Below are 121896 nucleotides of genomic sequence, written 5' to 3'. Positions count from 1 at the left end.
TTTTGTAACATCTTCATGTAAATTAAAATTCTAGCCAGGTGTCTGTTCTTATCAATTCTCATCCCACCTACACGAAAGATCTAAGTTCCACTATAGACTGCTTCATGAAAAAATAAACACCAGATGAAATACAAGCTGTGTAAGGTCAGCAGCTTAGCTCTGGGAGGGACAACCAGGGCCAGCACGCTGACCCTTGGAACTTGAGCTACTATGCTGGCTGTGGCATTTCCATCTGATACCATAACTCTAAAAGTATTCAATATATTTAAAATTCTAGGGAGTCATCAGCTAAAAAGAATCAAAAATAATAATATTAATCATACAGAAACAGTAGAAAGCACACATTCATCTCCACAAACTTAATACTTTTTAACAGGTAAAGTTTAAAAATAGTAATTTTTTTTGCTATAAACATAATTTTATAATTTCAGCTTGTTAAATGTGTATATAAAATTTGAGAGTGTGTTTTAGGCTAGCCTGGGCTACAAATCAAATTCAAAGTCTTGTCTAAAAATAAGCAAATAAAAATCTTTTTGTACAGCTGTTCCCCAGCATGCAGAGCTAAAGTAATCTACTAAACCTATGATTTTAATAATTATGAGCCTGTTATGGTGACTGATAAATATTTCTAGCACCAACACTCATGAAGTAGAGGCAGGAAAATCAGAGGCTCAATGCAAACATTAGATACATAGTCAGTTAGAGGCTAGCCTGAGCTACACGAGACTCTGTGAGGGTTTGTATATGCTCTGTCCAGGTAGTGGCACTATAAGAAGGTGTGGCTCTGTTGGAGTTGGTGTGTCTTTGTGGGTGTGGGCTTAACACCCTCATCCTAGCTGCCTGGAAGCCAGTCTTCTGCTAGCAACCTTCAGATAAAGATGTAGATCTCTCAGCTCTGCCTGTACCATGCCTGCCTGACTGCTGCCATGCTTCTACCTTGATAATAATGGGCTGGACCTCTGAACCTGTACGCCAGCCCCAATTAAATGTTGTCCTTTGTAAGACTTGCCTTGGGTTGGAGAGATGGCTCAGCCTTTAAGAGCACTCACTGCGGAGGTCCTGAGTTCAAATCTCGGCAGCCACACGGTGGCTCACAGCCATCTGTAATGGGATCTGATGCCCTCTTCTAGTGTAGTGCAACAATATACTCATAAATATAAGTCTCAAGAAAGAAATCTCCTGCTTTATTCAATTAAAAAAATAAATGTCTCTGGGACATTCCTCTAAAACAAAACAAAACAAAAAAAAAGACTTGCCTTGGTCATGGTGTCTGTTCACAGCAGTAAAACCCTAACTAAGACAGAAGCTGGTACCAGGAACTGGGGTATTGCTATGATAGGCCTGACCATGCTTTTATTTGGAGGAATGTGGGTTTGGGGAATTTGGATTTGGAACAAAGTGGAATGCTTTAAATGGGTCTTAATGGTCCATCCTAGTAGAGGTATGGAAGACTTTGTTCCTGAGTGTGATTTTAATTGTGCAGACCTGGCCCAAGAGCTTTCAGAGGAGAATAATTTCAGAATGTGTCCTAGAGACTGTCTTGTGGTATTTTGGCTGCTTTTTACCCTTGACTGAAGAGTCTACCTAAATCTAAGGTAAAGAGATCTGGGGCTGGAGAGATGGTTTAGCGGTTAAGATCACTGACTGCTCTTCCAAAGGTCCTGAGTCCAATTCCCAGCAACCACATGATGGCTCACAACCATCTGAAACAGAACCAGATGCCCTTTTCTGATCTGTCTAAAAACAGCTACAGTGTACTTACATAAAATAAATAATTAAATCTTTAAAAAAATGATTTGCATTAATTGCATTGGCACAGGAAGTCTCAAAAAAACCCAGCAGAGACTGTGCTCTCTGGTTAGGTCTCATGAAGAGTATTTTGAACAAGCACAGCAAGCTTAAAAGGGAAAAGTATAACATATATGGTTCAAGTATTATGGGGCACCAGGAAGTTAATAGGAACTGAAACCTATTCTAGGAGATTAAGGGATTTTGGAGCAAGATTCAGCTACATTTACATCCAGGCATGATGGTACACACCTTTAATTCCAGGAGACAAGGTCAACAGATTTGAGTTCAAGGCCAGCCTGGGACAAAGCAGGTTCTAGGTGAAGAAAAGCTTAAAGTCAGATATGGTGGTACATGCCTCTAATCCTAGCGTTAGGATTAAAGACACAGAGCCATGCAGATCTCTGAGTTCAAGGTCAATCTACAGAGTAAGTTCCTGGAAAGCCAAGCTTCGGAAGAGAGGGAATCAGAAAACAGAAAGCTGGTAATAGAATAAAGGGGCCATGTCCCAGCTCCTTCAAGCAGCAGAACTCAGCCATGTGGCTCTGACTTCACAGTGAAAAGCAGAAGGGACCACTGGGACAATTGGTGCTGGTCAGCTGAAGCTAAGAAATTAGTGGTAATTAAGAGACCAGCATCACGGAGGTGAAATTTGCTACTAGCACAAAGAAGTTGTGTTCAAGAGATAGTCAAGGTTGTACCTCGTGCTGCAGCTGTCCTTGGTAATGTGTGAGAGTCACCCAGGTGGTACTGGTTTTGAAGGCATGAAGGGTCATGGAGAGCAGCTGAGGCTTGGCACTGTGAGAGGCCATGGAAGGTCACTGGTGAAGATGCTCAGTTGCAGTTGATGGCCCAGGACTGAAGGGGTCATGCAAAAGCCTGGAGGCTTGGCACCATGAAGGGAGCCTATGAGGGGCTATTGGTGAAGACCCCACAAGGCAGAACAGAAGAAATCTTAGGACAATCTGATCTAGGTAGCAAGTCTAAGACCACCAGGGCCATACAATGAGACCTGGTTTCAAATGCTCACCCACAAGCGAAACTCTAATTTCAGAACTTGGGAGCAGATGGAGACAGGAGAATTAGGAACGTTTAAGGTCATTCTTGGCCACATAGTGAACCCAAGGCCCCCCTGGCCTACATGAAACCAGTCTCGAAAGACAAACAAACGAGCCAAGTGCACAGATGGGTTCATGTCACATCCCCATTCTGAGGAGTAGTGGTTAGGGTTAGTCCCTTCTTTTCTCACCTTCCTAAAGATAAGACAACAAAGAAAGTACCCACACCAGAAGAAAAGGCTTTTAATTAGGAGCAATGAAACAATGTAATTTGGAATTACTGATAATGATCTTAATCATACAATAGCATATATAATGACTGCTTAATCTTCCAGGAAGAGGCATGCAAATTTTGAATGAAAGATTAAAGCGAGTTATGTCTAGTGAAGGAGGAAATAGCTCACTATTTTAATAACTTCCATAAAACAAGTTCAACTGGGGGTGAAAAAAAAAAGGTAGAAATAATGAGTCTGGGCATTTCCCTTTACGGCCGTGACTGTATCAAGCCCCACCGCGTTCACGATAGTGCTCACTGGGGAAACATTTTCTTCTTTATGTATGTTGGCCGAAATTACCTCTCAATTACAGATAATTAGTATAGCTATAAAGCTTAGTGTGTTCCCGTTGTACCAAAACAAAATAAAAGCAGTGTGGTAGGATTCCAGTCATCTGAGGCTGGGGGTGGTGCTCGATTGGTAGACTGCTTCCCTAGCACCCCGAAGCCCTGGCTTTCACCCCAGCACAGCATAGACTAGGCACAGTAGCACCCATTTGGGATCCCTGCACTTGGAAGGGGGTCGTTTTATTAGCTCCTTAGCAAATCTAGAGAAGCCTGGCCTTCATGGGGCCCTGATCAGATCCCATCAATGTGTTTCATGGTTTTATTCCTAGTGCCTAGTACCTGGCGGGTAACTGCCTGATAACTAGATGGTTATGCTGACTCGCTTTGTCATAATATGAGAACTGTCTGGCTGCTTTATTTTCTTTTTGGTATTGCTAGTGTTTTAAACAGTATCTCATGACCTTAAACTCCTGATCCCCCTGTCTCCAAAGTGCTGAGATTTCAGGAGCCTGCCACCCCATCCACCCACCTGAGTTTTAGATGTCTCCAATTGTTCACAGGGTGGCAGGGTGTGGGAGGGTGGAGGGTGGTCTTCATGGTTCACCGCCTCTCTGGTGCTCTGCACCTCACACTCTGGGCTCCTCGCTCCTGCTTACTGGGCTTTTAGCACATCTGTTACAGCAAATTTACTTCCTGATCCTGTGGCCACCAGAGGTGAGAGTTGAGTTCCTACACTCAGGCCACGTCCCTGCCACCAGATTTAAGGTGAGCGTGGTCAGTTCCTTGGGGAAGCCCAAGTCAGTTAGAGTCAGGACTCACAACACTGGCCTAGCATCACAGTCACTCAGAACACCGAAGCAGGAAGACTGAGACTCCACTGTAGGTTCAAGTCCTGTCTGAGCAACTTAGTGAGATTCTGTTGCAGTGGCAGAGGCTGAGCTAGTCTTGCATATAGAGAGAGCTAGCTATGCAATGCTTGCTGCTGTTGTATAAATGAACAGTTATTTGTCCTTTTTTTAAAAATTTATTTATATGAGTACACTGTAGCTGTCCCTTGAGTCACACTCATAGTCCCTCCAAATATCAAGTGTTCTTCATGAGTCTTCTCTCACCACAGACTCACCTCAGCACCTGAGTCTGCCTCAGCTGACATCACTCTGCCAACCAGCCTGAGTCCAGGGAGGTGGCAAGAAACTTCAGCACATCACCAGAAGGTGTTTTTGTTTTGTTTTGTTTTGTTTTTTGGTGCATTTCTTTCTATGGAGTCCAGAAAAATGGAGCTCAACCACTTGACGTAAGGCACACCAGTACATTCATGTAGTTAGCGAAGAATCCTTCAGCACGTGCCGTTTCCCATGCTTGCTTTGGCAGAACATCCTCTCTCCTGTATTTGCTTCAGTAGAGTCTGCCTTAGCCTGTCACCTGTGTCCGCTTCAGGAAAACACTCCTTCGAGTGTTTGTCCCAGCAAGTCACCATCCAATACAACTGACTCTCCAAAGAACCTTCAAGTTTCCACTTCAATTCTTCCTTCTTGATTTCTGCAGATGACTAGTCTGAATTGCTAGGTTGATGGGTCCTAGAACCATGGTAAACTGTGGCTCCTGGGCATCCCCTGTTTCATCAATGTGCTAGTGAGCCAGAACCTACTGCTTTGTTCTGTTTCTGGCTCGTATCTGGCTCTGTCCAGCCCTGTGGCTGATCACTAGAGCAGAGCAATGCTGTCCCTAACAGAGGACCCTGGGACTCATGCAGACATGGGTATTGTATCGATTGTAAAGAGGACAGATGTTTCAGGTACTCTCAAATGTCACTGGATTCATTAGCAAGCTTCCTTTTTTCAGCGTAGACCACTGGATTCAGTTTTATCAAGGAGCAAATGCCTTTGTTTGTACATTCTGGTGTCGTGTGGTGTCTGAGCCTTGCTGAGGAATTAGTTCTGGACACTTGGCTCAGAGATTCTTGGTTTCAAAATGTCCTCCAAAGTCACCTTTCCTGAGTCAGGCTGGGCCTCTTACTCTGTATCAGGGATAAGAGAGAGCAAGAGAAAAGCCACAGAATAAAGATGTGATTATTACTTATCTCACAATATAAATCTCTGTCCCTATCTGCTACTTAACACTTACTCAAAACCATAGTATGGCTGTGTCAGATTACTTTATTTAAATGTATGAATACTGTACTGTTGTGTTTTCTGTAAGTTTTACCCAGGCACTTACCAAGCTCTACTACATATTAACAGTACATACACAGGTAGTGTTAACCTATTTTGTATGCCATTTGGATATATGAATTTCTTTCATTAAGGTGGTATTATACAATACCGTCTTCCAAAACAAACAGCCGATACGATATCAGCTGCACTATTTTGAGGTTCCCATGGCTATACTTGCTGATTGTTGATCTATTAATGTTTTATGTCTTACGTTGTTATGTTATTTTGGGCTGGATGAATTTTGAGAATGGAAAAAAAAAAAAGCTGGAAAGTTTAAGCAAACTACACAGGTCTGAGCAAGGAATGCGAAAAGTCAGTGTTCAAGACACTGATGCCAAAAAAGCTCTGCTTAGATCAAACAAGTCACTGGTCTATTTTTCAAAATAATTATAATGACTGGCTCAAAGAACAAACATACAGGGCTCACACCCATCTGAATGAGATCTGATGCCCTCTTCTGATGTCTTTAGACAGTGACAGTGTACTCACATAAACAAACAAATAAATCTTAAAAAAAAAAAAAAAAGAACAACATGAATGTCTAATCAAAGTACATTTAGGTTTTCGCTCAAGTTCTATCTAAATACTATATAGTAGTTAAAAGTATCAAATGGTGTAACTAACCTTCTGGGAGTTTAATACCCATATTTGGAGGTTTAGCTCTGTGATAAAAAGGATTAAAGGGGAGAATGTTTCCCTCCCTGTGTAGTAGTAAATAATCTCAGCAGGGAGCTTCTACCCCACTTTGATCACTCAGTTCCTAGATGAAAGACACATAACCTTCCTATTTATGATTAGCCTTAAACAGCACTACAGCTGGGCAGAATCTACCCTCTGTTATTATTCTAATTCCATATCATAACCCCAAGTTATATGCTGCTATGGGCCGCTCTTCACTCCAGTTGGCTAGACCTCATACCATGTTTTTTTAATCCACCTACCCCATGGTGTTTTCTCTATGCCGTAGGGGTCTCCTCCTCAGCCCCCAAGCCTGGCAACTGAGACTCTGCCCACTACTCTTCTGCCCACCTATAAGCTGTAGGCATCTTTATTCACCAATCAGGGATAAATTGGTGGGCAAGCTTACAAAGCATCATGTGGGTGTGAGTATCTCCCAGTCCCTGGGAGCAACCGGGGCCAGTATTTAGCAATACGTAGCAACAGACCAAACCTCAACATTCTCGTTCTCCAAGGTCATTTCCAGAGGACTGTGGGGCAACTCTCAAAATACTCTACGACCTGGAGGAATCACCTGCTCTTTTGTTGGGAGGGCAGAGGTCTCACCAGTGAGCTCTAACAGTGTCCGGTTTCTGAAGAGTGTCAGTACAGAGAAAAAAAAAAAATCCAAGGTCAAACGAGGTCTTTGAATTATGCTCACACAATGAAACAATTGAAAGTAAAATAAAATGAGGTTAGAGGAGCCGGAGTTGCTCTTGTGCCCTGATTTCCCATGAGGACTAGAATCTCAAAGGATCTTGACAGTTAAAAAAGAAAAAGCTACCTGTGTGGTCTTAAGCACACAGCGGGAAGATGTGCAAAGAATAAAATAGTTGGTGTGATTCTTTAATGCTTTCAGTGGTTTAAGGCTTTTAATGGATTATCATGCGGCCTGGACATTAGCCTTAACCATATGGGATGTTATTCAGACAACTATTTCTCATTAGTGATTTTCTTCTGGATAAGACAAAAACATGACACAGATTTAAGACCTCAGATCTTTGCTCAATTCAACAGAGCAATTCAACAAAGCCACGCCTACCGGATGCTGAGAGACAAAGGCCTGCTATTGTTTTCAAATGATGGTTAAATTTCTTCTATCTCTCTCTGAGTATCTATCTTTCTCTGCCCCCAAATCTGGGAGGGACCTCATACTGTGAGGTTAGCCTGGGGTCTGGTGTGAGACTACCTTCCTTCTACAGGAAGAACCAAGCAGTGGACATCCTGGCTGGAACAGCCTTGGGGTGGAGGTAGAGGTAGGGAAAGAACCGAGGAGGAGGCAGGTGTAGCAGCTGGGGGCCAGGAGGGACGCCGAGGCACGTCTACCATATCTCGGTCATGCATAAAATGGCAGCGTTGAACACTACCAGGGAGCCGAAGAAAGGAAGCCATGCAGCTCTGAGGCCAAGGTATTCCTTCGAAGGCATCTCTTTTCCTCTAACCAGCTTCCCCATCCTAGTAGCCATGAATTTATTAAGGGATGATCCAACCCTGGGGTTAGTGTTCAGTCACCTCCCAGGAACACCAACAGCAGAGTACCAAGCCTGTTGATACATGGGGCTTTTCGGGAGATATACTCCGTATCCAAACCAAATCCCAACACAGGTGTTAGGCATTTAAGAAAAAGAAGAACATTAATAAAACCCACATTGATATATTTATTATGTAGTAATTTATTCCAGTTTATACGCAAGGATAAGCCTTTTGAACCAAGTTAGTAAGTAGGTACCAAGCATTCATTAATTAGTGTCAGACGTAGGAAAACTAAGTCAATGGATTGGGTTCATAGCTTGTTAGGTGAGTGTTTTCTTAGCAAGTGTGAGGCCCTGGGTTATCCCTAGCACAGCATACACCAATGTGGTTCTATGCCAGTAATTCCAGCACTGTGGGAGATGGGGCAGGAGGATCAGATAGATGCCCCAGATCATATTCAGCTAAGAAGTAAGTGGAGACCAGTCTGGAACACATAGGACCTTCTCTCAAATGGGGGTGTGGAGGAGAGAAAATTAAGTCAATAGGATCTGTTTGATGTAAAATTCTTAGAATATGGCTTTGATCAGCCTAAGCACTGTATCAGTGTATACATCAGTGTATGGTACTGGTGTTACAAATATAAGCTGTAAGTAGTTACACTCAAATGTTGTGGGTTTAAACTTAGACAGTTGATAAAGTAACAGGAAAAAGAGTATTCATGACTCTTAACTTGCCAATTTAAAAAAAAAAAGTGGAACTATATTCTCAGAGCTAGAGAGATGGAGCAGAGATAAGGAACATTGTCCTTCTAGAGAACCTAGAATCAATCCCTAACTTCCACACAGTGTCTCACCATGGTTTGTAACTTCAGTCCATGTGGACCTGATGCCTTCTGGCCTCTGCAGGCATCAGACATTGTCCATGGTACACAGACACATATACAGGCAAAATGTCTACCCACATAAAAATTTTTTTAAAAATTATACTTGGACATCGAGCCTCTGCCATTGGAAATAGATGTGGTTATATATCAATGAAATATTTGCTTATGTGCTTATTTCCCTCCTCTTTTCTCTCTCTCTCTCTCTCTCTCTCTCTCTCTCTCTCTCTCTCTCTCACACACACACACATACACACATGTACTTTGGTGTGTATATATGGTATATGCATACATGTATTAGTATATGCACATATATGGACATTTGTGCTCTGTTTTGTTTTGAGACAGGGCAATCCTATGTAGCCTTTTCTGGCTTGGAACTCACTATGTAGACTAGGTTGGCCTCAAACTTCTGTCTCCTCAGTGCTGGATTAAAGGTGTGTACCACTGTGCTTGGATAACACACTTTTTGACACAGCTTCTCATACAGAACAGACTTTGAACTCCTTATATAGCTAAGGATGACCTTAAACTCTGGATGGTCCTGTCTCCATTTCTTAAGTGACTTACGCATGCCTTCCTATGCCCAGGTCCATTGTTGGATTCACTTAGGCTAACTCTAAGGGTACAGTATGATCTTGTTCTTTAAAACTATACCACATAGCCCAGCAGTGGTGGCACATGCCTTTAATTCCAGGAGTTGGAGGCAGAGTCAGGCAGATATCTGAGGCCAGCCTGGTCTACAGAATGAGTTCACAGAGAAACCTTGTCTCAAAAAAGCAAACAAACAAACCCCCCCCCAAAAAAAAACCCTCCAAAAGCAAGCAAGCAAACAAACAAAAAAAACCAAAATAACCAAAAAATAACACTTCATTTTTTTATTATTATTTTTCATTTTTGTTTGTGGCTCCATGCCTGACGTAGGTGGTGCTAGGGATGGAAACGAAAGCTTCCTGTATGTGTGCTGGGCAGACACTCTACCAGCTGAGCCACATCTCCACCCTGAGTGGGTCTTCATTGATTAACATCACATATTTTTTAATGAGGAAAAAGGAACTAAGGGAAAGTGAAAACGGTATGAAAATATAAGGGCCCGTGAAAGAGTGACATCATGGATGGGTGAGGGTCCAGTGACATCATGGATAGGTGAGGGTCCAGTGATATCATGGATGGATGAGGGTCCAGTGACATCATGGATGGGTGAGGGTCTAGTGACATCATGGATGGATGAGGGTCCAGTGACATCATGGATGGGTGAGGGTCCAGTGACGTCATGGATGGGTGAGGGTCCAGTGACGTCATGGATGGGTGAGGGTCCAGTGACGTCATGGATGGGTGAGGGTCCAGTGACGTCATGGATGGGTGAGGGTCCAGTGACGTCATGGATGGGTGAGGGTCCAGTGACGTCATGGATGGGTGAGGGTCCAGTGACGTCATGGATGGGTGAGGGTCCAGTGACATCATGGATGGGTGAGGGTCCAGTGTGGCCAAACACAGCTTATTCGGTGGAGGATCTCCATTTTGTATTCAGGACTTTGAACTTTTATTCTGTGGCCAGTACAGGAAAACGTCTTAAGTTTTGTTTCTAACCAGGAACATGAACGTCTTGGAAAGGTTGACTAGAAGGCCATGCTGTGGCTGGGATGAGAGATGGTGAGTCTGAACTCCGGCAGGGAGACACTCAAACCTTGTTTTTTGCCTTTTGTTTATTCTTCTGGTTGGGAGAATGCTGTTGTGTGGTGGTACTGTGGGGGAATAGGTACACAGAGAGAGGGAATAAATCAAAGATGACTCTGAGAGATAATTTGGGAGGGAAAATTAGAGGAGGGCACAGGAGTACCTGCCTGGAACCTAACACCAGGGAAGCAAGGCTGGGTTGCTATGGTTTCAGGCCTGCCTTGGCTACAGCTAAAACTCTAAACAAAGAAACTCCACAGGATTGATAGCAAGTGCTGAATGAACTGGGTGATCTGAGGCTTTGGCAGAGGGAGGCAGGGCTGGTTGAATTTAGGAAAGTGTCATTTGTTTAAGGATACTGTTTTAGTCATGCAGGAGGGTGACAGTTTTACTTACGTTTTTAACCCCTCCGTTCTATAGTTCTATATATCTAATTGGTTACGAATTCTCTAATTTTTCCTTCCTCCCCCCACTTTTAAAAAGAATTATTTATTTATTTTATGTTTATGAGTACACTGTAGCTGTCTTCAGACACACCAGAAGAGGGCATCGGATCCCATTACAGATGGTTGTGAGCCACCATGTGGTTGCTGGGATTTGAACTCAGGACCTCTGGAAGAGTGGTCAGTGCTCTTAACCACTGGGTCATCTCTCCAGCCCCTCCCCCTCTTTTTCTTTTGTTTCTCTGTGGCATAACCTTGGCTGACCTGGAACTCACAGAGACCAGGCTAGCCTGGAACCCAGAGATCCACCTGCCTCTGCCTTTGCCTCCTGAGTCCTGTGACTAAAGGCCATTACCACTACCTGGCAATTTTTCCTATTTTTTTCATAAAACAAGGTCTCATACAGCCTGAGCTTGCCTCGAACTCCATGGGTATCTGAATATGACCTTGACGTTTTTAAATGCTAAGTCACAGAATTTTTTTTTAGAACTTTAAAATTAACTCTGATAGTTTCATGTATACAACGTATGTGAATCCTATTTGACCTCCAACTCCACTTCCTCTCCTCTCGGACCCTCTCCCCAGTCCAACCAGTGCTGTCTGCAAACACAGGGACCTGGGGCCACCCACCTGGCATAAGGGCAACCTAATCCCAATCACACCCTCAAAGAAACAGAACTTCCTCTCTCCCCTCAGCACCTTCAGTTGACAACAGCTCTTCAGCAAGGGCCCCTTCTTCCACCCATCCTGGCTTGTTGACGGACTTGATCTTCCCCAGGTCGTGTGCAGGTAATCATAGCTGCCGTGTGGTCATGAGTATGACCATGTCCTCCAGAATGTAGTGTCCCACCCTTCACTGCACTCTCCTCCTCATTCTGGTCTCTGCCGATCTTTCTGCTTCCTCTTCAGCGTTCTCTGAGCATCAGAGTGTGCGAGAGTGGGTGCGATGAAGGTCCCCTTTAGTTCTGAGCACTTATCCTCAGTTCTTTGTTCCACGAGGAGTCTCTACGTTGACTTCTGCCCACTGCAAAAAAGAAGCTTCTCTGAGCAAGATTAAGAGCAGCACTAAGGGTTAGGGAGGTGGCTCAGTGGTTATGAGCACTAATTACTCTTCCAGAGGTCCTGAGTTCAATTCCCAGCAACCACACGGTGGCTCTCGACCATCTGTAAGCCACCTACAATGGCATCCAGTGCTCTCTTCTGGCATGTAACATGTCTGTGCAACAAAACATAGTAGATGCTTCCTAGGGCCTATGACCTCTGCAACCACGGGCTTTAAAACATGTTTACAGCACCAAACATGTATTCTCTTCCTCTGGAGCAGGCCTCACATTTAACCACAAGGCAGTCGGTTGCCCGGATATCAGTTAAGCAGCCATCTTAGCAGCCGACACATGACTTGAACATCTGATCCTCCTGCCTCGGACTCCCAAAGCTGAGCTGTAATGAGCATCACCATGCCGTGTCTAGCCTCTTGGTTTTGTTTCATTTTTGTTTTGGAGACTCGTCGTGCGGTTTTAGTGATAAATTATATCTCCGCTGGTGAAACGAGCCGATTGGAGCCAGGTTAGAGTATATAAAGGCAGGTTTATTGGGAAGCTGCTCTCAGGTGGGCAAGTTTACTGACCCCCAAGGATTGAGGCCAGGGGAGTCGCCATGGGGGTGGAGGAGCAAAAGGGAGCACCAGGAGAGAAAGAAGAGAAGCAGAGAGAAAGGCAGAGAGACCACAATGTCTGGATTAAATATGGAGGAACATCTGGGGTGAGAGCTGACCAACCCCTGGGCTGGAAAGTTCAGGGGTGGGGGCAGGGTAAGGACTGAGGGGATGCTGGGAGAACCTGGAGGCCAGGTCTGCTTTGATAGGTATCTCAGTCCCTGGTGCTCCAGGGTCCAATATTAAGCCTCTCTTGCTTCCACTGCCCATGTTCTGGGATCATAGGTGCCTGGATTATTCCGAGCTTTGAAAAAAGAAGTTAGCCACAGTCTCTAAACAAATCCGTACCTGAGATTCATTGTTTTCGAAGTTGGAGGTTAATATGCCATCGAGTTAATTTAAGCTTATCTATAAGTATGTTAATAAAAAGATTGTTACCATGTAGACTCAGAAGCAGGAAGACACCTGAAAGAGCTTCTGAATCAGACCAAGTTGTTTTTATTACTGTTCTGCCTGTATCCAGACTTTGTGAAAACCTTCCTGTGGGATAAAAGCTAGTTCTGTGATGAGGTCAAAGGTCCTTGTCTATTCCATCTCATTCCTAGCGTGTTTTACTGGATGCTGAGTGCTTACTGCGCAGTAACTATGAGTAAATTACCGGAATCAGCTTTAACCGAGGCACCGCCTCTGTATGCCCTCTGCCTAGCAAAGAGCAAATATACCATGCTCTTTTATTTCAAAAAAAAAAAAAAAAAAAAATCACATTAAAGACATATTTAGATTTTTAAAGTTTTATTTTTTGTGTTTGAGTGTTTTGCTGTATGTATGTATACATACCACATGTATGCCTGATGCTCATATTTGGTCAGAAGAAAAGCATAAGATCCCCTGGACCTGGAGTTAGAGGTAGCTTTGAACCACCACGTGGATACTCGAAACCAAAGGTAGGTCCTCTAAAAGAGCCACAAGAGCTTGTAACTGCTGAGTGACCCCCTTAACCCTCCCCAACTCCCCCCTCAAACTACTAGCAAGAGGGCCTACAAAGCCTTTGCAATGTAACCTGATGACCCGAGTCGGGATTCCTCAAACCTACAGTAGAAAGAACTGACTCTTGACCTCTAAGCAACACACACACACACACACACACACACACACACACACGAGTATGAATTCAAAGACTGAGGATTGTGCTTTTTTTCCCCACCAGGATCTGCTCTCTGTTGGGCACAGTTGGGCAAACATCTTCCACACAATCATCTAAAATGCCCTGTCAGCATTTCCTCCAGAAAACAGCACTTCCTATACAGCATTCCCATATCAGGCTTTCTTTACACCCATCTATTATTACATCTGAGTTCCTTTCTATTTTTATGTCTAAAAATATGCCAGGGTCTCCCTGAGCCAGGTCTGACCTGGAAGTTGGTACTTACCCAAGAATGACCTTGAACTACCTCTCCTCCACCCCCTCTTCAGAGTTGGGATTACAAACGAGGACCACTGCAGCCCCTCCATTCTGACAGGCTGGGTCTGTACCTTATTCATGCTTTCCCCCCAAGCAAGGACAGTGTCTTTCTGACAGTTAATACAGATTTGCTGAGTAGATAAAAACAACCTTCAAGTGAAGATTGCATCTCTTGTTCATTTCTCTTCAAAGTGCTGCCCCAGCTCTGAAAGGCTAACCTAACCTTCCTGCACTGAGATCTCACATACTCAGGCATCAGATTGGGAAGCTGTCCTCAGGCCATGCACACAGGAAGCTGTGCTGCCTTCTGCTTAAAGTACTTGAGCAAGGAGAATGCTTGGAATGCCAGACACACCCTGGCTTAAATTGCAAGCACACTCCCCAGAGCAAATTTCTAGGCTAATTTTCCTTTCTTCAGGCTAGAACAGAATTCTAGTGACTGGCAGGCTAGAGCAGAAAAAAAAAAAAAAAAAAAAAAAAAAAAAAAAAAAAAAAAAAAAAAAAAGCCCAAAAGCAACCAACCAGACAGACAAAGACTACAGACTGCTTTACTCATTTTGAGTTCACCATACACCTGTCAAGTTGCTAAGGTGGTCCAGAAGTGTTTTTGTTTGAAATTTAGATTTTGGCTGGTGAGTTGGCGCAGTGGTTAAAAGCATTTATTACTCTCACAGAGGACCTGAGTTTGATTCCCAGCATCCACATGGTGGGTCATAATCCTCTGTAATTTCAGTCCCTGGGTTCTGGCTTCCTCCTTACCTCCAAGTACTCCAGGCATTCACAAGATGCACATACATTCACAGGGAAATGAATACATGTAGGCAAAAAGCCAGACACATACAATTAATAAATCTAAAAAGTGGTTTAAAACCCTCTTATTGGGATTTGGGGCCTAGCAACAGATCTAAACACTTGGTGGGGTTTTGTTTTGAAAGTAGAAAAATAATTGTTTTGAGACAGGGTCTCCTGTGTAGCCCAAGTTGGTCTAGATCTCCACCTCAGGCCCCATCCTTATGATGTGGAGTCACAGACTTTGAAACTACACCCATCTAGAAGTGTATGTTTAGGAGATTGAATTCTAGCACATTACATCTAGAAACAATTTTCAGAATAGCAACACTGACCTCAGGATAAAAACCTGATCACTTCTTTTCTAGATTTCAAAGGGCAGGCACTAACTTTCTTATCCTGGGGATTGGGCGTGGGGGGAAGAGGGAGCAACCCGCCCAGAAGCAAATTGGAGATTCTATAAAAATCTTACTTTTTTTTAAATTACTCAGATGCAAGCTTGTCTTCAAAAATAAAATCTGGGAAGTAGAGAGAGCGGAAAGTTTAGCGGTGCTCGGTACTTTTTCTTGAAGTTGGAGGTGATGGAAGAGAGACTGTTCTCAGGAAATGGGCTGTTTACTCAGTAAACAAGTGGTAACCACAGAAACACCTGCTATAGCTGGAGGTGCTGCGGAGCCACGCCCCCTTCTATTCCACATCCGGGCACTCCGCTGACGTTCACACGCTCCAGCCGTTTAGCTTATTTGAAACACACGCACAGCCAATCAGCCGGCGTCTCCTGAGGGGGACGTTGAGATTGACCAATCAGCAGTCCGCCAGGGTTCCAGCCTATCAAAGGGAGGATGGCCGAGCGCGCCAATCAGCATGACTCTTAGAGAGAGCGGCTGGGTTTTTTGAATCGGAGGCGGTAGCCTCCCTCGAGCCATGGCGGCGCCAGCGAAGAGGCTCAGTGTTTGAGAAGGATAAACGAGGACCGCGCCGCAGTGGTTATTATTATTATTATTATTAAATATCAGAGCGTGGTAAGGACTGCGGGATGAGTGGGGGACGGGAAGGGATTCGAGTGCCCGGAATTGTGTACGGGCCTTGGCGACCAAGGCCGTCTCCCCCGCTGCCGGTGAGCCCCCACGGCTGCGGACCTGTCTGTCCCGCACCCTTCCTAATTTCCCCACATCCGCCTCTTTTCCTGTCGTCTGTTCTCGTCCCGGTTTTTCCCTGCGGGAATCTGGGTTCCCTTCCTATCTAGCCTGCTTCTGTCCGGCGCCCCTGGGCGAAGGGCGCAGTTGGAATCGGGATTTTGGCTGTGCGCTCGCCCGCCCGCCCGCTGCAGCCCCGAGCTGCCCTGATTGTCTTGTGGTTTCCCTCTGGAATTCCTGCAGAATTCCGATTTTCGATTTTTAAGTATAAAACACTGGCCGCCCCGCCCCTTCCTGGCCACAGATGTGTGTGGTTAGTGGTTAACTTAGCGCTCTCAGAGTTAGACCGGGCTTGGAGTCGCTGTGTGAGCAACTTTCTTAGCCACAGACTGGAAACAGCAGTGCTATTTGTCTTTTAGGATGGCTGCAAAGGTTAAATAATTTCAAGGGAAAGATTTAAGATAGTGACTGTAAAATACTGAGCTCTAAGTAAATGAGAATCGCTAATTACATTATTATCAATACAGTGTTCACTATTGTAGCTTGGTTCTTGACTCTGGATGACATTTTTATGAAAAAAAAGTTTATTTAAAAAAAAAAGCTTAAATGACTATTTGTTTAAAAGAACCCATGTGTTGTGCGACAGGGTCTCAGCTACCTTAGCGTAGGCTTGGATTGTGGAGCCAAGGGTGACATGAAAGTAACTGTACCTGCCTGCCTCTACTTTCTCTTCTGAGAGCTGGGATTACAGGTATACTTTCTGCCCCCATGCCTGCTTTCTGAGGTGCCCGAGGATGACTTCATGCACGATGTAGTTGAGTCACATCTCGACATGAGTCCATCGTGTTTATTTTGAAAAGTCTGTGGAATATGTGTAAAGGAAGAAAGTGATAGGTGCATTTCAGTGTGCAGTGATGTTGGATGCCAGATACATTATTAGCTTACCGAGTAGCTCTTTGGCTGTATCATTTTGAAACTTTTGGGAATGATATATGTGTTCAGTGTTTTGGGGTATGAGAAAGGGTTTTGTTGTGTATTTCTGCCTGTTTTGCGGGTGCCGGAATTTTAGGCCTATGCCACTAGGCCAGACCTTATATTATCAGTCAGCTGTGTGGTGACTTTAAAGAGGGCCATGTAAACCAAAAGTATTGTTAAAGTGCATTGTATATGTACAATAGATGCACATAAAGTACATAGATGCACATAATCATAAGCTGTATTTTGACCTTTTGGGGAGGGGCAGGGGGGGATCTGAGTGAACTCAGAACCTCTTCAGGCTTTAGCACTAATTAGACCGTGAGCCCTAGTGTGCTACAGTATATTATATACCAGGTAATGCTTAGCTCAAGGTCATGCATGTAGCACTGGACGCATTTATCCTTTTGCTGGAAACGTTCAGAATCCTTTCTACTAGACTTTTAGTCAGGAATTGCAGTCTAGATCAAGCACAGTGTTCTACTAACCATTTCATTAATTATTAGTTTGGGCTTTTTTTTTTTATTAAGGATTTATTTATTTTATGTCTATGAGTGTACACCGTAGCTATCTTCAGACACACCAGAGAGGGCATCAGATCTCATTACAGATGGTTGTGAGCCACCATGTGGTTGCTGGGATTTGAACTCAGGACCTCTAGAAGAGCAGTCAGTGCTCTCAACCACTGAGCCACCTCTCCAGCCCTACTTTTGGCTTTTTTGAGATGAGGTTTCATGTGACTCCTCCAGCTCAAATGGCCCATTTGATTTATTAAAATCTCTCTGATCCTACCTTGGCTTTGTGAACGTTTAATCCCGACTCTCAGGAGTGCTGACCATGGGTTTCATAGCAGCCTGGACTACAGAACGAGTTCAGGCCAGCCAGGGTTGCCTTGGGAGAGATCCCATCAAATCAAGTTTCCCTCCAGTCCTTAAAGCTGAGCAGCACACACTTCTCTCCCTTGCCCCTTCTCAGCAGCCCCATGCTTAAAATTGTTCACTTAACGTTTAAAGTTAATTAACTTTACATCTCAACCACAATTTCCCCTCCTTCCTCTACTCCCGCCCCATCCCCCACACCGTCCCCTGCCCCATCCATTTGTTCCTTTCTCTTCCAAGCGAGGCCGCCCATGGATATCAGCTGGCCAAGTCAAGTTGTAGTAAGACTAGACAGACGCATCTTGAGGGGAGAAGAGGAAGCCCAGCTAGGGGAAAGGGTCTCAAAGGTGGCAACAGTAGCCCCTCCATCCCCTAGTCCCCTTTTTGAAACAGGGTCTTATTCTGAGTTTTGGGGGAAAGGCGTGCACTATGCCTGACCCACTGTCTTATTCTGTAACACAGACTGGCCTCAAATTCACAGTAATCCTCTTGCATTAAGGTCTTCTTAGATGTTTAATACCATGTTTGGCTTTTCCTTTTGAAAAGAAAACATATTTATTTGTTACCATTGAAAGCATTTATGCATATTTATTTGTTTGGGCAGGGATGCACTATAGCTCTGCTTGTCCTGGGGTCTCACTGTATAGACTGGACTGGCCTAGAACTCAGCTCCACCTGTTTCTGACTCCTAGGCGCTGAGATTCAAAGCATGTGCCGGGCCGGAGAGATGGCTCAGTGGTTAAGAGCACTGACTGCTCTTCCAGAGGTCCTGAGTTGAATTCCCAGCAACCACATGGTGGCTCACAACTATCTGTAATGAGATCTGCTGCCCTCTTCTGGTGTGTCTGAAGACAGCTACAGTGTACTTATATATAATAAATAAATAAATCTTTAAAAAAATAGAAGCATGTGCCACTACACCTGGCTGTTAATTTTTTTGAAGGGGCACTGTTTTAAAATTGAAAATAGCCCCCTTTCCTCATCCCCCCCCTCCCCAGTCTCCCTGATTCAAGCTTCTCTGATGGAGGCTGAACAAGACACACTGATTTATTGGTATCTAGCAGAAGTCATTATGTTGTGATATTTCTTTACGTGTCTTAGACTTTGTATTTTATACTAGAGATGGGTTTTAGAAGTAGGAAAAGGCTGTATAAAACTGGTCATTGCTTCAGAATAAGGACAACTACTGGAGCTCTTCCTTAGAGACCTTTAGACTGACTGCCAAGGATAAGACCACAAGAGTTGTGAATGTTGTGTAAATGAGCAGTTATTTGTCCTTTCATGCTGCCTATTGAGTTTCTTTCACCACCCCGATTGGGTCTTGGGTCGCAGTATGCCCTCTGCTTCCTCCATATGGAAACAGACTTAACTTACTGCAGAGCTGAGCCAGGAAGCAGGTATCTGACTTACTGTCTGAGTTTTACAGCTGTGTTAGTCTATATGCTGTACTTGTGTACTTGAAACCACCACCCAGACGTGGAGTTGTACTTTACTGGTTTTCCAGAGCAGACAAGCTTAAACTGTTTCTCTACTAAGGATCTGAGCACTCACTGAATCTGAACTAGGGAAAAGTGGATCAGACACTTTTGAATAAAGTGAGATTAAGCTCTGAGGTAATGATGAGACTGTTAGTTATGTTTCTTGATATTTAAGATACCCCCAGTCCAGTTAGGTATAAAACCCAGGGCCTTCAGCATGACAGGCAAGCACTTACCACTGACCGACAAACTCAAGCTCCATTCTTTAAACTTTCTTCCTTGCTTGCCTAACTTTTCAGTTCTTAGGTCCTAGAAGTCTAAAAGAACTTTCTTTCATAGTCCAGATTTATAACTACTGTTATAAATCTTTATTAATCTTGCCAAATCTTGGCAATGTTTAGGAATTACTATAAAAATGCCAATGATATGTAAGCCATCCAGTGACCTATGACAGATTCTGAGAATCCATAAAGGTGGAGTCGAGTGAGGATTGAAGCTGGCGTGCTCTGCAGAGCTGATCACCATGAAATGCACGCACTTATAAAGCAAACTGCCATTTAGCCTTGAACACTGCCTGGAACCTTGATGTGAGACCGACAGGAGGTTTGGGCAGGGTGGATGAGGTGAAGAGTAAAGCTGGGGTTATTGGTGGGGAGATGTGTAGACGTTTAGTAGGAGAATGGGTTGAAGAGAGGTGTAGAAGAAAGAGAAAAATATTTGTACCTTTTGTGTGCAGGGAGTTTTCTGTGTTTTTTTTTTTTTTTTTTTTTTTTGTATTTTTATAAATCATGCCTGAGCAGTTTAATAGACAAGAAAACATAGGCTCGTGGAGGTTTTGAGACAGGCTCTCTTGTACCCCACATTTGCTTTGAATTCATGTTTCCAGGGATGACCTCCAACTCCTGACCTTTGTACCTCCACCTCCTGTGTGCTGAGATTACAGGCATGACCATCTAGCTACCCTACCTCCCGGGCCCAGTTTACAAATTCTAGATTCACAAGTACAGCATCTAAGTCAGTGGTTGTCAGTCTGTGGGTGTCGACCCCTTTGGTCATCACTTATCCTACATCTCAGATATTTACAGTATAATTCATAACGACAGCATAATTATCCTATCGAGTAGCAGTGGAGTGCATTTCCAGTCGGGGAGGAACTGAATCACAGGTTTGCGGCGTTAGGAAGGCTGAGCCACTGTTGGAAAGCTTGTTGCTCAGTGACCATGCTTGTCTCATGCATTCACATGGCACGTTTCCCTGTTGCAGGCTTCGTAAAGCAGTTCAAACCATGGCCGACGACAGCGCGTTACCATCTCCTACTGAGATAACTAGCTTGGCAGACTCTTCAGTTTTTGATTCTAAAGTTACTGAAACATCCAAGGAAAACTTGTGCATGGCGCCTACTTCAAGTGTCGATGGTAAGCCTAGTGTCTGCTTTAAAAACACAGTTGTTGATTAAGTCATACAGTGCTCACTACTGGATTTTTTGTATTGAGTAGTTAGGGCTCTAGGTCTACATTCTCTGTCCATCGTTTGGGTAGATGTTCCCCCCACTTTGAAAAAGGGAGTGTCTTAGTGTTGACATTGCTTTGTACTGAGGCTGTCTTGCTGTAACATTGTTGGTTGGCGCTTATTCATGCTTAAGTGAGAAGCTGCTTGTGGTTTGCTTTTTAATGTTTTCTTAAGTTTTATGTACTTTAAGGAGGAGGGTCATGCTTCCTAAATGGCTTCTTTAGTGGGAATTGTTTCTTTGGTGTGTGCCTTTTGCTACAATGTACGTATCCTTTTTAAAAGTGATACTGTGGTCAAGTATTTTTGTTGAAAATTCAGAATTAGGTTATTTTAACTTGTGGGAATATTTTGCTCTTCTCAGATGTAGCCTTTCTAGCTAGAAGGAGGGCCTAGAACTACTAATTGTGCTGTTGGTACCTTATAACCACATTGAAACATTTTACATCTTAATAGAAGAAATGCCTCAGGTTGAAGCAAGAGTGATAATGGTCCAGGAAGCTGGGAAACAAGAAGAGCTTCTAAATGCTGTAAAGGTAAGGAGGAGTTTGGGTTTGTAGTTCATTTCTGAAGAGATTCTTCACCCATCTTTGTAAATACTTTCCTATCTTTCATAATCTTACACTTAAGTCTCTTTTCTACAGACTGTTAAGATAATGGAAGTCCCTGTTATAAAGATAAAAGAAAGTTGTCCTGGAAAATCGGATGAAAAATTAATAAAAAGTATTATTAATATGGTAGGTCAAGCATTTCATTGCATGTGGCATGCTTCACTTCCCTCGATTGAATTACTTCACTCTGGTGATTGGAATCAGGCACGAGGTGTATTGCGCACTCTGAATTAGAAATGTTGGAAGTTGTTTCTGAACCCCCAAATTATAGCATCTATTAGAAAATCAAATTTTAGGAACTTCAGTATTTAAGAAAATGTAATGGGTACAAAGATCTGATAATTTTCTTACATGTTTAAGTACTTTTCCTCATTAATTTTATGTTTCGTTTAAATCCTTGCTATTTTCCAGCATATAACAACTAGCAGTGATTATCAGTTACTTTGCCTCAGCATTTGTAGTATATACATTCTTTAGTTTGTCTTTATAATAATTACTATTTATTATAAAGTGATTGTCAGATTGAACCCAGGGCGTCGTGTATACTGGGCAAGCATTTTACTGGGCTAAAGCTCTGGCCTTCAGTTACATTAGTTTGCTAAGGCTGTTCAGACAAAGTATTACAGACTGCATAAATAATACTGATAGAGTAAAGGACAGAGCTTAAAGTCTGAAACCAGTGCCTGGTCTGGTCTGCATATGGCTCTCTTGCTGCGTCCTGCACAGCCTTGTTTCTGTGCACTACGTCTCTGCTGGTTATCCTGTGTGTTCAGACTTCCTATGAGCGCCTGAGTCAGACTGGATGAAGGCCACCTGCACATCTCAGTTCACTCCAGTTGCCGCTGGGATGACCTTAGCTGCATACTGTTAAGTTTGAGTTAGCTTTCAACATAAGAACTTCAGGGATAGATGATTTGGCCCATCACGCCAGTCTTTCAAATTAAAGCTTAAATAGTATATTAATATATTCAGAGTTCTTTTTTCTGTTCTGTTTACACAAGAATTATGTAAGCGCTTCAGTATTTTATTTTTTTAATTAAAAATTTTTTTTTTAAAAATTCTTTTTGAGGCAGGGTGTCTATGTAGCCCTAGCTGTCCTGGACTTGCTTTATAGACCAGGCAGGCTTCGAATTCAGTTAAAGCATGCGCTACCACATCTCACCCAATTTTTTTCTTTCCAAATGAAGATACTTTTTTTTTTTTTTTTTTTTTTTTTTTTTAAATTATATATAAGTACACTGTAGCTGTCTTCAGACACACCAGAAGAGGGCATCAGATCTCATTACAGATGGTTGTGAGCCAACATGTGGTTGCTGGGATTTGAACTCAGGACCTCTGGAAGAGCAGTCAGTGCTCTTAACCACTGAGCCATCTCTCTAGCCCATGAAGATACTTTTAATAAAATACTTGCCTTTGTGTATCATACATGTGTCCTAATGCAGCCAGCTTGGCTCATGACCTCTCTTTACAGCATATGTATTGAAATGGGAATGTTAACCTTTTAGTAAGTGTTTATTTATTTTTAAGATACCTGTGTAGGTAGATTATAATTTTTCTTGTTCAGAATAATAATAATATATAATATATATATAATAATGTATCAAAATACATGTACATAATTTTTTTTTTTAAATGCGGCTCATGCCTGAAATTTTATTACTCAGTGGGCTGAGGCCAGAAAGATTGGTGAGGGTTTAAGGCTGGCCCGGGCAATGTCAAAACCTTGCCTCAAAATAAAACAATATAAAGGCTGTGACATAGCTCATGGGTAGAGTGCTTGCCTGGCATGCTTTGAGTTCTAGGTTCAATCCCCATCAGTACCAAAAGCTAAAACTACAACACCAGAAAGGAAATTACCTGCTGTTCTAGTACCTGGAACTTACTCCGTGTGCTATGTGGCTTATAGACCACAGAGTCATAGAGCCTGTGTTTATTCTTTACAGTTCCGTCTTAGTGTTTAGGGGGATATGTGACATATAAAGTAGAGGCGTATGGTTCTACACTGTTATGTGTTATGTTGGTAATTGTAGACCTTAACAGTTAAAGTAAAAGTACAGGAGTCAGTTTTAGGGAGTCATGTACTATTTTATATTATCTATGAATTACTTTAATTGTAATAACTATGAAAAAAATCCAGGAAATGAAAGTGCCCTGTGTAAAGATGGACTCAATGGAAGAACTTGGAAGTTTGGATTCCCCAGAGTTTGAGAATATATTTGTAGTTACTGACTTCCGGACTTCTGTCTTCAATGACTTATACAAGGCTGACTGTAGGATTGTTGGACCACCAGTTATACTCAACTGTGCACAAAGGGGAGAGGTAAGAAATGCACCTTTGTTATCTCAAGAAGACATTTTTATTAATGCAGTCTTTGAACATTTATAACTAGAAAGTGCTATTAACTGTTGGGTGTGCGCAGCACTTAGGGTAAGAATAATTCATTGTTACTGAGTGACAGGGCTCATGCCATGAGATTGGCTTCCAAGAGGATGTACACATAAGCCTTTCTTCCACTTAAAACTGGTACCATATCCGTTATCACAAGATTTTAATTAGGAAAAATTTTTTAAAAACATTTTGCGTGCGTGCGTGCGTGCGTGCGTGTGTGTGTGTGTGTGTGTGTGTGTGTGTGTGACTTGAGTATTGAAAAGTTAATTGGGAAACCTTTAAGGTTCAGGAAATGTTTTCTAATCCTAACTGAAAAGGAGGCTCATGAGTTTGAAATTGTTCCTCTAGCCCTTGCCATATTCCTGCCGGCCGCTGTATTGTACGAGCATGCTGAGCCTGGTACTCTGCTTCACTGGGTTTAGGAAGAAGGAGGAGCTCGTAAGTATAAGGCGACTGTGAAGACACTGTCCCGCTAATACAGAATTAAACTGCACTTATTTACTTACTTCTCTTTGGTGCCATGATTTCATTTAAAAGGTCTTGAAGTAAAAGTGCTATGAGTATCAGATTCTAAATTTTAAAGAAATTTCTAAGTTGAAAAAAGACTGTTTTGTAAGTAGTAGTTGGCCTGTGAGTTAATAGAAAGTTCCATTACTATGTGAACTGTTTTATTCTCTTGTTAGAGAGGTGAATCAGTGGTTGAGAGCACTTGCTGCTCCTTAGTGGGCAAAAGTTTGTTTCCCAGCAAACGTCTCATAGCTGCCTGTAATGCCAGCTTTGGGGGACACCTGCTTCTGGCCTCAGTGGGTCCCTACTTACATGTGTGCATACTCACAGACACATAAAGAAAGAGAAACTGTAAAAAATCTTGATATATTTGTGGGTGTATGACCTTGGCTTCAGTTCCCAATATTGTAAAAAAAAGGTGAATAAGTGAACATAATAAGTTCGTGTGTTTAGGCAGTATTAGAGTTGGTTGTCTACTAACTCAATACTGTGTATTGTTTATAGATTTACCTGTAGCAATAATAGCTACTCTTTTAAAAGTTTTTTTTTAAGTTTTGTAAAGTAGTTATGTTAAATGAGTTATCGGTACAGGTGTTCAAATTAATTAAAATCAATTTTGTTTAATTTCTCTTTTGAGGTCAAATTGGTGACATTGGTTCATCATATGGGTGGAGTTATTCGGAAGGAATGTAATTCCAAGGTGACACATCTGGTGGCCAATTGTACACAAGGAGAAAAATTTAGGGTACGTAAGCTTACTAATTTTGTGATGTTTATTTGGAGATGGTTTTACACCCTAGTCCAGGATAATGTAGAAATGATTGTGTCGGCCAGGCTGGCCTTGAGCTCATTAGTGTTCTGTTTCTGCTGAGCTCCTTCATAGGCATGATCTGCCGTGCCTGGCTTGGGTTTAATGACGTCACTCTTCTGTTGGTTCTACCACTTGTGAGGATCAGATGGCGGCTGGAATGTCAGTAAAGGGATCGTGACATAGCTTAGCTGCAGAGTGCTTGCTTGGCACACATAGAGGACTTGTTCAGTCCCCAGGACTGTGCACCTGTCATCGTGCACGGTGCTCGAGTGTGAGCCCAGCAAGTAGAAAGCAGGACAGGAGAATCAGTGACTATTGTCCTTGTCTACATATGTCCGAGGTTAGCCCTTGTTATGCCCATCTCAAAACAACCTTGAGTGAGACTGAAGGTAGGTGTTGAGGTTGGTGTGATTGTGAGGGTGCTTGTGAGATGGGATTGCTGTGGTAAAGTACAGGTAAACGCTGTGTTCAGTCCTTCTGAGTTCCCAGTTCATTGCCGTGATCTTCATCCACTGTGCTGTGCAATCATTGTTAAAATCCTTCTAGTAAACCTTCTGTTTCAGGTCTTGAGGGCTACTCCTCATGCCTCAAATAAATGTAAGGATAAGTAACTTGTTAAGAGAAATCTTATTTGTCTTTAGTTGTATATTAAGTGTCAAACAGTCCAGTGTTAAGACAGTTTACCTCCACCCCAAATGTATGGATACAAACAGTATCAAAACCTTCTAGGTTTAAATGCTTGTGCTGGTAAAGGTCATTCATTTGCAGGCCAGTTGGTGTATGTGGAAAACTTTTCATTGTCCATTCTATAAGCACTCTATAAGTAATGACTGTGCCACTGATAAAACCTAAGTAATATATATTACCCTTGTTTTAAGATTGGAATATCATAACAAAAAGCTTCATTCTACATTGACACAGCAAGATTATTCTGATAACTACAAGATCACACATAGTGTCTTCATATTTGCCTGAATGTTACTAAGGTCAGAGGCTCTGGTGCTGGCTACATTGCCAGGGCTGTGCTTCTGCCCCTCCTCCTCTCCAGGATGAGAACTACTCTTAGAGAATGATTGGTCTCTTCACTCTAGACCGTCCCTAAAAACATTCATATTCCATGAGTTTAGTGATGTTGTTGTGGTACTGTGTTTTGCTCTGGAATCACCAATAGACCACTCTGGGTGGGAAAACACAGCCTACGCTGTGGGAGGCCAAAGCTGCTGTTCCCTGACTCCTGAATGTCCAATTGCTGCTGGGAACCGTGCAGAGGAGTCGGGAACTGGGGGTCAGGGGTTCACAGTCCTGCAGTGAGTCTGGGGCCAGGGTTTCTTAGACTCCTGGACATCCAGATGCTTCTGGAAGTGGAGGAGGAGCTTCAGAGGCCGGGGCTGTGGGGATGGGGAACTCAGGTTTAGCTTAGTGGTGGTGAGCCTTGGAGCACAGAGGGGCCTTCTGTGGATACTTAAGTGGTGAGGGTCGGTAGACAAAGGCTTTCCCCATGTTCCCTACAGTGATTCTTGGTGAGAGAGACAGTCCTTGGTTCCAAACTGTTTGTTGATTGTTCATCTTGGAAAGTGGAATACCACTTCCTCCGGATGGACTGGAGATTAAATACCTTTTGCAGGAAGGGATGTCCAGGAAGGGAAGCTTATTGGCTAAATTCTCAGGGTCTATCTAGATACCTTGTTCGCATAAAAAACTGTCATGTTTCTATGTAGTGAGTGTGGTCATGTGACAGGGCCTGATCAGAAGCAGGTGAAGCTCCTACCTTTCTCTCGTGTTCCCTCTCAGGGACTCTGGGGCTTCCAATCCACTCAACCATACCAAGCTCCCTGGCACAGTCCACCACCCCACAGTCATTCCATGTTTTCTTTTGTAGTCCTGTTTTATCCAGTGCTTCTAAGGTGTGAACAGAACAAAAGGAGAAAGAGCTATAATGATAGAAAATAGAATAAAAGAATTCATATACCATGGAACTTATTTAAAGTCACCATAACTTTAACAAAATATGATGTAAAGTTCGCTAATGATTTTATACATTAATTCTTTAAAGCACTTCCTTGAAAACCCATTGTAATTTGTGCTAATATTTTTAGGTTGCTGTGAGCCTGGGTACTCCAATTATGAGGCCAGAATGGATTTATAAAGCATGGGAAAGACGCAATGAACAGTAAGTGCTCAGGAGTCCATAGTTTATTGTGTGAATTCACCATGTTATTTTCCTTTTTAAAAAGACACTTGTGTGTGTGTGTGTGTGTGTGTGTGTGTTTTGTACTTTATGCTTAGATACATTTAAGTTGTATTAATTAATTAAGTTGTATTAATTAAAGTTTCTTCTTATTATTATTTGTTTTTGCTAACCTCCCAGTTGCACATTGTCTGCTATGGTACATCAACGTTATATAAAATTTCAGGAGACTGGATTCAAAAGCCTAGCCAGGATTTGAATAATGTGAAGCTTGTCTGATTATTTTGTCAGATACAAGACCTATACATGCTAATTTCATTTTCTACTAAGCAGCATCCAGACAGTCTCCTCTTTTATTTTATTTTTTAAATATTTATTCATTTATTATATGTAAGTACACTGTAGCTGTCTTCAGACACACTAGAAGAGGGCATCAGATCTCATTACAGATGGTTGTGAGCCACCATGTGGTTGCTGGGAATTGAACTCAGGACCTCTGGAAGAGCAGTTAGTGCTCTTAACCACTGAGCCATCTTTCCAGGCCAACCTCCTCTTTTATTAAACAAAACAAAGCAGACAAAACCAAAACCAACTCTTTAGGACTTTATGTAAAATATTTTCTTCTTTTTGTTTAAAAATCAGATTTATGTTAAATTCTCAATTTATAATACTTCTACACAATAACCATTTGAGAAAGATGTAAACCTTCTACCGGATAAAACAAATTGACCCATAGAAACCCTTAGAAATAATCAAATCTACCTATTGCCAATTAAAAGTACCTGGTTCTAGAACCTCCTCTTCTCTTCTCTCCAGCCTTACCAAAACGTTGTCCCCACCCCACTTTCTACCATCTAATCAAGTATGATCTTGACCTTACTAGTGCCAGCTCTCACCTGCTTATAGACATCAATCTACACTTCACCCTTTTTGTTTAATTAAAAAAAAAAAAGCTTTTCCCTCAAATGTAAGCAGTGTACACTATTACCATTTGAAAATAATCTAAATGCTTTCTCAAAGTTAATTAGCTTGGGTAGACTATGAGACTAAAATAATCTTCAGCTCTGTCAGAAATCTGAGAATGACTATTACCTGAAATTATGAGAAGCATGAAAACACAGCTTCCAAAACTTAGCCAATTTATAGAGACCACTGATCACCTGGACAGTGATCATTCCTCGAAATGGTGGAGCATCAGTCTTTGGCCTTCTGGCCCAGGATCATCTGACAGACCTTTGTAATGCAGACTTTTGATGGGCTGATAATTTTGGCTCAGCACAGGTTATCAGTTGACTATTCTGCATAATGTGTCTCTTTCTGGACAGTATTGTGTGTAGATGAATTGAGGCAGTTCTTGCCTAGTTGATGTCTTGCCACAATCAGAGCAACCCCATTGATGCTCATTTTCTTAGAACCTAAGAAGGAGTGCTGTCAGGAGCAGACAGGTCTCTAGTCAAATGATCTTTAAAAAGGAATTGTCCATAAACGTCATTCTGTGGACTTCTGACGCCTTTGGAGATTATGTATCTACACAAAGCATTATTATAACTTCAACTTAGTATCAATTACAAAAATTTCTACCAATGTAAGATATGACTTTAGCTTAGTTACCAAATGAGATTATGGCCGTACAAATTAATCTAGCTAATTCCTTCCTGTTAAATTATGACCATTTCGAAGTTCCTTACTTTAAAAAAAAAAAACCTTAGAACAAACACCTTCAGCCTACCCTAAGTCTAGGGAATTGGGGTGACGAATCTTTATTGGGTTCTTCAAGCTGTAATATGGGTGTTGAGATATCCTTGTGGGGGGTGGGGCGGGGGGGAGTTGGATGGCCTTAAAAAGGCCACACTACAATTGTTGTGACCTCTGATGTCTGTCTGGACTGGATTTGACTGAAAGTCCCTGAAATCAGGAATCTAAGCAGGCCAGTTCAGCATTCTGATGACAAGCTTCTCCAAAGCTGCACATTATGTCACCAATTAAAACCACCTAGATCCAGCTGGAGAGATGGCTCAGTGGTTAAGAGCACTAACTGGTCTTCCAGAGGTCCTGAATTCAAATCCCAGCAACCACATGGTAGCTCACAACTATCTGTAATGAATCTGATGATGCCTTCTTCTGTTGTGTCTGAAGACAGCTACAGTGTACTCAAATAATTCTTTAAAAAAAAAAAAAAGACCACCTGGATTAGAACCTCCTTCTTTGGCTATATCATGAATCTGCAAAATATTTTTAATAAATACATTTATTGTTTTTAGACCTTGAATTACTGAGATTTCACAAACTAATTTGCCTAGCTGATGGAATTTAAGCTGGTTTTAGAAGTGAACGTTTTGTTTTTAGGTGTTTCTGTGCAGCAGCTGATGAGTTTAGAAATGAATTTAAAGTTCCTCCATTCCAAGATTGCATTTTAAGTTTCCTGGGATTTTCAGATGAAGAGAAGCACAGCATGGAAGAAATGACTGAAATGCAAGGTCAGGTAACATGATGTATGTGGTGGTTGGTATTGTCCAGAGAGGGAGTGTCTAGACAGGGGTAATGGAGGGAGAAGACCCACCCTAATGTGAGTGGTACCACTCTGCACACAAAGGCAAAAGTGAGCTGAATGCCTGCATGTATTTCTCTGCTTCTCCTGTCATGGCTTACCTGTCATCAGTGGACTGTACCCTGAACCAAGCAAAACAAACTCTTTAAGTCTTTGTTAGAAATAACCGATTTCATATAAATAACCACTTCATAATAAAAGCTACTTTAGAGATGGAGATTTGGAGAACTGTTATTTGGCTGATCTGTGTTTCTGTTCTCTTTAGGAGGTAGCTATTTGCCAGTTGGGGATGAAAGGTGCACTCACCTTATTGTTGAAGAGAATACAGTCAAGGAACTTCCATTCGAACCTTCAAAGAAACTTTTTGTGGTCAAGCAAGAGGCAAGTAACTCCAGAATGAAACTAGTTAGCTTTAACAATTCTATAGCTTCTCTTCTAAGGTCAATTTAAAATCTTAATTAAAATATTTTCCTCTCTTTTAGTGGTTTTGGGGAAGCATTCAGATGGATGCTCGTGCTGGAGAAACTATGTATTTGTATGAAAAGGTGTGTTTTTGCTCTTAGTTCTGTGAATTAGTGCAGAATTGATACTATTATATCCAGAACATTTAAAAAGCATGGTATAATTAGTATAATCTAGGTGTTAAATATTTAAAGTATACATACATACATACATAGATATATGTATACACATGTTTGTATTCTTGATGTCAAGTTCTTTTTTTTAATAAAGATTTATTTATTTATTTTATGTGAGTACACTGTTGCTGTCTTCAGACACACCAGAAGAGGGCATCAGATTCCATTACAGATGGTTGTGAGTCACCATGCGGTTGCTGAGAATTGAACTCAGGACCTCTGGAAGAGCAGTCAGTGCTCTTAACCACTGAGCCATCTCTCCAGCCTGATGCCAAGTTCTTTAGCACTAAAATGTGCTTTAGATGCAGTGACAGAGTACTTCAAACTCTTGTTTGAATTTGGGATATTTTTCAGGAAATATTGAACTCTTCAGTTCCCTCACTACTATATTCTTGAGACACATGGAAAAGAAGTGTGGCTCATCCTTTCTTTGTCCATGTTTGAGAAAGAGTAGCTTATAAAACACAAGTTGAACGATGGTTATTCAGTGGAGAAGGTACTATGAACAAAATGGGGTTAGGTGGTTACAGAGTAGCGTCTGAACCACATTTCTTTTTTTAAATGAAGCTTCTGAATTACCTAGAAGACTATACGAATTGGTGTAAAAATTTTGGGGTTTTGTCATTTGAGATGTATTTTTCATGTTTGTGTTTGTTAGAACAATCATAGTAACATTAAACACTTTTGTGCTTTTGACTTCAGGCTAATACTCCTGAGCTTAAGAAATCAGTGTCTCTGCTTTCTCTAAGCACTCCAAACAGCAACCGCAAAAGACGGAGATTAAAAGAAACCCTGGCTCAGCTCTCCAGGGAGACTGATCTCTCTCCTTTCCCTCCTCGAAAACGGCCCTCAGCAGAGCATTCCCTTTCTATTGGATCACTTCTGGATATCTCCAACACTCCCGAGTCCAGCATTCACTATGGAGGTAGCCCATTCATGTCTCATGGAATTAATCTTTAAGACAGAGTGTACTGGAATGACTAATAGAATAAATCCCTGCCACGGTGAATGAACTCGAAAGATCTTTTCTCTTAATATCCTTGCTCCAGTTGAGGAAACAAGATACTTCAAGACAACAGCTGAGTGTAGCTGGGAAAGGTGATACACCCCTGTGATTCCAGGACTCAGTAGGTGGAACCCAGAAGATGAGTTTGAGATAGTCTGGCCAGTGTGAGACTTAGCCTCAAAACAGAAACAAAACCAAAACAACAGAAACCCAGAAAAGAAAAATCCTGTTTAAAAAAAAAAAATCAAAAAATCAGCTGTGTACAGTAATACTTTTGTTGAGTGATTGTTTACTGTATACTTTTGTATGTTTATAAAATGTGGTATCTGTCTTACAGGCCACTGAACTTGAGAACAGGGTAGTTATTTTAGATTTCTCTAGTGGTCTTAATTATGTCCTGATTTCTAACCCTCCTCTCCCCTGAACAACAAGAAGAAACTCTTGTATTTTAGTTTAGGATCCAATGTAGGGCGCCTATTTTCACCATTTAGTTTCTTCTCTTTGAGGGGATTTCCTTCAGTGTAAGACCTTGGTAAATCTAAAGAGCATAGGCCATTTACTAGTAAAAAAATGTCTGTCAGCTTTTTTTTTTTTTAAAGATTTATTTATTATATACAAGTACATTGTAGCTGTCTTCAGACACACCAGAAGAGGGCATCAGATCTCATTACAGATGGTTGTGAGCCAACATGTGGTTGCTGAGAATTGAACTCAGGACCCCTAGAAGAGCAACCAGTGCTCTTAACCACTGAGCCATCTCTCCAGACATTCTGTTAGCTTTTTAGTTGGTATTTGGGTTGAATCTTGAACCTCAGTGCCAGGTGAGCAGTCTCCATTGACTCACGTCTCACCTCTGAATTAATGGCCTTTTTGGTCATTGCATCTTTCTGGCCTCATCCCATGAGGAAGCTTTACTTTAACAGAAATGTCTGTGGCAGTGCTTTATAATGTCTGTATAATGTTTAGATCTGCTTCCCAATGGATCCTTTCTTCTTCTCCAGAAACGCCGAAGTCTTGTGCTAAGTCCTCTAGAAGTTCGACTCCAGTCCCTCCAAAGCAGTCAGCTAGGTGGCAGGTGGCGAAAGAGCTCTACCAGACTGAGAGCAACTATGTCACTATACTGGCCACAATCATTCAAGTGAGTATGAGTGTGGTTGTAGACTGATTTCCGTTGTTTAAAACTCTCTCTTGTCTTCCTTCCTCTCACTTTCTGTTTTGTTCTTTCAAAGGACATTGGGTTTTCTTTTGGGTGGTGGTGGTGGATATGGGGTTGAGGTAAATCTTGATGTGTATTTCTGGCTGGGCTGGTACTCCACACATAGTGTTGACTGGCCTCAGCTCTTCCTCTGCCTCCTGAGTACTTCAGTAATAGGTGTGTGTCCCACCCCCACAGCAGGACGACTGAGAAGACCAAACCTAGTAGGATTGTGTTAAGGTTTTTTTGAGTTAATTAAACTGTCTTAACTGTTTTTTAGTAAGAGTAGCGCAGTCAGAATCTGCCATGCACTTGGTCTAGAATGGCTTCTCCTGTAACACTTTGTGTAACCTGTGGCTCTGACGATGTCTTGTTAATTACTACCAGGCACTTGTGCCTAAAGGTCCTTGTAAGAGGTGTGTGTCACACACTCCTCCCCCTAAAACTGGGTTGGCAACACTGACGTCTGGATGTTTACAGCTTCCACATTGTTTAGATACTTCTTTGTTTAGAAGTGATAGGATTTTCTGAAGTTTGTGTTCTAGAGGAATTGTGACTAAAGGTCGTCTATACTGAGAAGCTGTACAATATGGTATCAGTGATGTGTTCATGCTTTTCATGATCCTCCTTCTGCCTCTTAAGTGCCAGGTCTGTAGGTGTGCACCACTCTGCCAGGATTGTGTGGTGCTGGGGATGAACACAGGGCTTCCTGCAGGCTCTGCCTGTTAGGCAAACACTATCAACTGAATTACACCCTTAGTCCTAGTTTTTAATGACATTTATGAAAACTACTTTTGAGACACAGTTTTGTACATACAAATAGAAAAATAAAATGTAAAGGACAAGAAAGGCTGGGACTAATGCTCAGAGGGTAAAGTGTTTGTTGTGCAGCACGGGGCCTGAAACTTGATCCCAGAGCCCCGTAATGCAGGGTGATCTTCGAAGTTACTGTGGATCCCCAGAGCAATGTCACTAGTAAGATTAGCCACATTGGCTAGCCCTGAGTTAAACCAAGAGGACCTGCTTCGTTTCAATGCCTAGGGTGGAAGAGTCATGGAGAGTGATTCTCAACATCAACCTTAGGCTCCGACACTCACGCACACTTGTGCACACATATTCACATGCCATACACATGTGACCATTACAGGGACAGGCAAGGGCATGTGCAAAATACATGAGGAACAGATTTTAGTGTTCATACTATTAATACAACTTAATAGGTTGCTGAACAGTTTATTCTTTCTAAAACACAGACTCACACCTTGCCCCCAATATTTATAATCAGGGCAAACTCTATCTACTAAAAACAAATAAAAATACTTAAAGAAAACCGCAGCTGGGCATAGTAGTACGTATTTGAAACCCCAATACTTGGTAGGCTAGGGTAGGAGGAACACAAATTCTAGGCCAGGCTGATCTACCGTAATAAGAGCCTTCTAAAGAGAGAAGCAAGTTTTGGGTATTTGTTTGATCTATGTGGATAAATTAAAATTAAGTGATTTTGAAACTGATTCCAAAAAAAGAAACAGAAAGCTACCCTAAAGAGAGTGTTCTTGGGCTGAGATTAGCTCACTATAGTCCAGCACACGCAGCACTGCATCCAACCCATGATTAACATCATGGCTCGGAGGAAGGGAAAGAAAGAACTGTCATCAATACAGGACACAGTCCTTTAGAACCTTCGCTGAGTTTATGTAAGCAAAATGGCATGAAATGTGCCTCCAACGGGACACTTTCACGTTTGTAATGAAAGTTTCAGTTATCTGGGCATGGTGACTTGGGAGCAGGCCAGCCCTCTGGAGGCTGTGGCAGTGGGATTGCCCTGTCTGCAGGTGGACAAACACAGGTCAGAAGAGAGCTTTCCTGAAGGGTTCTGTGGATTTTGTAGATGGGAGTTGTCAGGTTTGGTGGTGAGCCTCTATCTGCTCAGCCATCCAAAAGCTCTGGTAACTTAGACTCACTTGCTTCTGTCTTCTGTGGTGTTGTCACGGTGCGTGACTGAACAATTGATTTTCTTATTGTCACTTGACTTGTAACTTTAAATATTTACTTGTTTCTGGGGGGATTTGTGTGATTGCTCTCTGGAATCAGAACTGTTACATCTCCCTGGTTGTCCTTCTTGGGGCATCTCATAAGTGGAATCCTGGTGTGCACCCCTGAGGCCTGAGTTCCTTCAGAGTCATCTAACTAGCTTGTGTCTATAACTTTGCTCCCTTCCCTCCTTTCTCTTCCCTGTTTTCCTCTTTCTGACAGCTTGGCTATCTAGGCTGTCTGAGCTCCAAAATTTGATTCTTCAGCTTCTCCCTGACCTTGCTGAAACATTCACAGAGAAGTGTCACAAAGAATTCTTGTAGAAATTCATACACTTAGACTTTACTTTCCCCACGTATGGATTGTTTTGAGTTAATTTATAGGTGTGCACCGTCACCAAAGCCCAAGTCTTGTGTTAAGCGTATTTCTGGGTCATGTGAGTAAGATGTGCTTGCCTTTTGTGTTTATGTGCGTGCTGCCTTTTATCTCGTGACCTTGCTCGACCTACTTATTTACTATGAGATTTTTTTTCTTTCCCTCTTTTCTGATTGGTAGAGCAGGACCAGTGAGCTCACTCTGTGTGGGGAAAAAGCACTTACCTCAGACACCCATAATGACTAAGGTTGATCCCAGCCCCCCATGATAGAAGGAAAAACATAGACTTCTGAAAGTTGTTCTCTGACCTCCATCTGTGCATTTTTGCATGCTTGACTCATGTTTTCCCTCCTCCTTCCTCTCTCTCCCATCTCTTTCATATACAGTCTTGTACAATAATAATAATTAACAATAAAAAGGATGGTGATGATGACTGTAGCAATAAGTGGACAGAGGAAAGGTCTCCTCATATGAGATCCAGAAGTCTAGTTTCTTGGCTACTGAGTTTCTATGCCACCATTTCTAAAACAATTAGAATTTTATTATGTATCTGGAAAGCTTATTGTTTTCTTCCGTGCAAATCAATAAAAACAGAAAACAAACAGGCCCCCCCCCCCCGTTCTACCAATTCTAATACTTTATTTGGTTTCTTTTTTAAAAAATGATTCATTTTTATTTTATGTGTATTGAATGTTTTTGCCACAGTGCCTGTGGAAAGAAGAGTTCATGGGATTCCCTGGGACTGGAGTTCCAGAAGGATGTAAACTGCCACATGGGAGCTGGGACCCGAATTTGATTCCCTTGGAAGAGCAGCCAGTGCTCTTACCCACCTTGTGTACCCCAACCCCCAACCTTGTATGTGCGTATGCACAAAGTATATCAATATAATGAATGAAAAAGAAAATGTTATGGGAAAAGACTGTCAGACTTAGGAAGCTACTTTCCTTGACATCACTGTCTATCGTAGCTATTCTTTTTCCGCACAGTTTGCTTAGTCTAGATTCCCCCATTTAGCTATTTCAGGTACCCTTAGAAGAAGAAGGACAACGTGGTGGACCTATTCTTGCACCCGAGGAGATCAAGACTATTTTTGGGAGCATTCCAGATATCTTTGATGTACATATGAAGATAAAGGTAAATTTGTATTAAAGGTCAATAACATTCTCTTTGGGGGTTGTGTATGTTCATTGTAGCATTTCAGATATTTTAACCTAGCTGAGCCAATCAGTATTGTATGTAGAACTTGCATCTCACAATGTGTCTGGCTTTTTGCTCATGGCAGTCCTCCTTGCTTAGGTGGGTTTAAGACACTGCTCTACTCTAGGCTTAAATATGGTAAATGTCTTCACTAAAAAAAATTTTGACATTGTATGTGTATGAACATTGCCTACATGCTCCTACCAAGTTCATGTCCCTTGTCATTTTTAAAAGAAGAAAAACATAACAAGCCAATGAAAAAAGACCAGAAAAAAAAATTAAGACAATAGATATACCAAAACAAGACAAAAGAGCCCAGGGGGGTGGGGGGGGACCCATAGATCTCAGTTTGAGTTGACCAACTTCTGGTGTGGAGCCTGCCCTGGAGGGTGGTTGCTAAACCCAGTGACACTCCATTGCAGAAAACCAATTGTTTCCCAGGAGGTATCAGTTCCTAATAATCTCTTTGTTAGGGTAGGACTTACTTAAGTCTCTTTCCCCTTAGTGCTCAGGGTTCTGTCTGGCTTAGACGTATGTAGGTACTGTGTATGATGCCACAGTCTCTGAGCTTATATGTGCTCAGTTCTATTGTGTCTGGAAGATGCTGCTTTTTTTTTTTTCTTTTGGCTTCTTTTAAGATGGCTCGTAACAATATTTCTCCCTTCTCTGCATAGATCTCTGAGCCCTGAGGGGAGAGGTTTGGTAAAGGCATCCCATTTAGGACTCAGGGGTCCAGTCTCTCCACTCTCCATTTGATACTTTGTATTGTTGCTTCTGTTCTGCAGACTTGAATGCTAATGACAGAACACATATGGCCTTGGAATATTTACCATCTGTCCCTTTTAGTAAAATTTGCTTGACCCTGCTGCAGGTTATAATTTTTAATGACTTGTGTTAAATTAGTTGCTACAGCAGCAGGATTAAAAATAGCTTTTTCATAATTAATAAGGTCAATCAACTTTTATAGCTAGTAAGACAAAACATTGATCTATCAGTCATTGGGGAATTCGGATTGGTCTGTCTGGTCTGTCTGACAGTGCTATTTATATTTTCTTTCTTTTTTTTTTTTTAAAGATTTATTTATTCATTATATATAAGTACACTGTTGCTGTTTTCAGACACACCAGAAGTGGGCATCGGATCTCATTACAGATGGTTGTGAGCCACCATGTGGTTGCTGGGATTTGAACTCAGGACCTCTGGAAGAGCAGTCAGTGCTCTTAACCACTGAGCCATCTCTCCAGCCCGATATTTTCTTAATTCAAAGGTTGTTGTCTTTGTAGACAAGAATTTAATTCTTTGTTGTGATAAAAAGTTTGCACATTATATTATGGTACTTCATAATGTGATTTTTTTCCCCCCAGCAGATCTCATGAATGTTGTTAGCTGTGTAAGGAACTGTTGGGTTCAAATGTTTGATTTTTCTTTTTTCTTCCCCTTTTCAGGATGATCTTGAAGACCTTATTGCTAACTGGGACGAGAGCAGAAGCATTGGTGACATCTTTCTTAAATATGTAAGTGTTTGTTTAGAGTTCACATTTAAGTGGTGTCTCATTAAGGACGGGCAGGGAAAGCAATGGGAAAATGCCATTTCCCATGGTTATAAAATGTGCTAGGATTGTTCACGACTTTGGAAACATGATTTTAAAATGCCTAGCTGAACACAAGATCATCTTTAGAACACAGTTGGAGAATGGCCTTTGTGGAAAGTTTTTTGCTATCCCAAATGGATATGGGGATATACATATAATCTCATGTATAAATATTGTAATTTAAAAACTTGTATAGATACACATATATACACACATAAATATATTTTTTATCTTGTCTTCCTCTGTCGAACTTGTGAATTTGCTTTCTTAGTTAGGATAAGGGCCACATATCAGACTCAGGCAAGAGTACTTGTTGAGTGTTTATTACACATTTGAAAAAAGAAACCTTTTTATTTCATGTTTTCATTTAAGGCTAGAGGTCAGGATAGTTCAGTGTTAGTGTTTGCCCACAGTGCATGGAGCCTGGATTCAGTCTCTAGAACTATAAAATCCTTTAACAAACATTAAACAAAAACAAAAGGTAGGATATAGATACACCCCTCCTTCTAACACTTAGGAAATTGAGGCAAGAAAATGTAAGTCAGAAGCCTTTAAATCCTGTCCCAACAAAAGGCCTACAAAATCCATGTAGCTTACATTTAGTAAGTAAATCATTTTGTGCTAGGTTGTGTGGCTTACATCTCTAATACTAGCACTTGGAGGCCGAGGCAGGAGAATTACTAAGAGTCTGAGGTTAGCCTGAATTTAAAAGTGAGACCCTGTATCAAAACAAAAACAAAACACACACACACACACACACACACACACACACACACACACACATACAGAGAGAGAGAGAGAGAGAGAGAGAGAGAGAGAGAGAGAGAGAGAGAATACTTTGATTTTTCTGAGGTCCTGGGACTACAAACTGCTTTTGTTTGAATCCCTTAGGCTGAGGTTCTGCATTTGCATTCATGATGTTCTTTCTGCAACAGTGCTTTCGTTTTCTGAGGCCTCGCCCTGATTTTTTACATGATTGTTCAGGTTGTTTGAGGACTGTAAACATAGAAATTTGATTTATTTGATGACTAGTAACATGTTTAATTAGCCAAGACATTTTTAAAATTTATCTATGTAGTTTATGCATATGAGTTATTTTTGCATGTGTGCCTGCATGACAGAAGAGGACATCAGATCCCATTACAGATGGTTGTGACCCGCCATGTGGTTGCTGGGAATTGAACTCAGGACCTCAGGACCTTAACCACTGAGCCATCTCTACAGCCCTAGCCAAGGACTTAATGCTTTGTTTGTAAAGATTGTATGTTTTGATTTTAATGGTATTTCTGTGAAAGTCTGGGCATGTGCACATCAGTGCAGGCGGGTTCTTGCAGAGGCCAGAAGGTGCACTAGATTCCCTGGGATCGGAGTTACAGGGTGTAATGAACACTCCCTGCCTCCTGTGGGCACTGGGTACTAGATTTACACCTGCTGCAAAAGTAGCAAATTCTCTGTACAGCTATCTCTTCAGATTAAAAAAAAATTTTTTTAAATTGCAAGTTTTGGGTAATAGGATTGGTATTTACTAGTGATTTGGATTCTTCAACAAACAATAAATCTATTAATTTTAGACTCTGTAGTCTAAATTTGATTTCTATTCTGAAAACTGGTTTTGAATGCCAAGTCCTTATATATGTGTCATGCCTAGATTATATGGTGCTGGGAGGAAACCCCAGGTTTTGTGTATACTAGGCAAACACTGTATCAACTGAGACTCAAAAAAATTTGTCCTGTTTTAATGTGTGTTGTGTGTGCAGGTGTACGTGTGCATGAGTGCACATGCTGTTTTATGTCATACACGTGTGCATGAGTGCACATGCTGTCTTATGTCATACACGTGTGCATGAGTGCACATGCTGTCTTATGTCATACACGTGTGCATGAGTGCACATGCTGTTTTATGTCATACACGTGTGCATGAGTGCACATGCTGTCTTATGTCATACACGTGTGCATGAGTGCACATGCTGTCTTATGTCATACACATGTGCATGAGTGCACATGCTGTCTTATGTCATACACGTGTGCATGAGTGCACATGCTGTCTTATGTCATAGGCTGTGGGCACCCGTTGATGCCATTTGAATAGCAATGAGAAAGATTTTGAGATGAACTCCTGCCCTAGTGCTGAGGGCGTCCTGGAGTTTGGTAGGCCAGTGTACTCTATTCCTGGCAGTCTTGGCAGTCTGTTCAGCGCCGAGGCCTGTGTCATTGTGTTTAGCAGCAGTTTCTTTGTAAACGAAAGTTTTGTAGTTACAAATTGTGAGGAAGCCTCAAACTTTTTTTTTAATATAAATTTAATTGTGATTGTTGATTGTGTCACAAAGATCATTGTCTGAGGTGACATTCATAACCAACTGTTTTTCCTTTTCTGTTTCTAGTCCAAAGATTTGGTAAAAACTTACCCTCCATTTGTAAACTTCTTTGAAATGAGCAAGGAAACGATTATTAAATGTGAGAAACAGAAGCCCAGATTTCATGCTTTTCTCAAGGTAATATAAATTTCTATCATATAAAAATCTGAGTCACTTCTGAAAGAATTCATTAAAATAATTTTCTAAAGAATTTTAATTATTAATTATTTACTAACATAAGTAATGTTAGTAAAATTCTACTCATATAAGAACATCTTAATACTAGTCTTAAAATCAGTTGTTTCTGGGATGTTTATGTTTAGACCTAGAAATTTAGAAGTTTACACAGCAGAGGCCAACAGGTAGTTGAGTGAATAGGGATGTTATTGGGTTTGTTTTCACTTCTTTTATCGATAGGAATTGAACCCGGGACCTTGCCCATATGTGGTTATTTTCAAAGGAAATGATGTCCATGTTTAGTTCTTGAGGAGCCTAGTGGTGCTTCATGACACCGTCTTGTCCTCAATGATTGTTTCTCCCACCAGGGCTTTCTTTACTTCAGCGTGGTATCAGTGTAGTTGATAGGATACAGTCTTTCCAGGAACTTAAAGGCCTATGTTTACAACTCTGTAGAGGATCACGCCTTTTCTCAACAAGAGAAAGTTTTAGGCCTTAGAAAATTATTGAGTCATGGTGATGTACCTAAGAGCAGCTCCCATCCTGTATGAGCTCTTAATTCATTTGTTGATTTATTCTGTGTGTGTGTGTGTGTGTGTGTGTGTGTGTGTGTGTGACCTTCAGAGTCACTGTCAACTGATGGCTCTTTTATTAATTCTTGATGGGGACATTTGTGATAGAATACTTTGAAGTTTTACACAAAACTTAAACTATTTTCGCGTGTAATGAATTGATTACTTCTTTCAGATAAATCAAGCTAAACCAGAGTGTGGACGACAGAGCCTTGTGGAACTTCTCATTCGGCCCGTACAGCGGCTACCCAGTGTTGCTTTACTTTTAAATGGTACTTGTTTTACCTGTTTTGCTTGTTTGTTTGCTTTGTGTTTTGTTTTGGGGTTTTTGTTGTCTTCTTAATTTTGTTATCTTAAATATTTTTATCCAGTAGTTTCTCCCCCAACCCCTTTGAGAACACGAGTCTTCTTGTAGCCCTGCTGATCATGATCTTGTAGATCTGAAGAGGACCTTGAATGTCTGCCTCAGGAGTGATTAATACCGGGTTTAATTAGCTTTGGGGTTCCAGCCCACAGCTAATGCCGTCTACCAGCAGGCCTGTTCTCAGTCGGCTACACATTTTTTTTTTTTTTTTTTTACAAGTGTTGACATATTTATTTTCAAGGCTTATTAGGTCTTAACTTAGAATTAAGGCTTTTTATAGATACCCATTTTATGATAATCTTGATAAACAGTCTCTAAAGTTACAAATACTCAGTTTTGCCTGATATTCTTTGTTCGAATAACTGTCTTTCCACTTAGAAGTTCATTATATTTCTTGGTGTTAACTATGTCTAAATCTACTTATTAGACATAATAACAGAATATCTACAGAGACCTCACAGGAAGAGAACTCATACCAAGTTTATAGTCCTCTAAATTTCAGCTAAGTTTTTTATATTTAAACTTCCTTGGAATTTTAAGATTGGTAGAGTGTCCAGTTCCTAAGTTGGACTTGATTGTCCCCAGGTAACAGGCCCGGTGCGGTCCTTTGCTGCTGCAGCACTAGGAAGTGGAGCCAAGGGTCCCAAGTTCAGGGCCCTACATAGGAAGTTTGAGGCCTGCCTAGAGTATATCCGACCTGTCTCAGTTATTCTCAGACTGTCTAGCATGCCTGTGCAACACTCCATGTGTTTTAACACTTAAGACTGCAAGTATCAGTAGGATTTTTCTATCACAGCTTTATGATTAAATCTTACTCTGGCTAAAAAGTGTATGTTTGTCATTTATCCTCAGTTAACTATAAAACTCAAGAAATCGAATTTATTGATTAATCTTTCTGTAAACAATGTTTTAGATAGTATTAATTATAGGGCTAAAAAGGAGGTATTTTTTTTCTCTTATGGATTACATTTATAGTTGAGATTGCTTTAGGTTCCCCTGGTCTTTAAACCTATCCTATTTTGTAGATTGTGCTGATGGTGCTTAAATAATTCAGTCTTTAGGTTTTCAAAACTGAGTTTTTAAAAATCCAGTTTGCATATCCAAATTCTTCATTCATTTTTGGGGTAGAGTCTCACTTTAGACTAGGCATTCCTCCAGTCTGAGCCTGCTGAGGTGGAAGCAAATTCCTAGTAGCTCTCAGTAGGACTTTTTATTAAGTAGAAGTTAGTCAGATGCTATCATGACTAAAATGAAATTCTTAGCATTTAAGTGTTCTTCCACACAAACATTAGGTTGATATGGTGTTAGAATGCATATAGCGGTGTCAAGTGAGGCATGGGGAATGCAGAAAGGAACCTGAAAAGTGCCAGGCATAGTGGTGTCCTTAATCTCAGCATTTGAGAGGCAGGCAGGTGGAATTCTATGAGTTGGAGTAATTAGAGTGACCCTGTAACAAACTGTAAGAACGCCCACTCAAAAAAAAAAAAAAAAAAAAAAAAAAAACAACTCCAAATTAAACAAAAACTCCAAAAACCAGAGAAGCAGAGTTAGCATGTTAAATATGAACATCTACAGTAAACATCACAAAGCTTGCTTTTAAAGTATGTAAGTACTCGCTGTCCTTATACCATACTTAAAAACATACTTAAAGCAGTCAGCGCTGTAGGGAAAGCTTGGGGAATGTGCAAGTCCCCCAGAATGACTGAAAGGTATGTGACAAAGCAATGTTTAAAAAGGAAGAAAGTGCTACATATTCTGAACTTTTAATTAGTAGTTTGGAAACTAATGGAGATAGACAGTGTTATTAGAGAACTTGGGTTAAATCTGTTTTGATTGTTGTCTTAGAAATACTGCATGTTTGTGGGTAGTGAGTTTGAGTGCCCACAGAGGCCAGCAGAAGGCATCAGATCCCATGGTGGAGGAGTTGTAGGAGTGAGTGGCTTAACTTGGGTACTGGGCTCTGAAGTGGGCCCTCTGCACATAAGCGCTCTTAATCACTGAGCCCTCACTGTTCTATTTAAGACACTCCAGTCCAGGAAATCCTGAAACTCAGTGGATTTTTGCTCATAAGTTAGGTTGTAATTCTATCTTGAAAATCGTTTATGCTGAGTAATAATTTTTGGTTTAATGTAATTAAAGCAGTTGGTGAATTGATACACATTAATACTAATGTGGCATATCCAATTAGGTATATTAATGGGTGGCCTACAGTAATGTTTTTATCTGGCTCTCAAGTGCTAGGATTCAAAGCATGCGCCATTGTGCTAAGGAATAAGCAGACCTAGGACCCTGCACATATTGAACAAGCGTTCAACCTCTAAACTACATAACCAGCCATTGTGTTGAGAATAGGCTCTTACTGTGCAGTCAAGTGTTGCTCCAAACTTGCAGTCCTTCTTCACCTAGTTTCTAGGCTAGGGATTACAGATCTGCACTGTTCCTAGCTATTGGTGTATTTATTTATAAGGCATAAGTAGGAAACCACTGAACTCTTTTAATCATGGAAAAAACCCACATTTTATTATTACAGATCTTAAAAAGCACACAGCAGATGAAAATCCAGACAAAAGCACATTAGAAAAAGCTATTGGATCACTAAAAGAAGTAATGACGTAAGCAGTTTATATTTTACTTTGTGTGAGTGTGTGTGCGCGCGTGCGCACATGCACGTGTGTCTGTGTGTGAGAGAGGGAGGGAGGTTAACACATGGGATTTATCATAGGGAAGTGGAGGTCAGAAGACAACTGTAGCTGTTGCTTCCTTCCACTTTTACATGGGATTATGGGATATGGGGTTGTAAGTGCTTTTACCTGTAGATCCATCTTGCTGGCTTGCTTCCATGTTTTTACTGGATTAGGCTGGAAGTGTTAATCTTTGTCATAAACAATATAAAAGTATCAATAGCATACTTTCGTAAATTACCTAAGTTCTTTCTCTAGTACGGTTACAGTTAAAATAATAAGTATTGTAAGGACATATTGATCGAAACATTTAATTATATGTATAGAGTAATGGGAATTTGAAAATAGCCATGAGAGCACAAATAGATCTTCTTATGTTCCAGGGAAAGGCTTTTTCATGTCATTCACACAGTCTTTCTTATAAGGATTTTTCTGGTTTCAATTAAGTTCTGATTACAAAGATGTATTTCTGTAAATCTTGCATTCGTAGGTCCTCTCACCAGCTGGATTTTGTTTTTCCTACTACTTTTTGTATTTTTCATGTTAATTAAACTTCATGTAGTGTAGTCTTTACACATTCCTTAATTTCCTGATGTTTCCTCTCATAGAATATTCTCCCATTGAACAGGATGCTAACCCCCATTCAAGTTTTATATTCCTAAGGCTCCCTGCTGATGTTGAGCAAGGCGTGTCTCCCTGCTCCCACTTCTCAGTGGTGTTTCATATTTATAGTGACATTCTGAACTTCAATAAGGTTTGCACCATAAGCAGAGGTGTTCCAAGATTCATAAACTGTTCACCGTGTAAATTCTCAGGTGTCTAGTAAGACATGATTGTTAACTAAGAGCCTTGTCCAATAAAGACATTTGGGGCTTTTTACCATTACGTATTTTCTAATTTTAAGAAAAGTCTTTGTTTGGACTGATTTTCGGTTTTGGACACGGGGTGAAAGGAAGCGGAGCCTCAGCTGTCCCGTGTAGGAGCAGTCGTACCTGTAGCTGTTCCCTGTGCAGTGACCCGAGAAGCTAGAAAAGCTCTGACACACAGTGTGTTTCAAACTTGAGAATCTTGTTAGCACCCAGCATTATACAGGCTAACTGTATCTTAGAAAGTGAAATCACGAGGGAACATTACGTTTCTGAAAGGTTGCTTGGAATATTTTTTAATATCAGGATGTTTTGAAAGAATATTTATCTGATTCATGTATCATAATTAATGCACCCACATGAAAGTTGGGCTTTGAGACATGAGATTTATTTGTGTACTGGTTTCAGTGTCTGTATTAAAAGAAGTTTTATGAAACAACCATTAATTTTTCAGACATATCAATGAGGATAAGAGAAAAACAGAAGCCCAGAAGCAAATTTTTGATGTTGTTTATGAAGTAGACGGATGCCCAGTGAGTACCTTTGTTGATTACCATTGAATTTTCGGGTATGAACAGTCTGAGCCTGCAGAGAGGCCTCTGCTTATGAGCACTTACTGTTCTTAGAAAGGACCATGTCCAGTGACTCACAGCTACAGAGGACGGGATGCTGTCCCCTGGGTTCGGAGTGTGCAGTCGCACGTATAGCACATACGCAAGGAGATAACACGTACATAAATAAGAACTAGAAACAGATATTTTAAAAAATATTAACAGTCTTTGCGCCACTTTTGAATGACAGCTTGTAAAAGTTACCTGATAACTTTTGACTACTTCTGTTAATTCACAGGCTAATCTCTTATCTTCTCATCGAAGCCTAGTACAAAGAGTGGAAACAGTTTCTCTTGGCGAGCACCCCTGTGACCGAGGAGAACAAGTCACTCTCTTCCTCTTCAATGACTGCCTCGAGGTAAATTTGTACTCACTGAAGTTTTAACACTAATGTTTTATGTGATCTCCCTAAATATTTAAAATAAGGCTTTAATTGAAGTACAGTATAGAAATTTGGGGGTATATTCAGTTATTTTCAAAAAATGAGAACAATTGCTGATTTCATATTGTGGAATACTTTTGGGAGAAAGTCTAATAAGTTTACTGCAAACTAAGTCAGAATTTTTTAAAAGTAAATGCTTAGAGATGAGTTCTGGGGAACCTTGTTTTTATGTATATTTATTCAAGATCTACAAATTGGGGTTTTTGCTGTTTTTTTAAATTAAAATGTAAGAAGCCTTTTGCAGCCAAGTTGAAGAGCTAATTTGATAACTTAGTACTGTGACTCCTCGGTTTCTTCCTTTTCTACGTTGATGGTGTCTCACTGTAGCCTTGATTTCTGGGTAGTCCTTCCACTTCAGCCTTCCCAAGTGCTGGGATAGCAGGCGTGAGCCACAATGCCAAATTGCAATCTTCAAAATAGAAGGCTTTATTGATGAGTTGTAATCATTCTAATTCTAAAACTCTCACCTGTGTATGTTAAATATTGTCTTCCCAATAAATACCCCGTAGGCAAATAATTAAGTTTTATATACTTTTAAGGCTTCTTTCCATTTCTTTAACATGTAATTTTAAATAATTAACCAATTTGATGTGGGGAAGTATCTTAGGGTTTCTATTGGCTGCACTGAAACACCATTTCCAAAGCAACCCGGGGAGGAAAGGGTTTATTTGGATCACACTTCCGAAGCACGTTCATCACCAGAGGAGGTCAGGATGGGGACCTGAAGTCAGAAGCTGATTAGAGGCTACTCTCATGGCTTGTTCAGCTTTCCTTTTTTTTTTTTTTTTTTTTTTTATAAAGGCATGGCAGGATGGCACCACCCACAGTGGGCTGGACCTTCTCACATCAGTCACCAAGGAAAATGTCCTATAGGCTTGCCTACAACCTGATGGAGGCATTTTCTTAATTAGGTTCCTTCCTCTTAGATGACTTTAGCTGTGTAAAGTTGACATTAAACTATCTAGCACAGGTAGAAAGAAATGCAGTGTTCTTTATTTCAAAAAAGAAAAGATGTTCGTTTGGTAAATCAGACATTAACAAGAATATTCTTTGACAAGTTTGTTACTGGGAAACTTCTGTTGCCCTCATCAAAGTGTCTGCTGGCTTTGCTTTTTTTCCCTGGGTCCGTCTGTTCCTTTGCCCGTCCATTCCCATTTCTGTGTTGCTTCTTTTAAAGAGCTCCCCTCTTCCATTATGTACACCATTCTTTAATGTGTAAACGCTAGCCAGTCTGAGAAACCAGGGCATGCCCGAGTGAGCTAAAGGGCAGTAAAATCTCAAGGAAGATCTGCCTCTGATAAAGGGTCTTGTACTTAGAGGTTCCGAAGTGATACTTTCATTTAGTTAGTAATGTTATAAAACGCACAAAACAGTGATAATCTGTGATAATAGTGATAACCATGTGGAGGGAAACTAAATGATAAACGTCGTACACTGGGTGATTGTGAACTGCCTGAATCCCCTGCAGTAAGTATCTCAACTTGCTCTTTTGAAAACAAGGTCAGAAGTCAATCTTAATCCCACTTTACCTGTAGGTACCTTATCCAGGGCCTTAGCTGTATATAGTCTGACTGTTTTTCTTTGTTTGGGTTATTTAGATTTCCTTAACAATTTGTGGAATTTATCTTGCCTTTTAGTACAGCAGTGATTTATTTTGACAATTTAAAAAAATTTTATATCCCCTTCATATTTTACCATACTTAGCTCATGACATCCCTTCTGCTTCAATTCTTACTGTGGCAATTCCTGTACCTTCTCAGGCCCTGGCCTCAGTTTCTTCACCTTCATGGGTCCAGTGGTGTTTTGCTCTCCTCCTGTGTCCTAGTCAAGGTTAATATTGTTGCTGTGATGCATCACCATGAGCGAGAGCAACTCAGGGAGGAAGGGTTTATTTGGCTCATACTTCCATGTCATTGTTTATCCTCAAAGGAGCTCAGGACAGGAGCTGATGCAGAGGCCATGGAGGAGGGTTGCCTACTGGCTTGCTCCACATGGCTTGCCCAGCTTGCTTTCTTACAGAACCCAGGACCTCCAGCCCAGGGATGGCCCCCCACAGTAGACTGGGCCCTCCAGCCAACATCAATCACAGATAAAGGAAATGCTCTGTAGGCTTGCCTGAAGCTGAGTCTGTGGAGGTATTGAGTATACCAAGGATGGGTCTTGTAGTCTGTTTGCCTCATCCTCTTCAGCGTGTTCATTACTAGTACGTGTGCCCACAGCCCAGCTGCTTTAGTTCTAAGTCAGTGTCTTACTGTGTCTCTTATGCTGGTTTCAACTACCGCAGCCTCTAAAGTGCCGGGTTACAGACATGTGTCATCATGCCTGTAACCTGTGTTTCTGATAATAAATTTGAACTAAAGGATTTACATTCCTGGGTAGACCCTTAGTATTTCATTCACTCACTTAAGAAAAATAAAACTCTTAGCAAATTGAAACAAAACAGTTACTTTTAATATTTTTATTCTACATAACATAAAACCCAGAACAATCACTATACTTCTATATTAAGAACGGTTTAATATGACAGATGACTTTAAGAACTTATTTTCCATTTGAATATTTTATCTGTACTTTGGGTTTTTATTTTAACCTTGGTTTATTAGTGCTTGCATCATCAATTTTAATATTCTTCTTGTTTCTTTTTTAAAAAATGAACCTTAAAGTAATATATTTCATTTGGCCAAGCAAACAGAAAGCGTATCCATTCATTGCACAGGAATCACAGTATCTGCTGCTTACTTCTCACCGCGTGTGTGAGCCTTTATATTTTGTCATATATGCATGACATGTGGCACAGACACGTCCATGTTTTCTTTAGTGTGCGTATGACTGACTAGCTCAATACCAGGTAATTTATTTTTAACTGTGTCTCTCATATTCATGATGACCAATTTTAATTCAAGTACATATTTATGTTCATTTTGTATTTATGCCTTTCAGTAAAATCTGTGTCACTGCAAAGGAGGTTTCCTTTTTCTTTCTTTCCTTTTTCTTTTCTTTTGGCAAAATCTCAATATATCACGAATCACAAGATGTTTCTAATTTTGCTCTTCTCCAGTTACCCATCTCTTCCTTTTGCATGGGTATCCAGTTAAGGTAAAGTCTTAGCCTAACACAGCACTTTGAATCCATAATTCCCATTGCTTTTGTGTGCACCTGTGTTTGTGATTTACTTTTTGAGACAGCCTCACTGTGAAAGTCCTCTCCTGCAGTAGCCTCCCGAGAGCTGGGGTTTCAGGTGCTTGCTTAGCCTTCTGAAGCTTCCCTTTGTCAGTATTATGTAAGCAATCATGAGGACAGAAACGATTTGATACTTCTGTATTCTGTCACTAGGAGATATTTCAAATTCTTAACTTAAACTAAAATTAACACCATTTTGATCCCTAGACTCCTGTCCCAGAACAACTGCTCCCCATGTGGGGTTGGGACTTTGACTGTAGACCTCTGCTGCTGTCTTTCGTGTTCTTGTCCTTCTTTCATGCTCTGGGGATGCGTTGTGCTCCCTATCCCGAGGCCTGTTTTTCTGATTGAACTTTCCTAATACAGACATGAGCATCTGGCTACATAATTACATGCGTGCTTTTTCGTCAGTCTCTTGCTTTTATTGCATAGTAACTGGAATGGCTAATCATCAGATTAGTTGCCTATACATTTATGTGATTGGTGCTGTTATTTTTAAATGTGTGAAATTTGGCTTTATCACAATAATGATTATGACTTTCCCCCTACAACCAGATAGCAAGAAAACGGCACAAGGTTATTGGCACTTTTAGAAGTCCTCACGATCGCACCCGGCCACCAGCATCTCTAAAGCACATTCATCTAATGCCTCTTTCTCAGATTAAGAAGGTTCTGGACATCAGAGAGACAGAAGGTAAGCGTATGGCGGAAGCATTTGTTAAATAAGAATAGCTTGTCCTCATTGAGGCTTAGATTCATTTCCTGTAATTTTTTTTAAATGTATAAATTTTCTTCACATGTGGCTCACCTCTCTTAAAGTAATTGCTCTCCATCTCAACTGCATTTCTAGGTATAGACTCGACGCTTTCACTGTTTCAAATGAAAGTGTTACGCCAACTTGGGGAATGACCTCTAAAGAGTCAAGTGACTTTTAGATGGCTGTGCATTCAGACAGCACTGAGCTTGTCTCTTCCTACATCAGAGTACTCATTCTTCAGAGTCCTAATTAACCATAGATTATATTATATAAATATATTTTTAACCAGTGGTACATTTTGGTAATTTTTTCTTTTTTTGGTTTTTCCCATCTAAAAAATACATGCGGATGTTTATTTAGTCTGCATGTCTGTGAACTACATTCATACAGTGCCCATAGAGGTCAAAAGAGGGCATACTTCTCCCTGGGAGTGGAGCTAAGATGGTTGTGAGCCGTGTAGGTGCTGGGAATGAACCCAGGTTCTCTGGCAAAGAAGCCAGTGAAGTCTTTGCCACTAAACTATCCATCTGTCCTGCTTTAGGAATGTCGGTAAGACTTGGGAAGGTGGTTGGGAATAATGACAAGACACGAACCAGTGTTGTAAAGGTGCTTGCTGCCAAGAGTGACCCGAATTCAGTCCCTGGGACCCACATAATGGAAGAACTCACTCCCACAATTTGTCCAGTAAAGCATACATAATCTAGCTCGTGACTCTGTTAGATCCTATGATGAGACATTTCTTTAATTTCGGTAGAGTTGTGGTTGTGAAAGTGTTCAGTACACATTAAGGGGTGTCTTTAAGATACAGATCAGGGAGGTAGAGAGGCACTTGATATCCAACCTGCTAACTGGAGTTCCCAGGGAGCCTTATGATGGAGAGAACTGTCCTCCTATAAGCTGTCCTCTGGCCTCCGCATGTTCATTCATAGCAATTTTATTGTTTTGCTCCTTTGTTTTCAGATTTCTTAGCATTATAATTTTAAAATTGGGTAATTTAAGCATCTTGATTATAGAGCAATTATATTTTAATATTTGTATACTTCTTTGAATGTGATTTAAGTATTTTGTTTTGAAGTTAAAATACTAGAATGCTAGGAAATGTTATCTATTTTCATTGAACTATCAGGCATTTCAGGTCACAGAACACTCCTTACTAGTTCTCAGGTTACTTTGGTTCCTAATATAGTAGTGTATATGGTTATAATTCTTCCCAGTGCTTCAAATTACTGTACTGATGCTCCCGTTTTGTTGAACAAAAGCCGGGCAGAGACAGGAGGTAGTTGATTTTGGTGCTCTGTGGAAATGAAATGTCTAGTAGCTGAGGAATAACACTGTTTATGGTTATTCTGGAACCCTAGATTGTCATAACGCCTTTGCCTTGCTTGTGAGGCCACCAACAGAGCAGGCCAATGTACTGCTCAGCTTCCAGATGACGTCAGAGGAGCTTCCAAAGGAGAGCTGGCTGAAGATGCTGTGTCGACATGTTGCCAACACCATTTGTAAAGCAGATGCTGTAAGTTCTTGAACCTGTGTCACATAGAGGTGTAAATGTGCACAGTGCAGCCAGCCGGACTGGCTGTACATTTCCAATGGCGAGTTAATCATGAGTTGGAGAGAGCCTTTACTTTTATTCACACAATGAAACCCTAGGTTGCTTGGGAAAAGTTTTTAAACTTTTTAGGCACACGACATATCCCTCGAGTTGTCCCTGATTCCTAGATAGTCAGTCTTGACTTTCTAGTTCTGTGGCTGCAGTTTGGTGAGGCTTTGGGGCACTTGGAATGTACCAAGTACCTTTTGCAGATGCTTTTCCTTGTAATCAGAGAATTTAATATGTGGACTTTAAGTTAATTTTGCATATATAATGCCTTGTGTAACTGTTTTGCAAGTTGTTTTCTAACTTTTTTTTTATTAAAAAATTACCATTTTGAGTTCTCCAGTGTCTTGCCTGCATATATGTTTGTGGCCTGGTGCCCATGGAGGCCAGAAGAGGCCATTGGATCCCCTGGAACTGGAGTTACACACAGTTGTGAGCCACCATGTGGGTGCTGGGAATCAAACTCAGGTTCTTTGAAAGAGCCGCCAGTGTTCTTAGCTACTAAACCATCTCCAGCTCCTTCAAATCAAAACCTTTTTCAAATTCAGTAATGAAAATCTTTGCTTAACAGTGTTCCAAAGTTTCTGCAAGCTCTCTACATTCCTATTTTCTGTTTTCTTTTGACTGTAATTTGAGATGGTTCAGTTATTTTTATTGTTTGGCTTATCCTGACATTGATGCTTTCCTCTGTCGTCTTTGTAACGTTGTGAAGTTTTTTCCTGCACAGTGATTTTTTTTAAGTTGCTTCCATCACTATTAAGCATCTGTTGAGGGTTGAATCTTTTCTGTCTTCTTGAAACTTGAGTTTTCTTAAAACTTTTTTTTTCTTTTTTTAAGTTGCAGAGTATATAGTCCATCCTTGGTGAGGCCAAGGCAACGGGAGCTCCATGTGGCTGGTCACATCCTCCCACAGTGAAGAGGCAGAGAGCGATGCCTGTGCTTGCTTTTCCTTCCTTCTTACATAGGTTCCCTTCTGCAGCAGAGTGCCACCCACAGAAGGCAGGCCTAGTCACGTCACATCAGTTATCTAACCCAAATAACCCTCCAAAGGCACGCCAAGAGGCCTGAATTCCATATGATTCTAGCCTCAGATCAACCATATTGGTGGTAGAAAGGCAGTCTTTCTACTGTTGCTTAACGTGGTTCTTCAGCTTAGTCTCTGGTTTTGGGACTTGAAACCAATATTGAGCAAAGTATTGGTTTCATCATGTTTACAACCTTTGGTGAGTTTCAAGTTCAGGACTTAGTTCTTCTCAGGCCAGAGACATCGTCCCACTTTGCTTCAAGTTGAGGAGTGTGCATCCTGCCTTCTTCAGCGTTAAGTGAAAAGCAGACAGTGTGCTCATCTGGCTTTCCTTAGCACTCAGGGTGATCTGTCTTGTCCACCGCCTCAGCCGCTGCCTTACTTCCCTCCTGCCCTGTAATTTTCATTGGTGGTCTTAGGTATGAGTTATTGGCACAATATTCCTCTTTCAAAGTGCTTGGAACCAGAAGTGTCTCACGTGTTGGCAAGTTTTTCAGATTGTGGAATATCTATAGACTTTCCTGGTCAGGTGTATCTCTCATCTGCAGTTCTTAGATAAATTGCTCCAGAACTCTGTATTGAGTTCACATTGTTTTATGGAACATTTTGTATTTCAAATTGTTGGATTATGATTTCACATTGTTGGACTGGGGAAGCTTGACTGTAGTAGGAGAGAGCGAGCGAGCTCTTTGTTTCTCATTGAAAGCAGCAGAAGCTTGCTTTTTCTATGTGGACTAGTTGCCAGTCTAGTTTTCCCACAGCAACTCTAAAGTGCCTTTATCCAGGCAGGGTACAGTGAAGAGCTGGCTGTGAGGACTGCAACTATGAATTGCCAGGTACTCGAGATTCTATAGCAGCTCTTGGATGTTCAAGGTCCCTTGGACGATAACCTGATCCTCATATGGGGTCAGGTTGTTAGACAGAGAGCCCTCACCCTGCAGAAGTGATACAGTGAATAGAATGTGTTGCTGAAAAAGACTGACCCTGTTAAATTATTAAGGTTTGTGTGGACCTTCCCATGGGGATAACACTTTATCATGGTCATACCTGTATTCCAGCAACAGTGAAGTTTACACATAGAGTAGGGAACAATGGCTTTCTAGGTGGGAAACTCCGACACTGCAATGCCAAGCCGATGGGAATTTTTGCTTCAAATGTAATTATTGGTTTATTAGCTATAAGAATAATCATGTTAGAACTGAACGACAAGCAACAAATGCAGAAAATTTCAGATGATATAATTATCCACAAGATGGCAGCAAACATTTACCTATGTTCTGATTTATACTTGCTCCACAGAATTATTCCAGTCTGTTGAAATATTTCTCCTTAAGATTTGCTTATGCACTGAAAAATTCAGTGACACCAGTAAGCTCTTTTCTGAGTTTAAGGTTTCACACATAGTAAAAAAATAAAAGCCCCTAGTTTAATGTCTTATTTAAGAATATTTTGCCATGTTGAAGAAAGTATGTTTCTAAATATGTATGTTCACATGATATAAATATATGTACAACTGGTATTGTTTTAAAAAAACAATTCAGATTCTTTGAATCAATAGTTTTCAGTTTTTAAAATCTCCTAGTACCCTAAATAATAGATGCTTGCTCATTTTGAAGTCGTCTTCTTTGATATGTAATCCGAGGGAGGCCTCAGACCTGTTGCAAACTTCTTGCCCTAGCCTCCCAGGTCCTAGGATTACCAGCTTGAGGCTGTTTAACTGAGTAAAATAAGTATGATTATTTTATTTATTGTGACCATTTGTAAATGAGTTAACAAGGCTTTCAGGATGAAAGAAAAGTTTAAAACAGTGCACGTGAAAATAAAGCTGAAAATAATGGCTGATGACTGTATAGCGAACTCTGGGACTCTGGCGCAACTTGGTTCTCAGTCAAACCTTATGTTGGTTCTGTGTAAATTTGGCATGCACCGCAATCCCATTCTTTTCTGCTACCTGCCTTTTACCCTTGCAACCCCCCCCCCCAAAAAAAAAAAAAAAAAAAACTCCTGTGGAAGCTGTAGTGCGTCATGATGCATACCGTAGCATACCCTTTTGTTCACAGTCCTTTGCTTGCCAGTGTTCATTTTAATGACTTAATAGTCTGGATGAAGCTTCTGGCTTCTGCTACACTATCAATACTGGAACCACGGGACCCTACTCAGATATTCTGTTGTTGTCCTGTGTCATGGAGATCCTGTGGTTTGGGATCTGTAGGATTGGGTTTCATGCACTCCAGCAGTTCGTTGCTGGGGTGGGGTAGGTGTTAGGGGGACAGATTCAAAGCCGTGGGTCAGGGCTGAGCTGGCCAGCCTGCCGACTCTTCTCATACCATTGGGCTCCCTTAACTCAGGGTCAGCTCTACTGTTGCAGCAGGTGAGGGATACAGCCAGCTCTCCTGACTCATAGGTGTCATAGGTGGCATGGCAAAAACGGAGGGGACCTTTCACTCATCAACAGCACTGCACAGCAGACAAAGTGGCAGGGCTGACTCCCCTGTGCTCCCACCCTCAGGGATGGCTCACCTGTACACCCACCCCACCACCATGGTCAGCTCTGTTCTGCTGCCCAGGCAGAGTAATGTGCCCTCTCCTAAGTGCTGCAGCTGGTGACTGGTAACAGGGCCAGCTCTTCTGCTCTCATGACCCCAGTGCTAGGTCTTCTGCCTGCCAAAGGTGGCGGGGCTGAGGCCCCTGCTACTGCAAGGGAGTGGTAGAGGGGGGCCAAGAGATAAGCTCAGCTCTCCTCACGCTCATTCGCACGTTAGCTCACCTGCAACACTGTGAGGGGAAAGGGCGCTCTCCTAAGTATGCAGCTGGCTAGGGTTGGGGTTCAGCTTTTTACTGTCATACCCTCAGAACCAGTCCTCAGATATTGACATGTCCCTAAGAGGCAGCAGCAGGTCTGGGACTTCCACCTGGCTTTTGGGGACAGATTCCTGCTGATGCAGCAAGACCATGGGCCCAGATGTTCCCCTCCCCTAAGTTGCGGTACAGTCCAGGGGCCAGGTGATGTCACTGGCCACTCAGATCAGGCCGTTGTCACTATCCCCGAGCCTCCAGTTCCCACCACTTAATTGCTCTTAGAGTCCGAGTGTCTGGGGTGGTCTCAGAAGTGGTGTCAGGACTGCTTGCTTTGCCAGCTCATGCTTTAGAACAATAGGCGGGGTCATCTCAAGTGTAGTCTGCTCCCACAGGCCTTTGTGGTACCAGACTGGTGGTCATCTAAGGCTGTCTCCTTGTCCAGGCCCTATGGCATTGGTCTGGTGGTCAACTTGGGCTCAACTCCTCACAGGGTCCACCTGAGTAGCCCCATGCAAGGGTGGCAAGGGTGGCCTCGGGCTCACTGCTGACCTGGTCCCATGAACCCAGGTGGAGTTCTGCTAGTTTTCTCCCCGCCCTGGGTGCCCATCTGGTCCTTCGGGACACCAGATCATCTCAAGCTAGCTTTTCATCTGGGACACTTGGCACCCTGTTGGTGATTATGCCAGACTTGCTTTTTTTCAGGGAATGGTAAGGCTACTAATCATTTAAATGTTTACAAATCAACACTGGGTGAAGATGTAGCCTGTCTCTCTGCCACCTACTGATGGCATATGTGGTATATAGCACCCTCACCTGTAAGTCACACCTTTGTGTTATCTCTGCTCCCTAATTGTATGGTGCCCTATGCACTGTGTTTTCAGAATGTAAAGCTTATGTAGTGTTTAGTCTGCTTAAAGTGTTAACTCACAATGTATACAATGAAATTTCCAGTTTGCTGCCAATATGCATATTCTCAATCAGGGATTTTGTGTATGTGTGTCTGATGAGCTTAAGTGTTATCTTTTGCCAATATAGTTAGTCTAGAAATAACGAGAATTAAATGCTCAACGTTATCATTTAATATTTTGCCACTAACTCAATGTTTCCAATAAAAATAAAAAATATACTCTTAATATCTTGAAGCTGGAGAGGTAGCTAAGTGGTTAAAAGTAATGGCTGTTCTTACATAACACACAGGTGCTTTTCCCAACACACACATGCTAGCTTAAAACCCTCTGTATTCAGTCCCGGGGATCTGATGCACATGTTTATCCTCTGTGGGCACCAGGCATGTAGTTTATATACATACATACATACATACATACATACATACATACATACATGCATACAGGCAAAATATCCATAAAATGTTCTATATCTTGATTTTAATTACTGCCACTGGTTGCTTATGAATAGCAGTATTTTGATATTTCTAGTCTTGTAAGCAGAATCATAACCAGAGGGGAATAGACATAGGACCTGTAGGAAGAGATTTGTTCTTGTGAGCCAGTATTATTTATAATGAAGTTAATATAAGATTTTTATTTATAACTATCCTGCAAATTCTTTATATATAAGATGCATATTCCTTAGTATTCGAAATTGTTGGATCCCAAATGTTAAGATCCCAAGTATTCCAGTTTTTAGATTCTTTTACATTTTGAAATATTTGCATATGCATAATGTGATAGATTGGATATTATGAAAGTATAAATCTTCAATTCTTTTGTTTCTTATACTCATTGTCTAAAGATAACTCATAGTCTAAAGATTTTTTTTTTTTTTTTTTTTTTGTGCCTGTGGGAGCTGGGAAAGTAACTAGCCAGGGAGGTGAGATTAAGGAAGGAAAGGAAGAAGGGCTGGATGAATCATATGTTAGTGAGATGCTTTTATTGGCTTAAGATACCAGAAATGTGAGATCACTTTGTGTGCGCACATTCACTAACATTTGTAAGTAAGCTTGTAAACTCTGTAAGTGAAGCTCCTTCTTATTTACAGTTGACACTCTAGACCTCAGGAAAGGCCAGTGTCAGCTTTTCAGACTAAATTCAGTGCTTTTGTTACTGTGCATCTTGGGTCCATAGGCATTAGGGGTAATTGAAAACCTGCCTTCCCATAGCTTCTATGTTTGGCACACTTAACTAAACTGTAGAATTACAGAATTATTTCAGAAGATACAGGGCCAAGCTATGCTTTGGATTTTATTTATATTTTATTTGAGAAACTCAGAGAAAAGAAATTAAAAATAAAGGATATTTTTGAAAGCATCATAATTACCAGTGGGACTACTCAGATGATTACTCCCCACCTCGTTTGTCTGTGTCTTTTCACTCTTTCCCATGCTTGCAAACTGGGAAGTGCTTGCTTCTTCCTTGGATCTTAAGTAAACCACTTGGTTATTTTGCCCTCTAGTGGAGTACCTGAGTATTTCCCCTTTGGTTAATTCTGGAGGAAAACCTTCTTTGGTTGCAAAAGACCATATGTTTATCTTCTCAACTCAAGGATTTGTTCTTTCAGAAAATAACCTGAAACCACTTTCACCTTCTTAGTTTGTAGGTAGTAGAAATAGGAAAATGGAGCACGAACTTGCTAACACCACCTCTTATATCAATTGCAAGAGTTTATTATATATGTGTAATTGTTTTGTCTGCATGCATGTACATGTACCATGTGTGTGCAGTGCCTGTAGACCAAGAAGAGGCCATCCCACCCCTTGCATGTGGGGGCTGGGAAACATGGCTAGGTCTTGTGGAAGAGTAGTAAATGTGCTATGCTGCTGCTAAAATGCTTAGACACATTTTACAGAAATTGAGCATAGGTAGAGTTGACCTTCATTGTATAAACTAATACCTTTTTTTAATTTAAGGGAAAAATTTCAGTTATGATATGTATTTATTTATGCTATGATTTTCACTTTTAAATTGAAAAATGGTATTTGTACATATGAGTAAAGACAAAAAAAAAAAAACCAAATACAAGTCCTTTTTCCCTATCTATTGGTCTTTCTGTTCAGGAATGTGTGGTTTTGTTAGACTTTGTCTTTCCTGAAACAAAAGACTAGATTTAAGGTCAGTCTATAGTCTATGCCTTTTTACTGGGGAATTGAGGCCATTGATGTTGACAGATATTAGGAATGGTGATTGTTGCTTCCTGTTATTTTTGGTGTTAGAGGTGGAATTATGTTTGTATGGCTGTCTTCTTTTGGGTTAGTGGCAAGAAGATTACTATGTTGCTTTTTTAGGGTGTAGTTTCCCTCCTTGTATTGGAGTTTTCCATCTGTTATCCTTTGTAGGGATGGATTTGTGGAGAGATATTGTGTACATTTGGTTTTGTCATGGAATATCTTGGTAATTGAGAGTTTTGCTGGATAAAGTAGCCTGGGCTCGCATTGTATTCTCTTAAGGTCTGTATGATATCTGTCCAGGATCTTTTCATAGTCTCTGTTGAGAAATCTGGTGTAATTCTGATAGGTCTGCCTTTATATATTACTTGACCTTTTTTCCTTACTGCTTTTAATATTCTTTCTTTGTTATGTGCATTTGGTGTTTTGATTATTACGTGATAGGAGGAATTTTTTTTCTGGCCCAGTCCATTTGGAGTTCTGTAGATTTGTATGCTTATGGTCATCTCTTTTTTTAGGTTAGGGAAGTTTTCTTCTATAATTTTGTTGAAGAGCTTTACAGGTCCTTTAACTTGAGAATATTTGCTCTCTTCTACACCCATTATCCTTAGTTTTGGTCTTCTCATTGTGTCCTGGGTCTCCTGGATGTTTTGGGTTAGGAGTTTTTTGCATTTTGCATTTTATCTGACTGTTATGTCAATGTTTTCTATGGTATCTTCTGCTCCTGAGATTTCTTCTGTCTCTTGTCTTCTGTGTGTGATGCATCTATGCCTCCTGATCTCTTTCCTAGGTTTTCTATCTTCAGGGTTTTTATGATTTCTTTATTGTTTCTATTTTCATTTTTAGATCCTGGATGGTTTTGTTCAGTTCTGTCACCTGTTTGGTTGTGTTTTCTTGTAATTCTTTAAAGGATTTTTGTGTTTCTTCTTAAAGGCTTCTACTTGTTTACCTGTATTTCTTTTCTTTTTAAAAGATTTATTTATTTTATGTATGTAAGGATTTTAGAGATTTTTTTAAAAAAAACTTATTTATTTTATTTATATGAGTACACTGTAGCTGTCTTCAGACACACCAGAAGAGGGCATCAGATCTCATTACAGATGGTTGTGAGCCACCATGTGGTTGGTTGTTGGGAATTGAACTCAGGATCTTTGGAAGAACAGTTAGTGCTCTTAACCACTGAGCCATCTCTCCAGCCCTCCTGTATTTCTTTAAGGGAGTTATTTATGTCTTTTTAAAAGTCCTCTATCATCATCCTGAGATGTGATTTTAAATCTGAATCACGCTTTTCTGGTGTGATGGAGTATCTAGGACTTGCTGTGGTGGGAGAACTGGGTTCTGATGATGCCAGTTAGCCTTGGTTTTTGTTGCTTAGGTTCTTGTGCTTGCCATTTGGTTATCCCTTGGGTTAGTTGGTCTTGATGTCGCTGACTGGAGCTTGACCCTCCTGTGGGCCTGTGATATTAGAGTTTGCACTTCTGGGAAACCAGTTTTCTGTGGCAGGATTTGGGTCTGGAGAGCTGTGCCACAGGGTTTACTCTGGGGCGCAGATGGAGACTTGGAAGGATCCTGTCCCCAGTTTGTCCTCGTTCCTGAGCTCTCCTTGGTTCCCTGGGAGGTCCCTCTTTGACCAATTATTGGAGCAAAAATGGTGGTCTCACCTGTGGACTTAGGAGTGACAGCACTTCTGGAAGACCAGCTCTCTCAGGGTGGGATTTAGTTATAGAGAGCTGTGTAGATGGAGATGGGAAGCCCACTAACATTTGTTATAAAATATATAGGAGTTGTCTTTTCAGAAACATGCAAACTATTTTAGAAAGTTTATATTTGGCTAGGATCATAGTTCCATGGTAGAGTGTTCATCTTGGCAATTTTCAAGACCTGCTTTCAATATCCAGCTCAAAAGTAATGAAACAGAAATCTGTAATATTGAGCCCTTGATAAGATATTCCTGAACGAGACTGTTAATACACAGGTGCTGGTTCATTTTTAATTAGTTTATGGATTTTTTTCCATCTCTAAAGTCCTATGGAAAACTTTTGGAATTTGACAGAATGATTCCTAAGATAATTTTTAATGAATACTAGGAAATTTAGTAGTGCTACTACCGTTTGAGATACTAAATTATACGTAAGCTTTGAATGTAGGGTTTGTTCATTTGGGAGAGTGTGTGTTGTGAAGGAAGCCCAGAGGACAGTTGGTAGGAGTATGTTTTGCAGACAGATGCCTTATACACAGATGCCTTCTGGCCCTAAAATTGTACTTTGAAAAGAGTTACAGTGATCAAAATATATTGCACTGTTTTAAGGTTTATATATGAACCTATTGGAAGAGTAAATTAACAAAAATATTTTACACAGGTGGATGCTGTGTGCATGTTTGGGCATTCAGTGCTCACAGAGGCCAGAGAGGGCGAGGGCATTGCATCCCCAGACACTGCAGTCTCAGAAGGCGTGTGTTTGACATCAAACTCGGGCTCTCTGGAAAGCAGTCTGTACTCTTTATTGCTAGGCCATTTATCAGCTCCAGAATAGAGCGTATTCATACTAGTGTATACCTTAGCTAAAGTTATTAGTCCTTGTCACTACAAAACGTAAGTATTCAGAACTTAGATGAATATCTTATTTCTTTTTACATAAATCGTAAATATGAGTTAAATGTAAAATAAATGAGAGACCATTTCAAAAACAAATATATGTGGTATGTATTACCTCTTTTAAGCAGGAAGTACTTAGTAAGACAGGAGGGATATAAGGAAAAGAAGTTATAGAGTTAACAAATGAGGTGCCTGTTTGTTAATAAGGAATAAAATAAAAATGGACAAAAGCATGAGAATTAACAAAAATAAATTTGCTGTTTAGTTTTTGACTAACTTTTTTTTAAAGCTACAGATAACTACAAGTACTGTTGTCTCTTGGGGATTGGGTTAGTATGTAACTTAGCAGATGTGTCAAATGGAAAAAAATGGTTCTGAAGGAGGCAGAATGTCTTTTGTTTTCTTGTTTTTAATTTTAAAAGATTCATCTTATTTCTAGCTATGTGAGGGAGGTGGAGGACGGAAGAGCCTTGGTCTCGGGGATGGAGTTGGCAGATGGTAGCCTCCTGACAGGAGTGATTCGGACTGCACAGGCTTCTGCTACAGCAGTGCACGAATGAAAGGCTGGACCACATCTCCGGCCCCAAGTGTGTTACCTTAATGAAGAAACTAAGAAAGCTTTAGCAAAATAAACTACTTGGCTGCTATTGGTGGGAGCAAAATAGGCAAAAATATTTTGACTTTTGTTTCATTTTAGATAACCATTTGTGATTGTAGGACATGTTGTTTTGCTTGTAGTTTGGCATTTCAGTCAGTTCTGAGGACTATCATGTTTTCTCCTTGTAAGTGCTTTGCCTAGACATGCCAGATATTTTTCTCCACTTTGTGTGTGTGTGTGTGTGTGTGTGTGTGTGTGTGTGTGTGTGTAAACTTTCAGAAAAAATTTTTTTTCCAAGATGGTATATAGTTCTGCAGCTATAGACTGGCAGTGCTAACTTGTGCCTGAAGAATGAGGTCGTTGACCTTTTTTCAGTCTAGATTTATGCATTTAAAGTGAAAACCCTTTGTAGGAATAATGGGGAAACATTCCTTTGAAAGCCCAACGTAATGTTTGAATTGTCTGGTAGTCTAGAGGTGGTGGGATCTGGGAAAATTGAGCCAATAAAGGAGGATGACCAGAGTCTCACACAGTAGATTTAATCAGTATCAGATAATTTATAATAACCCTGAAGGTTAAGAAGAGTACTGTGATTAAATCGTATGATCATGCAGATAGGCTCCAGGCAGAACCATGTTTTCCGTAGAGGCATAAAAACAATAGCCAGCTGTAGTGAATAAATTGAAATAAACTCACCCCTATCCACTACACCTGGGAGGGACACAAAAACACGTTCCAAGAACAATCCGTGTTTTATAGAAGCTGAGGTCACAAGACTCCTGACTTGCTTTTTTGGAGTTTTCTCACAAGCGTTCAGAATTCCCCTCATGTGACTCCAGTTCTTGGACTTGTTCTGACAAAGGTTATCTTGTTTTAAGGGCAATTTTGGTCTATGGTTCTTTGCTTACACTAGGAGGACTTTTGTTCCTTGGGGATTGTACTCTTCAATCTGTGAACCCTCTTCTTTGGAAAGAGCACTTCACTCATATTTACAGGAAATATTTGCAGTTTCTAGGGTGTTACACACACCCTGATGTCTAGCTGCTGTTTCCGTAAGGACTCAGAATGTTGGGCCAGAACTTCTAATTTAGATTTCTTCCAGACACAAACTGAGGAAGAAAGTCAGGTGTGAGTCTCTTAAGGGAAGTGTGTATTTTGTTGGCTTTGAGGCATAAATTTAAAAGATCACTCACTGACTTTTAAATAATGTTCAGTTTTGGGGTTGTTAGTAAGACTTTATATGGATGCATTCCCTGTCTGAGTTATGTGGTCTAAAGTAAACTGTCGTTCACTATTTTATATTATCCTCAAGTGACTTTTTCAGGGTAGAAATTAAGTACATTACAGCCCTATCCGTAGTGGAATAGGGTGCACCATGGGTCAGATCCAGGACGTATGTGCTTTACCACTGAGCCACTTCCCAGCCCATGTCACACGTCTGAAGTAGCTTCATTTGTAAATGTTACCATGTGTGGGAATGTGCATGCGTGAATGGTTAATGTTTAAGAAACAGTTGGTTTTTGAACTTTATTTTTCAATAGGAGAATCTTATGTATGTGGCTGATCCAGAATCTTTTGAAGTAAATACAAAGGATATGGATAGTACATTGAGCCGAGCATCTAGAGCAATAAAAAAGACTTCAAAAAAGGTGAGTTCTAGTGATATTCTGGTCATACCTCTAAAAAGGACTTTTCACACTAAATTAAAAGAATGTTGCCTTCAACCCCAGTAATAGAATAGTCTAGAGCTGTTGTGAGGACCTGCGTTCTGAATCTAGAACCTGTGGAGCTGGTCACTGAGACATTGGTAATCCTAGGTCTGGGGCGGCAGTTAGGAGCATTCCTGGAGTTCGATGGTCAGCTAGTGTAGCCTACTTGGTGAGTTCCATGCCAGGAGAGATCCCATCTTCAACAAGAAAAAAATTAGAAAGCACCTGATGCATGTCAGGGGCCCTGTGACAATCCCCCCCACCCCACAACATCCTACAACAGAACTTATCTGCAGGACTTGTACATGACTCACTGACTACTTCTACTTTGTACAGTGTTGAGTGACTTCTTTGTCCCAGCACTTACAAACAGCCTGCTGTTACATTCCTGTTGCAATGACTGTTGTACGAACCAGACTTGAATGAGCTGTTGGTGCTTTATATAGGAATGCATTTGCATTCATCTTAAATAATGCCTAACCAGTTTTCAGCAGAGCATGACTTGAGTTAGGAGTGTACTCACGTTTTCATCTCGTATTAGTCATAGGAAGTAGGAGTTAGCTGCGTGTGCTAGCCTGCCTGGGCCACGTAGAGAGAATGTGTCTCCAAGACCAAAGAGTAGGAGTTTCAGAGAGCCACAGGACATTTGCAGCCTTATAGCTTTATTTTGTTTCCCTTTGAAAGGGAGGCCCTGCTCTACCTTTATATATATGCCCTCATTTAACACATGTAACAGAGTAGACAAACTAGATAGACTGTCAGAGAAGCTCCTAGCAGTAAAGAAACTGGGGTTTAAGTGGTATTGGATTGCACATCTACTCTGGCAGAATAACAGAAAATCCTTACCTGAGGTTCAGCTGGGGAAAAAGCTTTTTAGCACACAGAAGTCCTGGGTCCAGTCCCAACCCCACAAACAGGACAGAAGAAAACAAGCAACACAGCAAGCCCTAAGTTCTCGTGTCCTAGGCTGGCTGCCTTCTATCTCCCATTGGATTCAGTGTCCTACCTGCAGGGCGGGGGGGGGGGGGGGGGGGATAGTCCATAGCATATTTTACTTCTCACCGTGTGTGCCAGAGAATTCTACCACATCTTATTTGTGGAAAGTGGCTTTCTTTCTGTAGACAGATTTTTATGGACCATCTTAAGTTTGTCTAGCTATTACTAATACTAATGCTTTTAAACTTCAGGTTACAAGGGCATTCTCTTTTTCCAAAACTCCCAAGAGAACCCTGCGGTTGACTCTTTCATCATCCCATAGCTCAGAGGGAAGGAGTCCTCCGAGTAGTGGCAAACTTGCTGTGAGCCGTCTGTCTAGCACATCATCCTTAGCAGTAAGTATTGATTTAATGTGGTGAAGGACTTTCTTGGTTGTATAGGTTGATGTCGTTTTTAATAATGTAAAGCAATCTTCTATTTTTCTATAAACGTTTTGACAGTTTTTTTATTAATTGAAATTTTTAGGTTAGCCTGTTAGTATTTCTGTAATTGGAAATTTTAGGTTAGCTCATGAAGTAATGGAGTTTGTTTTATTGTCTAAACATCTAACTTTTATTTTACTTATAAAAGTAACTCCCCCTTGGACAGTGTCTTTGTAGCCTTAGCTATCATGGAACCAGTGTGTAGATCAGGCTGGGCTCAAACTCTCAGATATGTCTGTCTACCTTAGCCTCCCATGTGCTGAAATTAAAGATGTGTGCACCCATGCCTAGCTAAGAGTCTCCTTTTATTGAGTTAGATACATACCTATTATGTAGCTTATTGGATGTGAAATTTTTACTGGAACTGAGACATATTCTAATTTCCATAAGAAGAGAAGCATGTTTTGGCTTGGCTTATATTTCTATTTGACGAGTTCCAATAACATTGGGCAAAGGTTCACTTCTTTTCAGTTGGCTTGATGTATAGGACCAGAGTACAGAGATTTTTTTTGGAATCTAAAGCCGGGCAAGTCTTAGTGTTTCTGAACAGTCTGCATTTGGTTTTAGGATGATGATGGGATGACATTTGTAGCAGTGTCACATCACAGTGTGACTGTGTTCTTACTGAGTGACTAGTAACCTGGGCCACTAAGGCTCAGGAAATCAGTGCTTACCCCAGAGAACCAAACTGTATGAAGTGATGTGTGTGTGTCATGTGCACTGCAGTGCAGGAAGGCAGGTGGGTAATGGTTAAAGAGCCCAGGCAAGTCTTCAAAGCCTACGTTAGTTCACAGTAAACAAATCTACAGCACTAGCGAGGGTGAACTTAATGTATGCTGCCTGCTTAGGATCTGGGACACTGTGCTCTAATATCAATAATAATTAATAATACGAAACTAATACAGGTAAGAGTTATTTTTAAAAACTAGGAAGAGTATTTGTAAGTAATGCGGGTGGGGGACACGCAGCTCGTTTGGCAGTGTTTGTGTCAGTGCACAAGGTGCCCAGCACATGCTAACCACACGTGGACCTGCAGTCCCAGCATGCAGCGAGTGGAGGCAGAGCCAGAAGTCCAAGGTCAGCCTTGGCTATCTGGCTGTGGAGAGGATTCTGTCTTTAAGAAAAAAAATTTTTTTAAACAGGAAAAGAAAATGATAAAAAATGTGTGCAAAATTGTAAACACATTGCAGACAAGCATTTGTTCGGTTCTACATTTCTCAAGGCCAAAGGTTTATCTTTTTTTTGTTGTTGTTGTGAATAATGTAAATGTCAGTGCCTTTAAATCACAGTAAATGTCTTTGTTTTTTTGTTTGTAAAAAAGTATTGTAGAAATTTATATTACTTGTAGTAACACTTGAAGGACAATGCATATGAGCAGTCCGTAAAGTATCTTTGAGGCTCCCGTGCTCTCCTCAGTGGCCTGTTGCATTCTAACTCTCTTTGTTCCCATAAGCAATGATGGTCACGTCCATGTTGAGCTCTCAGGCGTCTCTGCACCATCCTGCCTCCTCCCCGACCCCCGCTAGGCCTTTCAGAATTCCCAGAGAGGAGTAACTGTTCTTTCTTTGTCAAATTCCAAAACCAGTTAGTCCCTGCACACATGTGTGAAGAATTAGGAGCTATGCCAAACTGTAGTGGAGACAAGTCTCATGACGTCAGATGGGTGCTTACTGCATTTGAAACTTGTTTTGTGGAAGAAAACACTTTCTCCATCAAATCACTTTCTGTGGGTTGGGTCTTTTGAATTCACAACTTTATTCTTGCTTTGAATGATAGTAAATTAGATTAAATAGGCTTTGCATATTGCCAAATAAAGATGTTTTTGCAAAAATGTATTCATAAGAATCAGGGTTTATTAAAACATTTCCTTGTTAGGAGAATGATCATCCAAAGGGGAGTTGGTTGATTCTATCAGTAGGTTCTTAGGTTTGTGGCTTTTATGTAGTAAATCATACAAACTGCCTGGGGAAGAGACTTTCCCTGTTGAAGTCCTGTATCACTTGAGTGGTAGCCGACGAGAATGTAGAGCCAGTTACTTACAAGCCCCGAGTTTAGACAGCCATTTATATGCATTTAAAAAGTAGACTTCTAGTTTATCTTGATTATACCCACTCTTGGGCTTTAACCTTCTGCATATTTCGGGTATATTTTAAGATTCTAATGATGATTAACTTTGACCTTTGAAAGAATAAGTTTAATATTTAATAATTTAGTAATTATTGTTACTTAGAATGCTGCGGTTCTTTTTAGTTTTTATGTGGAGTGAAATGTACACCCATGAAAATGTGCACGTATACATACGTATAGGAATTGTACATATAATACAGCACTCTGGGAATATATGACTTAATTTTAGATTATTCCCATGATGCCATTTTTATTCTTCCTAATTCTGCTTGAACAGTTAAGAAGAGGGCCCCGGAGAACAGTTAGGAACATTTTCTGCTCTTACAGAGTACTCAAGTTTGGTTCCCTGGACCCATGTAAGGGAGCACACAGCACTCCCACACCCACGCCTACCTTTAAAATTGAAAATAAGAGAGAACCAGGTGGATGACTCAGCAGGTCTGAGGTGCTTGCCTCCAAGCCTGAGGACCCAAGTTTTTAACTAAATAACCACGGACTCTCCAAAACTTAACACTGCCTACCAGTGCTGTTACTAAGTCAGCATCTTCTGGTGAAGTTAATTAACATCTGTTGAATCAGTCAGTCATCTAGCTTTTGTTTGAGAATGCTAAACTAGTTTTAATTGTGTTTTATTCTGACTCCTCTCCTCTGATCTTAAGTTTTATATTTAGAGTGTGGAGCTGTTAGTGTCTTGATTGTCATGTTAATTAGCAGAGGGTAAGAACATGGGCATGGCTCTCAACTCTGCTACAAGTTTTGAGAAGAATAATGTAAATTATATTTGTCTTGTCTTTTGTAGGGTATTCCATCACCCTCCCTTGTCAGCCTCCCTTCCTTCTTTGAACGGAGAAGTCATACATTAAGTCGATCTACAACTCACTTGATATGAAGCTTAAACCCCATGGGACCTCATACAATAAGATGCTGACTTACATGGTACTTTGAATTAGCACTTGGTAAAACTTGTAGAGAAGACAAACAACACTAACCAACACTGTTTTCAAGAAAGTCTATGTAAAAAATACTGATTTTGATTTAATTTATCTCTTTGCTTGAATCTCACGTCTGAAGACCAGTGACTTAAGTTATTCCTGATAATCAGTAGCTTTGTAACCCTGATACAGTAAACTATTGATAGGGGCAAAATACTATTGTGGATTTGTACAGTATTTTGAATGAATTTTTGGAAGTACATATCTGTATCTCAATTTGTGCAGTGACCAAACAGCAATGTGATACTTGCTGAGTAAAAACCTCTGATTAAATTCTAGAGGCTTGTTCAGTTGGCTTGTTTGATGTATGGAACTGTTCTTTTGCAGTCTATTTCTTTTAAAATAAGAGGTCTAACATGAATTTTAAAAGATACACCATTATTAGCCATATAATTAAGATCATTTTTGAATTTTTTGCAAATCGAGATAAGAGAAAGATTACAAACATTGTATATGTTGCAAAGATAAGATGCTAGTATGTACTTTATAATTGTTTCAGAGACTTTATTTTATTTTCTTGTTCTAGACACTAGCAGATCTTGATTTACTTTGACTACTATATTGAATTTATTTCAGAGGATTAGCCTGTGTTAAGAATTGCTTCTGTTCTCTGTACAGTTCTGTAGTTGTCTTCCGTTTTGCTAATTGCCTGTGAAATGCATAGGTATAATGTGTGGTCAACTTGATTGTGGTCATATCATTAGGTATAAGATTGGAAATTTATTGTCAAAAATTTGCAAGTCTGCCATTATCTTGTAATATACTATGTGTTATAGTCAGTAAAACAGAATGATTGGGTTCCTATGGCCAACCGTAGTTTATTTCCTACATGTTCAAGTCTCCTTGTTACATATTTTCAATAATTTGCTTTAATAGTTGAACTGACTGGACCTTTTCTGAACCACGTATGTGCCACTTCACAAGTTAGTAAATGACCTTGTTTCTCTGTATTTTTAAAAGCAGTTATATTAGCAAGAGCTTTGTAAATAAATAGCTTTAAAATACAAGTAATTTTTATGTGTCCTTACGCAATTTTTTTCAGAGAAATTTTCACAGACAAATGTGGATGCTTCTTTAGTCTCTGGACTGCTTGGTATTTATTTTATTCATGTGTTTCATTAATGGTTTTGAGTATTTGCATACTGGCCTGTGTGTAGTATGGGGGGTTAGTAAATCCTGTATTACATTTACATTTTGTGTTTATGTTTATGTATACACTTTACCCCAGGAGAAAACACGTAGCCTCTCTTATTTTATTGTTGACGGAGGTACTGTCCTGCCACCAAAGACTGAGTTTTCCAGGGGAAGGAATAACAGAAAAGTTTTAAACTTGGAAAACTATTGGGTGTAATGTTTGAAAATATCAAATGATCGAGTAATTAATTTTAACATAACAAGCAGCTGTATCTGGGTTTTATCATTAACTGTCTGCTGTAGGGCCTTGGTGTGTTCCCATTATCAGATAAAGGCAGATTGCTTATGTAGTAAATACATTAAGAGTCTGTATCTGCAGAATTATCAGCAACTTTCCCCTGTACTGAGAAAGTAACAGGTCTTATTTGTCATAAAAGCCTTTACAATTGTTTTAAAGCCTTTAGAGCACCAGACAGTGTTCTTTCAAGAATAGAAGGGTGATTTAATATCAATATACTTATTGATATGATTTATACTGACAATAAAGGTGAGAGATGATAATTCATCACCAAGTTTCCAAAGGTTGGTTAATATTATTCTTCACGTGGCAGCACAAACAGAGCAACTGTATTTGGTCCTGGAGATTAGACCCACTTTCTCTGGTGGCATAGGCAAACTACCATTGTGCTATTGTGGCTAGCCCTAACACTGCATTTCTTTATGAACTATATGTAACAAAGAATAATGTTTGTATGTAGCCAATGAGAGAACGACACGGTGGAAGTCACTAGTGTGGGAAATTGAAAATTAAAAGTCTATTGGTGTTAGGGAATTACTTGCTGACTCCTTCTGTTAAGGAGTAGAATATGGAGTGAGGGGCTGGAGTGAGGGCTCATCACTTAAGAGCACATGGTTACTTGGAATAGGTTGTAACTTCAGTTCCAGGGATGCCCTCTTCTAGCTTACAAGGGTACCGTGTGGTTTTGTGGATGTATGGGCATACAACATTTATATACACAAGATAGTGATAGATGTTTAAAATACTGTGAAGCTGATCCTCAGAAGTGGAAACTGACTAACATAAGAGAAAAATTTAATTGAACATAATCCATTAAATAAAGATGCCATTGTTGATATCTTAATATTTACAACGTCTAGTAAAAAAAACTGGGAAAGCGTATGCCATTAATGCCTAGTAGCAAAATAAAATGTCTGTAATTCTTATCCAGGGAATTTAGAAATAGTAAAAATTCTACCATCCATTGACATGTACTCTTCCCACATTGTGGGAGTAGAGCAATACTGCAAAATCAAATCCATTGATAACCGATTAGGTGATAAAATTTACCTATACCATGTAGTACTTGAAGTTAACTTTTATCTGTGTATGGAATGATTTCCAGAATCCTGTTTTGAAGCAATCACAAGATTCAGGACAGTAGTTTAGTGTTTAGAAGAGGGTATCATAGCAGATCTAAATTGAGCCCACCACAAGCTCCAAGAAATTTCAACTAACATAGGGACAGCTCTTGTTGCTCTTCTGCATAGATAGTAGTCCTGGCTTCTGGATGGATTTCTGTTTAGGGAAATCCCAAGTTGTTGAGGTCAAAGAAGAAATATAAGGAGCAGAAACTTGACCGTGGTGTGAAGCTAAAGCTAGGGAGAAAGAATGTGTGACTGAGAAAATGCAGTGGTCAGTCAGAGGTCGCTTCATTTGGTCACATGTGTGAGGTGATAAACCCCGTGGGTTCTTACCCAAGCGGCAGGTATGAAGACGGCACAGCGGATCCTGTGGTTTATACTGTGCTGCCACGGTCAGATGAAACAGCACATCTTTATAAGAATCTCAGGAATCCTCCATGCTTCCAACAGGGCTGTCGTGTTTGTGTCTGAGCAGCTGGACTGGCCTGTCTCCTGCGTGTGGGCTGGAGCTGTAGCACTCTTCCATTTGGCTTTGTCTTTCTCAGTCTAAGCTGTATTTCTGGCAGAACCACAGATGTGTCGTATAACTCCTAGAACTCAGACCAAAGACTGTCCCTCAGTCCATTTTCTTGGTGGTCCCATCTTTATTCCTACTTTCTGGTGAGATGGATAAATACATATTTAGTCTCTTCAGAGATCTCAGAAGGCTTTATTTAGTAGAGCCCATGGGTGACTGCTGATTGTATTAGAATTTTCTAGAAATACAGTGACATAATCAAGCCCTGAATCTGAAGGCCTGAATCAAGGAGCTGGAAAGGCAAATGGAAACATTACTTTAAAAATATCTCAACAGGCTACTTGGCGTTGCCCCTTTAAAAATACTGCTTTTTGAATGAATCTCAAGTCCAGGCTGACCCTGCTCAGCTCAGGCTGACCTACCTCTACTTCCCAAGCACTGAAGTACCACATTTGTATCAAGACACCTGGGTTATGTGTTGCTGGGCATTGGCTACAAAGCTTGCTGAATGCCAGGCATACACGGTGTCTCAGCTTTCCAGCTCAGCGGGCACGCTGACCTAGTTATAAGTCTGAGGAGACTCAAGCACTCTCTGGGTGTAGGCCACCGGCTTGGAGCTGTGACACACACAGCTTGGGAATCCAACCTGCATGATAACCCTGCCACTCACAAGGTACAAACCTGCTTTTTGATTGATTGATTGATTGATTAGGTCACTTATGCCATGTACAAGTTGTGGGTTAGAACCCTTCAACGTGGTCGATTCTCTTGTCAGTTTATTTAGTGACATTAGGCACAGCTAACCATTCCATTCTCTTTGTAAGTGTTCACAAGGTTCTTTGCAGCGTTTTTTGGCTTCTTTTAAGTTCTCAGGAATATCAAAGGGTGACATGGACGGGCTGAAAACACGGACTAGCGAAACTTCTAGAAAGCAAGTCACTGATGTCTTTCTTAATTAGCTCAGAGAGCCAGCTTCAAAAATTGCAGTGCCAGTTGAGGAATCTCATCCTCACAAGTCTGTTTCTTCAGAAACATTGGTCCTACTCAAACCTTAGCCGGGAGTTCTTACGAAGCAGAGCCAAAGAGTACCTAGAATTTAGATACATAAAGTAGTCTTAGAGGAATTGGCTCACTTGATGTTGGAAGCTGGTATAATTCAGTCCACACCTGAAGCTCTGAGCACCAGGGGAGCCAGTGATTAATGACTGGATCAAGTCCAGCGGTGTGAGAATAAAATCCCTGCGGCCAGGGAAAGAACACAGAGGCCCTGGAGTAAACGTGGGATGCTGGCTCTTCTGGTTTTTCTCTAGTTAAGCTTTCAATGGGTTGGGTGATATCTGCTCACAGTGGTGAGGGTACATCTTCACTCCATCTGCTGCCAATATCTTACAGAGTTGAATACACTCTAATAGTTTAACCAGCCATCTGGCTATCCCTTAATCCAGTCAGCTTGACACATGAGGTTAACTGACATTCTGAAGCCTTAGTGAAAGGCAGTCCTGGTTTCTCTCCAGAGCACACTTGTTGACAGCAAACCTCCCAAAGGCATCATTGTTGTCTGGACAGGTAGGTGAAGGTGGAGTCTGCGACTGTCTGGACAGGCAGAGAACTGTGTGCATTATTATCTGAATCTTCTGCTCAGCTGCCCTTCCTCCATCTGTGTCCTCCCATTCGCTGCAGCAGGGGACCCGGACCACACCTTCACTTTGGAGTTTTCTCCTTGATTGTGCCCACACCCACTTGAGCAACAGTGGGACAAGTCACAAAGTGTCTTGTCTCTGTATTCAGCCCTTTTTGCCTTGTCTCCAGCAATTCTCATTTCTTCCAGAGACTTCCCGGCACACACTGAGTGTGTATATGTCTACCAGACATCTGTTCCAGAGGATTCAGGTACTTGGCTAGAGGATGCAATCTTCCCTGCTGGGATCCTTGAGTTTTCACTGTGGAATCACTATAAACACCCACATTTCCTTTTGGTGGTTTGTTTTGTTGAGACAGGGTCTCATGTAGACCAGGATGGCCTTGAACTCCTGATGACCCAGCTCTGCCGTCTAAATGCTAAGTAGGAGTCAGGCATGCTACACCACTGCTTGCAGCATCTGTGTTTCTAACAAGTGCTCCCCACCCCCACCCCACCACTAGCATAATGTTGAGTTTCTTTTAGTATACTTTGTATCTTTTCCTTTAATTTTTTAATTTATTGCTGTTTTGCCTATACATGTATCTGTACAATGCCACAATTATTGCCTAGTGTACTTGGAGGCCAAAAGAGGGCATCAGATCCCCTGGAACAGATGGGTGTGAGCCACCATGTAGGTGCTGAGAATTGAACCTGGATCCTCTGCAAGAGCAGCTAGGTCTGTCAACCACTGGCCCATCTTCATTTCCCTCTCTTATTTGTTTTTTTGTTTCTTTTGTGTTAAATTTTTCATCCATACAAGTATGAGCAATTTTCTCTCTGTACACTCTTACTCTCCCCTTCCTCATTTATTTTAATCTGATAAAAACATTTTTTATATTATGGTGTACAACATGGTATTTTGGAGCATATGTTGTAGGGTATATATTACCTCCATACCAACAGTATAAATCTTTGCATACTCATGTATATAGTTCATGTCTTCTCACTGGCCAGTTCCCTAGCAGTTTCTGCTTGCTGCTCTTTGTTTTTGAGACAAGTTATATAACCCAGCCTAGCCTCAGACTTTAGATCCTCCCACCTTTGCCCCCCAAGTGCGGGGCCTACAGGCATGTGCTCACATGTATTTGATTTCCTGTTGGTGACATTAAAATGTAATTGCAGATTGTCACTGCAGTCTACAGAGGTCACATTGCCTTCCCCCCTAGAAGAAGAACAGGATTGATGAAATCAGGACCTTCCCACCTGGGCATTCCTAGGACATCAAATCACAAGCGCAGTCACTTTTACACAGTTCCTTTACCACCCAGCACACAGAATCCTGGGCTTCAGGGACATGTCACATGTTCGATAGCAGCTTAATGATTTTTCATCCATTAAAAAACTGTAGTGTCAAGATCAATGGACAAGCCGGACAATTTACTCTGAACGACCAGTGAATATGTGAAAAGTTACTCAATGCAGTAGGGAATAAGACTGCAGAAATGAAGTTAAAAACCAAGGTATGACGCGCTTAGGCAAGGATGTGCTCTGCACCACAGTTTACAGAAATGATTTTCAGCCCTCAGCCAGACAGTATACAGACGGAGATTGTGGAACATTCAGCTCCAAATGGGATGGCTCCATCAGATCTTTCTCAGGGAACCTTTCTGGAGAGGAGGCAGGGGCAGAAAGAGTAAGTAACAAGGCCCTCTAACGACATGGCACAAACTCAGAAACTTAAGCTGTGTGCACTGGGCCTGTGTGGAGGGAGTAGGCCCTCTTTCCCTTTATATTATAGTTTCCAGTTTAATGTTTTCATGGGATTCCTGAGGTGTGAATGAATGAGTCTTTGGTTTTTTGTGCCTTCTCCTGGGCCCCTTCTGTTGATCTGTCTTGTTTTACCTTTCCATATTTTATTTTGTTATATTTCAATATCTCTTACTTAGAAGCTTGCTTTTTTCTAATAAGAGTCAGGATGGGAGTGGATCCAAATGGGAGAGAGGTAGGTAGGATCAGGAAGGATAAAGGGGAAACCATAGTCAGAATTTATGAGAAAACAATTTATTTTCAATAAAATGGAGGAAAAAAAAGGATCCAAAATCCTAAATGTTTCAAATTAGGACTACTTAAATCTCCAGCATATTATCAAAGCACAGAACTCTACACCTAACCTGACCTTTCAAAGACAAATTATTTGTTTACTGATGGGCACGTGCATGCCATCACATGCATACAGAGTCCAGGGAACAGTTTTCGGGTATGTGTTCTCTTCCACAATGTTGGTCTCAGATATCAACCTGGGATTGTCAGGCTTGGCAGTGAGTTCCTTTGCCTAATGAGCCATCTTATGACGCTCTCACCTCACCTCGTCTGGTAAACTGAAAAGGCTGTAAAAATTACCTTCAAGTTCTGTGAATAAAGTATACATAATATATTATTTTCATGTTCATTTGCATTAGGTCACATCCCCAATATATCTCATTATGTGCACACAAATACTTCTAAATATGAAGCATATCTTGTCCTAAGTGTTTATTTCCAATATGGAATACTCAAAACAGAATAGCCCCAAGGTATACTTTCTTGCATTTATGGAATTGTTTCTCGCCAATTGTGTTATTTTAGCTTGCTAGTTGCAAACACTCAAAAGCTGGAAAATACCATGGAAATATCTGTGAAGGTTTGTATGTGCTTGGCCCAGGGAGTGGTACTATTAGTAGGTGTGGCCCTCTTGGAGTAGTTGTGTCACTGTGGGTGTGGAATTAAGACACTTGCCCTAGCTGCCTGGAAGTCAGTCTTCCACTAGCCGCCTTCAGATAAAGAATGTTGAGCTTTCAGCTCCACTTGCACCATGCCTGCCTGGATGCTGTCATGTTCCCATCTTGATGATAATGGACTGAACCTTTGGACCAGCCCCAATTAAATGTTCTTATAAGAGTTGTCTTGGTCACGGTACCTGTAGAAAAGCAGTAAAACCCTAAGACAACATCTTATCATTCACATATTTATCCAGTAGTGGCCTCCAATGACAGCCAGGGGTATGTCTCACACACTGACAGCCTATTGGTCAATGTCATGCTCTGGCTAGACTGCCACAGACTGTGGACATGTCTACTTCTGCCTCAGTCTGTACCACTCTGTAGACTCTTGCCTTTGCAGATTCCCTCTTTGCATGCAGATGCTGTATGTGGGTGTTACATCAACATTCTTCACAAAGTGCTTGCAAAGGATTTATAAGCTCTTATTTTGATCTCAAAAAATTGTGCATCAAAGATTTCTAAGAAAAAAAAATTAAAACATGTGATCCCATAACACAGCTATGCACATTTCCCACTTTCTTATCACCAGCCTCCAGACTGTGACTCACTGTGTGACTGTGGGTTAGGATTCCACCAGAACTGTACATGAGAAAACAGATGCTGCGGGTGATTTGAGGGGCTCCCTGAAAAGCACTTGATAGTCTGACAAGTGATGTTGATTTCTTTCCCCCAAGCTTCTGCCTAACTCACTACCTATCTCTGGATTCAGCTCTTTGCATTTTACACGCATGTTTATACATACAAAATTGTCTGTAGTATGCAAGCCCTAGAGTGATGTAAAATTCCATGACTGTATGTCCAAAGATCCTCAAGTTTATAAAAGGGTTTTATCTAGACTGTATAATAAATACCAAGTAATTAAGAACAACAAAAACCTAGACTTATATCCTCTAATCCTGGCCGTGCCGTTTTGTATGCTGGCGTTGGCATTAGTACCCACCCTACCACCTGAGCCTGAAACCCTGAGCCACTCTCGAACATGCTCATCTCCTTCATCCTTCCTTCCATCCATCCCAGGCTCTCCCTGTTTTGTGAATGAATCCATTTCCTCCTCATCCGTCCATTGCCGGGCTATACTTGCATGCGCAGCTTTCTCCTGGGCCCACTGGGTAGCCTTCAGTACTAACCTGAGACCCACAAAAGCAGAACCTGGGACAGAGGCTTCTCAGGCTTACCTGTGTAGTTCACCGTGACTGGAGATGAGAGAAGGAGGGAAAGCGAATGGTTTGCTTTATTGGGCTGTCCACAGCTACAGACCTCTGCTGCTCAGCTCTGTAGGAATTCTACCAGATATGTGAAAAGGAGCGAGTCAGAGCTCTCTCCGCCTTCAACACACCACAGTTCAAAAGCATGACCTCAGTCCTTTGTGATCCTGGGTTGTCCTTGGGTGAAGACCCAGCAACTCTGGCACCTCAGAAGTCCCCAAGGTTCATCTTCCATCCTGGCCTCAGCAAGAACGGTAGCATCTGAAAGGCTTAGGTGTGTGCAGTGAAGTGCTCTGTCCACCCCCATGATTGCCCTGCTCACCTTCTGTGGCCAGAGAGTCTCTATGAAAGAAACTGATTGCGCCATTCTCCAGCTTAAAATCGTCCTGCCTCTCCTAACGATTTCTGGGGCATGTATGAGGGTGGGGTAGGGGGTTCCCTCGGCGAGTCACAAGGCCCTTCCTACTTCTCTGGACACTGGTCCCCGTACCGATGCTTCCTACAATGAATGTTCTACTTCAGTCCTGCCTCTGCTCTGCTCTCCCCTCTTCCAAGGATGGGTTTTCCCTCAAAAAGCCTTCTGGGAATCTACTGGTCCCCCCAGCTGGGTTAGTTTCTTTTTCTGGTCCAACATCATTTAGTGTTTCCTTTTAGCACAGAATGTGTCATTACACATGGAGGCAAGTGCTTGACCACTGAATTACAGTCCCTATTCCCAGCTTTACCTAATCTAGTCATCAAACACACAAAGCTAGTTCCTAGCACAGAACCTGAGAGACCACAGGTGTTCCACAGCAGTGGGTATTGCTGCGGCACCAACGGGAAGGCACCCTAGAGGGGAAAGCTGGCCAACTCCACCACTAAAATGACCAAGTACATCTGATACATGCGTGAATCTGTCCTTAGGGTGCCTGTTCCCCTCAGAGGTGGTAATCAGGGATTTCATTTTTTAAAATATTACATTTATTTATGTGTGGGTCTGTCTCAATCTCTGTCTCTGCCTCTCTCTGCCCCCACCCTGTGTGTGTGTGTGTGTGTGTGTGTGTGTGTATGTGTGTATGTATACATGCCTGTGCACAACCATTGTACATTCGTAGGTCAAAGGGACAACCTGTGTGTGGGTCTCTCCACAATGTGGGTCCTGTCATTGGGCTTGCTGACAAGGGCATTTACCCTCAGCGTCATCCCACAAGCCCTAGCAGTAATGCTGTTAAGCACAGTGTGAATGAGTGTTAGGTTAGGAACCAAGAAGGGTCCAAGTCAGCATATCACAGATCCCCAATTATTACACAGCTGCTAAGTTATGGAAACTAACCCAGTGCCCAACAATTGGGCAAAGACAACGGGTCAAGCACCCAGTGGTGTTTTCTACCCATAGGAGAATGAAGTCCTGTTGTTTCAGGGAGAGGGACCTACATGGGAATTAAACAAGTTCAGCCTCTCTCAGGACACAGATTTATGCTTTCTCTCGCTTTTCATACATTTTAAATAAATATGCAAAACCGTGTGTGTGTCTATGAAATACAAGTGAAACTGTCTAAGGGAACAAGGGGCACTAGTGGGAAGAAGTGAGAAAAAGTGGCAAGATAGAGTGACCATCTCTACCTACACAGTATAACAAACACACAGATGAAATAGAACTCGGTGATAGCTTGGCCATCTTGGGATGGTCCACTATTGTCATGTGCCTATAAGAAGTGTAAACACATGTGGTAGCCCCATGCCCTCCACAGTAGTCTCCACGAAAGGGCACCAGCAGCCACACAAGCTCAGATGGAATTGGGCCATGGGCCAGTGTCATTGAATTGGGCTGGAAAATATAACAAAGTGTCATACCTCCCCAAAGCTGGAGTCTTGCGGCCAAGAGATGGGGTCAGATGTGCCAAGACATCCTAAGGTGTGGGGAAGACCTGGGGAAGTTTTGTAGGCTGATAGATTACTTTTGAAACTTCCAAATAAATCTTCCAGGTTGAATTCATTTGCAAAAAATAAAATTTAATTTGATATGCTTTGGCAATCTCAGTTTTCATAGACATAATTTTTGCATAATTGATTATTACTTTTTAAAAAAAGAATAGCATGACTAATTTGTTTAGAAAAATAATGAATACTTGTAATTCTTTCTGTTTTTTCTTTCTTGTTCCTTCATTTCTTTCTTTGTTTCTTCTTTCTGAGAGAAGGTCTAATGCACCCCAGGCTAGCCTCAAATTCACTATGTAGCCTTCTATTAAGGATGACTCTGAACCTCCTGAGTGACTGCTGTGTACCACCACACCCACTCTATGCTGTTCTGGGGATTGAACTGTGTCTATGCCAGAAGCATTCGACCAACTGAGCTTGTGTGTTTCCGATGGTGACAGACCTAATTGTAACTAGGAACTAACTTTGCTGCTCTGTAACTGTCAGCTTTAGGTGTTATTAACTGCACCATAAAATCTTAAACATTTTAAATAGGGCACTCAGGTAGAAAGAATAGAAGAATAGTTGTTCAACCAAATGACAGACATAGATAAGCATCAACTTAGAAATACTTAGAAATGAAGCATGATTTCGGAACATTCCTCACCTCCACCTCACCCCAGGCTAGCAGCAAAGAGCAAGCTTTTATCGGATTCACCATTCATTAGACTCCTCTGTGGGCCTAATCACACTCACAGCACAATCATAATTGATGTTCATCCTGATGTCCTTAAGCAATGCAGAACCCTGGGACCTTCCTAATCACGAGAACACAGCTAAATGATGTTCAAGATTAATTTTAATTTGGGTTATTTTTAAGCTAGGCCTATAGGCATTTGTGATGCATGTATTTGTTTTTTTCTCCATATTTCAGAACAGTCCTTATAGTGTTTTCCATAAATATATACTATTAAAAAAATGTAAAGGAACGTGGGTGAAGTGAGGGCTGCTGGCAAGATAGCTCAGTGGGTGGAGACTGAGGATCTGCATTCTGTCCCCAGAATCCACATGGCAGAAGGAGACAGCTGACTCCTGTAAGATGTCTTCTGACCTCTACTTATATGCTGATGTACCCCCACTCCTACATAAACGAAAATTCAAAAACAAAGCAGACAGGAAAGAGTAAGGTGGTAAGGTGAAGCCAGGGATGAGGGCAGAACTTTCAGTGATTCTAGAAGATTTGCTCATTAAAGCAATGCATCCTGTATCTCATTCCAAGATATGGGATGCTAGTTCTCAGTCATCAGGACCAGTCTGTAGTCCACAATGGCCAATAAGCATCCAATTTGCTTGGAGATGTGAGGTGTTGCTGGAGGGGGGTAGATCAAATGACTTCCTGGTGATGGTTTAAATCAGAACCATTCTCTATGGGTTCATGACACTCGGAACTCAGTAGTGCTGTTTTGGGAAGCTATGGAACCTTTAGGTTGTGAAGTCTTGCTGGAGATAGAACATCACCGGAGGAAGGTTTGCTTCATCACCACCTCTTTCTCTCTGCTTCCTTTGTATAGCTGAGATGTGCTATCTCAACTTTCTGCTCCTATGACCTTCTGCCAGGCATCCCTCACCATTGTGGGCTCTTCTTCTGGAACCTTAAAGCAAAGCCAACCGTCTCTTCTGTGAGTTGCTTTTGGACTTGGCATTTTATCGAAGCAATACAAAAGTAACTCACATAGAAGATGGTTCCCAGGATGGGGTCTCCACCACAACCCAAGCACCACTTTTACTAAAGCTCATCCAATGGCCTCTTCTGCCTCCTTGCAGGGGTCCCTGGCCACACATTCCCTGGTCTCAGCAGTTGCCTAAAATCATGGAAGAAGGATCCACAATTTGCATTCTTCATGCCACCAAAGCCATAGGAATGATGTACCAAGTGTGACTCTTGCTCCTTTGAATCACATTTGCAGCCTTTCCTCATGCTGTTATTTTTCTGGAGCGGGACACCCCTAGGCTTTCTCCTTTCACAGATTGGAACCTTAGTTGGGTGGGGTCTTGTCCTGAGAGCACCCTTCCCTTTATTTTAACGAGGAGCTGAAGGCCTCTATGGAAGGCACCAGTCTTGTAAATGGCATCCTCTCCTTCAACTCACGAAGCATTAAGCTTTCTCATGCTCTTTCTCTCCCCAACTGTACATTTCATACCGTTCTTTTAATCCTCCTTCCTGCTGCTTTTCACTGTGGACCTGCATAAGATTTATTAGTGATAATTGCACCGCAGACTCAACATCCTGCTGTTTTCAAAAGCCACGCCAAGGAAGAGTTTGTGTTGGCTCTAGGAACTAGATGTCCACAGTGGTGAGAGAGGCAGGCAGTTAGAGGAGAAGGCTAAGAGATCACATGTCAATCTTGCAAAAGAAAACAGCAGATTAGAAGTGGGCTCTCTCAGTTAGGGTCTTATTGCTGTGAAGAGACACCTTGACCACCGCAACTTATAAAGGAAAACATGTTACTGGGGCTAGCTCACAGTTTCTGAGGTCTAGTCCATGATCATCATGGGAGGAACCATAGTGGCATGCAGACAGACCAGAGGAGCTGAGAGTTCTACATCTTGATTCCCAGGCAGCAGAAATGAATGGCACACTAGGACTGGCTGCCACCCACTTCAATACCACCTGATAGTGCTACTCTCTGTGGGCCAAGCATTCAAAGGCAACGAGTCTATGGAGATCATTCCCATTCAGACCACCAAATGGGGTGAGGCTCTAAGTGCTCAAATTTCACTCTCGGAGTCTCCTCCAGCAAATCTGTAAAGATTCCACAACTATCTCAAATAACGCCACCAATAGGAGACCGAGTGTTCAAAGCCCTGGTAGGGTGAGGGGGTGTTCCCCATTCAAACCACTACACATGGTAAAGAAGAGGAGTAATTACGATTTATTTCTGACAAGCCTGGCAACTTGCTGCATTTGGAAAGTTTAGTAACATGAGTGGGTGGACCTCCACTGGGTGGAACTAGATGCATTGTCTTTCTTCTAATCTCTGCCCCATAGTCATTAGCCATTTTACACCTGCTGATTTCCTGCTCCCTTGAGACACTTCACTGATGGGTTTCTGATCATTCTCCATGAATTACATTTTCCCATTTATGTTTAGTGATAAGAATACTTCCCTCTTTCTCAGTTCTGTTCGGCTCAAGGAGGTAACCAACACTCTGAACTTCATTTGAGCTCTGGACTCCGACAGGTTGAGTGGTTCAGGAGGATGTGGTCTGGTATCTTGCTTCCTTTGGGTCTTAGAGCTTCACTCTGTCTTTACTCCTGCTTCCTGGAGTTCTGTGGGGGAAGATAGAGGCCAAAGCCTTTGGTTGATCAGAGATGTAAGCCCCTGGAAAGTCTTGGTTGATTAGTTAATCCAGGCCCTGGAATGTTGGATGACTGACAATACCAGGGATTTTTGTTGGTTCAGGTATTGCTACTGCCTCCTAAACTTGGGTTTTTTCGATTTGTCTGCCTGAGGTGGGATATTCTTCTCATTCTAGAATGTAACATTTCTAACCATTCTCTTAAAAACCATCCTCTAAGATCACTGTAAGGAGAAATTGCAGATTTTTTTCTTCTCAGTAGGGAAATAAAGCTCCCAATTGTCCCAAAGGGAGCAGTTCAATGGTCCTGCCTTGTGGTTCTTAAGGTTTTATGAATATTCATGAGGTGAGTAGCATATTCATGAATTGCTGTGCCCTTTTTCCATCCCAAATCATGGTGGAATAGACTTCCCTTGTAGGGCATCTCTTTCCATGAGTCTCCAGAAAGCCTAGGAGAGGTTGGGTCAAAATTACAATGTAATTAGCATGAAAGGTAGTCAGGGTTATCTGAGGATGCAGATCCCCACATCAGTGTTCATCTGCAACTACTGGGAAACTTGGGCCTTCTTGTCTGATGTAGTGGGAAGGACCCATTTGTAGCCTGCAGGCACTTCCATCACAAAAGGCCATTCTGACATCAGCAAATACAGCTGCCAAAGGACAGATGCCATTGTCCTTGTTTACCCTGAGTTTATCTCCTTACCTAGCCACTAACTAAAAGGTTCTTTAATAAAGCCTTTTCATACCGTTGACTTTCAAAGCTTGAAAACCTGTTTTCTTCTCCTCTTCCTCCTCTTCTTCTTCTCTTCTTCTTTGCAGATGCTTTGTGTCTTTTATCATTTTACTTTCACAGTTCTCATGGCTTCCACTGAAATAAGAAAGAAATAGTTCAGTCTCAATATCTTGTTGTTTATTTGAGTGCATTGTGGGTAGGGTAGGGGCACATGCCACAGCTCTAGTGTTGGGCTCATGTGACAGCCTGAAAGAGTCAGTCTTCTGTCATGTGTATCTTAGGGTGGAAGTCAGACTTGGTGACAAGTGCCTTGATGTTCTGAGTTGTCTCTTTGGCCCTTGGTTACGGCTAAGTCTTGTAGAGCAAGTGGACAGAATTGTGTTGACATGCTTAAATGCTTCAAATGTGGAAGCATCAGTCCAGATAGATGACATTTTGCTCATCTGTTTTACCCATTTAATCCATACACTGACACCTGTTTATTTGAAATAGATTAGGAAACATTAATAGCTACCCCCTCCCCAAGAATTGAAGTTAGTCCGTCTCTTATTCTTTGGCTTACTTTGATGCCTGTTGAACTGTACCTTTTTGTTTTCTCTTATGGTAAGAGGCATATCTTGCCTTCTGACCCTACAGTGCAAATATTTGCTTTAGAAGGAATTGCAGAGTTTGTTCCATATTCCCTCTGTGCAAGGAAAGCTCTTTAGAAAAAAAAACCTGCACTGTCTCACTGGAGCTGTTTGATTTGTGCACATATTCACGGGTGAAAGTTGAGAATGTGTTCCAGGAGAGTCTCGGCTTTTTCTCCTGATAATCCTGAATCTGGTGCAAACACAGCCTTGACATATTCCATGCTATCCTGTCAGTTTCTGTACATCATTATATGCAAACGTCTCCTAAGGATGCTGACAAGCCTGTGGGGGAAAGTGCAAGAGCCAACAAAGAAAGCTATTGACCGAGGTGATTGAACGGCATGGCAGATTTTAATGTTGATGAAATTGCACTCTGCTGGTCAGTTCAGGAAGCTGACCAAGTGCCAGAACAGAAAGCACGCAGGACAGACGAGCACAGCTTTGAATGTGAATATGGAGCTAAGCTGGCGTGTACACACAGGAAGACCTGTGTGCCTCTTATGGACTGTGGGAGAAGGAGGGAATTGCCTTTTGGATGATATTTGGGTTATAAGAGATTGGGTGAGCAAGGTAGTGATCAGTGACTATCCGAAGAGCTAGCTCTCGACTGTCGTCCAAACAGTACAGATGCCCCTCTGTGTTGACGGGTATAGAGAGACTGTCACTGAGGTCCCTTTTCTCCTCCCAGTTTCCGGCCATGGCTGTAGTCTCTGCACTCAGGAGACGCTGCAGCCTTCAAAGGCATCTTGTCTGTAGATGGAAATACCAAGTGTGGTGCTTACCAGCTGATACACGGGCTGATGATGCAGGTAACAGCACTCCAGAACAGGATTTATGGGAAGTTTGGGCATTCAGAAGGTCTTCCCGTCTGTCATGTGGGTTTGGTGAATGAGCAGGTGAAGGGAGAAAGCCAGTCCTGCCATTTGGTGCTGACACCCAAGGCTTCAGAGAATGCAAAGCAAAGATCCTGAATCTTCAGAAGAAAAAGTTAGTGAGGTTAACAGTGTGAGAAGGTGGGGTCATGGGCATCTCCTAGACAAGGTCCTTGGGTAGAGCCTGGTGTCTTTGTAACCGGGTTCCTGGCAGCTGCCTTTCCTTTTCAGTTTCTCCCACCATGTAAGGGCAGCAATCTCCCCTCTGGATCATGGAACAACAGGCGCTAGCTTTCTTTTTCTAAACAGGGTCTTGAGGCTGGTGAGGGAGCTTGCAACCAAGCCACACCCACTGAGTTTGATCCTCCGAGCTCACATAGTGGAAGAAGAGGACTAACTCATACTGTCCTCTGACCTTTACATGCACGGACTCTCTGCCAATAAAGAAATTAATCTTTAAAAAAAAGATGAAATAGAGCCTTACATATCCCAAGCTGGTTTAACTTACTGCATCGTTGAGGATGACCCTTTAGTTTCGGATCCTTCTGTCTCTACTTCCTGAGAGGTAGGATGACCAGGTGTATACTGCCATGCCTGGTTTCTGCAGTGCTGAGAGTCAATCCCAGAATTTTGTGTATTCTAGACAAACACTCTACCAACTGAGCTGCACCCCAGCCTGAGCCTAAGGTACCACGTTAGACATGGAGAGCAGTCCATTCCGACAGCATCTTACTGAAGCCTCGATCCTAGATTTCTTAGAATTTAGGATTCTCTCTCTCTTTCTCCCTTTCCTTCCCTCTTTTTAGAAAAGACAGACTCTCATGTAGCCTTGGGCTGTAGCCAAGACTGATGTTGACCTTCTGAATGTTCTGCCTTTATCATGTGAATGACTGGGTCACACGCATGTGCTACCATGCTGCATTCATGTGTTGGCTTTCGGGCATGCTGTAGAAACACTCCGCCAACTGAGCTACATCCCCAGCCCAAGGTCCATCTTAGACATGCAGGCAGCCCTCACCAGCACCAGTCTTGACGGTTTCTTGATTCGTATTTCCTGGTACCTTACATAGTTTAATTCCGTAATTCATTAATTTTTATGTGCGTGGGTGTTTTACATGGAAGTATGTTTGTGCATCATGTATGTGCTTGGTGTCCACAGAGGCCAGATCCTGTGATAGTTTAAATAAAAATCAAGTGAGTGGTGCTATTCGGAGGTGTGGCCTCGTTGGAGGAAGTCTGTCTCAAATATTTTTTCTTGCTGCCTGTGGATCAAGATGTAGAACTCTCCATTTTTTCTAGCACCGTGTCTGCCTGCACACTGCCATGCTTCCCACCACGATAATGAAATAAATCCCTGAAATTGTAATCCAGCCCAGATTAAATGTTTTCCTTTATAAAAGCTGCCGTGGTTACAGTGTCTCTTCACAGCAACAGAACACTAAGATGGATACCCTGTGGTTAGAGTTACAGGTGGTTGTAAGCAGCCATGTGTGTGGGGGCAAACTGGGCCCTCTGAAGAGCGGTCAGTGCTCTTAACTGCCGAGCCATCTCTCCAGCCCCAACTTGTGTGTTTGTGTCTGTTTTTGTAGGATCTCAACCAGCAGCCCGGAGTTAAGATGAAATGTGTGGCTGCTGCTGGTCCTTCCATGTGTGAGAGAGAACATGGATTTCAAATTCAAAACATTTGAGCTGAGACAACAGTTTGGTGGTAACATGCTGGCCTGTACAAAGTCCTGAGATCCAGCCCCGGAACTTGCATTAAAAAAATGTAGATGTAGTAGCAAGCACATATAATTCCAACTTTGGGGAGGCAGATATAGGCAGATATCTGGGGTAGCCTACTTGGTGAGCTTCAGACCAGTAGGAAGCCATTTTCAAAATAGATAAAGCAGGTAAATGGCATTCAGGAATTAATACTTGAGGTTACCCTCTGGACTTGACATACATGCACACACATGCACACACATGTACACACATGCACATGCACACACACGCATGCATGCATGTACTCATGCACACTCATGCATACACACATGCACACATACTACACACACATGTATGCACATGCATGCACACATACTACACACACATGCACATGCATGCACATGCAAGCACACATGCACACTCATGCACGCATGCACTCACAGGCATGTATACTTGTGCACTGGTGTTCTATTGGCTGCCATGTTATTGGTACTCTTCTATAGTTTCCTTATTATTTTCTATTTTATTTTTCATTTTTTTTGAGACAAGGTTTCTCTGTGTAGCCCTTGGCTGTCCTGGAACTTGCTCTGTAGATCAGGCTGGCCTCAGATTTAGAGATCTTCATGCCTCTGCCTCCCCAGTGCTGGGATCAAAGGCATATGCACCCCCTATGCTTTCTTCTTATGGTGTCTAACAGGATTAAGTAAACCTGTATGAAAAGATAGAATCCCAAGTGTCAATTAGTTCTGTCTTCTTGTATGTATACTGAGCATGTGAACAGTTTCAAGACTAGGACAAGCTGTGGCAGCCTCGCTGATTGGGATTCTAACAAGGGTCTATCAGAAATAAGTATCTGGAGGTACAGCGTAGTAATAATACATTTTAGCTTTTATTACGATTCTCACCCGGGTCATAGCAGCAGATCCTCTGATAGTTTGCTGGAGTAGCTGCATGCAGTTACTTTTTTCCTGAGGAGTAAAGAAACTCACAAATATTTCATCCTTACTGAGCTCCGAGGGCAAAAGGCATGGGCTGAGCCAGAGGACTCATTTTACAGACAAGGAAATGATTTTTTCCCTCACCGTCTGAGTCGTTCCTCCTGGGAGTCAGAGAGCTGATAGAATGCATGCTTCCCCATTTTCCTTTCTCCCAGGGAATAGCTGGGTGATTAATGAGATAATGAATGTGAGGAGAACTCCCTGGAGGAAAAGCATTTCATAAACATGAAGTGTAGACTCTGCTGACTCACAGATCCCCACGGCTAAGAGGTGTGGATAAATCTTTCCGTATGAATCCTAGCTACTTAGTCTTCATACCTTACACACCTTTAAAAGCTGGGTTCTGGAGGCTCTCCTAAATGTTTAACTGAGTCTACATATAGGGAGATTTATCATCTACTTTGTAATTAATACCAAGTGTTAGGAAATCAAATGATTAATCTCTCAATGTTTAGCTGGGTGGCAGGTGGAAAAGCACCCAGGACTGACCTGGAACTGAGTGGTTTGTGAAGCCTGGAACTACTTTGCTGGGTTCTTATAATCATTCAAGATAAAAAAAAAAGTTCTGTCTTAGAATTGTTCTCGAGAACAAATGGCTGTTCTCAGTGCCTGAAGTTTTTCTAAAAGAATAGAAATGATGTGGTAAAACTGTAAGAAGCCCAGAGCAAGGGATCAAACCTCCCAGCTGGAAGATTTGGATTAGTGCTTCATCCAGCTGTTCTCCTAAGAACATAAAATGTGTCAGGGACGTATGGATGCTCCCGTTGATGTGGCTCTGAGACTCTGGATTCCGCCTCTGGCTCCGTAGGATGAAATGCTTAACAAACCCAGAAACCACAAATAAATAAATGATTTTTTGAAACTGTCTTGGATGTCAGGTGAGAGTTATGGCATTTGTGTTAGATTAGAAGAGCAGCCAGAGGGCACAGCAATTGGTATACACTTAAGAGTGGCCTTTCTAGGAATGACTGTGGTCTGTGGGTTGTGGGTGGAGCTCAGTGGAAGAGCCCTTACGTAGTGTGCACAAGACTGATGCCCAGCACTGCTGACAAGCCCTTGAGGAATAAATATCCTTTATCTCTATGCATTCCAGGGCATGGCTTCCTTTGTTCAGTTTCATGCATTTATTTTTTGCAATACATTTATCTTTTAAATTATTTTTGTCTGTTAATAATTCTCATAATCCCTTTATCTTTATAGATTTAAAAATCAGCTTATGAAATCACATCTTGTCTAGGATCCCTTTGCATTTTCATAAATGTTTGACAACAGGGCAGCCATTTGGAAGGGGATTAAATTAGACCCACCTCTTCTCACACCATGCATACACAAGAATAAATCCCCAAAGATTAGAGGTTTAAATTAAAAAAAAAAAGTAAGAGCAATATAAACACGAGAGGGGAAACATGAGTAAATTCTTCTTTTGCCTGAATGACGGCATAAGGAAATCTTCTAAAGCGTTGTGTTACAGTAAATATTAATGATAAAAAGGCTTATCTCTTTATCGCCACCTCCCCCCACAGTCTCACTCTGCAGGCACTGATTTTAGTGTGGAGCCGAATGCATGAACTCTGTCACTTGGTCCTCAAGGGGCTCCCTCCACATGATTCCCTTCCCAAATGGTCCACTGTGCCTGCCCTACTGCCTCCATCCCTGGTGGAATTACTGCCCCGGCGTCTTCTTTCCTCCACTGCCCATCACAAACATCACTTCAAAGCCCAGTAACTTTTCAAACGGGTTTATTACATCCAATAGACAAAGATACAAACTGCCCTTAGTTATGAGATAAAGACCTATAAAATCCCATTAAATTTTTTTGTATCTACCTATGTCCTAATTTTTTAAATTATTTATATCTACCTATGTCTGATTACAACCACCAGGATCTAAGTCTGCTTTCCCTGGCTCCATCTTGATTTTTTCCAATCTCTTCTTCAATCTTTGTTCCTCTTCCGTTTTCCTATCTTTTTCCGCCTACCTCTCTAATGTCCAATCATGTATTGACTCAACATAAATCTACAGCTTTGACTTGGAATTCAAGCTTAACAAAAGCAGACTGAGAAATGTAAGCATAAAAAAAGTTTATTTCCCAAGTCTTTCCTGACTGAATAAAAATACAAGTGACCAACTAGGACAAAATACTGTAACAGACTTATTTTCTAGATAGATGTCTACAGGGCATGTAGAGATAGACAAAGACCAAGACTTCATAGTCAAATGTCGGTGCTGAAGACTATCAACAAACACAAAGTACAGAATAACATCGGCATAAGGAAACTGTTCAAATTCACTTATAAGTTTTCATCAGATGTAGAAACATGTTCTGTTCTGTTAGTGATGTTGGGGGACAGACATTTCCTCCTCAGTTTCTGGAAGGAGTTTGTAAGAGTGCCACCATGTTAGTCTCTCTTCTTGTTGCTGTGAGAAAATACCTGACTAATGTGACAGATGAATGGACAGACAGACAGATGAACAGATAGAAAGAGGGAAGGAAGGAAGGTTTTGTTTCGTCTCATAGTTTGAAGAGACATAGTCTGTCATTCTGGTAGGGAGGTATATTTGATGGAGCATGAAATAGTTGGTCATGCTATGTCAGGAAGAGGAGAGAGATAAATATTGATATTCAGCTTCCTTCCTCTTTGTTTTTATTTGTTTGCATCAATTCCTCAGATTCTGCTATTGTTTTATCCATCTTCAGGGTCATGCCCCATATTTAGTCAAATCTTCCCAGATACACTCTCTAGATATACTCATAAGTGTTTCCACGTGTCTCTAAATCCAGTCAAGTTGACAGTGGAGATGATTAACCACTGGGAAGAAGGTTGGTCAGACTTAATGCAAGGTATATTCACCTGAATGTCATTTTTAGGAATCTACTCTGAAGACTTTCTCAAAGCACTATATTAGTTAGGGTGACATTATGTGTTCCAGCATTATTTGTGATGGTAAGGCATTAGGAGCAACCTAACTTCCAGTGCATAGGACAGTAGTTGAATAGCTTCTAATACATACAAGGGAGCGGCAGGTTCCTGTGAAGAATGAGCAAGACCACAATGAGTGGAGATGAAGTAATTTTTAGCTCTTACTAAGTATCAAACCAACGAACAACAACAGAAACAAAAACCCCACCAACAGTATGTCTAGCATGCTTCTCTTCATCTGAGAAAGGTGGGTAAAAAAAATGTAAGAACACATCTGTGCAAGAGAAAGAGAATCAAAGATAAACAAAAAGAGATGTTGATTACTTAGAGATGCTGGTGGGAAGGGTATAGGAAGAAATGAGTGGAGCTGGGTTAGTAGTAAAATGGGAGTGATTTTACTCTGAGCTCTTTTGTAAGTACATACCCATTAGAACTGGGCTGGTATTACAGATCCATACGTTTCCCTCACTATATAGTTACAGTCAAGTAGAGAAACACAGAATGAGATGTAATTAGTAAAAAATGAACCTGGCTGTTGCTAGAATCTGAAATATCCCCTACGACCACGTTTTAAGCTCCCAGCACCCAGCTTTTGCTGCTACTTCGATGTCTATGGAGCCCGAGAGGATGGGGTCTGGGTGTTGGAAGCAGATGAGTAGGGGTGGATCTTTATAAGTTCAAACCCAAGGTCTGTTTCCTAGTCAGCTGCCAGCGGAGGAGTCTTCCCACGTCCTCCCCAATTCCATGTCGTCCCTGCCAGAACAGAATGAAAATGCTCAGAGACTGAGCCAAAATGAACCCTTCCACACTTAGAACGTTTCTGTTAGTATTCTGGTCATAGTGACACAAGCTAACTCATATACTGGCTGTGTTATGAATGGGTGTCATAATAACACGGAAGAATAAAGGGAACAACTCATTTAACATGGAAAACACACTTTGCCTGGATACTGTGAGATGAAAGATGAGAAGAGTTGTATACAAATACTGGGAGCCAATAAGGAAGTTTGTTTCCTGTAGTTTCCTGGCAACCACCCAGCTTTGCATGGATACTAGTATTGAATCTATCATTGATGACGAGAGAAGGGTCTCCAGTTCTTAAAAGAGATTACAGATAAAGAAGAGAGAAGACAATGGACCTCATTATGTTGGCTTTGAATTAGAAGAATTTCTCTCTCTCTCTCTCTCTCTCTCTCTCTCTCTCTCTCCTTTACACACACACACACACACACACACACACACACACACACACACACACACACACGCATGCACACTTCCTAGCTTTGTGTACAGAGAGGGCCTGGGAGAAAGAATATCCTAATAGCCATTCAAGATAGGGAGATAAAATAAAATATGAGACTAGAACAACTTGTGGCATCAGAAAAGAAGAAACAGGCAAGGAGAGCATGTCACTGGGACATGAGGGTTGCTGCTAGCCCCAAATGGAAAGAATTGAATAATTAAATATAAAAGTTTAAAGTTGGACTCTAACCAATAAAATAATATCATTGAAACCACATGGGCCTAAATAAATAGTGAAATAAACAAATAAACGGGGGGAAAGGCCAGGTCTTTCCTATAGAGAAACAATTTACTACTCAGAGACAGAAGGCACCACAGGAATTCAGTACTCACCAGGTAAGTGCAGCTGTAAGAACCACTAGCATCAGGAAGGTTGATGTCACAGGGCAGTTGTGTGTGGGCAAACCTCAACACACAGCCATTACTGTTGTGGGGGATCCCTTGCCCGTACCTCTCAGCCAGTGATCAAGGAGAATACCACCATTGCTATGAACTCAATTCATTTACCCTTGGATGTGCTCAGAGGGAAGCAGAGTTCACACAGTATTCCTGTCCCAATGGCTCAACGTCATAAGCAAGCAGACACTGAAATAAGTCCATGTTAAAGAACATTTCCAAAATAACTGACTAGGACTCCATTAAGAGAGTGGAAGGACAAAGGGGGGCGCTGTTGTATGGATGTGTGGAGAAGAATAACATGCTGCCTTGTGATGTGTTGACTTCGCTGACCTGTGCAGCTCTTGTCTGCCGGACCTGGGATCTGAGGACCTGAAAGAATGGGGCAGGGTATGGTCTGATACTGAAGACAACCATGCTTCAGTTTCTTAGTACTTTTATACACACACACGTAACAATAATGATCCACATAAGGTTGTTTGACATCCGAAAAACATGCAAGCAATACTAAATGCTAACAGGGCAGCCCTTTCCCAGAACTTTCTCAGGACAGACCAATTTAAAGACAGTTATGTGGATTGTATCTAGGAAAGCATGAAAGCAAGGCAGAAGGCCATGTCCAGGATCAGGGCACACTGACCAGATTGGGTTAGATTGCTATGCTCTGACATCTGACAAGAATAAGCACGTCTTAAAGTGAATGCAAATGTTTGTCACAGAGATCATGACATCAAGTCCAAGAACAATTCAGGAAACATAATCCACCTGATGTAAAAGGCCCTCTGCCATTTTTTTTCCTGGAGCCTCTCACAGTTCCCCCAAAGCATTGTTCACCGTCCATCCTTCTTTTGACCATGTTCCAACAGAGATGCCTGGTAGGATCCTGGAAAAGAGACAGGTGTTGGGTAGAAAATGGATACAGCTCAAGTAGGGCTTCCTTAATAGCACTGTTACCATGCTAATGCCTTGGTTTAGCTAATTACTCAAGTTATTAGCTATTAACTCTATGGAAAGTGGCGTAAATGGTGACCTCTGAGCTATTTTTAAAACACCTTTGTAATTCTAAAATGATTTTAGAATAAAGAGACAGGGTGTCATGTGTTTTAGATTGGCCTGGAAGTCACTATGTGGCTAAGGATGACCTTGAACTTCTCATCCTCTTGCTTCAATTAGAAAAAATGCACCACCACACCCAGTCCTGTGCAGTGCTGGGGTCAGAGCACAGGGCTGCATGCATGGTAGACTCTACCATACCCCAGCTTAGACCGATTTAATTACAAAGTGCATCGATGATGATAATTTATATGGTTAAAAATATTGTACAAGGTATCAGCCATGTGTCAGTTCCTAGTTTTTCCAACTAATTAAATTTAGTTTCTGGTTTTAATTAATAGTATGTTAATATTAATTAATAGGTCAATTTGCTGTGATGATAGGAATCACGTCTAAGGCCTTGGCTCTTCTAGGAAAGCACTCAACCACGGAGGTACATCTCCAGACTTGACATAGCCCCTGCCCCTTTTGAGAGACTCTGTGTGTGTGTGTGTGTGTGTGTGTGTCTGTGTCTGTGTGTGTGCATCCCACATGGATGATGACACCTGTAGAGTACAAAGGAAGGCATCAGTTTCCTGCAAGCTGGAGTTACAGGTGATTTTGAGCTGCCTGACATAGGTGCTAGAAATAAACCTCTAGTTCTCTGAAAGAGCAGCAAGAACTTTGAACTACAGAGCCCTTGATATTGTCTTTTGATGCAATCAAGAGACTTAGTCAAGGAGAGACCCATGGGATGGCTTCTGGCAAAATATAATGTAGCAACAGTAAATGTATAAAAAACATGTTAGGAATCTACTTTAAAATAATGATCAAAGTAAGGCTTAGTGTATGGAAGTATAGGATAGGTAGTATACGATTTATAAATGTTGTCATCTCTTATCTCTAATAGAATTCTGTGCACTACACTTTCATGTGACAGGCAGAGAAGTAGAGAGGTTCATGGCTGCATCCTTACAGATGTGGAGGAAGTTACACTATAAGCATGTGATGACTATGACACCACTCGAAGCATTTTTCAACTCCTTGAAGTCTTCTGGGCATAACATCACGAACTGGAGCATCCTGTGTGGCATGGCTTGGAGCAGTGTGGGGAATATGTGCCCAGTTATGAAACAGCTTTCCCATTCTGCAGAAAGAAAATTCTGTGCCTGAAAAATAACAACTCGGCCCTCTGACCCTCTGATGGTTTGATTAAGAGTGGTCCCCATAGACTCATAGGTTTGAATGCTTGGTCGTCAGGGAGGGGTACTTTTCAAAAGGATTAGGAAGTGTGGTCTTGGAGTAGGTGTGGCCTTGTTGGAGGAAGTGTTCTACTAGGAGTGGGTTTTGAGGTTTTTAGGGCCCTAGTCAGGCCAGTGGTGGTATCTTCCTGATGCCTGTGGATTCAGACATAGTATTCTCAGCTCCTTCTCCAGCACATGTCTGCCTGCATGCCTCCATGCTCCCTGCCATGATAACAGTGGACTAAACCTCTGAAACTGTAAGCCAGCCCCAACTAAATGCTTTCCTTTTTAAGAGTTGCTATGGTCATGGTATCTCTTCACAGCAATAGAACTCTAAGAAAGACCCCCTCCTTTAGCTCCTGCTAAACATCTGCCTTAGTTTATTTTCCTGTTGCTATGGCAAAATGCTAATGAAGCCTAAAAGAAAAGGGTTTATTGTGGGTCCCAGCTCAAGGATACAGTTCATCATGATGGGAAGTCAAAGGTAGCAGGAACTTACAGCAGCCAATCATGTTGCATCTACGACAAGTAAGAAAGATGAATGCATGTTGCTGCTCAGTTCCAGGCCCTGTTCTCATTTCTTTGGGATATAAACACAGAAGAGGGTTCTATGCATCATATGATACACATTTACTTTTTAATCTCAAAATGTATTATATATTCAAAGAATACACTATTGATACTTATATCTTTCTTTCTTTTTTTTTCTTTTCTTTTTTTTTTTTCTTTTTTTTTTTTTTAGTGCTTGCTATTCTTGAAGAGGACCAGAGTTTGGTTCCTAACACTCAAGCAAGTATATATTTTTCTATATGCAGACACAGAACTACAAGCACTATGAGTTAACTTCATGCATTTAGTTGAATGGGCCATAAGATACCCAGATGTTTAGCTAAATATTTGGGGGCAGATATTTTGTCTGTGAAGAGACCGGTATGGAGACTGGGGAGCTGAAGAGAGTACACTGTCTTCCCCACTGTGAGTGAGCGAAGGGATGGAAGCATTCAATCACTTCTGCCTGACTGCTTGGCTGAGTCACCAGCCTCCTGTCCTTGGACCAAGTTCTATACCATTGGCCAATTTTGGTTCTTTTTGGACTTCAGTTGAAACTGTACCATTAGCCCTTTTGTGTTACAGTTTGCAGATAGTTGATTGCAGGACTTTAGATTTCACAACTGCATGAATGAATCCTCTTTATTTTTCTATATATATATATATATATAGTCAAACTCACTCTCTATAAAATCTCTCTATAAAATAAATCTCCACATTATTTATCTAAGCCTATTGAATTGTGAGTTGCAATGACTCAACATGAAGAAGCAATAGAAAAAATTGACAATAGTAAAGGTTTCCAGACATGCTACAAACAAAAAGTAACTTGAAATCAAATTTATAATGAATCATGTCTGGCAATTCCCGGTGGTGCTGCATTGCATGAACTCACTGCTGCCTTGGTTCTGAACACAAGACATGCATACTTCACATCATGCTATCAGGCTACATGTCTGTACATGCTGCCCAAAATACCTTGGCTCAGATACCAGACTTGTTATTCTATATAATGTATTTATGTGGAGCAGTACTGGCTATTATAAAATCAAAATATTCATTGTCTGTCAACCATAAAAAACAATGAAAATGCTTTATGTCCCGAAGTAGCAAATACGCATCAAACATTAATATCATTAGGATACACATTTGCTTTAATATTAAACATTTTTAAAAGTTACTCATTTTATTTGATGTATATGCGTGCATGTGTGCATGTGCACCATTTTCATTTAGGAGCCCTTGGGTCTTAGAAGCCCTTGGATGTTACCTCAAACCAGAGTTACATTCAGCACCACGTGGGTACTGAGAACCAAGTGATCTTAACTGCTGAGCCATCTCTGCAGCCCCTGCCTTAATCTTTAATAAATGCTAAAATTATGTTCATCAAAGAACTGTTTTAAAGGTTGGGCTGGAGAGACTCTCAGCGGCTAAGAGTATGCACTGCCTCAGTGCTTTGATTCCCAGTGTCCAAGTCATGAAACTCACAACTAAGTTCCTGTAACTCCAGATCCAGAGGGAAGAGGTGCTTCTGTCCCCCTGGAGCACCCGCACTCAAATGCACACACACACATGCACACATTCACATGCACACTCATGTACACACACATACATGCACACACTCACACACTCTCACATGCACACTCACAAGCACACACTCACATGCCCACATTCACATGCATACACATTCATGTACACACACGTGTACACTTTCACATGCACACCCACAAGCACACACACACATGCGCACACAGCTCCCCCTTCTCTTAAAAAGAATAAAAATCTTAAAAAAATAATTGTTTAAAGATAAAATTCTTTCCACTTTTTAAAAAGTAAAGTAAGTGTTTGATTTGTACTTCTATTTTATGTACTTGTATGTCTGGGGATCATGTACATTTTTCTCAAGTGAAAGGGTATCATTAGTAGAAAACATTTAAGAAGCTCTATTATACATAGTATAATTTCACACAGAATGTAGTGATGTCCAACTTCCATCTCAGCAATCAAAAGGTAGAAACTGAAGGATCAGGAGGTCGAGGTCCTTGTCAAGCCCAGTCTGGACTATAGGAGACCGAGTCTCAAGAAAACAAGAGAAACAAAAGTAATATAATATCTCTGTGTACACTCCCCTGAAACCTTGTCTTAGAAGTCACATGTCACCGAGGTCTAGTTGTTAGAAGTAGGTTACCAGGTCCAACCCCACATGAGAGGGTGGGGCTCTCAAGGACACAATCTTCACAAAGTGAGTTTTAGAGAGTCTCAAACAACAGGGAAGGCACAAGGAAGAGTTGGGGTGAGCTGGGACCAGAAGATGGTCATTTGTAGCTGGGATCCACGGAGTAAGTAGTGTTGGTGACCATTTAGGCTTAGCTATGAAATTAAAGCCCATTAGTGTCTTTGATGGCTAAACCCAAAGCAAGTATCACTCTAAAACTGTGTGGCTGAGGTGAGAAACAACAGTACTTAAGACACTTAAGGCAAAGCTCAGGAGAAGCAGGGAGGGCTGGAGACACAGCAGGGTGATTAAGCACGGCAACAGGAGGGAAAGGGATTCAATGACAGAAGCCACCATGGGATTGGGAGATCTGGGAAGCTGACTGGAGGAGTTAGTCATGGGCTTAGAAGTCCCAAGGCTTGTAGGCTTGGCAGGACTGGGTTTTCTGGGATGGTTGAGATTGAAGATAGGTGCTTGGATGAAGACTGCATAGGCCGCGGGGAAGCAGATACATCGGCTTTAGCTGTCAGAAGTCTAGATGGGAGTTTTTGTTCTACCTCGTCTCTGAGTCCGAGGTGACCTTGCAGGCTGTGGATAGAGCAAATCCCCATTTTTCCGCCCAGTGTCGAACACAAGGCTAAATCCTGGACCGTTTGCACGGGACTTCCTGTAGGCACAAGCACAGTCTCCATTCCTTGAACATGTACTTGTTCCTGAGAGCTGTAAAAATGGAATTCCATTTTCACAGTTGCGGATCACATGAAATGCATTACCCATCAGCAATCTCATAAATATTCAGCCATTGTACCTTTCCCCAAACAGCAAGAGATTTATTCATTATACTGAATTGCGGTCTCACCCTTCCTTCCTGCTCCTTTGTAAGGAGAATGGCAATATTTAGGCAGTTTTTGCAACACCCCAGCCTTAAGGGAATGTAAACATAGGCATAATTGATTTTCTCAACTTGCCTTGCCCCGCCCTCTGTTCCAGGGCTGTATGCATCATTGCTGGAGTGACTGACAAATGGGCCCTGATTGCTAATTAGGAAATGGAATACATTAAAAGCGTCACACATTTATCCAGCTTGCTCACAGTGCAACCCCTGGAAATCTGAGGCCTCTCACTGCTCCAGTGTTTGCTTAATTACCTACTTACTTTTTCTTTTACCCCAATATGGAGGAACTACACTAGCTGCCATCTGACAGGTCAGGTCGATCGATGATTAAATGGCGGGCTCAGTCTGCTCCACCTTGTCTCATCTTTCCTCTCTGTGAGGTGGCATTCTTCCTCAGAAAGCATTTCTTCCCATCATGTATTGGCTGAATAATGAAGGCTGCTGCTCTTATCCCTGCTTGAAGCCCAAATGTGCAGGGTAATTTTACTTGAGGATTGGTGAAATAGGAATTCCATCCTCTGCTTTTTTTCTGACTTCAGAATTAAAGAGGTCTTTTTGTATCAGAGTCCCTAATGGCAAGGCAAGACCCCTGGGGTTCCCATTCTTTCTGGCATCACCTCAGCAATCAGCCTCTGGCCCCAGAAGACGAGGCCATCTTTGCCTTTGTGTCTGAAATGAGAGTTTACCACTCACCCCAGGAAATCTGTGGGCACCTGCAGGCTGAAAAGTGAAGATTGATTTCCTTTCACCTTGTCACCGATCTGAATGTCACCTCAGAAAGTCTCAGGATTTAATTGATCTATGACAAGTTCATGGCAACCTCAGCCCCCTCTCGAATAATTAAGAATATTAATGAGGTTGAAGGCAACTGGCATCCCTGAGAAGTGGGGAATCTCTTCTCTTCTTGTCTGAGGATCTTATCATGGAGACTTTGAGTATAACTCAGATCTCGAAAGTGTTTTTGACTAGCTTTACTTTGTCATTGGGAGGTGGCTTGGAAGCATCCAAGAAAGCTAAACCACAACATGTGTCTGTATTTTGCTCCTAACTTGGCATCTGAAGAGACCAGGATAGAAACAGAAGGCTGTAACTTTGAACACATGGACTGGATTCTGGGTTCCACCAAGAGTCTTTGTCCTTATAACAAATAGAGAAGTAAAGCTAGTCATTTGTACATTGATGGGACATTTGTTAGATATTCCTACTGCACTGCTTAATTACCCAGGAGACAAATTACACATGCTTATGGGGCCCTGCAAAATAGGGTATTATATTGTCTGCGTCTTAGATTAAAGTCATTCGGCATGCGAAGTATAATCCATATGTGTGTGTTTAGTTAGTCTAACTTACCTCCAGGGGTAGCTTACTAATATTTGAAGTGCCCTAATCAGAAATACACACTTCAGGGGAGGCTAGTTAGCATTTGAAAGAGTCTAAATCAGGTACCTACTATCAATACAGATCTCTCACTCATCTCAATTAGCACTGGAGGGTTTATTAAGGAGCCTGAGGGATGCCAGCAATAATTTCAAGTTAGTCAAATAAGCTATAGATTGGCTAGAAATCTGGTAACAGTGGCCTTGCATGGTGAACACATAAAAAGCCAGTACTCTTGACCTAGGGCTCTGCTGTTGTAAGACAAAGCTGATTTCTGCTACTGAGATGTCATTGTATTTACCTGGAATGAGCCTGTCATGAAACATGGTTGTTCCAGTGCTCATAAGAACAAGGAGAGCATGGTTGTTCATGGAACCCATGAATTGACATTGTAGCAGTGTGAATAGCTGGAAAACTGACAAAAAGCCTGGGGGGGGGGGGGAGAAATGGCTGCAATAAATAACAACCATGGAAACATTGTTCAAGAAACCAGATTTTCATAATGCTGTTTATTTAGAAGCAGAAGAAGTTCCCATGTGGAAGATTTGAAATTTCTGTGACTTCTAAAAAAGCTTGAAACTGGAAAATTAAAAAGAAAAACGTTGATGACTGAGGAGAGAGAGAGCTTAGTGGTTAGGAGCAGCAGTTGCTTTTCTAGAGGACCCAGATTCTATTCCCCATGGTGGCTCAAACCTGTAACTCCAGTCCTAAGGAATCCAATGCCCTCTTCTGGCCTTCATGGGCCTGCATTTGATGTACATACATACATACAGACATTGTACTCAGTTAACAAAAATAAGGTCAAAAGTTTTTAAAGTAATATACTATGAGGTGGTGGTACAGTATAGAGGAAGTTTAGTCTAGCAATATGGCTGCTCTGGCCAAAGGGATCACATCCAAAGACCCTGTAGGTTGATATGATCCAGCCAGAATGCAGACACACCCTGGGTTACAGTATGATCTGGTTGGAATACAGATATGCCCTTAGTATATGCCTTTAATTCCTAACAGTAACATTAAAGTTAGTTTGTAGAAGGAAGTAGCCATGTTTGAAAGTGATGTCTAATTGAATGGCAGACAAAGTGACAAATCAAAGATTTGACAGAATGGATCAGAGATAGGGTGCACCCAACTCACTGAGAATAGCAGAGGAAAGAAAGGTTAGGAAAGAGCAGTGGGGGGGAGGGGGAGAGGAGGAAGGAAGAGGAGGAGGAGGGAGGGAGAGAGCAAGAGAGGGAGGAAGCAGTTTTACCTGGAGAGTTTTGCTGGAGCTAGTTTGAGGCCAAGCACAGCAATTCAGTGAGAATCCCAGAGATGCCAGTTTGAATCAGTCAGCTTGGTGAGGAGTTTTGAGCCAGAGAACAGCTGAGTTGAACCAGCCACAAGCAAACCCACTGACAACTCCACTTGGTGACTCTCCTTGTGTAGGGTTAGGAGGTGTGGCCTTGCTGGAGGAAGTGTGTCACTGTCAGCAGGTTTTGAGGTTTCACCAGCCTTGTACCCCTTTCAGTGAACTTCTTTTACTTGCTGATTGTGGTTAGAGATGCTGTGTTCAGCAGTTTCCTGCTGCTATGTCTGGTGTTGGCTTCAGTGCATCTGCCTGTCATGATGGCTGACTCTTATCCCTCTGCAATAATAATCCCTAGATCAACCCTTCCTTCTATAAATTGCTCTGGTCATGGTGTTGTGTCACAACAACATGTGTACATATACATTTGCTGCCTGGGGCTATGGAAGAAAACCAAGACTTATACACTTAATGCGTTCAACAAACACATCACTCATTCTTTATGCTTCAGATCAGAGTTAGTGAAACTCTTGCCTTCAGTGTGGTTTCAGTATTTGGCAAATGCAGATTAATGGGCATATTTAAAGTAGTTGGGATGGAGTCACTTGGGGATGTTGTAGAAGTAAACATCTGGAAGCAGTGTCTTGTGGATAACTTACATCTTGGATGCAGGAGGAAGAAGGATGAATGACATCACTAATAGATTAAAAAACTGGGAGGATTAGAGAAATATAATTGGAGAATTGTGGCAGGATAGAGTGGCAGGTGAAGGGACACAAGAAGGGGAGCCCCTTCAAATGGAGTTGATTTAAAGCCTTTCTGTAGAAGAGAAACAGAAATTCTAACAGAATTAGAAAGCTCAAGGTCATTCTCCCATTCCAGCTGCAAACCTGCAATGTTCTTGGGATATCCCCTAAAACCCATTTACAGGAAAGGACGTGTATTTGAGTTCTTGTACTACCCTGTGGCTCCTGGACTTTCTTTATCAAAGTATGATATCCTTTTATCCAAGGCATCCCTTGAGCCACCCAATAACCCCACTCATCAAAAAGTGATAAGGGAGATGGCTCAGTGGTTAAGAGCACTTACTGCTCTTGCAGAGGACCTGGGCTTGGTTCCTAGAATCCACACAGTAGCTCACAAATGCTAGTAACTTCAGTTTGAGGTGTTCCTGTGTTTTCTTTTGTCCTCCAAAGAATTCTGCATACATTAGCTCAGGCACACATACATATAAAATAAATAAGTACTGAGAAAGAAAGACAGACACACACACAGAGCCAGAGAGAGAGAGAGAGAGAGAGAGAGAAGAGAGAGAGAGAGAGAGAGAGAGAGAGAGAGAGAGAGAGAGAGGGACAGAGAGAGAGAGAGAGAGAGACAGAGAGAGATGGTTTCTTGATCACCTTTAAACATAGAACTTGAGTCAGCAAGATAACAAGATGGCACTTGCACACGCAGAGCATACAGAATTGGAAAATGATGTAACTGGAGAACCTCCAATATGGCCTATAGAGTTAGTGCTGGGACAGTTAATTGACCATTTTGAGAAGAACACACCCACACTTGGGTGTGTCCCACTCTTTGCAACCCTCACCCAGAACCTCACTCTCTTTAAGTTTCTCTTTTGCAGATCACACTTACATGTGGATAAGCCACATTCTCCACACAGCCCATCTTTCTGAATCCCTCTTCTTCTTACCTCCTAACAAAATAAAGATCTTTAGTTCTATGCCTAAAGGTCTGGGACAGAAATTATTTTCTGTGCTAAAGCAACAGCTCGGACTTGGCTTGAGTTGAGGTCTCTGAAAGATTAAGGAGACTCTGCAGGTTGCTGAGCTGTGTTTCTGGTCCTTCAGTGAAGACATAATGATAACAACAAAATAAGTGTATATGGATGTTTCAAGGAGGGAATGGTGGATGGCGTCAAATACTGCACAATCAAATGAAACCAAGAATTATTTAAACATCTATTTAAAGTAACTCACGGGTGGTGTATGCAGGAGATTTATTTTTTGAATGAAGAAATCGAGTCTTTGGTTTGAAAGATGAGGAATGAGGAGGGAAATAGGAAAGAACAGAAACAAGTAAAATGCTAAAAAGCACAAATACAGGAGTAGTGTTTTCTTGTCGTGGAGCTTTGAAGAAAGAGTTGTCTATATTCTGCTTTACATGGCAGAGGTAGAACTGTATGACAGTGACTTTCGGGGTCCTGGGAGATGGTTCACTGGTGAGTAACCAGCTTGCAAACATGAGGACATGAGCTTGGTCCCAGAATCCATGTAAATAGAGCCCAGTTGTGTCCTTGCTGTCATAGTGATGGAAAAGCAGAACTGTTCAGATACCTGGGGCAGCTTCTCACCTCTGTACAGCCAGCCCAGCATACCTGGAAAATGTCAACCAAAACCAAGGTGGACAGTTCCTAAGGAATGACCTCCAAAGTTGAGTTGTGGCCTCCACATATATGAGCACACACATGAAGGTACACACATGTGTCTACACACACACACACACACACACACACACACAAAGAGAGAGAGACAGAGAGACAGAGAGATAGAGAGACATACAGGGAGACAGCTAGACAGACAGAGACAGATGAACAGTGACACACAGAGAGACAGACAGACAGGCAGACATACACACACAAAGAGAGAAAGAGAGAGAGAGTAAGAGAGTGAGAGAGAGAGACAGAGAGAGAGCAGGGTAAAATGATCAAAAGAAATGCTAAAACAGTAAAGGAGACATTGTTAAAAATGATTAATTTCAAACCTTCTTGTTTAAAGGAAAAGGCTGTTAGTGTATCTATCTCTAGTAGGATATGGGCTGGGAATGTTGGCTTCTGTAGCAACTGTGGAAGCTCTGGGTAGACAGAAGGTGTCCTGTGAACATGGCCGCTGAAAGGAAGCTAGGGAGAGGCGCCATGACCAGAGAGGCCTGCTGTCTCTGCTGCATCTCTGACAGGCCACTTTATATATAGGACACAGTTCCAGGAATGACACTGCCCTCAGAGTGAGTCAGCACCTCTGGGACTGTCATAGTTTTACTGGAAGTACCACCTTATCTTCATGAACAATTGCTTTCAGGAAATATGATGGGAAACAATTTCAGAGTTCTAACTCCACATTTACTCTTCAGGGTCATTCTTCCCCAAGCATTGTTTTCATTAAAAAAGTACATGTGGCGTCAGTGGGCAATCAGAAGCTGCCAAATTCCACCCCAGACCAAAGGTGAGGCATGAGCTAGTCTGGAGCCAAAAAGATGGCTTTTAAGGTCAGCTGGGTTTGGGCATAAGTTCCAAATGATGTTCATTATCTCTATAGCCTTGGGCAAGTGGCAAGTTATTTAGCCTTTTTGAGATTCAGTTTCTACAGCTGTATAATTAGAGACAAACAGTTTTAAAGAAATGTTGTGAAATAGTTTAAATATATACATATACACATGCATGCATACATACATGCATAAATATATACATACATAAACTCATACATATTTGTATAATACATAAATGTATAAATACATGCATGTATAATGCATAACACATGCACACATACATGCATATAAACATATATGTACACATACATACATGCATATATATATATATATATACATATATATGTATATATGCATGCATATACCTTTTGTACTTAAGTTAGGGAACCAACTTTGGTGCCCAACAGTAGAGGCATAGAAAAAGGAAATGTGGTTTATATTCATAATGGAAGTTGTCACCAAGAACAAGGCTTAAAGGAAATTGGATGCAACTGAAGACAATCATATTAAGCAAATTAAGTCAGTCTCAGAAAGACAAATATTGTAGGTTTCCTCTCATTTGTAGACCGTAGATTCTATCCAGCTATACACAACCATCATGCACATACAACATGAAGGTAGAAGTGAAACTGTCTAGGCCTACACTTTAGGACGGTGCGTCCCAACCTGTGGGTCATGACCATAAGGAAACACAGATATTCACATTACAATTCATAAGAACATAGAAAACACAGATATGAAGTAGTAGTGAAAATACTTTTACAATTACCACAACATGAGGACCTGTATCAAAGGGTTGCAGCATTAGGAAGGGGGAGAGCCACTGCTCTAGGTGATCCACGAGAAGAGAGAGGGCAGAGAAAAGGAACAGCTATACTTAAGATAAAATACATTCTTATGTGAAAACAGAAGTAAAGAAATGCAAAATAAACACTGATTAAGAAAATAGAGATGAAACTGGGTTTTCATGAACTCAGCCTTGGGGGTTTTCAAATTCAAGGCCAGCCTATGCCACACAACTCTAGGCCAGTGTGAGCTACCTAGGTTATTTCAGCACAAACAGGAAAATGATTGTGCTTGCTTTTCTTCGCATAGAGAGAGCTGCTGGCATAAGACTAAAGTTGTGCCGCTTTGAAATGATCTGATGGCTCCTCTAACTTAACCTTTGTCCTGGTTACTTTTTTGTTGCTGGGATAAAATACCTCTGCAAAAGCAATTTAAGGGAGAAAGGGTTCATTGTCTGCTGGGAAGATGTAACAGGAGGCTGGCTGGTCACATTGTATCCATACTCAGGGGGCGGAGAGTAATCAGGAAGTGGGGCCAAGGTACAAAGCCCCAGGCTTGCCAGAGACTCCATTGAGATTCCACCTCTTAATAGTTATCAGAATCTTACAATAAGCATAAAGTGCATGTAAAACAAAACGTAACATGAAAATAGTCAATACTATCAAACCTTTAAAAAAAATCAAGTACCGACAAAATATATTCACATAGTTTTATGCAAAAATACTTTAAAAAATCTGTACATGTATCTCTGTCTTTTTAAAAATAAAGTTGTAAAGAAAAAAGGAGGTTAACAAAACAACAACAACAACAAAAGAATTAGCAGAAGAACTGAAGCATCTGAAGGGGTTTGCAACTCCACAGGAAGAACAATATCAACCAATTGGATCCCCCAGAGCTCCCAGGGACTAAACCCCAACCAAAGAGCACACATGGAGAGACCCACAGCTCCAGCTGCATAGGTAGCAGAGAATGGCTTTATCTGGTGTCAGTGGGAAGGGAGACCCGGTATAGGGGAATGCTAGGGTGCTAAGGCAGGAGGGGGTGGGTGTGTGGAGAAGCAACCTCACAGAGGCAGGGGAAATGGGGCAGGGCATAGGGGTTTTAACTGGGAAGGAGGATAACATTTGAAATGTAAGTAATAAAATCACCCATCACTCCCCCCCCAAAGTTTTACAGCCCTCGGGAGCACACCATCAGCTAGGACTGAGTGTTCAAACGTGAGCTTAAAAGGTCACAGTTACCTTTAAACCACAGCAGTTATTAACGGGAGTCACAATATAAGTATCAACAGTTCAAAAATGCAGAGTTTATTTCCCCAAGATACCAGCCCCCTTCTATTTTTGTGTTTTTCTTTTATTTCTCCTTTCTACTACTGGAGACCAAACCTGGAGCCTCATTTGTGCTTGTCTTGTGATGCTGGCATGGGATTGAAAGACCCCGAATTGGGGAAGCCCCTCACTCTAGTACCGGGAGAATTCGAACCCAAAAACTCACAGAGAGCCTATCTTGCTGCAATCAGGCATGAGGTTTATTGGGGGTGTGGGGGGCAGAGGACCAGAGCTCTGGGGATGACATATATCTCACGCTGGAGATAGAGGAGTCAACCCTGAACTCAATTAGGGGGACATATTTATAGGGAAAATTACATAAGCAGTTAGCAACAAGCACATAGCAATTTCGTTGGTTTATTCAAATTGGCACTTTCTGTCTGCTTTTGGATATGATTCAACTCTAGGCCACTCTATTTTGGGGCACACTAACCTTCATACTAGTTTTTCTCAGGACTGCAGTCAGACCTTATCAAGTCTAGATGGTCTGGGGTTGGGCCATCTCTTTGAACACGTTACTTTGTTCTTAGCCTTGAGACATACTTGTCCTCAAGGCAGGGTCAGTGGGGCCAACTTAAGATTTTAACTCTTTCATGATCAGCCTGTGTTCCACAATCAGCTACTCTCCTGGTCATAGGAAAATGTTTCTATAGAGCTGTGAAAGCTTCTGAATAACAAGAAAGGAAAGGCAGCAAATTCCACTACAGAGAAATTAAAAACGCACGCATGGCATAAAGCCCCGGTGAATGAATGAACAGAACATTTCTGTCTTGTGTATGCCCTCAGGCAAGCCAAGCTCTTTTTGTAAGCCCCTCCCTTCTGTTGGCACAGAACTGTTCATATGGGAAGTCACAGAGTAGATGTGGAAATCAGGTGACTGTGTAAACACTCTGGATGCATACGGAGTCCACACCCGGGTGTTTCAGCCAGGTTCCTGGAGAGAGGTGATATAGACAGGCAGGAAAAGGGGTTTTTGTCACACAAGATTGGGGGTGGGGGAAGGGCACACACAAACTCATTTTTATTTTTTGGTATGGGTCTGCTTAAATGGCTTTGGTATATTTGCATGATGTTTGATTAGTGACTGTGATGAGAAAAGTCTGTATCTACCCAACATGTAAAAAGATAAAAAATAGGCAGGATAAGTGACAATATTCCTTTCTCCTTCTTTTTAGTTATATCAACACATTTATAAGGATGGAGCAATAGTGTTGTAGGACAGAGATGTTTGAAGTGCAGCAATACAATGTCAAATACTATCATGCTATTATAAAGGAAGAAAAGTAAGAAGGGTTTAGGGGACTGGAGAAATAGCTCAGCAGTTAAAGGTACTTATTGCTCTTCCAGAAAGCCTGGGCTAGGTTCCCAGATGCTGATTTCTATGCCCAGACATCTTTCTACAGTCCAGGTGATGGCATGATCACCATCTTGGTCTCAATGGTATGGAAACACTGTTTCTATAATCTCCGATAGTTCAATGAAGAGTTGATTCAGCCAGTGATTGAGCAGAGAAAAAAGGAAAGCTGGGCATCCAATCCTAGCTAGGGAGTCCCGGGAAGAGAAAGAAAGAGGAAGTAAGAGAAGAACCATGAGGAGAGGAAGAGAGAAGAGAGGCCATGAGGCAGAAGGTCCAGGAGGAGTCATGATGAGCAGGTTGCCAAGGGATTCACCATGGGAGCATACATGGAGCAAAACAAGCCATGGAGACCCTCAGATTGAAAGTAAAGAACCACTTAGCTGGAAAATAGCTTAGAAGGTTACAGTAGATGAATATCTACCCACGAACATTGCTTGATTAGGTCTTTGTGCCAATTATTTGGGAACTAGAACAGGAACAGATAAAGCTATCATCCTTAACTTAATGCCTATACTCTAGTCCTTCCGGCAGTTCCAATGACTTCTGGCCTCTGAGTGTCTGGGCATGGATGTGGTACACAGACATTCATGCAAGCAAAATAATTCATCCACTTAAAACAAAAACTTATCACAGTAAAATCTATTTAGTATATACTTGAAAAATCATACTAATTACTTTGTTGAGACAACTTAATTACTAGGAAATAATATCACTTTCATTGTTTCATAATTTCCTTTCTGTAAACAGGGCAAACGTGCACTTAAATGTATTATGTATAGTTTTGGGAAAAGATAAAATTATATGATTTCTTGATGCTTTATCAATTAACCTTGGTGTCATTTGTCCCTTGTCCCTCTTTTGTCTGTGTTGATCTCTGTCTTAGGGTTTCCATTGCTGTGAAGAGACACCATGACCAAGGCAACTCTTGTAAAAGACAACATTTAATTGGGGCTGGTTAATAGCTTTTTAGGTTTAATCTGTTTTCACGAGGGCAGGAAGCATGGCAGCATGCAGGCAGACATGGGACTGGAGTGGCCTAAAGTTCTACATTTTGATCCAACGGCAGCCAGGAGCAAACTGACTCTTCTGCACTGGGCAGAGCATCAAAGTCCACCCCCACAATGATGCACTTCCTCCAACAAGGCTACACCTCCTAATAGTACCACTTCTCATTGGCCAGGCATATTCAAGCTACCACAACCTCCCTCTTTCTTTCCCAGTTGGAGCCTCGTCCTGATTTTTCTGTTTCCTACTTCTATCAGCTGAATCCTGTTATTCCCTCTCAAGATCACCTCCCCACCCCCAATCATGGTCCTTTTATATTTTTATGGTTTCTTTGGTTACCCCATGAAGGAACTCTGGCCAGCTTGAACTCATCAAGAATGCCTCTGGCAGGCCTTGTCCTTCTCTATTCCCTCTGACTTGCTAACAACCATTAGATTATATTCCTAAAGCTAGCTACTAAGGTCTGTTCCCTTATTAGGCCATGTCCTCATCCCGAGACTGACTACCAAGGTCCAGCTATTAAAGTATTGAAGTCCAGCAATCAAAAGTCCCCTTTGGTTTACCTAATTAACGTGCCCAATCAAAATACAGCAGTGCATCTTCACCCATTCTAACACAGGCCTTCCCTTTTTCTCTTCTTAAAAATTACACCTGCCACGTCATTGGCTGCTGTTTTTCTGCCTGACTCAGGGAGCAGCCACTCTTAACTTTTCTTCTCTGATGAGTAAAGGATCTTTCTGTAAGAACAGGTGTTTGGTGTGGATTGTACCTAATGGAGGGGTGTCTGAAGAGGAAGCCCTGCAGGTGGCCTCATAACCTCCCAATTATATATTCACATGGAGGATTTGGATCTAGGAAGCACAGATGAGAGAGTCCATGTGCATTTGCCTTTTTGGGTCTGGATTACCTTACACAATAGCATCTTTTTGAGGTCTGTCCATGGACCTTTCGTATCCTGAACATTTCGTGATTTTATTTTTCTTTACAGCTGAATAGTATTCCATTGTATGGAATGCATTTTCATTACTTACTTATCAATCAAGGGACATTTATGTGGTTTCTGCTTCCTGGCTAGTGTGGATAGGAACCATAGTTGCTCTCATATGCTGGTGGAAATCAACAGCTTTCTCATTGGACTTAAGGCCTATACAGGGAGAAAATTATGCCTGCTACTGAAAACTCAGCCAGTTTCTCAGGACGGCCACTTGCTAGACCAGCAGTTTTGTAACACATTCTAAATATTATTCTTATTCTCACAGATAGGTGTAGTTACTACCCATCATCAAAGAAGCAAAAGGGACCCTTGCAGACAATCACAAGAGGGTGCGATGCAGAGATCAATGGATCTTAGGGAGCCCATTCCCCAATAAGGCATCTACATTATAGCTCTTGCATCTATGGGTTAGGGAACATGGATGTAGAGCAGGGAAAAAGATCGAAAAACCTAGAATACCAAGAAATCGACCCCGAGAGTCTATTCTAGTAATTACTGTATAGATTTAGAATAGTGGCAATATTAATGGACATATTAGCATAGCAGGGGGGAGATTTTGTGGGGTTCCACCCATAAGAATATAGACAACTAGTGACTACTGGGAGAAGGAAAGTTAGCCTCTCCCAGGAATGAGTCTCCTTATGCATTGTCTAATACAGAGTAGTCAGCCCTGAAACCACACACACACACACACACACACACACACACACACACACACAAACAACAAAAATGGACTCGGCAGGTTGCATTTGTATATTTTGCATATGCAAATATATGTTATATGTTTTCATATATGCTACATATATTTGTATGTATGTAACAATGCCATCAGAAGAAAAAAGAAGCTATTAACTTGAGTGTTGTCAACATGGGAAGGGCTGGAGGGAAAAAGTGACATAATTCTATTCCAATTAAAAACATATTTTAGAGAGCTACTGTTTACCACCAAGATGTGTGTGCCACTAATCCAACCTTAGGGTCATAATGACATGCCGATCACTGATGTCCCTTATAGGTGTCATGCATGGGTAAGAAGGTTAGTTACTTCCCTTCTTTAGAAGCTTGCATGGTGCCTTGTGTTACCATAAAAGTTAGTCCTCAGTGAGGAGACATTCAGGCCAGTTCCAGATCAAGTGCTTCTAAAATTCATGATGTCTTCAGCAGTAGAGATTTATTTTCCACCTCCCAGGGTCAAGCAAGAGCAAGAGCCTTTAATGTTTTTGGAGTCTCTTGAACAACCATGACCAACAACTCAAGAGAGGTCTTCTTGTGCTTGGTGTTAGACGATTGTTGGCTTCTGTAGGGAGCATTGTCAGCCTAGTTGAGAAAATTTTATTTAAATTAGATTTATATACAGACTTACATGTTTTGTAGGGTGTTTTTTTTTTTTTTTTGGGTAGTTAGTTAATTGTATGATTCCTTATAACTTCTTTAGAATTTGGTTTGGAAGAAGAATAAATAAGGGGGAAATGATATAACTATTACAATTTCAAAAAAAAAAAACCCAAAAGAAATAATAAAAACACATTTTAAAACAGAAATGTATATTTTAGAATATGTATCTCTATGTTGATATATGATCAATAAATTTCTTTAATATAAGAATAGAGTGATGAATAATTCTAAGTCAGTATATCATGGAGACATCTACAAATCCAGGAATTGCTACACGATTCACAATGACAAAGATATGAAATTAGTCTAGATGTGCATCAACAAATGAATGGATAAAGAAAATGTCACATACACAGGTGAATTTTATTCAACTGTAAAGAATAAAATTATGACATTTGCAGAATCAGATGGGTTGGAGATCATATTTAATAGTAATAAGTCAGACTCAGAATATAAGTATTACATGTTTTCTCAAGCTTATGTATACAGTGGGCCTACAAGATGGCTTAGAGGTGAAGGGTGTTGGAATTTGACCCTGGGGACACATAAGGTAGAGAGACAGACCTGATTTCTGACTGACCCCTGAAAGGGAGTATTATGAACTAGGACACACAAGTACACACACACACACACACACACACACACACACACACACACACATGCACACACACAAAACCACAAAATGAATTTATATATACATGATATACAAAATGCATATATGCATATATATACAATATGATAACAGAGATGGGATCAGCAGAGGAAGAAGCAAAAGAAGGGGGTAGGAAGGTGCAAGAGAAGATAATACTGGAGATAATACGAGGTGGAAGGAAGGGACTATTTAGGGGGAGGAATGAAACTGTAAGGGAGGAATGGAGTGGACTCAGGCACAGAAGCTGGGATAAAGAGAACTATAGATGTGCATGGAAACGACACAAGGAAAGCACATTACTAACAAAAAATATTAACAAAAATCCCAGAGTGATGTAAATAAGCCATCCACAAGGCGGTTACGAGAGCGATACAAATGTATTTCAGCATGTTCATGTGTACCTAGTGTACCACGGGCACTGTGAAGAGTGTCGTTGACTCCTGTACACCATCGCTGGAGAGACATCACAAGCCCGCATAGGACGTTCTGCTCGTTGGTTATCTAGGCTAGTGGGCTTGGGGATGGGCTCCAGATGCTTCTTTGAAAAGTACCGCGCTCGGGAGACTTCACCGCATCTGCCAGTCTATCAACTTCACTGTGATGCTGCTTTGGAAACTTTCTCTGGCGCGTTACAGCTGGTGACCGGCAGGTTTGGTGGCATCTTGCAGTTTCATCAGAAAAAGAAAGGAACCCAATCTTACCCTGCCAGCACCCTTTAAACAGGTGATTGTCATGAGTACTGAGGACCAAGAAGAGGGATATTGGCAAGTTCTTCAGGCTGTAGGTTTGGTTTGTTCCTTTTCAAGTAACTTCAGGACTTGGAGTTCTACTAAAGCAGGAGACACAGCAGCCCAGCAGTGTACTAACAAAAGTCAGTTCCAGCCCCAGCAGCTGCTGGACTTTCCTGATTTTCACAGAAATTAAGAGAAGCTCATCTGCTTTTAACTGTAAGCCTTCTTGTTAATCTGTAACCCCAGCTTTTAGCAATAAATCGAGGTGTATCAATGGCAGAGGCGCAGCCGTGAATCTCTAAACCCCCAAGTGCCGAGGATAGACCAGGCAGGCTCACCTCACTAGGATGCTGATTCTTTCTGCCAGACCTCTATCCTCATCTCGGTATAATTCACTGCTGACAGAGAGAAAGCAGGGAAAGCATTTAAATCCTCCTTAAATTGATGCAGCTTAGCAGGCTCAGCGTTGAAGCCCTCTGAGTCCCGAGGGCCTGGTTTTCCCATTCAAGACAGAAGACTGATCTGCTCATTTCCCCAAAGTAGGTAATTAATTCTTGGTAGTGTGCTGAAAGGCATGTTGCTCTCCTTGTGAGTCTTTAAAAGACTGTGGTCTCTACCCGTGGGATCTTGGAATAGACTAGTGCCTAAGAGGTAAGAAGAGAAATAGCAATAATAATTACAATAACAGTGTACCTATTATAATCTTGAATTTAGAAGTCATCAATCTCTAAAATCCCGAGGATGTTTTCAAAGCATGGCTAACCTGTCTGTCATCTTCCCCTCTGGTGAAAAGAGCTAACAGATTCACTCTATCAAGGGAAGTCAAATGAACAAACAACTGGATGTCTAGTACATGCTTCATTTTCTGTCAGGAATTCTAGATGGAAAAATACAATGATTCTAAATTGTAGTTGAAGGGACCGGCATACCATGGGGTGCTCCCCTCTGGACCCCACACTAAGCGTGTACCACACCCAAACATCAATTTCCAAGTACAAATCAATTGCCAAAGGATCCGTCACAAAGCAAGGCGAAGAGACAAGATGGCTGGATCTGAATCAGGCAGAAACTTCAGCAAATGGCTTTGCAAGTCTTAATTTTAAGAGGGATAAAAGGGGTGTCTGCTAGCACGAGTTAGAATGAATTGGTGAGGTCTGGTTGGGCATTTAATTAGATGAGTCAAAATACTGAATTTGATTCTTGGGCCTCCATGTTTGGACAGTTGGACCTTGGTGACTTCAGGAATGAGTGCGTGGCCAAATAAAGGAATGGACCTTAGGGGTGAGCTTCAGGAATGTATTCTCATGGTTTAGCAAGGAGGAGAAGGGGGAAAAAAAACCTGTCCTCATCACACTTGTAATTTTGTGGTCTGTGTTTGCCATGCCAGGGTCCTTCAGTGGCCTTTGTGTTTGAGCCCAAAATGAAAAAGTATAGATGCAGCCATGTGTTTAAGGAAAGGCATCTGGATCCTTCTGAGCCAGAGCCCTGATGACAGTTTTAGCTTTCAGGTTGGTGGAAGGAGTCAGCTCATTCATTCCAGTTGACTTAAATAATTCCCATAGGATTTAAGTCATGCATGAAGGTGACAATAGTCAGCTTCCTAGGATTCACAAGTCCATCCTTCCTTCCTTCCTTCCTTCCTTCCTTCCTTCCTTCCTTCCTTCCTTCCTTCCTTCTTTCTTTCCATTTTTTGAGACAGCGTCTCATGTAGTCCATGCTGGCTTTGAATAATTAAATTCTCAATTATTACGGAGTACAGAGGAGCTCACCTATCTCCTGAAACTAATTCACATCTTAAAATGCCTTTTCCACATCAATTTCAATTCACCCAGTCTCCTCGGAGCTACTTCTGACCTGTCTTTGCCTACTGTGTATTATTTGCTTTTGTATCTTGTTAGCTTTCCACTTAATAGGATCTGCCTCGGGTTTCTAGTAGCCTGCTCAGTGATTTACTTGACATTGATATCTACTCTCTAGGCTCCTCTCCTACTGATCCACCATGCTAAACTGTCTTTCCAAACATGCAACATTAGAAAGAATGGAAACAGAACTAGTATTTATCCAGCCCTTGTGAAACACTAGGCACTGTATTTAAACATTGTCTTTTAAAAGCAAACATATATAGGCTGCATCTGGTCCTTCACAGGTCAGTTGCTTTAAATCAAGACTCTGGGAGAGCAAAAGCACCACAAAGACAGAAATGACCCATGCAGTTTGTAATCAGTGCAGTAGGTTTTCCATCCCATCGCTGTGACAGGACACAGACTAGAAGTGTCTTGGCAAGCAAAGAGTATTTCGTCCTTGTGATGGTTTGCATATGCTTGGCCCAGGGAGTGGCACTATGAGAAGGTGTGGCCTTGTTGGAGGAAGTGTGTCACTCTGGAGGTGGGGTTGGAGACACTCCTCCTAGCTGCCTGAGGATGTTCAGTCTGTTCCTGTTGTCCTTCAGATGAAGGTGTAGAACCCTCAGCTTCTCCCGCACCATGCCTGCCTGGATGCTGCCATGCTCTCACCTTGATGACACTGGACTGAACCTCTGAACCTGTAAGCCAGCCCCAATTAAATGTTGTCCTTATAATTACACGTACCTTGGTCATGGTGTCTGTTAACAGCAATAAAACCCTAACTAAGACAATCCTATACTTTACAATACATCAAGAGAAGCCAAGATTCAAACCAGGGACAGGGGCTGAAGCAGAGGCCACTGGCTTCTAAACACCCAGGTCCATGTGACTGTGGATGGAACTGCTGCTCACAGTTGGCTGTGACCTCCTATATCCTGTATCAGTAATGTAAAAAATCGTCTACAGATGCCGTTAGTCAATTCTTCAACTGAGGATCCCTCTTCCCAAGTATGTCTAGATTTGAGTCCAGATGACAGCTGAGGCTAACTATGACAATCTTCTCTAAGTGTTTCTGTGAGGATTTCTTAGCTACTTCAGAGTCTTTATGTGTATTGTTTATTCTTTTAGTTTAAACTTTTAATTGCACTTACTTTTTATTTGCATGTATGTACAGGTGGGTGGAGATTAGAGGACAACTTACTTTGCTCCTTCAAACATGTGGGTACCAGTGATGGAACTCAAATCATCAGCCTGGCAAAGCATGCCCAAAGACAACTTGTCCAAGCTAATTTTCTCCATCTACTGTGTAGATTCTGGGAACTGTTAAGCTTGGAAGCAAGTGCCTTTACCTAGTGTGTCAACGTGCTATTCCATTGTACATTTAAATTACTTAGTGGCCTGTGGGGGTAGGTGTCATTTTTTTCCTTGCAAAGATATTAATTTGAATTAAGTAGACAAGTTATTTGTCCTCTTTCTAGCTCTCCCAGCGCAAACATCTCTCCTCCTCTATAGTATCAGTAGGTACGTGGAGTGAGAAAGCTTAGCCCATTCTTCATAGATGAGTTCTTAGCTCGTTCTTTATTCTGACAACTTAGACTCTGAGGTTGTTTCCATGGATGGGCATTTTTTTTGAATGGTTAAATCAGGTTTTATCTAGATGATCTGTGTGGTACACGCCTGAGTGCATATGAAGAAATGTGGATGTGAAAAAAAACTTTAAAAAGCAATTTAAGAAAATGATGGAAATATTACATTGAGAAATAGAACAAAAGACTCAGTCATGAGTTTCGAAAGGAGACCAACTTCATTGCCTATTCTTTTAAGACAAGAAGGAGAAACTGTAAGTGGGGGATGCTTGTTGCTACTGAGTAGATAGGTGTGCTTGGCACTGACACAGCTTATGGACAGATATCAATTGTCAAAAGAGAAGACATTCAGGCGTATTATAAGGGGAGGAGATTATACTAAAATCTGATTTCCTAATTGGTTCTTAATTGTGTCAATAAAGAAGGTGAGAGCCAATTGTTGGGTGAAGGGGAAAAGGTGGGATTTCCGGTCCCAGGAGGAAAAGAACATACACAGAGGAAAAGGAGGTTCTTCCAGCCAGGGTTTGGAATGGGAGGCAGGTACAACATGTAGGATATTGGGTGGCTGGTAACAGCATCCTCTGCCACCAGTGGATGGCTGGAGTAGGCTAGCTGATAAAGTTAGGGCAGGAAACTCTTCACCCAGATCTTATGTGTATTTCTGGTCTCAGAGAACAGAGCAGGAAGAGGAAATGCTTGCCCCAAAAGCCAACTCCATGAGGAGAAGCTCAAAGGGCTCCTGCTAGGATTGGAAATCCAGAGCAGGATCTACCTGTGAACATGATGTTTGGACAATGTGTCACACGTGTAGAATTTGTTAAATGCCCAAGAATAAAGGAAGTAGACACACTCAGTGTATAGCTGTACTGTCTTTGAAGTAGAAAAGCATTCTCTGTCTTTTGTACACCTCCTGTTTGTCTGGAAATTTCCATAAGGAACGGACACATCTTACTGGAGCAGTCCAGTATGTTCTGCACACAGCTGCTGGCTAGGGTCCTGTAGGCTTGTTCCAGGGGTGTAAAATATATGGTGGCATGGAAGAGTGGAGCGTGAACAGGTGGGTTATAAGTGTAGTCAAATTAATAAATGATTCTTATCCAGGATCTATAATAAGACATAACATTTATGTAATCTCCATCATACTCCGTGAGTGGCGTGAAATGTTAAAATCTAATTAACCTTTAATGTGCTCATCTGAAGATTATCATGTCATTTTCGTAGATCAAAGTGAAGGAAGCAGGGCACATGCCTGGCTTGGGACTGCTGAGTGGTGTGGTTGAGACTTATGTGTAGCTTTCTCTGTTTTTGCTTTGCCTGTCTTTTACAGCCTTTCCCTAGTTACACAGGTGAGACTCTAGCAAAGCTGAAGATATGTGTAGGGAATGGTGAAGGCTGAGTGCTGATTGAGCTGAAGATGTAGTAAAATTCCTAGGTGATAGACTGACTCATGTTGATAATTGAGGAAGGACAGAGGACGCTGGATTAGCACAGTCACCTGCCACCTATAGTAGTAGCACCAAGGACAGCTCAGGAAGACACTGTGATATTTAGGAAACTAGATCTGCAAGCGTAAGCACACATACACAACACACATACACACTATTACCCTGGGCCTACATAAAGTTGTTTTTTTTCTTTAAAAAATATGATTACATAATTAAAAAATATGTAATTACATAGTTTCTCCCTTTCCTCCCCGTGGTGGTTTGAATATGCTTGCCCCATATGGAGTGGTACTGTTAGGAGGTGTGTCCTTGTTGTGTTTCATTGTGGGGGTGGGTTATGATTCTCTGCTCAGTGCAGAAGAGTCAGTCTTCTGTTTGACTTCAGAACAAGTTGTAGAACTCTCAGCTCCTCCTGCACAATGCCTGACTGGATGATGCTTGATGATAATGGTATCTTGGTGATAATGGACTGAATCTCTGAATCTCTGAAACTATAAACCAGCCCCAATTAAATGTTCTTTATAAAAGTTGCCTTCATCATGGTGTCTGTTTGTAGCAACAAAACCCTAAGATTCTTCTTCTACCCATGCCCATGTATTCTCCCTACACACATCTTATTCTCCCTCAAGTTCATGGCTCCTCTCTCTCTCTCTCTCTCTCTCTCTCTCTCTCTCTCTCTCTCTCTCTGCCTGCCTGCCTGCCTATCTATCTATCTATCTATCTATCTGTCTATCTATCTATCTCTAATTTATGTTATATATTTCTGAATATATAAATATAGTCTTCTCTGCACATATACTTGGTATTGGGAACCATCTGGAGGACTCTTCCCTGAGGAAGATGATTTCCTCCTGTTCTCAGCATTCTTTAATTGCTTTTGGTTCTTTGGGGCCCAGTGAAATTCTCCTGCCCATATCACCATGACTGCTGACGTCTCCTTTTTCTGGCTTTATTAAACTTCATGTGCTCAGCTTCCTGGGCATTTCTAGGATGTACAGTGTCACAGCAGACATCCCACTCCTTTAGCTCTTACAGTCTTTCCGTCCCCCTCTCCTTGGTGTTTCCTGAGTTTTATGCACAGGAATTCTGTTCTAGGGAGATCTGATGGTGCTGGGCGTCACGTGACCACGTGTTTTTCTGCATTTTGATTGGTTGTGGTTTTCTGTGACTGTCAAAATAAAGTTACTTTGTTGAAGAGTGAGACCTATACATATCTTTGGGTATAAGGTAAATGTTTAGAACACAGGAATTATGTTAGATTAGTAAAGTGGGCATTGTAGGTTCTCCTTCAAGACCTACAGCCTCACTAGTTCCAGATAGTTGGCTAGATGTCCAGTACCAAGCATGATTCCCTTCTTGTTAAGTAAGACTTAAGTCCATTTAGAGAGCTGGTGATTATCACCAAGATATGAGTATCACGATTACATCCTTAGGGTTATTGTGCAGTGCTGTCCCGTCATTGTGTTCAGAGGCATTATAGCTGGGTAGGACTGTTACTTGTTCCCTCCTTAAGAAGCTTGCATGAAAGATAGTCCTCAGTGAGAATTTCAGGTTAAATACAGCTCAGATTCCCCTGGTTCTATGTCTGAAGTGCATGATGGATTCAGCATAGGGACCTAACTTACAACCTCTGGGAGGCAACAAGGCTATAGCCTACAATTTTTGGTGAATCTCTGAGATTCCCCTGACCAATGACTAGTAAGGGAGCTTCTCATGCCTGGTATTAGTTTTCTTAGATAGTCTATGGCTCTTTACAGCTCAAGCAAGAATTTGATTTAAAGTATATATGTATTTGCATACACATAGATGTATATGCCTTATATGTAATTTTGTTTTAATAAATAATAATGAGTCTATATGACTATTTCAGACATTGAAATTTTTGCTCCTCTCTCTTCCCTTTCTTCTGTGTTAACCCTCTTCCTCATCCTAACCAACTACCCCACTGTTTTTTTTTTTCAATTTCCCCCTACAAATTATATTTAACCTGATATCTGATACCCACTTTCTTGCTCTCCAACCTCAAGGTCCCTTTTTACATTCTCAGATTCTTTGGTTACTCCAGGTTATATAACTCACACCTGAAGATTCAGAATTAGAAGTCACATAAAAGAGAACATGGGATATCTGTCTTTCTGGAAGTGGGTCATCTCACGTAACATGACCTTTTCTTGTTATTTAAAATATATTAAATTAATTTTTGATAATCTTACACATATCTAAAATGAGTTTTGATCAAATTTACTCTCCTACTCCTCCCCTAACTCTTCCCATATCCAGTCCTCCCAACTTTATGTCCTCCTTCCCCTTCTCCCTCTCCTTCTCCTCTTTCTTTTTCCTTCAGTCCTTCTTCTTCCTTGTTCTCTTCATCCCTCCCTCCATCCTTCCTTTCTCCTCCTTCCCTCCTTCCTCCTCCTTCCCTCCTTCCTCCTACTTCCCTCCTTCCTCTCTCCCTCCCTCCCTCCCTCCCTCATTCCCTCCCTTCCTTCCTTCCCTTCTTTCTTCTTTAAACAACCTTCTTGATCCAAATACTTATAGATGTGGGTTCATCCTCCAGAGTGTGGTCAACCTTTCAGAGTCCACACCCTTAAGTCAAACGGACTCTGCTCCCAGATATTATTAATTAGCAGTTGTTCCTCAGCTAGGGGTGGGGACTTGTGAGCTCTGCCTCACTCCATGATAGAATGCTGCCTGGCTGATCTTGTGTAGGTCTTACATATGCAGTAAGAGCTGCTGTGCGTTCATGAGTCCTGCTTTGTCCAGAGAACACTGTCTTACTCTGGTCCTCCCCAGTGTCTGGCACTTACAGTCTTCCTGCCCTCTCTTTCACCTTGAGCCTTGGGGGAAAGGGTCAAGCTATAGACGTCCTCCTTATGGCTGAGAACCCTACAGACATTTATTCTCCACACTTTGACCAGTTGCGAGTCTCCGCCATTCATCTCCCAAATAAACTATTTCATCTAAAATTATTAATGGTTCCCCCCCCCTATTCTCCACACACTCTCTCCCCCCTTTTGGTAATCAATTTTAAGATCTCTCAAAGATACAGGCTTTTTATGAAGAAGGATAAGCAGAATGAGGGCTTTGTTTCCAGTTGCTTCAGTCATGAAAGGTGTGACAAGCACCATCCTGCATATGTGCGATGATCTTTGGTCTTACAGCACGGGTCTTTACCTGGGCAGTAGAGTGGAAAGGGCACGCCTACCTCGATCTAAGTTTCGCTGCCATCTCCCACATTCGTCTCTTCTGTCACTGACTGATTTATTCACCCACTAGAAACAAATAGCTTTATGTATGAAATGCTTGATTAGAACTCTAAAAATGAATCAATAATGGCTCACAGTCTTGTAGAGTTATGTAACACCGATGACAAGTTAATAAAAATAATAATCATGACAACTGTCATACAGGGAGGGCTTACTACTTGACAGGCACTGCGCTGATTAGATCTCAGATAGCTATTAATCCTACTTTCAACAATTTTATGAAATGCTTATTATTTCCAGTCTGCAGAGACACAAACCGAAGCACGGAGTCGGGGAGGTCCCCTTTTCATTACACGAGAAAAAGGGAGAGATATGAAAATGATAAAACAGAGAAGAAAGTGAAGAGAACAATCAGAGAGGACCATTCTCAGAGCCAGAGGCTCATGGAGGACCATGCTCTGAGCCAGAAGCTTGTGGAATGGGATTTCGCTCAGGATTCACTGACATCTCCTCTGGGTTATGAAGGATAGGTGTGGTTATGCACTCCGCCTCGTCAGCTGGGGCGTTAAAACACGGCTCAGGCAGGCAAAACACTGAGGCACTAAGCTACCTTACATCCTCTCTGCCAGGCAGAACACCGATGCCGGCTCAGAGTGGGCAGATGGCAGTCTAAGATGGGAGGCTCCAGCTGTGGTGAGAAACTGAGTAGGCTGGGGCCAAAAGCTGGTTTCCAAGTTCCAGTGTATCCAGATGGGAATGCGCTTTGGGCCAGCAACAGGGTTGCGAGGAGGGGGAACTCTGGCGTAGCTCAGAGGTTAGTGTCCATGACCAGAAAGCAGAAAGGATCTTCTGCGGGAGACTTAGGCAGTGCAGCTCTGTGTGACAAAGGCATCCCCACACTGTGGTTCTTGATGAGAAACACAGTCCATGCTCGTCCATACTGTTGATTCATTGTTCATCATGGAAAATGGGCAAATATGACTTACTTAGGATGGAGCAGATTAAATGCCTTGTGTAGGAAGGGGTGTCTGAGAAGGGAAGCCTATTGGATAAACCCTCTGGCTGGCACATCTAGATACCTCATTGGCATGGAGAACTACTTGACTAGTGGTTACAATCCTTAAGTGGGGTGTCATGGTCACATGCTCCAAAATAGGAACTGATCAGGAGCAGATGAAACACATATAATTCTCAGATACGAGAGAGTATTGGGGTTTCTGAATCCATTCAACCTTCCCAGTTGTTGTGTGGCGATGTGGCAGATTTGAACATGTAGAAAACAGGCATTCTTGCTGGAGATAATACATTTTTACTTCTGTACTGCTTTCGGCTTTCCAGCTTCTACTCTTTGCTCTGTATACAATGCCGGTTAGCTTTGGGGACAGTTCTTTATTCCCACTGGATAAAGTTGGCTACAAGTGCTTTCTGATTTTTCTGTAGCCAGAGCCAGTTCTCCCAGACAAAGAAGACCTGCTGGAATCGGAGTGGTATGAGCAGCAGCAGATAAAAGGCAGGAATGAGGCATCATTCATTCTCTTTGCCTTTTCCCAGGGAAGGTGTCCAGCAGTCCTGAGACTCTGAGACCTTCTTACATCCATCTCCTCTGGTTTGCGTCTGGTCTGGGCCTGGATTATTAAGTTTTTGCAAACATTTACTACGTTTTCAATATATCAAAATTTTTAAATACTAGAGTTGATTTTTGCTGTTTGCAGTAGTGAACTATAGGAATTGGGAGAATGACCATGGGTGGGCCACACTCTATCATGCTAGATCTACTCTCTTGGCAGGGGTGTATACGTGAAGAAAAGACACGAGAGACATATCCGGAAAGGTAATTCACGAAAAGGGCACAGGGGGTCAAATGTTAGCCCCGAGAGACTGAATTTCACCTGGAAAACATTGGAGAACGAGAGAAATGTCTTACCTGGGTCTTGTGGTTGAGTTTCTCCTCCAAGATTTGCTTGGCAGAAATATGGTTCTAAACACTGGAGAATGTGGATATGGGAGAATATTGTTCTTACTGGGGAAACAAGAAACAACTGGGCTCAGTCTGGCTCATGGTTAAGGAAATACAGCCTATCACAGTGGGGGAAGTCATGGAGGCAGGCAGCTCATGGTGACAGAAATGTACAGATGGGATTCCTGACCTCCCAACATCTTAGCAAACTAGGAAGTAGAAAGAAAACAGGTAGTGAAGATGACCTGGTAAACCCCAAGCTTCCTCCCCAAAAGACTCACTTCTTCCAGCGAGGTTTTACCTCCTAAAGGTTCTATAGCCTTTCAGAAGAGCTTTAGCAGCTGAACAGCCAAGTGTTCAAACACAGGATGTGTGGGAAGGGAGCAGACACATTCAAACTACAAGAGGATAGGGACATCATAGGAAGGTATCATAGCAGCCCAGGT

The 121896-nt window shown here is 41.5% G+C and overlaps 1 protein-coding gene across 12 annotated transcripts; it reads left to right on the top strand.

Moving 5' to 3' along the window:
- Positions 1–20468: 20468 nt before the first annotated feature.
- Positions 20469–67659, top strand: ECT2 (epithelial cell transforming 2; the record flags this gene model as incomplete). Of its 12 annotated transcripts, none has more annotated exons than XM_080929271.1 (24): positions 20469–20598; positions 21149–21225; positions 21334–21426; positions 23438–23620; positions 24038–24127; positions 24834–24941; positions 27104–27177; positions 29542–29672; positions 30009–30124; positions 30226–30288; positions 31084–31306; positions 32389–32525; positions 36003–36122; positions 37631–37699; positions 40159–40269; positions 41056–41152; positions 43775–43856; positions 45246–45324; positions 45641–45760; positions 49580–49718; positions 51140–51294; positions 63058–63165; positions 64413–64556; positions 67570–67659. In XM_080929271.1, 24 exons carry the CDS (start codon positions 20469–20471, stop codon positions 67657–67659), a joined length of 2739 nt encoding a protein of 912 aa, XP_080785397.1. The 12 variants fall into 12 exon arrangements, with proteins under 12 accessions (XP_080785397.1, XP_080785398.1, XP_080785393.1 ...); XM_080929272.1 differs by having other exon boundaries at positions 21146–21225; positions 51140–51291; XM_080929267.1 differs by having other exon boundaries at positions 21146–21225.
- Between the last annotated feature and the right edge of the window lie 54237 nt (positions 67660–121896).

This window comes from Micromys minutus (genome assembly GCF_963924665.1).
Source record: "Micromys minutus genome assembly, chromosome: 15".
NCBI classification, from domain to species: Eukaryota; Metazoa; Chordata; class Mammalia; order Rodentia; family Muridae; genus Micromys; species Micromys minutus.
The sequence above is the reverse complement of the archived record's forward strand: the minus strand, read 5'-3'. Positions and strand labels throughout refer to the sequence as shown.